General features: G+C 37.4%; 3 protein-coding genes and 1 pseudogene across 16 annotated transcripts; 2 read left to right on the top strand and 2 right to left on the bottom strand.

The window, feature by feature from the left end:
• Positions 1 to 19,136: 19,136 nt before the first annotated feature.
• Positions 19,137 to 22,116, bottom strand: LOC143437395 (uncharacterized). The gene is made up of 2 exons (XM_076922224.1): positions 21,715 to 22,116; positions 19,137 to 21,410 (listed from the first exon to the last, which is right to left on the bottom strand). The coding sequence occupies exons 1-2, from the start codon at positions 22,114 to 22,116 to the stop codon at positions 21,327 to 21,329; spliced, it is 486 nt and encodes a 161-aa protein (XP_076778339.1). The 3' UTR covers positions 19,137 to 21,326.
• On the bottom strand, positions 19,137 to 24,775 carry LOC143437296 (uncharacterized; annotated as a pseudogene).
• Positions 24,776 to 35,244: 10,469 nt separating this feature from the next.
• Positions 35,245 to 59,910, top strand: LOC143437396 (uncharacterized). Of its 14 annotated transcripts, none has more exons than XR_013106892.1 (7): positions 35,245 to 35,453; positions 38,351 to 38,461; positions 39,556 to 39,666; positions 47,824 to 47,900; positions 50,045 to 50,130; positions 51,173 to 51,262; positions 57,102 to 59,910. XR_013106892.1 is itself a non-coding variant. In XM_076922232.1 (6 exons), exons 1-5 carry the CDS (start codon positions 35,382 to 35,384, stop codon positions 51,228 to 51,230), a joined length of 429 nt encoding a protein of 142 aa, XP_076778347.1. In that variant the 5' UTR covers positions 35,245 to 35,381; the 3' UTR covers positions 51,231 to 51,262; positions 57,102 to 59,910. The 14 variants fall into 14 exon arrangements, 8 of the variants coding, with proteins under 8 accessions (XP_076778347.1, XP_076778341.1, XP_076778345.1 ...); XR_013106891.1 differs by lacking the exon at positions 57,102 to 59,910 and adding an exon at positions 43,387 to 43,496 and having other exon boundaries at positions 51,189 to 51,417; XR_013106889.1 differs by lacking the exon at positions 57,102 to 59,910 and adding an exon at positions 43,387 to 43,496 and having other exon boundaries at positions 51,173 to 51,417.
• A 974-nt stretch (positions 59,911 to 60,884) lies between these two features.
• On the top strand, positions 60,885 to 117,516 carry LOC143437295 (uncharacterized). Its single transcript, XM_076922104.1, has 7 exons — positions 60,885 to 66,360; positions 69,527 to 69,639; positions 72,058 to 72,184; positions 72,378 to 72,438; positions 73,680 to 74,095; positions 88,509 to 88,844; positions 116,606 to 117,516. The coding sequence occupies exons 2-7, from the start codon at positions 69,637 to 69,639 to the stop codon at positions 117,514 to 117,516; spliced, it is 1,854 nt and encodes a 617-aa protein (XP_076778219.1). The 5' UTR covers positions 60,885 to 66,360; positions 69,527 to 69,636.
• Positions 117,517 to 144,179: the final 26,663 nt, after the last annotated feature.

Genomic DNA, 144,179 nt, shown 5'->3' with positions numbered 1-144,179 from the left:
GTAAAGCCTTTGCATGTCATAGATCTTTACACATACACAAATTAATCACACTGGAGAGAAGCCTCATTAATGTAATCACTGTGGAAAAACTGACAATTCACTTTTATCTGTGATGCATAATGGAACACATTCAAGAGAGTGACTCAGTGTCATCAAGGTGTTAAGCCCTTGCATCACATGCATCACATGTATCGCCTGATACATAAAAGAACACAAACTGCAGAGAAATTGAATGAATGCCATGAATGTGGAAAAGTCTTTGCATGACAATGTTCTCTCCAAATACTTCAAGTAACACTGTTTTTAGAGAAACCTTATGAATGTGACAAAGGTGGAGAAGCCTGTGCTTATCACTGTAGTCTCCAAAGACATAAAAGACCACAAATTGGACAGAAATCTTGTGAATGTCCTCAAGTTGGAAAGTCCTTTACTTGCCACAGTATTCTCTGAATACAAACGTCAACACATACTAGAGAGAAACCTTCTGAAAGTAATCAGTGGTAAAGCATCTGCATGTCCTAATCGTATTTAAATGCATGAAAGAATGTATAGTAAGAATGAACGGTGGTGATTTGAATATGCTTGTCTCTAAGAAGTGACAATGTTAGTGTGTTTGGCCTTGTGAGAGTAGATGTTACTGTTTTGAAGGAAGTGAACTCCTAGGGTGGTGGTCTTTGGAGCTCTGGCCAGTAAAAAACAGACTCTCCAAACACTCAGCTGGAAGACAGTCTCTTCCTGACTGCCCTCTCATTAAAATGCAGAACTCTCAGCTCCTTCTCCAGCATCATGGCTGCCTGCATGCTGACATTCTTCCTGCTATGTTGGTCATGAACTAAATACTTGAAAGTGTAAGACAGACCCAATTAAATATTTGCCTTTAAAACAGTTGTCTTGGTCACAATGTCTCTTCTTAGCAATAGATATTCTATCTGAGAAAGAAGTTGGTACCCCAGACTTAAGTATTCTTATTGGTAGGCCTGACCATGCTTTTGTTGGAAGCAATGTGAATTTTTAGACTTTTGATTTGTACATGCACTAAGTGGAACTTCATGGTGGTTTGAACTTTGTATATAGTTTTTTAATGCTTTGCTGAAGAATGTTGTTGTCTTTTGCTCTCATCTGAAAATAAAGAGGTTTATTTTGTTAATTGCATTGACAAAGGAAGTCTCAGGAAAGCCAATCATAGCCTTTGGCCTGTGTTTACTCTCATGGTGATTGTTTTGATCATGCTTAGTAATCTTAGAAAGGAAAAATATGAAATGTTATCTTCAAAGAGAAAATCTCACCAGGAAGTTGAATGAAGCTAAATCCTGTGATCAAAGATACACAATGGTATGAAAGAAATGGTGATATTATGGCAAGATTCCATCCACCTACACATATGGATGTGAAATTGTGTGGATGAGAACTGTATAATGTTATGCATTATTATTAACTGGTTTATTGTTTTTATGTGGACATAAGGAAATACAAGTATTTGTCAAATTGACAATTGATGGATTATGATTACTATACTGGGTTTTTAATTTAAAGTCTAAAAGGATATAGGATATACTTAGGTCCAGGAATGGTGGTACACACCTTAAATCCCAGGAGATGAACATCAAGCAGATCTCTGATTCAAGTCACCCTAGTACAGAACAAGTTTTAGGTAATGAAAAGCTTAGGTATGGGCAAAGTATTACACACGTATTACTCAACATACAGAAGACAGAGCCATGCAGATCTGAGTTCAAGGTTCATCTACAGAGCAAGTTCAAGGACAGCTGAGCTTAGGCAGTGAAGTTGTTGAAAAATAGAAAGCTGGTGATGAAGCAATAGAATGGGCCATGTTTGGACCCCAGGAGGCAGAGGAACTCAGCTGGTTTGTCCATGTGGCTCTGCTTTAAGAGGTAAAAACAGAAGGGACAACTGAGACAACTGAAGCTGGTTGGCTGTAGTTAAAAAAATAGTGGGGATGAAGAAGAAACCAGAATCACTGAGGTGACATCTTCTGGTAAGTATTTTCTGAGAGGAGAAAGAAGTTGTATTCCAGAGGTAGCCAAGGTTGTCCCTTGTGGTGCAGCTTGACTCAGTCCTGTGTAAGACTCACCCAGGTGGCACTGGTTTTAAGGCATGAATGTTTCATGCAGTGCAGATAAGGATTGGCACCATGAAGAGAGCATGAGAGGAACATAGTGAAGACTGTCACAGAAGAACCCAGCATGTTGAAGATGTAAGTCCTGTGGGATGAGCAGAAAGAACAGCAGCGGGAGTTGAGTGGAGTCAAGCAGAACCTAGTGTACGATAGAGGGAAGAACTGGAGACGAGACCCAGCTTCTTTTGAGGAGCACAGAAGATCATCTGTGGATTCCCAGATACTGAAACAAGAAGCTGTAATTTTGAAGTTATTTTGCAGACCCCAAGAGTTTTAGGTTACAGAACTGTGGGATACTTTCTCAGAAAACCTACTTTCAGAAAATATAATCAGCCAAAGAGAACGAATTGTGCTGCAGTGAGCAGAGCAGAAAGGAGTTGGAGATCTGAAGAACACATTTTCATCAGACATGGAGATGCAGAGTTTGGAGATTGCCTTGCTGGCTTTTGTCTTCTTTGGCCCAGTATTTCCTCATAATGGTGATTAGGAATGGTGACCTATATCCTGTGAATTTGGATGGATATTATGTGCTTTATTTTTGAAAGTATAGGGGATTGTAGTTACATGATTGGAATGGCCTCAGAAGAGACTTTGAACTTTGGACTTTTAACATTTATGAGACTGGTATAGATGATGGAACCTTTTAATTTGAACCTCTCATATTTTATATTATGCTATTTTTAAATATGGTCCCTATACAATCATGTGTTTGCACAATCATATGTGGGCCTGGCAGTGGAATGTGGTAGTATAAATATGCTTGTCTAAGGGAGTGGGAGGAAGTTATTATGAGATGTGGCCTTGTTGGAGGAAGTGCATCACTGTGGGGTTGGCCTTTGAAGTTTGACCCAGCCCACAATGGTCCCTCCTACTAGCTCCCTGGCAGACAGTCTCTTCCTGGCTGCCTTTGGATCAAGATGCAGAACTCTCAGCTTCTTCCCAAGCATCATGTTTTCTTGCATACCTGCCTTGCTTCCTGCTATGATGAAAAAGAACTAAATCTCTGAAACTGTAAGCCAGTCCCAATTAAACTGTTGCTTTTATAGGAGTTGCCTTGTTCATGATTTCTCTTCATAGCAATGGAAACACTAAGACAGAAACCCTGTGAGTGTATTCAATATGGTCAAGCCTTTGCACAATTCTCTAGTCTTCATTCTCATGAAAGAATACATGCTAGAGTCTAAGCACGCCCCCTGTGACAGAGGACATGACTCGAGTGACACAGGACATGCCTCCTGAGTCTTAATCATGCCCTGAACATGTTCCCTGTGACTCAGGACATTCCTCCAGTTACTCAGGACATTCTTCCTGAGTCTTAAACACACCCCCTGTGACTCTGGACAGAGTTCTAAACAAGCTTCCTGTGTCACAGGACCCACTCCCCTGAGTCTTAAGCAAACTCTCTGTGACTCTGGACAAGCTCCCTGATTCTTAAGCTTGTCCCACTGTGACTCAGAACACACCTCCTGAGACTTAAGCACACCCCCTGTGTATCAGGACACACCCCCTGAGTTTTAAGCATACACACTGTGACTCAGGACATGCCCCCTCAATCTTAAACATACCTTCTGTGACTCTGGACATGCCCCTGAGTCTTAAGCATGGCCCCTATGACTCTGGACTCACCTTCTGAGTGCTAAACATGCACCCTGTGACTCAGGACACGTTAACTGAGTTTTACACACATCCCCCTGTGTCTCAGGACACACCCTTGAGTCTTAAATACACTTTCTGTGACTCAGGACACACCCACAGAGTCCTAATGGACATGTTTAGTATAATGAAGCCTTTGCACACCTCTGTACTCTTCATCATTATGAACTATTCATACTGGACAGTGGTTACATACTGCCTTTACATCACAGGGTCCATTGAGATCCATCACAACTCAACCACAGGACAAGGGAAATGATAAGAATTTATTGTAATCAAGTCACTACTGATAAATCAGAGCCACAAAATTATACTCAGAAGCTTAGCTGCAATACCCCAGCCTCAGCCCCACCCTGAACCAGAAAGTTATATAGCTTCCAAAAGTCAAAACCACAAAGTCCTGTGCCAAGTTACAGCACATTTTTCTCCCAATCACGTTTGGTTTTTTTGTTGTTGTTACTTTATGTCAAATGATACAGAATATAGGTTGTATGGTCAACATTATCACAGCCATTTGTTCTTTTGTGGTTAGGAACATGCATTCTATTTTGAGAAATAAAACATGAATAACAGAGATTATTTTTAGGAATGAAGACCCCCAAACTTGGGAGACACTTACTCTAGTCTCAGGAAGTAATGGCCACCCACAAACTCACAAGACACCATACCTGAATGCAATCAGCAGAGGTTTATTAGGGAGGAGAGTTGGCAACCAACGGTCAAACAGCTCACTCTCGCAGGAGTAGAGTTTGACAAAAGACCAGCAAGCTGAGGGGCTTTTTAAAAAGAGAAAACCATAAACCAGGGGAGTGAGAAGGGGGTGGGGGTGAGGGGTTGTCAAGGATACATAACATAAAAATAGTGGAACATTCCAGAGGAGCCCAAACCTAAATGATTCAGGGTCATGTAGAAAGCACTCTTCAACCCATTCCTTCCTCACAAAAATGTGGTCTTGCCATGTCACTTGTTCAACTATTTTTTGATTAGGTAGTTGATCCAATTTTTAAGTCCTTGCTTTTTGGACAGTTAACCAGTAAACAGATAGTGGTGAGATGGCTCAGAAAACCAGGGTTCAAGTTTCAGCAAAGACATGGTGGCTCATGACAAATGGATCCGATGCCCTCTGCTGGCATGCAAGGGTACCTGCAGAAAACAGCCATCTAAATTAGCCATTAGAATTAGCAATCAGTTAACCAGTAAAGGGCAATTTCTCTTAGACAATCTTAGTATTACTTGGTGAGGTAACCTGTGGAGTGTCTAACACTTGAGTTGTTTTATTTGTTATTTAGGGGAAAAGGGCAAGAAATCTATTAAGTTCTACTTTCAGAATAAGCTGGGGCTAAAGAGAAGGCACAGTTGTTAAGAGCGCTTGCTGCTCTTGCAGAGGAGCAGAGTTTAGTTTGGTTACCAATTGAACCAGAATCAGACATTTTAAGGCATATTTGGAGTAATATTTAGTACACTTATCCATGGTTTCAGGTACTTGCAACTATAGTCCACTTCAGAAAATTGTGTGTGTGTGTGTGTATTTGTGTGTGTGTGTGTGTGTGTGTGTGTGTGTGTGTGTATCAGCTCTAATCCAACAATGCTACATGGAAACTTCCAGAAAACCCTTCATAAGTTTAAATCAATACTGCTCTTAGCTGTATGTTGTCACCTCTTATCACCTCACACTATTTTGTCAAAGTGAATCATCCACCTTGCTTTATAAACTAGAATAGGGTCCAGACCTTGGGCACCTTTGACATCAGGATAGGAAGCTGAGAAAAGTAGTCATACACAAGCCTGAACCTCCTCTTGCCTCTGCAGCAGTGTGCAGTGTTGACGATTTATTGAAAAGCCTCAGGTGTATGGGGATCATGAATTGCAGTCAGGATTTGCTTTCAGAAATGCCATCTAGGAGCCCAATGAACAAATAGAAAAATGTGCAATGGTAAACATTCTTTTAACATTCAGGTCTGACTTTGATTTTTCGTTTTGCTACTTAATTCCTATGAGAATTCAGAAGGAGTAGAGGAACCATTCTGAGCCTTGGTCTCCTTATACACAAAGGAGGATACTAGGACTTCTCTTACATGGTGACTGTGCAGATCATCTGTGATAACCTTTATGGAGCTTAGCTCTGAGGAGACAGACATTCAGTACATCATAGCTGTTTCTATTATTCATATAAAGTTGTCCTTGACTAAATTCACATGAAAATGACAGAGGAATTGAAGGTCAGCAACAGAGTGAGCCCCAAAGACTAACTTGTGACCAATATGGCTACCTAGCAGCTTTCCACCATGCAGGACTGAATCCTCCCCGAAAAACAATGGTGAAATGGGGAAGGTATTCATAATAAAAACAATGTACCTGGCTGCTGCTTCCAGTTGTTCTTTCCTATAAAAAGAGAAAGAAAGAGAAAAGGACCCATAAATGGCATGAAACAGTTAATCTTGCCCCAAATTCTGTCTTAAAGCTTCATGTAGAAGGTAAAATAGGATAAATGAAAAAAGAAAACTTTTGGGACAGGATGCTAGATATGGAAGGAAACCAAGGGATGAGGCAGACTTTGCCATGTGCCCTATGCCCCTGCCACCGCCATTTTGTCCTATGCTCCCAAGTTTGTCTTAGCTGCTTATTCATCCAGGAAGTGGGTGACTGCCTACTCAACACCAGGATCTGTCACTCAACTTAGATGGTTTGTTTTGCAGTTAAGGACACCATGACTGCCAAATGTAGTTGCTATACACCCATCCTTCTCTACCTTCATGGTCAGCAGTGTTTACTGCTGTGTTCACAGCAGCATTATTTCATGTCTTTTCTCTCATCAGCTATGATTGTAAGCTCTGGTGTTTTGGATGTGTCAATTAAGCCTTACAACAACTCTAAGAGTAACTACTATTGTCGTACTATTTTTTTTTCTGTTGAGAAAGTGGAGGAACAAAGAACTGCATAAGATTTCAGATGTAAAGCAGTAGAGTTGTGATCCCAAACCAGGCAGTGTGTCTCTAGAATATGCCCTGTAGTGATGGCCACATATTCACTACTTGGAGCCTTTGCTCAGCTTTGCCTAGAATTTTCTACCCCCTTTCTCTACATAGAACAGTCTTGCCCCTCCATCAAGTCCACTGGGCTGAGCCTCAATCCAGACAGGCTGTTCTAGCTCTGGGGTGACCAACAGTGGTTTCCTAAGGCTGTAATTTCAGAACTTGGTGTCTTTCTTTCATATTTCATCTCCATTGTGTTTCATAGACCCCTCCAGTCAAGACTTAATCATCATCGATTGAATAAACTGCTATGAATCAGGTACCAAGACAGATACAGTTATTTCTTACTTTATTTCACACTCACATCAACTCCTTCAGAAATGGGCATTGTTTATACAAATATCCCTTGACCCAACCTGTGGGATGCAGGTGAAGATGTGCCAGAGTACCACATACTTCTTTCTAAAATAACATTTTCTTCCCAGACTCAAAATGGAAAGAACAAGAGTATTGGCAGAACTGGGCTCTGGTTTTTGTTCCAGCGTGTACCTGCCAGATCACATCAGGTAGTAGTCTCAGTGTTCTGACACTTCAGTAAGAAAAATGGTCATAAGGGATGAAGAAAGAGAGGTTCAAGAAAAGATAAATTTTTTTTTTTTTTTGTTTTTTCGAGACAGGGTTTCTCTGTATAGCCCTGGCTGTCCTGGAACTCACTCTGTAGACCAGGCTGGACTTGAACTCAGAAATCTGACTGTCTCTGCCTCCCAAGTGCTGGGATTAAAGGGTTGAGCCACCACTGTCCAGCTCAAAGGTTTATTTTTGAAAATAGATTTTATATGATAATACAGTAAAATTCTACTTGAGGAGGGAAAAATAAATATTTCAAAAACTAAGGTCTGGTGAGAGATAAATGAAGCATCTGTTGCCAAACTTGATGACCTGGGTTTCACCAATTCCCAGGTTCCACAGGGTAGAAGGGGAACTGACATCTGCAGCTTGCCCTCTGGCCATCACATGTACACCGCTGCATCCTCCCACCAAACACACTAAATTCACAGCCACACAGTGAATTTTAGAGCCCTTCCCTCAACAGAATATGAGTTTGAACAAAAATTTCCCACAGTCACCCTAACTATTGGCTCTGCCCTGACTCCAGTAGTTTCTGACTTTAGGTGAGCTATGCTGTTGCTCTCAGACTCAGCTTGAGGGTAACATAAGAAATTCTCTCAATGGGTTGTTTCAATGAGAGATGATTGTTTCAATGCAATGAGAGGATGTAAAAATACTTACCAAATTTACTTGTGCCACAGACCAGCATTTTCATCAATATTCAATGGAATACTATAGTGTTGCAGAATACTGGAAGATGGGCCTGCCACAGACTGGTCCTAAGAGGCTAGAGTCACTTCTTTTTTTTTAAGGTTTAAAATATATAATATATAATATATAATAATGTATAATATATATAATACATATAATATATATATTTGATATGAGTACACCACAATTGTTCTCTTCAGACACACCAGAAGAGGGCACCAGACTCCATTACAGATGGTTGTGAGCTACCATGTGGTTGCTGGTTCCTGGGAATTGAACTCAGGACTTCTGAAAGAGCAGTTGGTGTTCTTACCTGCTGAGCCATCTCTCCAGCCTGAGTCACTTCTTGTAAATTCAGAATATACATCAGCATTGCAGGGTCTCAGACAAGTCCTAAGAGCAATGCTTTGTAACCCTTGCTCTTTGGAAGTGGCTGGATAAACCCATGCAGTGATTGTGGAGATGAAGGCCTACATCCCAGGACTCCAAATCTTGTGACTTTTCTATAGGGAAGGTCTCTGTGTTAACGATGACTCCTGTGCACAAATGCATTAAAGTGGGGTGGTATATAAGCAATGTTAACTGTGTTGGTACTTTGGAAAGTTTGTTAATAACATCATCTTATAATAGATATTTTATATGGTTAACTTGTCTGGTCTCCAAAACTCAGGAGTTTCCACTTAAAAGCTTAGGACAGACACTAGAGTTCTGGCTTAGCCCTTAGCTAGGAAACTGCCCACTATTCTGACCTCCGTGGACACTAGGCACATGCATGCATGCATTCGGGCAAAACATTTTCACACAGGAAAATAAATAAATTGAAGAAGATGAGGAGAAAAGAGAGAAAAGAGAGAGAGGAGAGGGGGGAAGGAAAAGAAGGAAGGAAAGGCTTTAAGCAGACAACAGAAATGGAAGCACGTTTTACTGTATTTACTTAGGATGACCGCGAGGGGGCGGGCTTTCCTAAATGGTAGCAATTTAGATTAGCAGGTTTAAAGGCGATTGGAGAAGAGGGAAGAATGTGAAGACATGATAAGTTTAAAGTATTAAAGCCGCCAGGCAGTAGTGGCACATGCCTTTAATCCCAGCACTCGGAGGAAGAGGCAGGGGGATGACGGTGATGGAATAGCAATCAATAATCAATGCCGATCAATATTCAACAATCAATAAATGGCAATCAATAATTAGCAATACTAATTGATAAACAATAATGATCAATAATTGATGGTGCACGCCATTAATCTCAGCACTCGGGAGGCAGAGGCAGGGGGATTTCTGAATTCGAGGGCAGCCTGGTTTACAGAGTAAGTTCCAGTACAATCAGCAATCAGGACTACACAGAGAAATCCTGTCTCAAAAAACCAAAAAAAAAAAAAAAAAAAAAAAAAAAAAAAAGAAAGAAAGAAAGAAAAATAGAAAACAAGGTATAAGATTATTATATTAAAATAAATTAGGAGAGGACAGAAAGGAAAAAATGTAAAATTTATGAATGGGAAATGATTCTAAAAGCATCGAGAAAAAGTTCAGCTAAATTTTTAGCACCGGAAAGAACATCCTGACAGCTGAAATCCAGTGAAGGTGAGGGAGGAACTGAAGGAAAGACCTAACATCCATGCCCTCCTCATCCAGTCCTGCAGCTTATTATTATTTTTTAATATTATGTAAATGTCACTAACCATCAAAGATATAGTTCACTACCAGACCTCTCTCTTGAACGGCCGAGTTTTACCTGTGCACCAGGACATCTCTACTTCGGATCTATTCTAAGGCAAATTTAACAAAGCACTAACCAAACTCCTGTATATAAACTATTTTGACTCTGAAAACCTGTAACATGTGACCATTTTAACATGAACAACCATTTTAACATGAACCCGTCCTTTTAGATGTCAGGCTCAAAAATCTCACGAGCCATACCATTCTCAGCAATTGTAATTCTTATCTGAGGCAACTCCATCTTTACTTGCTCCTGTAATACTCTCCTAATGCTGCGACCTTTCCTGACCACACTATGATCTGATCAACATTGTCAGGTTTAATATACAGCCAAGCTCACATCTATGCTAAGATAAAGCTCAACATACATGTATCATTCAAAATAAATGTGTAATTCCTGACAATAATCGCATGTGATCTGCCTTCTCTTTAACTCTGATTCTTAGTGTTTACTTTCCTTTGTTACATTCTTGACTTTCTTGGAACAAGTTAGAGGAATCCCCATGTCATGATTTGGTATGGCTCATTTCCCCGACTTGAAAACAAGTCTAGATACTTTGGATATATATATATATGATATATATATTCAGTATATGTGTGTGTATATATATATATATATATATATCTCCATGGATATATTTATATGCATGGATATATATATGCATGGATATATTACATATATTACACACATATATTATATATATTACATATATAATATATATTATATACATATATTACATATATGACATACATATATTACACATATCACATATATATTATATATTACATATATGACATGCATATATTACATATACATATATATTATATATTACATATATATTACACATACTACATACATATATATTATATATTACACATATATGTTATGCATATTATACATTACATATACAGTACATATATTACATCCATATATTATATATTACATACACATATATAAATTATATATTATATATTACATATATATATTACATATATATTATATATTACACATATATATTAATATGTGTATGATATAATAATATATACATATATATTACATATATATACTATATGTAAGATCCTTCAAATTTATTAGTGAAAACTAACAGACTATGTTTTTAAAAACAGCATATTACCTGCAACCCACTCCTAATCTCTGTTGAAGTGACCTATGCTCCTTATTAGAGGATCAGTGCAGTTCTACAGGGGTTTGTACTGCACAGTGCTGCACTTTTTTTTTGTCCTTTTTAAATTTTTTTTAGACAATTACATTTCCCCCTTTCCTTTCCTCCTATATACTGCCCTTGTTTTCTTTTTATTCATTTCTTCAATGAATCTAGTTGTTGCCGTGTGCCTCTATGTGTGCCCGTGTGCATATGACTAAGCACATAAATATTTCCTAAGTACTTTACATTTAGTAATTCAGTATTACAAAATGAACAAATAAATAAATGCAACAGAACCTGAGATTTAAAAGGCAGTACGGCTTGGACTGGTGCTGTATACATCTAATCTCAGCCCTTGGAAGGGGGATCCAGTGTCCATATCTGTGAGTTCAGTCAGCTTGGTCTACATAGCCAGTTCTAGGTTAGCTGGGGTTACATAATAAGACCCTGGGCCAAAAAGAGTTACAAGAGGCTGATTAATCAGTGATGAAATAAAGCATTTGCCTGACTTTCTACCTCAATTGTTGACTTTGTACCTCAAGTACAGAAACAAGTCACTTCTGTGACAGGGAAATGTAAACACTGATGATATAGTAAATAGCAGTAGGTGTATAGACATTAGACATTTCCACTTAGAGACAAATGATATAAATGAAAAGAATATAGATGTAAGATTGACTTCAGAATAACCTGGAGAAGCTGATGTAGAAGAAAGCAGATGGAACTCTGCTTTCTTTCTTTAGACATAAACACCAAGGGAAATCAAAATCCTTGCTTTTTGAAATATTATTTTCTATCATTTATTATTTTAAATGTTCAATAAGAGTACAAGTTGAATTTATTATGGTTAATCTAATCAGGTTTTGAAAGCATGTCGTGTACATGCTTTAAATAAAAATACTGCCTCTGATTTAAAGGTTCTTAAACCAGTTGAAAAAAGTCAAGCTCAATACTATTCAGTATGTTGTAAACTTAAGAACAAAACCAGTTGATAATGTTTATGATTATACACAGGACTTAAACTGAACTGATTGTCCCTCCCCATGAACATAATTGAATATATCTAAGATTAATAAGTGTGTTTATAAATAGCCTCAGGCATTTTTCTTCTATCCTTCTAAGACTGTATATATAGATGCAACATATACATCTCATGGAATAAAAATACATGCAATTACTTAATCTAAGAAATCAGTTGAAGTAAATACTCAAAACAACCAATAGAAAAACACTGAACACTAAACCTACTGGATATTTTTCTAAAAGAAAATTCATGTTTGTAAAATACAACATTTCATCTTTGCTTTTAAAACATGAAAGGTAGCCAAATAAACGTTTTACTTTATTGCTGACATAATTTGTACAAGTATGTCATATGTGAGATATGGATTAATAATATTAATAACATTAATATTATTATAATATTATATGTAATATATAATACAATATATATTATATTATATATAATTAGGGTTAGTATATATAATATATAATATATAATATATAATATATAATATATAATATATAATATATAATATATAATATATAATATATAATATATAATATATAATATATAATATATAATATATAATATATAATATATAATATATAATATATAATAATATTTTATAATATATAATATAATTAATATATAATAGTATATGTTATTATTACACTTTATGTTATATAATATAATATATAATATTAATATTATTGATATTATTAATATTATTAATCCAACCTGCTGCTGGATGGTTAATGTTCATTATTTTATTTTCTGAATGTGCATACACATATATAAATGTATAGATTGGTTGATACTCTTCAGACTTGGTGCTAAAACCCCAATTCCTTCCCAATATCTTCAATTCACTATAAAGGAGCAACTGCAAAAGATGAAATTATATTTTAAGTTTTGCTTTCCAGATCTCACCTAGGTAACTTTTAACAGTGATAATGCTTCAGCAAAGAAAACAGACCAATATTTGTATACACGCCTATTTGAGAGTAAAGAGAGGGGAGAATAAAACTGAGATAGTTAAAAATACTGTACCTTTCCTTGGAACAAGTGAGGTGAATCCCCCTGTCGTGACATAGTGTGGCGCATGTTCCCTACTTGAAAACAACTCTAGGTACTCTGGCTATATATATATATATATATATATATATATATATATATATATATATATATATATATGTGTGTGTGTGTGTGTGTGTGTGTGTGTGTGTGTGTGTGTATGTATATATGTATGTGTATGTATATATATATATCATACATACCATATGTATATTATATATACCATATGTATATTATATATATGTGTGTGTGTGTGTGTGTGTGTGTATGTATATATGTATGTGTGTGTATGTGTATGTATATATATATATCATATATACCATATGTATATTATATATACCATATGTATATTATATATTACACATATATTACATATATTAATGCATATATTACATACATATATTATATATATTTCACATGTATTACAGATATTACATATATTACGTACATGTATATTATATATATTACATATATTACATACACATGTTACATATATTACATACATATATATATTAATGTAAAAATATAGAGAGCTCCCACCCAATACTAACAATGCTTGATCCTACTTAGGTCCTGAGATCATGAAAGACTGAGTGCATTCAGACCGAAAGAACATGGAGATGTGTGGTGAGTGAGGTGGACAGGATTGAAGAGAAGTTGGAAGTAGGCAAAGAGTGTGATCAATATCATGCTTGTGAACATTTCTCTGACTGAAAAAAATAAAGTAGAGAATTTCTGCTAACAAAATAGACGGACCTAACCTAGGCCAATCTTTCTTCTGAAGACAGCTAAAGAATCTGTACGAAGTAAAAACATCGGTTTCTTTTTTCTTTTCTTTTCTTTTTTTTTTTTTTTTTTTTTGGTTTTTCAACACAGAGTTTCTCTTTGTAGCCCTGGCTGTCCTGGAACTCACTCTGTAGAAAAGGCTGGCCTCAAACTCAGAAATCCGCCTGCCTCTGCCTTGCGAGTGCTGGGATTAAAGGTGTGTGCCATCAATTATTGATCATTATTGGCTATTAATTATTATTGATAATTATTGATTACCAGTTATTGATTATTGATTATTGATCAGCATTGATTATTGATCGTTATTCCATCACCATCATTCTGCCTCTGCCTTGCAAGTGCTGGAATTAAAGGTGTGTGCCAACAATTATTGATCATTATTGGCTATCAATTAGTATTGATAATTATTGATTAACATTTATTGATTGTTGATCAACATTGATTATTGATAGTTATTCCATCACCATCATCCCCCTGACTCTGCCTCCCAAAACATCAGTTTTAAAGCACTGGACTGCTAAAAAATCTGTCAAGAGACACAAGTGAAAGCGGAAGCTGGAAACTCAGGATTTCTAAAATTACAGCCAATTTTTTCTCTACAGCTGCTTGCTGCTGATTTAAGTCTGGTTCCTGTTCCTGTTATAACCACTTGACCAAAACAACTTAGGGAGCAAAGAGTTGACTTTAGCCTACAGTTTACAGTCCATCATCTATCAATGCCTAGAGAAGAGCTCAAGGCAGGAACCCAGAGGCAGGAGCTAAAGCAGAGCTCATGGAGTGATGCTGCTTACTGGTTTGTTCCCTACTTCTGTTCAACCAGACTCCTTATACAACCTCCTGTGGACCTGGTCCTCCTCCAACAATTAGCAAGGAAGAAAATGTCTCATTGACATGTCCATTTGCTGGAGACTAGTAGAAACCTTCCCACGGATGTTTGGAAGTGCAAACATCCAAACTTGCAGAAGTGCAACCTCCGACAGTTCAGGAAGTGCAGCTTGCTGCCTGCTCCTGATAATGGCACAGCAGTGTACCAGAACGAGAAACACCACAGGACGTCCCTCCGGGTGGTTGACATCAATAGGAGAAAAGACCACAGGATGTCCCCCCAGATGGACGAATATAGTAAGATCAGGGTGTTCTGTCTGTTTTATATGGGCAGTGACATAGTCTCTCCCAGGTAAAGGTGACGTAGCCAGGTGGATTCTGGGAATGTATGGCTGACTTCGATATGCTCCTTTTTCCTCGTATTGTCCTCCCTCCCCATTTTTTTGTTAGGAACTGTGTAAGTTGAGAGTTGCTTTCGCATTAAAATCAGACCCTGACAATTCTCCTTTTGCTTGGTCTCGCTTCTTTCTCTCACCTATGTTCCTTTTCAAGTGAGATGCCCCTCGATCCCCAGGAATAACTGAGACCCATGGGTCGGGTCAGCCATTGGCCAATCCGAGAGAGGCTGTTTTTTTCGGTCATGAGTCCTTCTTCTAAGGTGCATCGAGTTGGCAACCAAGAAAAGCCATCGCACCATGGCCAGAGGACTTTGTCAAGAAAGCTCAGCAACACTGGGGACACCGACGACAGAAGTAATAAAGAGCCTCAGGCTGCCAGACACTAGACAATTCTCCATACTGGATACATCCAGCTAAAGACCCAGCAAAATTAAATAAATTAAATAAATAAATAAATAAATAAATAAATAAATAAAATCATTGAGCATGATGGTATATAACCATAATCCAACACTTAGAATACAGAAATAGGAGGATTTCAGGTTTGAGGACAGCCTTGGCTTCAAGTTTCAGTCAAGTCTGAATTACATAGTTAAATTCCCGTCTAAAAACCAAAAATTCCCTGAAAACCCAAAATAAGGACAAAACCCCCAAGTAACTAACTCAAATACAAAGATACGTAAGAGATGATGTATCAGTGCTACTGGCAATCCAAGTATTAACATTCTAAAGAAATGTGTTAATTTAGAATGTGTTACTATGGTCGGGCAGTGGTGGTGCATGCCTTTAATCCCAGCACTTGGGAGGCAGAGGCAGGAGGATGATGGTGATGGAATAATGACCAATAATCATGGCAATCAATAATAAATACCAATCAATGACCAATAATCAACACTAGTCAATAACCGAAAGTGATCAATTATCATGACAATCAATAATCAATAATCAGCAGTCAATGCCAATCAATAATCGATTCTAATCAATAGCCAATAACAATCAATAATTGACCGCATGGCCTTTAATCCCAGCATTTGGGAGGCAGAGTCAGGGGGATCACAGTGATGGAATAATGATCAATAATCAATGCTGATCTATAATCAATAATTAATAAATGGTAATCAATAATTATCAATACTCATTGATAACCAATAATGATCAATAATTGATGGCACATGCCTTTAATCCCAGCACTTGGGAGGAAGAGGCAAGCAGATTTCTGAGTTCTAGGCCAGCCTGGTCTACAGAGTGAGTTCCTGGACAACCAGGGCTACACAGAGAAACCCTGTCTCAAAAAAAAAATCCAATAATAATAATAATAATAATAATAATAATAATAATGATGATGATGATGAATCCAAGAAAAAAAGAATGTGTTACTATTTTAGTTTCCTAAAAAATTAAACATATGCCCTCCTAAGCACTAGGTACAGCATTCTTTATCATAAACACTAGAGGCCACGATTGTTCAGCCACTATCTTTTTTATTTTGGAAAGTGTTGATAGAGGTATATCTCGAAGACACAAAATGATCCAACAGTCAACATTTCTGACTGTTACATGGGCTCCCCAGTTTTGGTTTTGAGGCATCTGATATTGTAGGTATCTACAAAAGGAAAATTAATTTGGGGTGAGCCAAAATATCAATAAAGTACTTAAATTGAAAAAAAAAAAGTTTTGGTTTTCTAATCATGGTTTTTCAAATCATGTTCTATGAATGCACAGAAGCAAATATACATGGCTATGGTGTGAATATAAAATAATAATAAAATAAATAATAAATATAAAATGTCTCACCCAGGTTCACGTGTTAAACCAGCTGAATGTGCTGTTGTGGGAGGATGTGTGGCATCAGTGGAAAAGGCAGGAACATGAATTTCAAGGTCTTCTGGCCTCCCTGGTTCTCTCTCTGTCAACTTCTCCAGAATGTGGCCTCAGCTCACAGTATGATCTGCCCCTGTGACTATGGACTGATCTTTTGCAAAATCTTTGGCCAAAATAAATCCATTCTTAGGTATCCGGCAACAGCAATGCAAATTCTAAGTAACACCCACAAAAATAATCAGTCAGATGCACTACTCACCAAAATCCTGATTACATCACTGCAAATTTATTTCATAAGTTCTTAAACTTTTAAATGAAGTGCATCCCTGTTATAGGTAGATTTAAACTGTTTACAGTAAACTAAGTAACTGATAACAATTGCAGAACAAAATGTGCCAATCTACAAGTGAAACCTCACAAAACCTAGGCTTAACAAATAAAATTTATTTATGAACAAACACAGAGAACTCAAGGGAAGACATACTGTGCAAGTCAGAAGGCACATAAGCATAACAAATTGCGAAAATTAGCTATCTCAAAGACAGGGCTATCCACATTGCTACAGGCTATCTCAAAGACACGGCAATCCACATTGCTACATTCTACACTGCAAAAAGTATCATGTTAACCCAAGATTATATGTCGGCTTTGCAATGAAAATATCTTATTCACAATCTGTAGAAAGATGAGAGATAACAAACGTAAATAGAAACAGTGAATTCTATAGTGTTCGTTGATTTTAAGATTAAGTTATTATAAATTGCACAATATTTTTATATACGTTAGCCCTTAATTGAAGTTAAAATTTAAATAAGAATGGGAAGAAAATGAAACTGCTAGTTATTCAGAACATCAATATATAGATGCTGGTAGGTCCTAGGAGATTCTTGTTAATTAAAATACTTAGAAGCTAGATTCTTTGTTAGTGGTAATCAATTAACCAAGTATATTTAAAAGAAACCAAATGTTCTGTAGATTGGAATATAAAAAAATTCTTAGAAATAAGCTTCCATTTATAGAATAAAATAAAAATACTTACAACAAGGAATAGACTGAATTGGTCCAAGCTCTGGGAAGGTCACAAGAAGAGACATCCCTGGAAGATCACTTTGGTTTGAATGTTTGGTAGTTTGGTCAGCCCAAGCCACCACCTTTTTTCTCTCTACTAAACTTTCAATATCTTTGAAGTAAGAATCAAAAGCAGCATTTGACAGGCCAGTTTCTTTCAATCTCCAATACTGTTTTTTTTGTTTTGTTTTGTTTTTTTTTTTTTTGTTTTGTTTTTGTTTTTTTTTTTTTAGGGCTGGAAGCAAAGCATTCAATAAACTACAAACAAGATGAAAAGAAAAGAGAGATCTCTGTTATAAACACACTACTGTAGTTTCTTTGGTACAAGAGGCAAAGTATTACAGTATCACTAAAATGATTTCCTATGTAACTTTACTTGGCAAATTCTCTAAGCCTGCGCCAAGTCTATGTGAGGCCAAACTGTCCTTTATAAAAAACTCTCTCTGTTGACTCTCTCCCTTAATACCCATTAAAATGTTAATATTAGCTTTTTCACAATTCAAATTTGTCTTGTAGAAAATTGAAAATATTAATATTAGTTTTTTCACAATTCAAATTTGTTTTGTAGGAAATTGAAAATATTAATATTAGTTTTTTCACAATTCAAATTTGTTTTGTAGGAAATGTTCTACAGGTAGTCCTGGTAGTTTCTATGTGATCCTGCGAGTCCATACCCAGCTGAATCCCTGTCATTTTCTAAGCCCACAGCCTCTATGTCTCACCTCATGGCTTCTTCACAGTCCATGAAGTTAGACTTACAACAGTTGCATCATTATCAAATGTGGATATTTTGGTATATGACATATACACTACAGTATAGTAACTACACAAAGATAGAAGGTGAGTGTGGGAAAGGCCTGGGGATCTGAGGAGGGGAGGACAGCACCAGCTCATAGATTTATAGATCTCTGAACTTTTGGCAACTGTACTGTTCTGGGGAGTAAGATTACTAGGTCTGAAAGTACAATGAAAGATTTACTTTTGATGTTCAGAGTATTCCCATAGTTTCAAGATTGGAAGTGACAAGTATTTCACTATACTTAAAGTGTGAATTTAAGCAACAGACAGACATTATGCAGATTGCCTACTTTCTTGGGAAAGTCTGAAATTGTCATCTGTCAGACAGAACTTGAAAGACCTAGGCCTCAGGTCTTTCACTCTGAAAGACCCCCATCACCAAGACACCAAGACCAGGTATTCGGATGCAACAGCAAGAGGCTTTATTCTTCCAAACTGGTACCCGGACGACAGTGTCTCCCTGGAGGACTGCCGTCCGGTGGTCTAGAGATTGGGGTTTTTATAGGGGTTCAGAGCAGGAAGCAAGGTTTACAGAAGCGAGAAGCATGGTTACAGGGCTCTAATTGGACAATTCAAATAAGGCCAGGTTCAACCTAGGGTCAACACCCTGTTCCAGGAACGAGGTGCTCAGGGCAGTCTCTATTGTTCTTTGGATCACCTGGTGTTTTTCTGGGTACTTTCTGTCCCCCGCCTGGGGCCAGGTGCACTGTTTTGGCACTATCTTTGACCTGCTCAGAGGCCCAGTATTTTTCCAGCCTTGCAAAACAACTCTGCTGAGCAAAATAACTCTGCTGAACAAAACAACTCTGCTGAACAAAACAACTCGGCTAAGCTGGGGTCTTTCATTCCCCCATTTTCTTTATACATGGAATGGAATCTTCCATTTGCTATTATCTTAGTTTAACTCGGTCTCCTGTCTAAGTTGGTGATACTGTTGAGTTAGAACCATAGCCTGGACTGTGATAGATAACCCTGGGCCACGGCTCAACGAGGACACAAAAATCTCTGGTTTGATTGAGGACCTGAGCCGATATGCAAGGGGTCAGTCCCATGTTGCAGGCCTACTGGGTCTCGTTCGGGCCTGTAAACCAATAGTTCCCAGGGTGTACCCGGAGGGTCTTATTATAAAGGGCTTGATGGGTAAGAGGAACTGTCCCTAAACAAAGTCCCTTGCCTGATACTTTGGACAGGGTCAGCTTGTTTTGGGTGCCCTGTGAGCAAAGTTGAGGAACTGAGGTGTGGTTGGAAAGGTTTTTAATCACAGCAACCCCCTCATAGTAAGGGGGTGCTGAGCTCAAGCACAGCCAGCATTCCTGGAAGAGGGTGTAATTGGCAGTTACTGTGATATAGTCCCAGCCAGAGGAGGGCTTCCAATGGGCCTGGCCAGTCGTCTCACAGTCCCAGGACTTGCAAATAGAAGTCCGAACCTCCCCCACAGTAACGGTATGCCTGGGGAAGGTGTGATCCGGGACAGACATAAAAGGTTACTTCTTTGAGCTGGCTCCTCCGATTGGGGGTTGCGGCCCCCCAGGAGACCCCGGCTCGCCCTCCTTTGGGCACCGGTCGTCCCTCAGCGGGGCATGCCTGCGGGGCCACAGAAGCAGCGCCAGCCAGAGTTCCTTGGTTACTGAGAAAAAGTTTGGTAGAACTCGAAGCGGCCTTCAGAGGCGAGAGCGGCGCTATGGAGTCAGCTCCATGCACGACATGGACAGGGAACCGCTCTCTGAGGCAGAGGCTCCAGGACACTGTGGGTTTGTGCTTTCCCATGAGAACTTACAGTAAGTAGTCAAAGCCTCTCTTTTTCGATAAAAGAAAAATATATCTTTCTGAATTGATGCTGGAGAAATGTCTTTTTCCTGCTGGCTCAGATTTAGCACAAAAGTGGCATCTGATCAAACAGCATACCGCTCCTGTGAGCCCCCATTTAACATTTTTGATACGTTTGATCCATCACTGGTGTCTTTGAAGCTACTGCAAAGGTCAATCCATTGTATAAACTGGGACTAAAGTTAGCCCCTGGGATGACGGAAATAAGTGGAGATGGTTCTGCAATTCTACAAACGAATTGTGACTCAGAAGAGGATTCAACCACCCTCTGTCTGCAGTCACGGAGGCAGAAGCAGCGCCAGGGTAGCCCCCTTCAAAGTCCCACCCTGGTGCTCCTGTTGCCAGCTTACACAAGTCTGGGTACAGTTCCGGGTACCAAGTCCAGAGGGCATGCGTTCCGGAGACAGACCAGACGACGTCGCCCTGACTGTTTACGACCTCCCAAGTTAATGACTTGGGAGCGTGGGGACTGGAAGAAGTCGTCTTATTGGCAAATAAAGGAAAACTAGGAGCGTGAAAGTCTTATCTTTAAAGGGTTTGGGGTACGGTGGGCTTTCCATCTCGTGGCCTGGTTCGATTCTGGAACGGAGGTAGCCAATTTGACATGGGCGGCGTGAATCCAGTGAGCGATGCTGTCTACTTTCAGTGCCGTTGGGGTGGTTAGTAGCATGACAAAGGGTCCCTTCCACCGCAGTTCCAGGTTCTTTAATTGATGCCGTCAAACCCAAACAGAATCTCCCACTTGGAACTGGTGAGGTATCGTTAGTTGGTCCGCCTGCTCTTGGTAGGCACCTGCAAGGAATTGCCAAATCTCCTTCTGGACAATCTGTAGCGCCTGCAAGTGATCTGGAAAGGGGAGGCTATCAGCAAGGGATGGGAGGTAAGGATTCAAGAGGCTGGCCGCCGGGGGAGGCGCCCCATAAAGAATCTCAAAGGGGGTAAGTCCTTGTGGCCCAGGCGTGTTTCGGGCTCGATACAAAGCCAGGGGTAGCAGGGTTACCCAGTCTCTAGTGCCAGGTGCCAGCGTTAATTTGGCTAAAGTCTCCTTTATAGTTCTATTTACTCTTTCTACTTGACCTAAACTCCTGGGGTTATATGCGCAATGCAGTTTCCAATTTATCCCCAGTGCTTTGGCCACTGACTGACTTACCTGGGAGATGAAGGCGGGTCCGTTGTCTGAGCCCAGAATATGTGGTATCCCGTAGCGGGGAATGACTTCCTCTAACAGTTTCTTTGCAACCACCCTCGCAGTCTCATGTTTTGTCGGGTAAGCCTCTACCCAGCCTGAAAAGGTATCTACAAAAACCAACAGATACCTGTATCTATAGAGCCCAGTTTTTACCTCTGTGAAGTCGATTTCCCATTGAGTTCCGAGTCGGTTGCCCCGGGCACGGGCTCCACAGGGCACCCTGTTGTGTCCTGCATTAACCTGGGCACAAATGTCACAATTGACTGTGATTTGCTGGAGAATCTTGTCTTTGCCCAGGAACAGTTGTTTCTCCTCTTCTTTATCTACCAGCAGTTTTATTTTCTTCTGACCCAAATGGGTCATCCTGTGTAGGCATTAAATTAGAGCCTTGGTTTGCTGTGTGGGCCAGATTGGCTTTCCCTGGTGGACCCATAGTCTGGAGATGGGGTCATAGGCGGCCCCCATTTTCTTGATCAGCTCTAGATCCTCTTGACTATATGTGATTGCCAGTGGGGGTTCATCTTCCGGGTCGGCTCTGACTGGGAGGGCCTCAGCGGACTCCCTCACCGCTGCCTCTCTTGCTGCTTGATCTGCAAAGCGGTTGCCCCGGGCCTCGATGTTGTCTCCTTTCTGATGGCCTGGGGTTTGAATTATGCTCAGGGCTTCTGCCATGCGGAGGGCCTGGGCCAGGGCAATTAACTCTGTCCTCTGAGCCGACTTTCCTGGCGGCAATGTTTCTGCCCAGATCACCTCTGAGGTGGTGGTAACTGCAGCTCCTGCCTTTCGCAACCCGTTGTGTACGAAGCTGCTCTCATCGGTGAACCAGGTGTAGTCCCGAGAGGAGAGGGGCTGATCTGTCAGGTCGGGGCGTGTCCCATGTACTTCCGCTAGGATCTGGATGCAATCATGGGGGTCAGGCTCCCCAGGGAGGGGGAGCAAAGAGGCGGGATTAAGCACTACCGGGGATCCATAGGTGATTCGTTCGGAGTCCAGCAATAAAGTCTGATAATGTGTCATTCAGGCGTTGGAGAGCCACCTTCCTGGGGGTTGCTTTACCAAGGACTCCACCGCATGCGGGGCAAACACCATCACCAGCTGGCCCAATGTTAACTTCATAGAGTCCTTGAGCAAGAGGGCGATGGCCGCCACCATCTTGAGGCATGGTGGCCATCCGGCAGCAACCGGGTCCAATTTCATCGACAGGTAGGCCACTGGTCATCGCCAGGGCCCCAATTTCTGTGTCAAGACCCCCTTCGCATATCCCTGTTTCTCATCGTTAGCCAGATGTAACTTGCGCTCAGTGGTCCACTGGTAGGATTTTCTTCCGGTTGCCCCTTGAACCCACGCTGTCTTCTCACTCAGGGGTCCCGGTTGGCGGGTGAGAACCGAATGCTTGGTGCCGGTATCTACCAGAAAGGTGGCTGGCTGCCCCCCCCCCCGAAGGGTTATCCGGGGTTCAGGGGGTGGCTCCTGACCCTGACCTCCCTAGTCTTCTAGGTTTAAGAGGGAGGTCTGAGCCGTTCTGGGCCTACGCGGGCCCCTCGGTCTCTTGGGGCAATCTTTTATCCAGTGGCCCTTTTCCTTGCAGTAGGCACATTGATCTCGATCTATTGCTGGGGCTCACTTTTCCTGCTCTCCCGGTTTCTGACTACTCTGTCTCTGCCCTGCTACTACAGTGGCCATCATTTTACTAAGATCTCTGTTGCGTTTCCTATCTCTCTGGGCCTCTCTCTCTTCTGTTTCTCTCCTCAACCTCTCCTCCTTCTCTTCCTGTGTCTAACTTCCTTTTAATATCTGGAGCTGACTGCCAGATAAAAGACATGATAAGGTGAGTGGCCTGGCTCGGATCCTCCAGGTCATATGGGGTATGTACCCGGTAGGCATCCTTCAGAAGTTCCATGAACGTAGATGGATGTTCCTCTGGTCCCTGAGTGACTGACTTGACCTGGGCCAAATTGGTGGGCTTTTTACCTGCCCCTAGGAGACCCGCTACAAGCAACTGGCGATAGAGACGTAGGCTGGCCCTACCTGCAGCCGTGGTGAAGTCCCACTAGGGTCGCTTCAAGGAGAAGGCCTCCTCAATTTCAGCCGGTATCTGGGTGGGGCGTCCATCGTCGCCCAGTACCTGTTTCCGGACCTCCTGGAAGACCCTCTGCCTCTCCTCAGAGGTGAGGAGCACCTGTAAGAGCTGCTGACAGTCATCCCAAGTGGGCTGGTGGGTAATTAAGACAGATTCAATAAGACTAGTCAGCTTGGAGGGATCCTGTGTAAAAGAAGGGTTATTGTTCTTCCAATTATAAAGGTCTGAGGCAGAGAAGGGCCAATATTGGGGGCGACCATCGTTCCCAGTTCTCAGCGGGAGGGCCTGTGACGACCCCGGGGGTTCCCTTCGACCTCTAATCCGACCCGCTACCAGAGAGAAATCGGGGTTCTCAGGGGACGCTTCCTGTCCCTGCGGAGGATCTACCTAGGAGGAGGGGGCCCCACCTGCCGTCGCAGACTGGCCCTCCAGTCCCTGTTCTCCATAAGGAGGGGGGTCCTCAGTTAGGAGATCAATAAGAGGGCCCTAATCGGATGGCAGGACCGGGGGACATTTTTTCTTGTCCTCCCTTTGTTTGACAAGGGCAGGGTAGAGGGCAACGGGAGAGGTAGCAGGAGGGGCAGTTGGGACTATGGCGGGGTCCGGCAAGGAAGGTAGGATCGGAGGGGGAACGGGAGAGAGGAAGGGTTTTACCCATAACGGCGGGTCTACCACCAGCGACTCCCAGGTGATGATATATGAAACCCGATCCGGGTGTCCGCCCGTTCCAGGATTTATCACCCTCTTTTTAACCTGCCGAATAATGGAAATGTTAAAAGTAACATCACGAGGCCACCCGACTGAAAAGATCGACCACTCGGAGGTACAGAAGATCTGCCATTTGCCTTTCTTGACGTCCACGAAGTTGTTGTGGGCCACACCGCGGACCTCCTTGAAATGCTGTAAAGTCAAACTTAAAGGGGTGACCAGCATCTGGCCCATAATTTCTCCCAAAGAAACACTTAGGACTAAATAACAAATGACAAAACAGAACACAAACACAGACAAACGCGCTGCGCGGCTTCGATGCAAGAATGAAACCAAAAAACCTGAAGGGGTTTGAGAAGAGGTCGGAGTATCCTCTATCTCCAGAGACACGTATCCGCAGGTCAGGGGTGGAGCCCCAAAAAGTCCCATGGACGCCGTGTTTTCAGACTTTCCCCCAGGACATATCCTGGGGGTGCGGAGGAGGAATCTGGGTCCGTCAACCCTTCCTAAGTCCGCCGGAATTACAGAGCAATCTAGCTAGATCGTACGGAAGACAGAGACAGAGACGGCCGTCAGACAAACAGATAAAGATGCGCTGGCCAGCTTACCTCCCGAACAGTGGTCGGTGGTCCTGGGGAGGGTTCTCTAGAATCCCGGACGAGCCCCCAAATGAAAGACCCAGCCCAGGCCTCAGGTCTTTCGCTCTGAGAGACCCCTGTCACCAAGACACCGAGACCAGGTATTCGGATGCAACAGCAAGAGGCTTTATTCTTCCAAACGGGTACCCGGACGACAGCGTCTCCCTGGAGGACTGCCATCCAGTGTTCTAGGGATTGGGGTTTTTATAGGGGTTCAGAGCAGGAAGCAAGGTTTACAGAAGCGAGAAGCATGGTTACAGGGCTCTAATTGGACAATTCAAATAAGGCCAGGTTCAACCTAGGGTCAACACCCTGTTCCAGGAATGAGGTGCTCGGGGCAGTCTCTATTGTTCTTTGGATCACCTGGTGTTTTTCTGGGTACTTTCTGTCCCCCGCCTGGGGCCAGGTGCACTGTTTTGGCACTATCTTTGACCTGCTCAGGGGCCCAGTATTTTTCCAGCCTTGCAAAACAACTCTGCTGAGCAAAATAACTCTGCTGAACAAAACAACTCTGCTGAACAAAACAACTCGGTTAAGCTGGGGTCTGTCAAACTGTGTAGGTTGACAGCTCCAGAGCTGCCCGAGGTAACAAGCTCGGGCATAGGCCTGGGTGATTAAAGAAAGACTGAGATTTGGGTCATCCATTATGAGAGAATGTACTCTCCCCCCATGAGCAAGCCTGAAGAGACCTTGGTTACCACAACAAGGTCAAGTGACGGGATCTAGGTGGAGTTACCCACCTTGGTTTCCCGGAACACAGCAGAACTGCCCCTGGGCTTGCCTTGAGGCATCTCCGGCCGTGACCTGGAACTGACTATGGATTATCCCACCCATCTGAAACCAGGAGGGGTTGTGGGTTGGGTCTTCCCCTTTAAATTGAGAGCCGAACATTAAAGCTTTGGGCCTTGATCAGAGAACTTTGTCTTGGCCTCATCTCTTCTCGCCCTCCAGCCCCTTTCATTCCCAGCCCCCCTTTCAGGTGAACCCAGTTGACTTGTGGCCGCGGGCAGCTACAGAGTGGCGCGCACAACGTGGGACTTGAAAACGGGGGACCGAGCTGAGGAAAGCTGTCTTAGGTGGAGCTCCACGGTAAACAGGACTAAAAAGGTATCCCACACACTTAGGAAGTAGCAAACGGTATTGAAGCTAGCGCTTCAATTTTGAAGGCCGTGTTTGCAGGAAGTGTGTTTTGGGGGATAGGTCTAGGTCAGATAGGTGTTGACCCGACGCCTATTCTGCCTAGGGGGTGACAGCGAATTATGGGCCAGGAGAATTCTAAAAGGGCGTTTGCCTGCAGCCTTCGAGAGCTGCTTCAGACGGGAGGAGCTGGGTTGTCAGATAGTGTGTTGGAAGATTTTTTGGCAGAGGTAGATTCATGCTGCCCATGGTTCCCTCGAGAAGGAACGTTGAACAAAAAGACCTGGGAGACGGTCGGAGAGGTTTTGAAAACCACCAGGGCAGATTATAACACCCTCTGTCTTTGGAAACTGGTAAAAGATGCTATTGATAATAAAACAGATAAAGAGACCTCGCAGGTGTTAGCTATTGCCCAGGCACAGCTTGAAGAGTTCCAAGAACACCCATCAGAAAGCCCTTGTACAAAAAGGGGCACTCTCAACCCTACATCAGGGAAATGTAGACCTAGTACACCTTCTCCAGCTCAGATAAAAGAATTCGGAAACTCTGGTAATAAATCAGAGCTAGAGAAAGGAGCTGATTTGAAAATAGGGGGTTCCAAATGCCACGAGGAATGGCCCCCTCCCTATGCACCTTCTGCTCCACCTAGGGTCCTTGATGCAGCAGAAGCTGCCCAGATGGACATGAAGGCATATAAATTAGAGATGGAAATTAAACTGCAGAGATTGACTAACGAGCTACAGGAGTTAAAGTGTCAGTCAGGTGCAAAAAGGATCGATGATTCTGGGATACGTCAATCGCCATTAGAAAGAGCTGTGAGTCAGGCTCGCAGGGATGGGCAGGATACATCTGACTTGTTAGCGTTTCCTGTAGTGGAAGTAGTTGATCAACAGAACCAAAGAACTAGACAATATCAGGCATTGGAGTTTAAAGTGATAAAAGAGTTGAAAACTTCGGTTTCTCAATATGGGCCTACGGCGCCCTTCACACAAGCTTTATTGGATACTGTGGTAGAATCAAATTTAACACCCCAAGATTGGAAAACTTTGTGTAAGGCTACTTTGTCAGGAGGAGATTACTTGCTTTGGAGCTCAGAATGGCGTGAGGCTAGTAAGAAAACTGCCGCGATGAATGCTCAGGCAGGTAATCCTATTTGGGACTTGAACATGCTTTTAGGAGAAGGTCAATATGAAGGGAATGCTAATCAGGTCGAGCTGCCTCCAGGTGTGTACGCACAGATTGCAATGGCTGCTCGCCGTGCTTGGAATCAGTTACCTACTAAAGGGGATGTTAATGGGAGTTTATCCAGCATCAAGCAGGGTCCTGATGAATTATTCCAGGACTTCGTGGACAGGCTGCAAAAGACAGCTGGTAGAATTTTTGGAGATCCTCAGTCAGGAATTCCTTTTGTTACACAGCTGGCCTATGAGAACGCTAATGCAGCTTGCCGCGCGGCTATCAGGCCTTACAAGGCAAAGACAGATTTACATGGATACATTCGTCTTTGTGCTGAAATTGGGCCCTCTTACAATCAGGGTCTGGCCATGGCCGCTGCTTTTCAGGGGACCACTATACATGCAATGCTTGCACAGAACTGTAAAGATAGAAGATGTTATAAATGTGGAGATACAGGTCATTTTAAAGGTGACTGTCCCAGGAGAAAGGGCGTGGACTATCAACCAGGTCGCATGTCAGGAATTTGTCCTCGGTGCAAGAAGGGTCGTCATTGGGCTAACAAATGTAATGCTAAAACAGATAATCAGGGCCGTCCCTTGTCGGGAAACGAGTGGTGGGGCCAGCCCTAGGCCCCCAGGAATCCACAGCCAACAGCTTATGGGGCCATGAAGCTGTTGCCAAGTCAGGGAAATCTATTTCAGAACTTATTAGAGCAACCCCAGGAAGTGCAGGATTAGACCTTAGTTCCACTACCCATGCTGTACTGACACCAGAAATGGGAGTTCAGACGTTGCCTACAGGAGTTTTTGGGCCCTTGCCTCCAGGGACTTGGGGATTACTTATAGGCCGAAGCAGTAGTATTGTAAAAGGATTGCAAATTTATCCAGGTGTTATAGATAGTGATTATGAGGGAGAGATTAAGATCATGGCTGCTTCCCCCCAGGGCGTGATAACTGTGCCTGCTGATAAGAGAATTGCTCAACTTGTTTTGGTTCCTCTGCATCCACTCCCTTCCAAGTTTGTTAAGAATGAGAGAGGACAGGATTGTTTTGGTTCTTCTGATGTGTATTGGGTTCAATCTATTACTAATGAGAGACCTACTCTTAAGTTAACAATTGAGGGAAAAAGTTTTGAGGGTCTCATGGATACAGGAGCTGACATCACGATCGTGAGAAGACAGGACTGGCCTTCAGCTTGGCCTTTGTCTGATACGCTCACGAACCTTCAGGGAATTGGCTATGCTAACAATCCAAAACGGAGTTCTAAACTCCTAACTTGGAGAGATGAAGAGGGGAATTCAGGACAAATTCAGCCCTATGTGATGCCGAAATTGCCTGTCACCCTCTGGGGAAGAGATCTTTTGTCACAGATGGGTCTTATGATGTGCAGCCCTAATGAAACAGTGACTAGACAAATGCTAAGACAAGGATTTTTGCCTGGCCAAGGACTAGGAAGAGAAGGGCAAGGTATTAAAACCTTTAAAGCGTCCGAGCCTCATACTAACTCTAGAGGCTTAGGGTATTTTCCATAATGGCCACTGTCTTGCCTGCATCCCATGCAGATAAAATTCAATGGCTTAATAACGTCCCAGTGTGGGTTGATCAGTGGTCATTGTCTAAAGAAAAAGTAGAAGCTGCTTCATTGCTTGTGCAGGAGCAATTAGAGGCAGGGCATATAGTAGAATCTCAGTCACCTTGGAACACTCCAATATTTGTTATCAAGAAAAAATCTGGGAAATGGCGATTGTTGCAAGATCTAAGAAAGGTTAATGAAACCATGGTACCTATGGGAGCTCTACAATCTGGGCTGCCATCTCCAGTGGCCATTCCCAAAGGGTTTCATAAAATAATAGTAGATTTGAAAGATTGTTTTTTCACTATTCCCTTGCATCCTCGGGATTGCAAGAGATTTGCTTTCAGTGTTCCTTCTGTTAATTTCAAGGAGCCAATGAAAAGGTATCAATGGGTAGTTCTTCCTCAGGGCATGGCTAATAGCCCTACATTATGTCAAAAATTTGTGGCACAAGCCATTGAGCCTGTAAGACGGCAATGGCCAATGATGTACATCAGCCATTACACAGATGACATTCTTTTAGGTGGGAAGGATCCTCAGGAGTTGCTTCTATGCTATAGAGATTTACAGCAAGCATTAGCTGATAAAGGTTTACAAATAGCTCCTGAAAAGGTACAAACTCAGGAGCCTTATGATTATTTAGGCTTTAGGCTTACAAATCAAGCCATTTGTCCCCAGAAGATAATCATCCGCAGGGACTGTCTAAAAACTCTAAATGATTTTCAAAAGCTGTTAGGTGATATCAATTGGCTTCGTCCCTACTTAAAGCTTACAACAGGAGAATTGAAACCTTTATTTGATATTCTCAAGGGGAGTGCTGATCCTACCTCCCCTCGATCCTTAAACCCAGAAGGATTGTTGGCCTTACAACAAGTAGAAAGAGCCATTGAGGAACAATTTGTTACTTACATAGATTATTCCTCACCTTTACATTTGTTAATTTTTAATACAACTTACACACCTACAGGATTGTTGTGGCAAAAGGCTCCCCTCATGTGGATACATTCAAAGTTATCCCCTAAACGTAACATCCTACCGTATTATGAGGCAGTAGCCCATATGATTGTACTTGGAAGGAAACAGGCAGTGACTTATTTTGGCAAAGAGCCAGACACCATTATTCAGCCTTTTAGTGCAGATCAAAATACTTGGTTAAAGCAACATAGTACAGATTGGTTGCTTGCTCAAATAGGATTTAATGGCATTATAGACAATCATTATCCTCCAGATAAATTGATACAGTTTTTAAATGTACACGAGGTTATATTTCCTAACATGACTTCTTTGCAGCCTTTACATAATGCTCTTTTAATATTTACTGATGGATCCTCTAAAGGACGAGCAGGGTACCTCTTAAATAATCAACAGGTAGTCATAGAGACGCCTGGACTCTCTGCTCAACTAGCAGAACTGACAGCAGTTCTAAATGTTTTTCAGTCGGTAAGTGATGCTTTTAACCTCTTTACTGATAGCCTATATGTAGCTCAGTCTGTCCCTTTGTTAGAAACTTGTGGAGTATTGCAGTTCAATACTCGAGCCGGATCTTTGTTTTCTCGACTACAAAACCTCATTCTTACCAGAAAAAATCCCTTTTATATTGGCCATATAAGAGCTCATTCTGGTCTTCCTGGGCCTTTAGCTGCTGGCAATGATTGTGTTGACAGAGCTTTAATAGGAGAAGCATTAATTTTGGATCCTGTTGCTCTGGCTAAGCGAGATCATGAAAAGTTTCATCTCTCTAGTCACACTTTAAGGCTCAGACATAAGATTACTAAGGAGCAAGCTAGAATGATTGTAAAACAGTGTCCTAACTGTCTTACCTTATCCCCGGCTCCCCATTTAGGCGTTAATCCAAGAGGCCTTAAGCCCAATCATATTTGGCAAATGGATGTAACCCATTATGCAGAATTTGGAAAATTGAAATATATACATGTCTGTATTGACACTTGCTCAGGATTCCTTTTTGCTTCTCTACATACAGGAGAAGCCTCTAGAAATGTAATTGATCATTGCCTACAAGCCTTTAATTCTATGGGATTGCCTAAAGTTCTCAAAACAGACAATGGGCCAGCTTATACTGGTAACAACTTTACTTCCTTTTGTAAAGAATTTGGTATTGAACATAAAACTGGAATTCCTTATAACCCAATGGGACAGGGAATCGTTGAACGTGCACATCGCACTCTAAAAAATTGGCTTATTAAAACTAAAGGGGGAGAGTTATACCCTCCAAGGTCACCAAAAGCACATCTTGCTTTTGTGTTATTTGTTTTAAATTTTCTGCAAACTGATGTTAAAGGTCAGTCTGCGGCAGATCGCCACTGGCATCCAGTCACTTCCAGGTCATTTGCCAGGGTCAATTGGAGAGACCCCCTAACTAATTCTTGGAATGGTCCTGACCCTGTCTTAATTTGGGGTCGTGGATCAGTCTGTATTTTTTCAGAAAAAGAAAATGGAGCCCGATGGCTGCCTGAAAGATTGGTCCGTCAAGTAGATACAGATCTTGAGCCTAATAATTATGATTCTGATAATGAAGAATCTGATAACAAATCTAGTCAGTGTTAGCCATGGAGGACCCAAGACTCTAGATAAGGTTGTTACTCTATCCAGGGTGTTCCCAAGTCTCATCTCCATCCAACCTAAAAGAGGGGACTTCCGCCCCTAGACCAAGCAGAGAGGGGCCACCCAGAACCCCTCTGTCTGGCAATCTGAATTCTTGCTAAGGCTGCGAGGCTAAGCACTGCAGGGGAATATAAATAAAAGTTAAAAATATGTTTCTGGGTTCCCTGAGGGACAAGCCTGACTGCATAGGGGTTGATGTCAAAAGTATCCCCTCTCCAGGAAAAAGACATCAGGACGGGTATGACCTTCAGGCCTTACTGGACAACGACAGGAGGACTGGAGCCATTACAAGGTTCCCTTTAATTATTGGAGGTCAGGCCTCTATCCCCGCCTGGGTAAGATGAGAATTGCCACGGTCCTTCTTTACTTGGAAAAGAGAGGAGACTTCAGGGACAGCCCTGCTTAACTCTGAAGGCCTAAAATCAGCTATAAGCCTAAAATTCAGCAATAGGCCTGGCTTATTTGCCCACTCAGAGTCTTAGGTCTCCATGGAAAAACACTGAAACAGAGGGCTATGAATTATTGTAAACAGACAGCTTTTGTTGAAATCTACCAGCCTGAGTAGTCATAGACTTTGTATCTGATCCCTGTCAACCAGCAGTTGGATTAGATACTAAAACAGTTCCATTTTCAACCTTATTTCCTACTCGGCTTGGATAATTATATTGCTGTTAACGTTTGAACCTTGTGTCTCAAGCAGATAAGTTGCCTTCACACAAAGATCTCTCCCAACAAGCCCGGCTACTCGGTACCTCAGATGGGATGAAGTCGTGTACCCCACACAGCTGCTTCTACTGGATCTGTTCCTCCTGACCTATCCTCAGATGGGCTCCATAAACCCTGGACAGCAGGACACAGCCGACTCTCCTGCATCCTCCATACTCATTCTTCTAGGTTCCCCCTAGAGACACGTCGCCCCCAATGTCAGCAGGAAGTAGCCAGATATCACGACGACGACCCTATTCCTGTTTTCACCTCTCTCTTTTCTTTTTAAGTTAACTAAAACGGGGGAACCTGTACCTTCCCCCCCACCATGAGCAAGCCTGAAGAGACCTTGGTTACCACAACAAGGTCAAGTGAGGGATCTAGGTGGAGTTACCCACCTTGGCTGCCCGGAACACAGAAGCGGAACTGCCCCTGGGCTTGCCTTGAGACATCTCTGGTCGTGACCTGGAATGGACTATGGACTATCCCACCCATCTGGAACCAGGAGGGGTTGTGGGTTGGGTCTTCCCCTTTAAATTGAGAGCCGAACATTAAAGCTTTGGGCCTTGATCAGAGAACTTTGTCTTGGCCTCATCTCTTCTCGCCCTCCTTCCCCTTTCATTCCCAGCCCCCCTTTCAGGTGAATCCAGTTGACTTGTGGCCGCGGGCGGCTACAGATTAGCATATATTATAATATATACTATAATACAGCACAGGGAGAGGGGCTGAAAGGACCTGATTTGCATGATTAGCATATATTATAATATATACTATCATACAGCACAGGGAGAGGGGCTGAAAGGACCTGATTTGCATGATTAGCATATATTATAATATATGCTATAACACAGCACAGGGAGAGGGGCTGAAAGGACCTGATTTGCATGATTAGCATATATTATAATATATGCTATAATACAGCACAGGGAGAGGGGGTGAAAGGACCTGATTTGCATGATTAGCATATATTATAATATATACTATAATACAGCACAGGGAGAGGGGGCTGAAAGGACCTGATTTGCATGATTAGCATATATTATAATATATACTATAACACAGCACAGGGAGAGGGGCTGAAAGGACCTGATTTGCATGATTAGCATATATTATAATATATACTATCATACAGCACAGGGAGAGGGGGCTGAAAGGACCTGATTTGCATGATTAGCATATATTATAATATATACTATAACACAGCACAGGGAGAGGGGCTGAAAGGACCTGATTTGCATGATTAGCATATATTATAATATATACTATCATACAGCACAGGGAGAGGGGGCTGAAAGGACCTGATTTGCATGATTAGCATATATTATAATATATACTATAACACAGCACAGGGAGAGGGGCTGAAAGGACCTCATTTGCATGATTAGCATATATTATAATATATACTATAACACAGCACAGGGACAGGGGGCTGAAAGGACCTGATTTGCATGATTAGCATATATTATAATATATAGTATAACACAGCACAGGGAGAGGGGGCTGAAAGGACCTGATTTGCATGATTAGCATATATTATAATATATACTATAACACAGCACAGGGAGAGGGGCTGAAAGGACCTGATTTGCATGATTAGCATATATTATAATATATACTATAACACAGCACAGGGAGAGGGGGCTGAAAGGACCTGATTTGCATGATTAGCATATATTATAATATATACTATAACACAGCACAGGGAGAGGGGGCTGAAAGGACCTGATTTGCATGATTAGCATATATTATAATATATGCTATAATACAGCACAACGGTTACTGTAAATACAGACTGGGATCCCTGACCCCGCCCACAGCGGCCTGGACCCGCCCACACCCTCGGCCCGGCCCCTCCCACCCTCACGTCACAGCCCCGCCCCACACATAAACCCCACCCACTCAGGAACCGTAAATACACTGGGATTTGCCCTGACTCCGCCCACACGGCCCGGCCCCGCCCACGTCACTCAGTCGGCCTGGCTCCTCCCACAATGACGTCACAGGACGTTGGCTAAGCCCCGCCCACAGGCCGATGGCATCTCAGTACCGGTAAAAACCGACCGGGATTCCCGCCGGCCCCGCCCCCGCGCTGGCCCCGCCCCCAGCCATCGCCCCGCCTTGACCCCGCCCCCCGCTGGCCCCGCCCCCGCCGCCATGTCTCCGCGGGCGCCTCGTTCCCGCCGCGGCCTCAGGTCGGAGCCGCGGGAGCCGCGAACCCGGACGGAACCGGATGGAACCGGATCCGCGCGGCCCGGGTGGGCGTGGCCTCGGCTCACCGTCGCTAGGCCCCGCCCCCCGCGTCCGTCCGCGCCGCCGCCGCCGCCGCCCGACCCCGCGCTGTGTCCCCGCCGCCGCCGCCGCCGCCGCGGGCCTCTGTGACGCACTTCCGCTTACGGGAGGGCGGGGCCGCGCCTCCGGAACAGCGGCGACGGCGTTTCCGCCCAAAGACGCGGCTTCGCTTCCGGCTTCCTGAGGGCACTTCCGGTCGCGCTCACCTCTGACCCTGCGGGGCGGAAGCGGACGCGGTTCCCGCCGGAAGCGGCTTCCGGGGACCGGGGGCGTCGGCGCGCGACCCCGGCGCGCTCCCGTGACGTCAGAACCGGCGACGGCGGCCCGCGCGGTTCCCGTGATGCCCCGCGGCGCCCGCCGACCCGGTCGCGCTCCCGTGACGTCACAGCCGGCGACGGCGGCCCGCGCGGTTCCCGTGACGCCCCGCGGCGCCCGCCGACCCCGTCGCGCCCCGTGACGTCACAGCCGGCGACGGCGGCCCGCGCAGGAGCAGAGCGGCGGCGGCGCGGTTCCCGTGATGCCCCGCGCCGTCCGGCGACCCCGTCGCGGGCTTCTGACGTCACAGGAGCGCGACCCGGCCCCGCGTCCCGTCAGCGGCCGCACCGGCATCGCCGCCGGCGCGGATTCCGGTCCCGTCGCGCTGTTACTGACGTCAGAAGCCCGCGACGGCGACGCGCGCGGCGGCGGCGATCGGTCCCGTGATGCCCCGCGGTTCCCGCCGACCCCGTGGATACCAATCGATACTGATCGATTATCAGTCGTCGAGGGGATCAGTAAGTCGTGGCGCAGGCCTTGGTTCCCAGCACTCGGGAGGCTGCGGCAGGGGCATGACGGTGATGGGATGCGGATGACGATCAATGCTCACGATAACCGGTAATCAATGTTAATCAATGGCGAATAGTCGATGCTGGTCAGTGACTAGAAATGATCAATAACGATGGTGATCAGCGATCGATAATCAGCAGGCATTGCTGATCAGTGATCAATACCGATCGATAATCGATAATCAATGCTGATGGTAATGAACGATCGATAGTCAGCAGACAGTGCTGATCAGTGATCAATAACGATCGATAATCGATAATCGATGCTGATGGTAATCAACGATCGATAATCAGCAGGCATTGCTGATCAGTGATCGATACCAATCAATAATCGATAATCGATAATCGATAATCAATAATCAATAATTGATAATTAATGATCGGTGATTAATAACCGGTGCTGATCCACAGTCAGTGCGAATCAATCGTGAGCTGGGGCGGATCCTAATCAATATGCAAACGTCAGTGGGACGGAAACACAAGTGCGATGACAGAAAATGCGAAACGTAAAACACGAAGCGAAGCGAACGGAATTGAGATGAAACGAGATGTGAAACGTTAAATATAAAGCGAAATAATGTAAAATATGAAAGTTTTAAGTGAGATAAAAACACCGGGTAAAATGAGTGAGAAAATAGTGAAATAAGTAAAAATAGAAAAGGGTGAATATAAATCAAATGATTGAAATAAATAAAAATATAAAATATAAATATAAATATAAAATAAATATAAAATATAAATAAATATAAAATAAATATAAAATATAAATAAATATAAAATAAATATAAAATATAAAATAAAATATAACATAAATATAAAATATAAATAAATATAAAATAAATATAAAATATAAAATAAAATATAACATAAAGTAAATAAAATATAAAATATAAAACATGAGACAAATAGAGACAACACAGGATAAAATGAGTGAGAAAATAGTGAAATAAGTAAAAACAAAGGATGAATATAAATCAAATGATTGAAATAAATAAAAATATAAATTAATATAAATAAATATAAAATATAAATAAATATAAAATAAATATAAAATATAAATAAATATAAAATAAATATAAAATATAAATATAAAATAAAATAAATATAAAATATAAAATAAAATATAACATAAAGTAAATAAAATATAAAATATAAAACACGAGACAAAGCATGATTATCATTATCATTATTATCATTATCATTATTATCATTATTATCAATGTCATGACGTATGGGGACAGGAAGTGACGCGTGACGTATGATATTTAACAATTTTATTTTCCTTACACAGCCAGGTGTAGAATTAAAAGTCCGGTCACATTTTTATTTTAAATATTTAGAATTTATTCTTTTAAACTATTTTCAAATTTTAAAATATTCTTATTTATATTTATATCATATTTACAATTTATTTCATTTTATATTTAATATTTGACTTCACATTTTACATTATTGTAAATCTTGATTTACTTTTCTTTTTCTGTTTTATACTTTCTATTTAATGTGTTTTATGTTGTATTTTAATTTTACGTTATATTCATAGTACGTTTTATTCTTTTGTTTTATATTTTACATTTTACTTTATATTTTGAAGTTTAAATTTATTTCATTGTAGTTTATATTTTTTATTTCATTTCATATTTATTCTTATTTTATGTTTTATACTTTAATTATATTTTTCTTATTTTATGTTTTATACTTTAATTATATTTTATGTATATAATTTTTTCTGATTTTATATTTAATTTTATATCTTAGTTTATTTTTATTTTTCACATTATATATATTCTGTTTGATGTATTTTATATTTTAGTTTTATTTTATATTTTATATGTATGTTTCATATTTTATATTTTGTTGTATATTTTAAATTTTAGGTATTTTATATTTTGTTTAATTTTTATTTTTTATTTTATTCATAATATATCATATGTATATTTCATTATATTTTGTACTTTATATTTAATGTTATATTTTATATTATTTCATATTTTATTTTACTGTTAGTTTTTTATTTTCTATTTTCTATATTTCATTTTATGTTTTCTATTTTATTTTATGTTTTATTTATTCACATATATATATTGTATTTTATGTTTATGTTTTTTCTTTTACATTTTATATATTTAAATTTTATTTTATTTTATATTTTATATATTATGTTTTATATTTTATTTTGATGTTAAATTTCATATTTTATATTATATATATTTATATATTTTATACTTTATTTGTTTCGTTTTTAATTTTATATTTTGTATTTGATGTGTTTTATATTTTATTTACTTTTTATTTTATATTTATATTATATTTTATATTTATGTTTTATAAGTTACATTTTGTATTTATTATATATTTTATTTTTAAATTATATATTTTATATCTGCATTTAATTTGACATTTTCTATTATTTATTATTTTAGTTTTTTATTTTATATTTCATATTTGATTTATTTTATATTTTAGTTTTATTTCATATTTTATATTTATGTTTTATATTTTATATTTTATATATATTTGAAATTTTAAATTTTGTTTCATTTTATATTTCATATTATTTACTTCATATTTATACATTTATATTATATGTCTTATTTTATATTTTATACTATTTTCTATTTTAATTCCCTTTTTTAAATTTTATATTTTAAATTTTATATTACTGTATTTTATATGTTATTTCGTTTTATTTTATATTTTATATTACATTTTATTATAATTTATATTCATGTTTTATATTTTATATTTTTTATTCTATTTTAATTTAATTTTAATTTTATATTTTAGCAGTTATATCCGACGTGTTTTATATTTTATTTCTACATTTTATATTCTATGTTTTATAGTTGCTGCATCCGATTGATGAATTAGAAGACGCAGCTTCATCATCTCGACTGTTTTCCGATTATTTGTTTCCCAGCCGACACAACGCGGACACAAATCCACAAGGAACGAGGGTGAGGCCCTGACATATATGTTACAGATATATTTATATATATTACACACATATTTATATATATTATAGACATATTTATATATATTACAGACATATTTATATATATTACAGATATATTTATATATGTTACAGACATATTTATATATATTACAGACATATTTATATATATTACAGACATATATATATGTTACAGACATATTTATATATGTTACAGACATATTTATATATGTTACACACATATTTATATATATTACAGACATATTTATATATATTACAGACATATTTATATATATTACAGATATATTTATATATGTTACAGACATATTTATATATATTACAGACATATTTATATATATTACAGACATATATATATGTTACAGACATATTTATATATGTTACAGACATATTTATATATGTTACACACATATTTATATATATTACAGGCATATTTATATATATTACAGACATATTTATATATATTACAGATATATTTATATATGTTACAGACATATTTATATATATTACAGACATATTTATATATATTACAGACATATATATATGTTACAGACATATTTATATATGTTACAGACATATTTATATATGTTACACACATATTTATATATATTACAGACATATTTATATATATTACAGACATATTTATATATATTACAGACATATTTATATATATTACAGACATATTTATATATATTACAGACATATTTATATATATTATAGACAGATTTGTATATATTATAAACATTTATATATGTTTCAGATATATATGTTACAGACATATTTATATCTATTATAGACAGATTTATATACATTACACACATATTTATATATATTACAGACTATACATATTATAGACAGATTTGTATGTATTATAGACATATTTGAATATTTGTTTATTATACAAATATTTATATATTGCAGACATATTTATATATATCATAGACATATATGTTACAGTACTGATGTTTTATATTTTATATTTTTTATTCTATTTTAATTTAATTTTAATTTTATATTTTAGCAGTTATATCCGACGTATTTTATATTTTATTTCTACATTTTATATTCTATGTTTTATAGTTGCTGCATCCGATTGATGAATTAGAAGACGCAGCTTCATCATCTCGACTGTTTTCCGAGTATTTGTTTCCCAGCCGACACAACATGGACACAAATCCACAAGGAACGAGGGTGAGGCCCTGATATATATGTTATAGACATATTTATATATGTTACACACATATTTATATATATTATAGACATATTTATATATATTACACACATATTTATATATATTATAGACATATTTATATATATTACAGACATATTTATATATTACAGATATATTTATATATATTACAGACATATTTATATATATTACACACATATTTATATATATTACAGACATATTTATATATATATTACAGACATATTTATATATATTACAGACATATTTATATATATTACAGACATATTTATATATATTACAGACATATTTATATATGTTACAGACATATTTATATATGTTACAGACATATTTATATATATTACAGACATATTTATATATATTACAGACATATTTATATATATTACACACATATTTATATATATTACAGACATATTTATATATATTACAGACATATTTATACATTTTACAGACATATATATACATGTTACAGACATATTTATATATATTACAGACATATTTATATATATTACAGACATATTTATATATATTACAGACATATTTATATATATTACAGACATATTTATATATTTTATAGACATATTTATAGATGTTACAGACATATTTAAATACAATATAGAAATATAATGTATAAAATAAAGATATTCAAATACGTGTATAAGATATAAATGTTCATATACGTGTCCTGTAATATATAAATATGTCTATGTGATATGAATATTCAGATATGTGCATGATATATAAACATATAAATATATATATATTGTGTATAATATATATAAATATATAAATATGTATAAATGCTTTTGTAACCATAGGTCGGCATTACTCGAAATAAAAGATACGTGAAGAAATAATTCTATCTTTTAATGATGAAGAACTATTTGATTTAATTTAAATTTTTATTTTTTAAAATTAATCAAATTAATGATGATGGAAAGAAACTATTTAATTTTTTAATTTAAAATTAATTAATTAAATTTAATTTAATGATGAAGGAGAGAAACTAATTTAATTTTTTAACTTAAAATTAATTTAATTTACTGATGAAGGAAAGAAAGTATTTAAGTTAATTTAATTTTTAAATTTAAAATTAATTAAATTAATTAAAATTAATTTAATGATTAAGGAAAGAAACTAATTTAATTCAATTTAATTTTTAATTTAAAATTAATTTAATTTAATGATGAAGAAGGAAAGAAACTATGTAATTTATTTTAATTTCTACAAGCTCAATATTTACTTGTCAATTATTGATCATTATCAGTTATTGATTAGTATTGATGTATTGATCACCGGTTATCGATCGGTATTGATTATCGATCAGCACCGACGGCTGATTAACAACGCAGTGTAAAAGAAATAACTCTGCTGTCTTGGCGTAAACAGGAAGCGACCGGGAGGAACAGAGTCAGTGACCGGAGAATGAAAACAACGAGGAAGAACACGGCAATTAAGGAAAAAATGTTAATATCAATTGTCAATATTGTAAACATTAATATCGACATCGGGAGGTTGATCGCAGATATTCTGAGAACGCGGGAGTCAGACGGAGAAAGTTAATTAAAACTAAAAAACCGAAAATGTGCATTTAATTAGAGATTAATACAATTAATTAAACAGCGACGGTCGGTGTCAGGAAAAGTTACCGAGGGTTGCTGGGTATATTTTATTCCAATTTTATTTTATGTTCCATATGTTTATATTTTGTAATTTCATATTTATATTTTATTTTACGTTCTTCATTTTATATTTTATTTTATATTTTACATTTTACATTTTATTTTAAGATGTTTTTGTTCATTTAATTTTATATTTTATATTATATTTCATATTTTACATTTCACATTTTATTTTGTATTTTTATTTTACATTTTACATTTTATATTTTATTTTATGATGTTTTTTATTTATTTAATTTTATTTTTTATATTTTATTTTATATTTTATATTGTAAATTTCATTTTACATTTTACATTTTATATTTTATTTTATGATGTTTTTTATTTATTTAATTTTATTTTTTATATTTTATTTTCTATTTTCTATTGTAAATTTCATTTTACATTTTACATTTTATATTTTATTGTATCACATTTTAATTTATTTTATATTTTACATTTTATATATATTTTATTTTATATTTTATATTTTACTTTATCATATTTTTATTTATTTTATTTTATAGTTTTTATTTTATATTTCATATTTAATCACTGTGACAGGGATAAATCTCATTGCCACCGCATGAACTCAGAGGCGCCGACGTAGTAAATACGTCCTTACGTCCTTGTTATCGACGCATTAGATTTTTGGGAATATTTACCGATTTAATTAGCGTTTAATAAGATAGCAAATCATGGAAGTTACTTAATGTGTTCTATGTTTCATTTTAATTTTACATTATATTCGTAGTATGTTTTATACTTGTGTTTTATATTTTACATTTTATATTTTACTTTATATTTTGAAGTTTAAATTTATTTATTTCATTTTATTTTATATCTTTTATTTAATTTTATATTTATTTTTATTTTATGTTTCATATTTGCATTATGTTTTGTGTATATAATTTTTTTCACATTTTATATTTAATTTTATATCTTAGTTTATTATTTTTTACATTATATATATTCTATTTGATGTATTTTATATTTTAGTTTTATTTTATATTTTATATGTATGTTTCATATTTTATATTTTATTATATATTTTAAATTTTAGTTTATTTTACATTTTGTTTAATTTTTATTTTTTATTTTATATTCATATTCATATATCATATATATATTTCATTATATTTTGTATTTTATAGTTAATGTTATATTTTATATTACTTTACATTTTATTTTACTGTTAGTTTTTTATTTTCTATTTTCTATATTTCATTTTATTTTATGTTTTCTATTTTATTTTGCTTTTTATTTACATTTACATATATATATTATATTTTATGTTTTACATTTTATATATTTAAATTTTATTTTATATTTTATATATTGTTTTATATTTTATATTTTATTTTGATGTTAAATTTCATATTTTATATTTTATATTTTCGATTTTATTTTACTTTCATTTTTTAATTTTATATTTTGTATTTGATGTATTTTATATTTTATTTACTTTTTATTTTATATTTATATTATATTTTATATTTATGTTTTGTAAGTTACATTTTGTATTTATTATATATTTTATTTTTAAATTATATATTTTATATTTGCATTTAATTTGATATTTGGTATTATTTAGTATTTGGTTTTGTTGATTTTTTTACTTTATATTTCATATTTGATTTATTTCATATTTTAGTTTTATTTCACATTTTATATTTATGTTTTGCATTTTACATTGTATATTTTATACATATTTGAGATTTTAAATTTTGTTTTATTTTATATTTTATATTATTTATTTCATATTTATACATTTATATTATATTGTATGTCTTATTTTATATTTTATACTATTTTCTATTTTAATTCACTTTTTTTAATCGTATATTTTAAATTTTATATTGCTGTATTTTATGTGTTATTTCATTTTTATTTTATATTTCATATTACATTTTATTATAATTTATATCGATGTTTTATATTTAATGTTTTTTCAATTCTATTTTAATTTAATTTTATATTTTAGCAGTTATATCAGACGTATTTTATATTTTATTTCTACATTTTATATTCTATGTTTTATAGTTGCTGCATCCGATTGATGAATTAGAAGACGCAGCTTCAACATCTCGACTGTTTTCCGATTATTTGTTTCCCAGCCGACACAACATGGACACAAATCCACAAGGAACGAGGTGAGGCCCTGACATATATGTTATAGACATATTTATATATGTTACAGACATATTTATATATATTACAGACATATTTATATATATTATAGACATATTTATATATATTACAGACATATTTATATATATATTACAGACATTTATATATATTACAGACATATTTATATACATGTTATAGACATATTTATATATGTTACAGACATATTTATATATGTTACAGACATATTTATATATGTTACAGACATATTTATATATATTACAGACATATTTATATATGTTACAGACATATTTATATATGTTACAGACATATTTATATATATTACAGACATATTTATATATATTACACACATATTTATATATATTACAGACATATTTATATATATTACAGACATATTTATATATATTACAGACATATTTATACATGTTACAGACATATTTATATATATTACAGACATATTTATATATATTACAGACATATTTATACATTTTACAGACATATATATACATGTTACAGACATATTTATATATATTACAGACATATTTATATATATTACAGACATATTTATGTATTACAGACATATTTATATATATTACAGACATATTTATATATATTACAGACATATTTATATATATTACAGACATATTTATGTATTAAGACATATTTATATATATTACAGACATATTTATATATATTACAGACATATTTATATATATTACAGACACATTTATATATATTACACACATATTTATATATGTTACAGACATATTTATATATATTACAGACATATTTATATATATTACAGACATATTTATATATGTTACACACATATTTATATATGTTACAGACATATTTATATATATTACAGACATATTTATATATATTACAGACATATTTATATATATGTTACAGACATATTTATATATGTTACACACATATTTATATATATTACAGACATATTTATATATATTACAGACATATTTATATATATTACAGACATATTTGTATATATTACAGACATATTTATATATATGTTACAGACATATTTATATATGTTACAGACATATTTATATATATTACAGACATATTTATATATATTACAGACATATTTATATATATTACAGACATATTTATATATATGTTACAGACATATTTATATATGTTACAGACATATTTATATATATTACAGACTTATTTATATATATTACAGACATATTTATAGATGTTACAGACATATTTATATATATTACAGACATATTTATGTATTACAGACATATTTATATATATTACAGACATATTTATATATATTACAGACATATTTTTATATATGTTACAGAGATATTTATATATATGTTACAGAGATATTTATATATGTTACAGACATATTTATATATATTACAGACATATTTATATATATTACAGACATATTTATATATATGTTACAGACATATTTATATATGTTACAGACATATTTATATATGTTACAGACGTATTTGTATATAACAGACATATTTATATATATGTTACAGACATATTTATATATGTTACAGACATATTTATATATATTACAGACATATTTATATATGTTACAGACATATTTATATATGTTACAGACGTATTTATATATATTACAGACATATTTATATATGTTACAGACGTATTTATATATATTACAGACATATTTATATGTGTTACAGACGTATTTATATATATTACACACATATATATGTTACAGACATATTTATATATAACAGACATATTTATATATATGTTACAGACATATTTATATATGTTACAGACATATTTATATATATTACAGACATATTTATAGATGTTACAGACATATTTATATATATTACAGACATATTTATATATATTACAGACATATTTATATATGTTACAGACATATTTATATATATTACACACATATATATGTTACAGACATATTTATATATAACAGACATATTTATATATATGTTACAGAGATATTTATATATGTTACAGACATATTTATATATATTACAGACATATTTATATATATTACAGACATATTTATATATATTACAGACATATTTATATATATGTTACAGACATATTTATATATGTTACAGACATATTTATATATATTACAGACATATTTATATATATTACAGACATATTTATATATATTACAGACATATTTATATATGTTACAGACGTATTTATATATATTACACACATATATATGTTACAGACATATTTATATATAACAGACATATTTATATATATGTTACAGACATATTTATATATGTTACAGACATATTTATATATATTACAGACATATTTATAGATGTTACAGACATATTTATATATATTACAGACATATTTATATATATTACAGACATATTTATATATGTTACAGACGTATTTATATATATTACACACATATATATGTTACAGACATATTTATATATAACAGACATATTTATATATATGTTACAGACATATTTATATATGTTACAGACATATTTATATATATTACAGACATATTTATAGATGTTACAGACATATTTATATATGTTACAGACATATTTATATATATTACAGACATATTTATATATGTTACAGACGTATTTATATATATTACAGACATATTTATATGTGTTACAGACATATTTATATATATTACACACATATATATGTTACAGACATATTTATATATAACAGACATATTTATATATATATTACAGACATATATATATATATTACAGACATATTTATATATATTACAGACATATTTATAGATGTTACAGACATATTTATATATATTACAGACATATTTATATATATTACAGACATATTTATATATGTTACAGACATATTTATATATATTACACACATATATATGTTACAGACATATTTATATATAACAGACATATTTATATATATGTTACAGAGATATTTATATATGTTACAGACATATTTATATATATTACAGACATATTTATATATATTACAGACATATTTATATATGTTACAGACATATTTATAGATGTTACAGACATATTTATATATGTTACAGACATATTTATAGATGTTACAGACATATTTATATATATTACACACATATATATGTTACAGACATATTTATATATATTATAGACATATTTATATATATCACACACATATATATTACAGTCATATTTATATATATTACAGACATATATATATATATTACAGACATATTTATATATATTACAGGCATATTTATATATATTACAGGCATATATATGTTACAGACAGATTTGTATACATTATAGACATATTTATATATGTTACAGACATATTTATATATATTACAGACATATTTATGTATATTACACACATATTTATAGATGTTACACACATATTTATAGATGTTACACACATATTTATATATATTACAGATACATTTGTATATGTTGCAGACATATTTATATATATTACAGACATATTTTTATATATTATAGACATATTTATATATGTTACAGACATATTTACATATATTACAGACATATTTATAGATGTTACAGACATATTTATATACATTATAGACATATAATGTATAAAATAGATATTCAAATATGTGTATAAGATACAAATATTCATATACGTGTCCTGTAATATATAAATATGTCTATGTGATATGAATATTCAGATATGTGCATGATATATAAATATGTAAATATATATATTGTGTATAATATGTATAAATATATAAATATGTATAAATGCTTTTGTAACCATAGGTCGGCATTACTGGAAATAAAAGATACGTGAAGAAATAATTCTATCTTTTAATAGTGAAGAACTATTTGATTTAATTTAATTTTTTATTTTAAAATTGATCAAATTAATGATGAAGAAGTAAAGAAACTATTTAATTTTTTAATTTAAAATTAATTAAATTTAATTTAATGATGAAGGAGAGAAACTAATTTAATTTTTTAACTTAAAATAAATTTAATTTACTGGTGATGGAAAGAAAGTATTTTATTTAATTTTTAAATTTAAAATTAATTAAAATAATTTTAATAAATTTAACGATTAAGGAAAGAAACTAATTTAATTCAATTTAATTTTTAATCTAAAATTAATTTAATTTAATTTAATGATGAAGAAGGAAAGAAACTAGTTTTATTTTAATTTCTACAAGCTCACTATTTACTTGTCAATTATTGATCATTATCAGTTATTGATTAGTATTGATGTATTGATCACCGGTTATCGATCGGTATTGATTATCGATCAGCACCGACGGCTGATTAGCAACGCAGTGTAAAAGAAATAACTCTGCTGTCTTGGCGTAAACAGGAAGCGACCGGGAGGAACAGAGTCAGTGACCGGAGAATGAAAACAACGTGGAAGAACACGGCAATTAAGGAAAAAATGTTAATATCAATTATCAATATTGTAAACATTAATATCGTCATCGGGAGGTTGATCGCGGATATTCTGAGAACGCGGGACTCAGACGGAGAAAGTTAATTAAAACTAAAAAACCGAAAATGTGCATTTAATTAGAGATTAATACAATTAATAAAACAGCGACGGTCGGTGTCAGGAAAAGTTACCGAGGGTTGCTGGGTATATTTTATTTCAATTTTATTTTATGTTCCATATGTTTATATTTTGTAATTTTGCATTTATATGTTATTTTACATTTTTCATTTAATATTTTATTTTGTATTTTTATTTTATTTTATATTATATTTTACATTTTACATTTTATTTTATGATGTTTGTATTCATTCAATTTTATATTTTATGTTATGTTTTATATTTTACATTTTATATTTTATTTTGTATTTTTATTTTATTTCATATTTTATATTTTACATTTTATTTTATGATGTTTTTATTCATTTAATTTTATAGTTTATGTTATATTTTATATTTAACATTTTATATTTTATTTTGTATTTTTATTTTATTTTATATTTTACATTTTACACTTTATTTTATATTTGTATTCATTCAATTTTATATTTTATGTTATGTTTTATATTTTACATTTTATATTTTATTTTGTATTTTTATTTTATTTCATATTTTATATTTTACATTTTATTTTATGATGTTTTTATTCATTTAATTTTATAGTTTATGTTATATTTTATATTTAACATTTTATATTTTATTTTGTATTTTTATTTTATTTTATATTTTACATTTTACACTTTATTTTATGATGTTTTTATTCATTTAAATTTATATTTTATGTTATATTTTATATTTCATGTTTTAAATTAAATTTTACATTTAAATTTTACATTTTATTTTATCACATTTTTATTTATTTTATATTTTATATATATATATTTTATATTTTATATATATATATTTTATATATATTTTATTTCATATTATTTTATATTTCACATTTTATATTTTATATTTTACTTTATCATATTTTTATTTATTTTATATTATATATATATATTTTATATTTTATATATATTTTATTTCATATTATTTTATATTTTATATTTTACTTTATCATATTTTATTTATTTTATTTATAGGTTTATTTTATATTTCATATTTAATCACTGTGACAGGGATAAATCTCATTGCCACCGCATGAACTCAGAAGCGCCGACGTAGTAAATACGTCCTTGTTATCAACGCGTTTAATAAGACAGGAAATCATGGAAGTTACACATAAAATGTAAATCATTATTTTAATTAATTTAATTGATTCAATTAACCTAATTTAATTAATTAATTTACTAGCTGTAGCAAATTACGGTAGTTAGACTTAAAATTAGATTTGATATTTTAATTAATTTGATTAATTTCATTTAGTTAATTAATTTAATATTTTTCGTATTAAATTGATACTAAGGCCACGCCCTTTCCCGTCGGACGTAGAGGGCAGAAGGGTCTCGGGTCAGCTGATCAATAATCGTCTATGATTCATTGGTTATCAATACACATGATCGATATTCGATTATTTATTCATTAATTTGCTTATTAATTAATTAATTTTAATTTTTTAATTAAATAAAATAATTTTAATTATATAAAATAATTTTAATTAAATAAAATAATTAATTTTATTTAATTAATAACGTATCGATTACATCACGTGCCGTAATCTACTCAGGGTCCAGACCACGTGAGGCTCCGGGCGACTCCTCGCTGCCGAGTTCCCGACGCCACTGCGCTGAAAAGGGAAAAAAAATTAAAATTAATTAAAAAAATTAATTAAAGAAAATCAATTAAAAATTAAAATTAATTAATTACAGGATAACTCTTCCGCAGTTTTTTTTAGTTTCCTCCGAAAGAAGTCAGAATATATTTTATATTTTTTACCTTTTACATTCGAGCTGTTTTATATTTTATTTACATTTATATTTATTTATATATATTTATTTATCGTTATTTTATTTTTTCATTTCACATTTATATCATATTTTATATTTGTGTTTTATATTTTACTTTTTATATTTTATTTTACATTTTTAAATTTTAACCGATATATATATATATATATATATATGTATATATATATATATATTTATATTTAAAGGGCAGAGGTGACGTCATCCGCGATCGCAGCCCCGCCCCGTCCACGCTCACGGCTCCTCGGTGCGTGACGGCGGCCGAGCTTTCCGGGTTCGTGTCTCTGTGTGACAGCGATGGGCGCTCACTAGAAACTGTAGCTGTATCCTTAATTATTATCTTATTATTATATATTGTATAATATATATCATATTATTATATATGACATATTTTATATTACATTGATGTTATATTATATGTCATATATTATATATTATACATTATATATCATATATTATTATATGTATTATATATTGACATATATCATATATTAGATATTAGATATCATATATTATTATGTATATTAGATATTATTTATTATATATGATATACCATTATGTATTATATAGTATTGTATAAGTTCTATATATTATATCATATATTATATTATTGTCACATAAAATACATATTATGTATTATTAAACATATATAATATAAAATTATATATCAATATGTAACATAACATATATAATATATAAAATATAAAGAATATATCTATATATTATTAATTAATTATTTAATATTATTTAATTAATTATAATAGTGATAATAATATATTCAAGTATTACATTACTATAGATTATAATATTATATATTATCATATGTTATATATTAAATATTAAATAGTATATATTAAGTATTATGTACTACATATTATATACTATATATCATGTTATACGATATATCATCATATATTAATATAAATAATATAATATAGATTAATGATATATTGATACTAATATTAATTAATTAAAATTAATAATATTGGCAATGATATATCATTATACATTATATGTTATTATTTTTTGTATCATTATATATTAATATAAATAATATAATATAGATTAATGATATATTGATACTAATATTAATTAATTAAAATTAATAATATTGGCAATGATATATCATTATACATTATATGTTATTATTATTTTTTGTATCATTATATATTAATATAAATAATATAATATAGATTAATGATATATTGATACTAATATTAATTAATTAAAATTAATAATATTGGCAATGATATATCATTATACATTATATGTTATCACTATTTATTATGTCATTATGTTATAACACATACTTGCAGTATTTCTTCCTTCCAGGACGCGAGCGGGAACGTGAGGAGCAGCACGGAAACCACGTGATGCGGCGGAAGCGGAGGAAGTGAACCGCGTGTGTGAGGCACAGCCCCGCCCCCCGTCACGTTTCAGATTATCTTATGTTTATGCAGAAGTGCGCACACGTGCACTGAGCGCGGATATTAAATCTCCCACATCCGGTATCCGGTGAACGGGACAGGAAGATATTGTCAAATAAAATCTGGATTCTGTATATAGATCAACGTCGGACTTACTTAATTTAATTTGAAGTTTAATTTATTTTAATTTAAAATTTAATTTAATTTAATTTAAAATTTAATTTAATTTAATTTAAAATTTAATTTAATTTAAAGTTTAATTTAATTTAAAATTTGATTTAATTTAATTTAAAATTTAATTTAATTTAAAGTTTAATTTAATTTAAAATTTGATTTTAATTTAAAATTTAATTTAATTTAAAGTTTAATTTAATTTAAAATTTGATTTAATTTATTTTAAAATTTAATTTAAAGTTTAATTTCATTTAAAATTTAATTTTATTTAATTGTATTTAAATTTTAATTTTAATTTAATTTAAATATTTAATATAATTTGATGCATAATAATTTGTGCTAATTTATGCTAATTTATGCCAATTTATGCAAAGCAGCTCCTCTCAGCCCCACCCTTTGGCTTCTGTAAAAATTCTGAGCGATCAGAGAAACACACAGCGAATATCAAGAAAACCCTGAAAGCGTAGAAGCCGCAGTCAGTACAATAGAGTGAGGGATTCACATTTCGTATTATTTCACATTTTGTCTTCTTTAATTTTTTTATGTTATTTTTTTTATATTTTAAATTTTACATTCAATGTCTTTTATATTTTATTTTATACTCTGTATTTTATGCTTTAAATTTTATATTCAATGCATTTTATTTTCGTATTTTTATATTTTATATTTTTAATTTTACATTCGATGTATCTCATATTCTATATATGTTATATTTTTTATATTTGATGCGTCTCATTCATAATTAATCTTAATCTTTACGGATGTTTGTCATCAGACACAGGCAATTTTTTTTTTTTCTGACAAACTCTGTCACACCCTGCGATTCCGATCTTTTATGTTAAGTAAAATAAAATAAATAAAATAAAATAAATAAAATAAAATAAATAAAATAAAACATAATAAAATAAATAAAATAAATAAAATAAATAAAATAAATAAATTAAATAAAATTCATCTCGATGAATAACGATTCGTCCTCTCTTCCATCCGTGCCCACAGAGACGCCGTGAAATTAATTTTAATCGATTATCAGTTCACACTGCGTGCGATCGGCCCGAAACCCCGACTCCGCTGATATCGATTCTTCGTTACTTAACTTGCATTTGTCAAATTCGCTCATGAGATTTATCGATTGAAAACAGTCACTGTGCTTATTATTTAATAACACGTAAAACGCGTGGTTTTTGTTTTTCATGAGAGCGCACGACGTGAAGAAGCGTTTATTTCAAATAAAATCTAGGATTTAAATGTTAAATGTAAAACATAAAATAAAACATAAATGTAAAATATAAAAGAAAGTGTAAATATAAAATATAAATTAAATAAGATATAAACATAAAGTATAAAATAAAATATAAATATAAAATATAAAATAAACTAAATATAAAATATAAATTAAATAAGATATAAACATAAAATATAAAATAAAATATAAATACAAAATATAAAATAAATTGTAAATATAAAACATAAATTAAATAAGATATAAACATAAAATATAAAATAATATATAAATATAAAATATAAAATAAAATGTAAATATAAAATATTAATTAAATAAGATATAAACATAAAATCTAAAATAAAATATAAATATAAAATATAAAATAAAGTGTAAACATAAAATATAAAATAAAATATAAATACAAAATATAAAATAAATTGTAAATATAAAACATAAATTAAATAAGATATAAACATAAAATATAAAATAATATATAAATATAAAATATAAAATAAAATGTAAATATAAAATATTAATTAAATAAGATATAAACATAAAATTTAAAATAAAATATAAATATAAAATATAAAATAAAGTGTAAACATAAAATATAAAATAAAATATAAATATAAAATAAAGTATAAATATAAAATATAAATTAAATAAGATATAAACATAAAATTTAAATAAAATATAAATATAAAATATAAATTGTAAATATAAAATATAAATTAAATAAGATATAAACATAAAATATAAAATAAAACATAAATGTAAAATATAAAATAAAGCGTAAATATAAAATATAAATTAAATAAGATATAAACATAAAATATGTAATAAAATATAAATGTAAAATATAAAATAAAGTGTAAATATAAAATATAAATTAAATAAGATATAAACATAAAATATGTTATAAAATATAAATATAAAATAAAGTGTAAATATAAAACATAAAATAAAATGTAAACATAAAATGTAATCTTAGTGTAAATAATAAGCGTGAAATCCGACCTTCATGGATAAAATGATATAAAAAGGATAAAATTTCTCAACGCCTCATGGAATTTTTCTCTGAAATTAACCGTGGGGGCGAAAATCAAATCACTGATCAGCGCTGATCAATAATCGATCGTCATCGATGACCAACGTCGGTCAACGCTGATCAGTGACCGGAACTGGGAAAAGAGTTTCTGGAATCCAATGAAACAGAGAACAAACCCGCAGCGTCAGACCACGCCCACAGCGTCAGACCACGCCCACACCCTCAGACCCCGCCTGCAGCGTCAGACCACGCCCATAGCGTCAGACCCCGCCCACAGCGTCAGACCACGCCCACAGCGTCAGACCACGCCCACAGCGTCAGACCCCGCCCACAGCGTCAGACCACGCCCACAGCGTCAGACCACGCCCACAGCGTCTGACCACGCCCGCAGCGTCAGACCACGCCTGCAGCGTCAGACCCCGCCCACAGCGTCCGACTCCGCCCACAGCGTCAGACCCCGCCCACACCGTCAGACCCCGCCCACAGCGTCAGACCACGCCCACAGCGTCAGACCACGCCCACACCCTCAGACCCCGCCTGCAGCGTCAGACCCCGCCCACAGTGTCTGACCACGCCCAAGCGTCAGACTCCGTCCTCATCCCACAGAAACCACGCCCACAGCGTCGGACCCCGCCCACAGCGTCAGACCACGCCCACAGCGTCAGATCCCACCCCTTTCCAACAAAAACCACGCCCACAGTGTCAGACCACGCCCACAGCATTAGACTCCCTCCTCATCCCACAGAAACCCCACCCACAGCGTCAGACCCCGCCCACAGCATCAGACCCCGCCTACAGTGTCAGACCCCGCCCACAGTGTCAGACCCCGCCTTCGTCCCACAGAAACCACGCCCACAGACTGACTGCGGTCATCGGGCCCAGGCCCCGCCCACTGCTGTGACCCCGCCTCACTGCTCAGGCCCCGCCCACTGCTGTGGGCGGATCCGAGACGTTACCGTTTGTCTCGTGTTTGACGTTTTATTCCGCGTTTCCGTTTCAAATCCGATGTCGTTTATATAAAACGTATTAATTATGTAATAATAGATTAATAAATAGTCAATAAATGATGACGTAATCCAATAATGTATCATTAATATTAGTAATATAATAGTAAAGTAATAAATAGTCAATAAATGATGACGTCATCAAATAATGTATCATTAATATTAGTAATATAATAATAAAATTATAGTCAATAAATGATGACGTAATCAAATAATGTATCATTAATATTAGTAATATAATAAAATTATAGTCAATAAATGATGACGTAATCCAATAATGTATCATTAATATTAGTAATATAATAGTAAAGTAATAAATAGTCAATAAATGATGATGTAATCCAATAATGTATCATTAATATTAGTAATATAATAATATAGTAATAAATAGTCAATAAATGATGACGTAATCAAATAATGTATAATTAATATTAGTAATATAATAATAAAGTAATAAATAGTCAATAAATGATGACGTAATCCAATAATGTATCATTAATATTAGTAATATAATAATATAGTAATAAATAGTCAATAAATGATGACGTAATCAAATAATGTATAATTAATATTAGTAATATAATAATAAAGTAATAAATAGTCAATAAATGATGACGTCATCAAACAATGTATAATTAATATTAGTAATATAATAATAAAGTAATAAATAGTCAATAAATGATGACGTCATCAAACAACGTCACATAATATTAATAATACAGCGACGAAATGTGATGTTAATATGATGAAATAATCAATAATAAAATAAACAGCGAGAAAATAAAACAATATTGTATAATATAAATAATATAATAATAAAGTATGTTAATTATATAATAGTAAAATAGTAAAGAGTAAGTAAATGATAAAGTAATAAAGCAATGTCATGTGATATTAATACGGCGATGAAATATTTATATATAATATTTATATATAATATATAAAATATAAAGAATATATCTATATATTATTAATTAATTATTTAATATTATTTAATTAATAATAATAGTGATAATAATATATTCAAATATTACATTACTATATATTATATTATTATATATTATTATATATATTATCATATGTTATATATTAAATATTAAATAGTATATAATTAGGACGACCAGCAGTCTCATTTACATTAAATTTCAGGAATTTTTTTAAATTTTTTAATAAAATCAGAATGTGTTCAAAGGGATCTGATTTATTATATAAAATAATATAAAATATTACTATCATATTTCATCATATTTTACATTTTACATTTTATATTTTATTGTATCGCATTTTAATTTATTTTATATTTTAATTTTATTTTTAATTTTTAATTTATTTTATATTTTACATTTTATATATGTAAAATAAATAAAATATATATTATTTATTATAATTATTATTTTATTTTTATTATTGATATATTATTTTATTATTATCTTATACATACGATATTTTATTATTATATTACTGATATTAATTATATATTACTTTGTGATTTTACGATTTATTTTATTATTTATTACTGTATGATCGTATGATCATTATTATTTTATATTTTATATTTTACTTTATCATATTTTTATTTTATTTATAGTTTTTATTTTATATTTCATATTTAATCACTGTGACAGGGATAAATCTCATTGCCACCGCATGAACTCAGAGGCGCCGACGTAGTAAATACGTCCTTACGTCCTTGTTATCGACGCATTAAATTTTTGGGAATATTTACCCATTTAATTAGCGTTTAATAAGATAGCAAATCATGGAAGTTACGCAATGTGTTCTATGTTTCATTTTAATTTTACATTATATTCGTAGTATGTTTTATATTTTACATTTTATATATTATTATATATTTTGAAGTTTAAATTTATTTATTTCATTACATAATATGTAATATATAATTTTATATTATATACGTTTAATAATATATAATATGTATTTTATGTGACAATAATATATGATATAATATATAGAATTTATATAATAATAGATAATACATAATGGTATATAATATATAATAAATAATATCTAATCCACATAATAATAATATATGATATCTAATATCTAATATGATATATTTAAATATATAATACATATAATATGCCATCAATTAATGATCATTGCCGGTTATCAATTACTGTTGATAATTATTGATTAATATTTATTGATTATTGATCGGCATTGATTATTGATTGTTATTCCATCACCGTCATCCCCCTGCCTCGGCCTCCCAAGTGCTGGGATTAAAGGCGTGTGCCATCAATTGATGATCATTGCCGGTTATCAATTACTGTTGATAATTATTGATTAATATTTATTGATTATTGATCGGTATTGATTATTGATTGTTATTGATCTTCGCGCCAGGCGACAAACACGGATGCATTTCCACTTTTCTACACACGCACAGCCAGTGACACCGACACCGTGTCGTGAAGGTGCTTTTTCTCTTTTTTTTTTTCCATTTTATATTTTTGGCTTCTTTGTCCAAGATCCAGGTGGGCAGGTGTGTGGTTCTGTTTCTGGGTCTTCAGTTCTATTCCATTGATCACCCTGTGTCTGTACCAATATGATGCTGTTTATTCCATTGATCACCCTGTGTCTGTACCAATATGATGCTGTTTATTCCATTGATCACCCTGTGTCTGTACCAATATGATGCTGTTTATTCCATTGATCACCCTGTCTCTGTACCAATATGATGCTGTTTATTCCATTGATCACCCTGTCTCTGTACCAATATGATGCTGTTTATTCCATTGATCACCCTGTCTCTGTACCAATATGATGCTATTTACTCCATTGATCACCCTGTGTCTGTACCAATATGATGCTGTTTATTCCATTGATCAACCTGCCTCTGTACCAATATGATGCTATTTATTCCATTGATCAACCTGTCTCTGTACCAATATGATGCTATTTATTCCATTGATCACCCTGTGTCTGTACCAATATGATGCTGTTTACTCCATTGATCACCCTGTGTCTGTACCAATATGATGCTATTTATTCCATTGATCACCCTGTGTCTGTACCAATATGATGCTATTTATTCCATTGATCACCCTGTGTCTGTACCAATATGATGCTGTTTACTCCATTGATCACCCTGTGTCTGTACCAATATGATGCTATTTATTCCATTGATCAACCTGTCTCTGTACCAATATGATGCTGTTTATTCCATTGATCACCCTGTGTCTGTACCAATATGATGCTGTTTATTCCATTGATCACCCTGTGTCTGTACCAATTCCGTGCTGTTTTTATCACTATTGATCAACCTGTCTCTGTACCAATACCTGCTGTTTTTATCACTATTGATCAACCTGTGTCTGTACCAATACCTGCTGTTTTTATCACTATTGATCAACCTGTGTCTGTACCAATACCTGCTGTTTTTATCACTATTGATCAACCTGTCTCTGTACCAATTCCGTGCTGTTTTTTTATCACTATTGATCAACCTGTCTCTGTACCAATACCTGCTGTTTTTATCACTATTGATTAACCTGTCTCTGTACCAATTCCGTGCTGTTTTTATGACTATTGATCAACCTGTCTCTATACCAATTCCGTGCTGTTTTTATCACTATTGATCACCCTGTCTCTGTACCAATACCTGCTGTTTTTATCACTATTGATTAACCTGTCTCTGTACCAATTCCGTGCTGTTTTTATGACTATTGATCAACGTGTCTCTGTACCAATACCTGCTGTTTTTATCACTATTGATCAACCTGTCTCTGTACCAATTCCGTGCTGTTTTTTTATCACTATTGATCAACCTGTCTCTGTACCAATACCTGCTGTTTTTATCACTATTGATCAACCTGTGTCTGTACCAATTCCGTGCTGTTTTTGATGACTATTGATCAACCTGTCTCTGTACCAATACCTGCTGTTTTTATGACTATTGATCAACCTGTCTCTGTACCAATACCTGCTGTTTTTTATCACTATTGATCAACCTGTGTCTGTACCAATACCTGCTGTTTTTATCACTATTGATCAACGTGTCTCTGTACCAATTCCGTGCTGTTTTTATCACTATTGATCAACCTGTCTCTGTACCAATACCTGCTGTTTTTATCACTATTGATCACCCTGTCTCTGTATCAATACCTGCTGTTTTTTATCACTATTGATCAACCTGTCTCTGTACCAATACCTGCTGTTTTTATCACTATTGATCACCCTGTCTCTGTATCAATACCTGCTGTTTTTATCACTATTGATCAACCTGTCTCTGTACCAATACCTGCTGTTTTTTTATCACTATTGGTCTTTTTTTTTTTTTTTCCCTCCTGCCGCTGTTTGATTGTTAAGAATTGTTTTCATTATTCTGGTTTTTTTCCCTTCCAGACGAATCTGAGAAATGCTTTTCCATCTCTTTGGAGCCCTGAGTTGGAGTTTTGATGGAGATTGCGTGGATCCGTACATCGCCTTTGGCAGGATGGTCGTATTTACTGTTAATTCTGCAACCCATGAGCACGGGGCGTCTCTCTACTTCCTGAGATCTGTGATTTCTCTCTTCAGGGACTTGAAGTTATTGACATACAGATCTTTCACTTTTCTGCTGAAAATAATATATCAGTAACACAGTCATAAAATAATGAAAGTTTATTTCTCCAGATTCCCAGCCAATCAGATCCCTTTGAACGCAGGCATGTGGTTGGGATTCCAGCAGCTCCTACGACAGGGGGATGACCGTGTTATTATTATTATATAATAATAGATAATACATAATGGTATATAATATATAATAAATAATATCTAATCTACATAATAATAATATATGATATCTAATATGAAATATCTAATATATGATATATTTAAATATATAATACAAGATATTTTATATTATTCGTGGCTATTGCGAAGGGAATTTTTTCTCTAATTTCTTTCTCGGCCTGTTTATTATTTATATAAACGAAGGCTACGGATCCATTTGAGTTGATTTTATATCTCGCCACTTTGCTGAAGTTGTTATGAGCTGGAGAAGTTCTGGTGGAATTTTGGGGTCACTTATGTGTGGTATCATATTATCTGCAAACAGTGATGTCTTCATTTCTTCTTTGCCAATGTGTATACGTCTGATCTCTCTTTGATGGCTTATTGTTCTACCCAGCACCTTGAGTACGGTATTGAGTAGATATGCGGAGAATTGGCATCCTTGTCTCATCCACTATTTCAGTGCGATTCCTTCAAGTATCTCCATTTAATTTGACGTTGCCTGTTGGTTGGCAGTAAATTGCTTTCATTATGGTTAAGTATGTGCCTTGAATTCCTGATCCCTCCATGACTTTTATCATGCACGGTGCTGTATTTTATCAAATGCTCTATTTTTTTGCATCTAAGGAGACGATCATGTGTTTTTTTTTCTTTGACTTTGTTTGTATAATAGGTTACGTTAATAGTTTTCCATATATTGAACCAACCTTGCATCCCTGGGATGAAGCCGACTTTATCATGGTGAATGATGGTTTTGATGTGTTCTTGGATTCGGTTTGCAAGATTTTATTGAATATTTTTGCATTGATAAGCGAGATTTTATTGAATATTTTTGCATTGATAAGCGAGATTTTATTGAATATTTTTGCATTGATATTGATATTGATAAGCGAGATTGGTCTGAAGTTCTGTTTTTTGGTTGGGTCCTTGTGTGGTTTAGGTATCAGATTATATAGTGTTCCTTCTGTTTCTATTTTATGGAAGAGTTTGAGGAATATTGGTATTAGGTCTTCTTTGGTGGTCTGGTAAAATTCTACACTAAATCAATCTGGCACTGCGCTTTTTTGGTTGGGGGGTTTTTAATGACTTTCCCTGTGGGATATGAGCCTGTTTAGATAGTTGACCCCTTCTTTGATTTAACTTTGGTATGTGGTATCTGTCTAGAACAACCATCCATTCCATCTCGATTTTCCAGTTTTTTTCCAGATTTGTAGTAGGATCTCATGATTTTTTTTGATTTTCTGGATCTGATGATTTTTTTTTGATTTTCTGGATCTGATGATTTTTTTTGATTTTCTGGATCTGATGATTTTTTTTGATTTTCTGGATCTGATGATTTTTTTTTGATTTTCTGGATCTGATGATTTTTTTTGATTTTCTGGATCTGATGATTTTTTTTGATTTTCTGGATCTGATGATTTTTTTTTGATTTTCTGGATCTGATGATTTTTTTTTTTGATTTTCTCCGTTTCTGTTGTCATGTCTCCCTTTTCCTTTCTGATTTTTGTTAATTTGGATCCTGCCTTTGGGCCCTTTAGTTAGTTTGTCTAGGGGTTTATTTATCTTAAGTCTCTCAAAGAACCAGCTTTTGGTTTTGTTGATTCTTTGTTATTGTTCCTTTTGTTTCTATTTGGTTGATTTCAGCCCTGAGTTTCACTATTTCCTGCCACGTACACGTGTGTGATTTTGCTTCTCTTTGTCATGGAGCTCTCAGGTGTGCTGTTAAATTGCTAGTGTAAGATATTTCCAGTTTCTTTACCAGCGCACTCAGCAGTATGAATTGTCCTTTCAGCACTGCTTTCATTGTGTCCCATAATTTTGGGTGTGATATGTCATCATTTACATTAAATCTCAGGAATTTTTAAATTTTTTAATTTCATGATCTCTTCCATGACCAAGTTATCATTGAGTAGAGGGTGGTTGCGTTTCCGTGTGTATGTGGGCTTTCTGTTGTTTTGCTGTTCTTGAAGACCAGCATTAGGCCATGGTGAACTGATAGGATGCATGGGGTTATCTCAATCTTCTTATGTCTGTTGAGGCCTGTTTTGTGACCAGTTATGTGATTGACTGTGAAGGAGGTACCATGATGTTCTGAGAAGAAGGTATATTCTTTTGTTTTAGCGTGAAATGTTCTGTAGATATCTGTTAAATCCATTTGGATCATAACCTCTATTAGTTTCACTGTGTCTCTGTTTAGTTTCTGTTTCAATGACTTGTCCATTGGTGAGAGTGGGATGTTGAAGTCTCCCACTATTATTGTGTGGGTTTCAATATGTCTTTTGAGCTTTAGTAAAGTTTCTTTAATGACTGTGGGTGCCCTTGCATTTGGTACATAGATGTTCAGAATTAAGACATTCTCTTGGTAAATTTTCCCTTTGATGAATATGAAGTGTCATTCCTCATGATACTTGATAACTTTTAGTTGAAAGTATTTTATAGAATAATAGGATGGTAACTCCAGCTTGTTTCTTGGGACCATTTGCTTGGAAGACCCTTTTCCACCCTTCTACTCTGAGGTAGTGCCTGTCTTTGTTATAGAGGTGTGCTTCTTGTATGCAGCAAAATGCTGGATCTTGTTTGAGAATCCAGTCTGGTAGCATGAGTTGAGTCCATTTAAATTGAGATATATTAAAGACAGATGACTCTTGGTTACTGTTATATTTGTTTTTGTGGGTGGCTTTATGTGCTTGGATTTCTCTCCTTTTGGCTTTGTTGTGAGATACTTAGTATCTCGTGTTGTGTTTGGTGTGGGAACCTTCCTTGTGTTGGAATTTTTCTTCTAGGATTCCCTGTAGGGCTGGATTGGTAGGTAGATACTGTTTGAATTTGGTTTTGTCCTAGAATATTTTGGTTTCTCCATCTATGTCGATTGAGAGTTTTGCTGGGTATGGTAGCCTTGGCTGGGGTTTGTGTTCTCTTAGAGTCTACATGACCTCGGACCAGGCTCTTCTGGCTTTCATAGTCTCTGTTGAAACGTCTGGTATAATTCTGATAGGTCTACCTTTGTATGTTAATTGGCCCTTTTCTCCAGTGGTGAATCCTGGTGCTCCTGTCTAAACCAGGAGTCACTTGTAGCTATATCTTGTCCTCCAACCATCACCATCCTAAAGCTCTGTACACCATTTTAATAGGGTTATTTTGTTCTCTGGAGTTTATCTTGAGTTCTTTGCATATATTGAGTATGGGCCCTTTATCAGATGTAGGTTTGGTAAAGATCTTTTCCCAATCTGTTAGTTGCGGTTTTGTCCTACTGACAGTGTCCTTTGCCTTACAGAAGTTTTGCAATTTTATGAGGTCCCATTTGTCTATTGTTGGTCTTAGAGCATAAGCCATTAGTGTTCTGTTCAGGAAATTTTGCCCTGTGCCCATGTGTTCGAAACTCTCCCCCCTTTCACTTCTCTTAGTTTCAACATACCTGGTTTTAAGTGGAAGTCTTTCACCCACTTGTTCTTCATCTTTGCACAAAGAGATAAGAATGGATCTATGTGCATTCTTCTACATGATGACTGCCAGTTGAACCAGCACTATTTGTTGAAAATGCTGTCTTTTTTCCCACTGGGTAGTTTTGGCTTCTTTGTCAAAGATCAAGTGACCATAGATGTGTGGCTGTATTTTTGGGTCTTCAGTTCCATTCCATTGATCCATTATATAAACAAAGTCAAAAAACCACATGATCATCTCATTAGATACTGAGAAAGCATTTGACAAAATTCAACTTCCATTCTTGGTAAAAGTCTTGAAAAGATCAGGAATTCAAGGTCCATACCTAAACATCACAAGGACTTCAAGTCTCTGAAGAAAGAAATCAAAGATCTCAGAAGATGGAAAAATCTCCCATGATCATGGATTGGCACGCTTTATTTAGTAAAAATGACCATCTTGCCAAAAGCAATCTCCAGATTCAATGCAGTCCCCATCAAAATTCCCACTCAATTCGTCATAGAGTTAGAAAGAGCAATATGCAAATTTACTTAAAATAAAAATAAAAAAAAAAAAAACACAGGATAGCAGAAAACTATGCTCCACAATAAAAGAACTTCTGGGAGAATCAATATCCCTGACCTCAAGCTGTAGTACAGAGCAATAGTGATAAAAACTGCGTGGAACTGGTTTAGAGACAGGCAGGTAGATCAATACAGTGAGGTTTGTAAGAACCAGCCAGATCAAGTTGTTTGTTATTTGACACTTGGTCTTAGGATTTAATCATAACAGTTCTAATATGCAAGTTCCAAAATTAAAATGGTAAGTAAAATATGAATTTGCTTCTGGACAGAAACTGGGAATGTTGTCATTTGCATTTATATTGAAAATATAGGATGTTTAGATGGCATAAAGCATTGAAGTCTATATTTATCTTAACTAGCTGTCCTCGTAGAACCCTGAAGATTGGCATGTTAAGAGTAATACATACAAAGGAAATCAATGTCATTGGATTTCAGAGGAAAACAGACTTCATCAAAAATTAAGCTACAGGTTTTTTGTGTGATATTTTGCCCTCAAATCCTTCTCATTCTGCCCATGACCTGGGATCTTGAGTAGGGTAGTGTTAATAAGGGGCTGATTTCCTAGATGGAATAATAAATCATTAGGATGGTTATTACTAGCGTGTCACAGCTAAACAAATCAGTTCTTTTAATTGGCTTATTGAGGATGAGTTGCTGACTCTATCTGGTTAATGTAGGAATTGAACAGATTGAGGTCCTGAGTCTAGTAACAGAAGTCTCCCATGGAATGCAGCCATGCTGCCTGAAACTGCCCTGTCTATCAAACTAAGATCAATATTGCCTTTTCTTTATCATGTCTGTTAGAAGTTAGCAATGCAGACCGTGATTGTCTATGGCCAATATCCATAGTCTTTTCTGCAGCTTCAGAAATTCAGAGCCATGGAAGCAGTTAGTGTTAGCTGAGGTATATAGTTCACTATGTTTTGTATTCTTCATGCTTTTTTGCCAAGATAGCCTAGGTCACTTCAGGGTCTGATTCTTCCACAAGTGAATCAGTTATCCTCAGGCTGTTTTGAGCTACCTAATGGCATATCCCGTGCAAAGAACTCATCCCTGAAATCATGGACGTAGTCAACAGAAATTCACACAGTAGGTTTTATTCATATATTTGTGCATAGTTTTCAAAATTAACAAGGAAGAAATATGAAAGAATCTGGGAATGGATAAAGGAAATTTAAAAAGGGTGAAAGTAATGCAATATAATTTACTTAACATGTACAAAAATATATTTTATATATAATGTGGCTATAAATACGACCTAGCAGTTAGGGATAAACTGGACGTTTCTATAGTAGACGAGGAGTCCCATTCCCAAAACTACTTGGTTGCTAACTGTAATTGTGAAGTATCTGCTGCCCCCTTGTGGTCGCAGCATGTACTGTGCACAGACACATGCAGGCAAAATAGCAATCCATATAAAATGACATTTCAGAAGAATAGCTCAGAAAACTGGAATTCTCCACAGTGAGGTCACTGTCCTGAGAAGCGGAGCAGTCAGGGCTAACTGAAGTGTCATCCTCTCTTTCCTGCATTGAAGCATCTACTGCCTTCCTCTGACCCAGCTTGCTCAGGAGGAGAAGCTGCTTTACTTTGAGGTTAGAGGAGCTCGGCGGAGCTGCTCAGGTAAGAGCAGTGTGTATGTCTTCTCCATGTGCTCTGTGTCTGTTGCACATGTGGGGATTGTGCATCGATAAGTCTTTTAACTCTATATTTGAGATCAGATTTCATGATTAAAATGCAAATTTGTGCTGTAAATCTCTTTATTTACAGTTCAAACGTTTCAGCCTTTTCGGGTCTCCTCTTTGGAGTTCCCCCTCTCCCTACCTGTATGAGGGAGCTCCCCCAACCCCCACCCACTCCTGTCTCCCCTCCCTGTCCTTCCTCTACACTGGGGCATCAAAGACCCTCTGGCCCAAGGGCCTGTCCTCCCACTGATGTCCGACAAGGCCATCCTCTGTCACATGTGCAGCTGCAGCCACGGGTCCCTCCATGTGTATGCTTTGGTTGGAGGTTCAGTCCCTGGGAGATCCGGGGAGTCTGGCCAGTTGACACTGTTGCTCCCTCAAGGGGTTACAAAACTCCTCATCTCCTTCAGTCTCTTCTCCAGCTGTTCCATCCAGGACCCCATGCTCAGTCCAATGGTTGTCTGCGAGCATCTGCCTCTGTATTGTTCTGGCTCTGGCGAAGCCTCTCAGGAGACAGACAAATCAGGCTTCCTGACCAAGCACTTCTGAGCATCCACAGTAGCATCCAGGTCTGGTGGCTGTATATGGATGGATCCCCAGGTGGGGCAGTCTCTGGATGGCCTCTCCTCAGTCTCTGCTCCACACTTGATTCCATATGTCCTCCTGTGAGTATTTTGTTCACCCTTCTACAAAGCACTGAAGCATCCACATTTTGATCTTCCTTCCTGGGCTTCATATTTGGTTGGTTTTCTTTGAGCTGAATCCATACTCTTTTGAAAGATATATTTTAAAATAATAATTAGTTTTGTGCAGTGATTTCCTTATCAAACACATATTAATGCTAGAGCGGCTGTACATCCAGCCTAGAAAGATGTTATTGATAAAAGCTCTCCCACTTACACTCAGCTGTCCTTGATTCCACTGGTTAGTCCTGAGGGTTATAACATATTGTCTTCTTGATTAACCTAGCTAAATTCTTAAAGTAGCTGCCTGCACCACCACTCAGTTTTAAAATTACTTGTTGTAGCCATGTAGTCAACTTTCCGTTGCAGTAAGAGGGAAAGGATTTGCACGTGGAGCATGGCTTCTACCTTCAGACCAGAGTAGGGGACCAGATTCTTGTGTAATTCGTGGAACGAAATGGGACAAGCAAACAACGGTTCCCATCACCATCATGATGAAGTGCCAGGTGGTGCCATGGTGAGTGATTCTGTTATTTCCCAGCATGCATTAATTCATGTCATGTGAATGAAAGCAGCTTAAACTGGTAGTCATACAGATTGGGATGATTAGCTTGGATCCAATGAATATTAAATTTCCAACTAGTTGGCAATATTGCACACGTTTCCAATGCACTTGCAAATTTACTTCAGCCCAGAGGGTTAAAAAGAGGACATTGATGTTAGAGGCATGTGATACGTTATATATCTCAGCAGCTAACATTGCTCATAGGGGTGAGGTAAAACCATATCTTCTTAACAGCATACTCTGTGCCTGATGTTTTGGAAAATTGGTGCAGATATGTGGGGACGACTCAATAATGATTATCATTTGAAATAGTCAATAACTGATTTCAGTTTTTAAATTTGATATCCTTTAAATGCCTCTGTGCTATTGTCTCATAATTATTTTCATTCTCCAATACTTCCCAGTCATTCGAATTTTCTTTTCATTTTTCAAAAGTGCTGCTGATTATTTCTTTTTAGAGCAATAGCTCTTGTACCACAGGCTGGATCATACTCAGTAATTTAGAATTAACTTAAATGTCCAATCCTGTCTGTGCTGGTACATGCGGGGAAGTCTTCAACTCGGCAGGCTTGACTTTGACACTTCATTGAATGGAAAAATAGACCAGTGAGTGTGTGTCCTGTAACTTCTGTAACTTCTGCTTTTTGTCTGGACTCTCAAATGAAGCTGAACTTGTAAAAGAGTTGAATTCTGTGACCAACTTGGAACTGTGTGTACTTATAGTGAAGAAAAGGACAGAGCCAAAGAAGTTTATAAATTCCCTGCTTTGACAGTACTTAATATTAGCAATGAACAGTGAGGTACTCAATGTTAGATGATTGATACGTGGCTTGAGAAGCCCATCTTTGGGTCCAACAACAGAAAATCAGTAATCTGGATGAAAAAGTGAACTTTTAATTCACCTTTAATGGAGATATGACTCAGCAGTAAAGAGCTCTGTCTGCTCTTCCAGAGGCCCTGAGTTCAAATCTCAGCAACCACATGGTGGCTCACAACCATCTGTAATGGGCTCTGATGCCCTCTTCTGGTGTGTCTGAAGACAGCTACAGTGTATCCACATAAAATAAAGAAATATTTTAAAAAAATGAACTCACCAAATTACTGTAGTTTTACTAGACCTGCTGCTTAACAGGACATTTTTTGTTTTGTTTCGTTTTGTTCTGTTCTTTGAGATTTTAAGATGATTCTCCTGAGAGTATAGGCTTAAATAATACTTGTTGTGCTATAATACAGATCCTTCCTATGTGGAGCAGAGAATCATCAAGCCCATTTCTACTTTTAAAACAATATTTTCCATTATATTTATCACATTTCCACCCTCTGTCTTCTGCCTCCAAATCCCTCCATAGACATCTCAATGTTTTTCATTGAAGAGCTGTTTTTACTTGAACACTGGTTACTGTTTGAATGTGAGCTATGTTTAGCTGCAGGTTGTCCCAGCTGTGATGAGCCACATGGATGGCTGAAATGGACTGAAAGTGTAGAATAGAATGTACACACGATGTACCCTGTTCCTTGATTGATGAAGCAGACGAGCTCTGGGAGACTGAAAAAATTTCTTCATAAACTACAAAATTCCCAGACTAGGACCCTGTCTGCCCCTATTGTGGAAGTGTAGAGCTGGGTAGGCCTGTGCTGTCTGAGTCACTTGATCTCTTCTCATGCAGTAGGGAAGCTGCTGCTGTCCTGAGGCCCAGCTGGGTGACCCTAGATAGTGATGGAGTCTAGGAAGAGCTAACTATCAATAGCAAGAGTAGGAGGTCCCTTGTGGGATTGTTCCAGGATTCTCCATTGAGGTAGCAGGAGGGAGCTGTGAGGTAGACAACAAGCAATAGTATGCGGAGTGTCCATCCATTTCCAGCTTTTCTCCCGGGGTTGTCTGAAGAATCATATGAAAAGATCAAGATAAATTTCATATGTCTCCATTTGGAGTTCCAAGCCTGTTGGGCCATGAGGCACTATTTTAAGGAGTAAACCATGAGCCCCAGGAACCAAGTCATAAGACACCAGCTCTAGCAACAGACCATAAAATCCCGAAAAAGATCATTAATACCACCCACCCCCCAGTGAATAGCTTAGGGACAACTAGAAAAATGGGGAAATATCTCAGAGTCAGCCATCCAGGCTGGGCAGCCCTATTTCATCATATAGTTAAACATTCATGACTTAGGAATTCAGACCCCTGACAACCTGCGATCCCCTAGCACCCACCAATGAAGTTTTAGATTACCTAATTCTTCTAGAGAGTTCCACCTGTTCCCGATGAGGTCTGCGTGCTCCTCTCTGAGATCGCCATTTCAAAGAATGGTTGAGACCCATGTGCTAGCTGTTTCTGCAGAATGAGGGCTTTTTGTTTTTGCACACTATCTGAATCTAGGATCCTCCTTCAGTGATTTTCAGATCCTTACAATACCTAGTAGGTGAATATTAATTCTGGTTTTCCTGACATCAGTGTAAAAAAATCAGAAAAACAGATATCCTCTCCTGTGTCCTAAAATTTCTCTTTAATTGTTGATAATATCCTGGGAGACCTTATGCTTGTGAGACGCATAGTTTACTCTGCTCCAAGGTGAATAATGGACTGTGCAAGGAATCTGACTTGATTGAAGCAAGAAGAGGAGGAGGAGGAGAAAAAAGAGGAGAAGGAGGAGGAGGGGGGAGTAAGAGGAGGAAGAAGAGGAAAATGAGCAACAGCAGGAGGACCAGGAGAAGGAGTAGTGAGAAATTTCTGCAGAGAGCTGAAAGGCAGAAAGGTTATTGCAGGACAGGCACAAGTGATACTGAAACAAGAATCTTGCAGATCTGAAAAGGGTCAGGTTCTGCATTAGACCCTGGACCACAAAGTCCTTTACTGTGTGCCTTCAGGACACTCTAATCCTGAGGGAGCTGGGTGCACATGTCACTCAAGATTCCCAGGCCAATCAGGGCCTCCAAGAACAATTTCCAATCAGAAGAAGAGGAGGGTTCTTCTAGGTGCTTTGGTCAGTGCTTCAGGTCCAGCACCGTCTCACCCTAAGGAAATAATCATGTCAGTCAAGATTCACTGGCCAATCAGGACCTCCAAGGAGGTGATGTGCTCGGAAGAGGAGGGTACTTCTTCCTTTTTCCTGTGCTTCAGGTTGAGCTGCATTGCTGATCTGCAGCCTTCAGTGGTATCTGTGATGTGGTTTCTCCTCTGCTGCTGGATGCCTTAGTGGAGTCCGACGGGCTGAGCTACTACATCGCAACATGGTGAGCATGTGAAAACTGCCCCTAACCTGGAGGGGAGGTGGTCTGAGAAGCTGGAGTCCGGGTAGTTCGCCCTCCCCTGGGGGAGTTGGGAACTAGCAGGCACCTGTGAGGTTCCATGTGGTCTTAGCCTCTAGATGTACCCAGCGGTGGCATCTGAATAACTTCATTACATCATGAGCTGCATCTGCACAAACCGCTTGGAGCAAGGGCTCGCGTGTACATACATCATTCATTTTATCCCTGAAGGTCGGATTTCACGCTTATTATTTACACTTAGATTACATTTTATGTTTACATTTTATTTTATGTTTTACATTTACATCTTATTTAACTTACATTTTATATTTACACTTTATTTATTTTATATTTTATATTTATATTTTATTACATATTTTAAAGGCCTCCCTTCTGGTATCTTCTACATAGACATTGTGCCCTGGCCATTTAAGGTCTATTTAGACTTAGTTTTGTGGCGGTTGTAAATGTCATCTCACGCACTGGGTAGCACTCCAAATGTAAGCTGTGATGAAAAGGGTACAATCTATGATGTAAAGGATTTTCCAAGGTTTGGGAGATAGTGAGTCACAGTGAGTAGATTTCAGCTGAGGGAGGGACTGTCTCTAAAACACCCACAGGTAGTAGCATGGTAAGGGAGGTTCCAGGAGATCAGGATGCTAGGATACACTTGTTTGTTCACTGGGATTGTCAGGAAACGTAGGTCCAAAACAGAACTGTAGAGACAACCTTGCCGGGTCACAAGCAACACTAAGGCCTGCTGTGTCATACAGGCTCATTTTTCTTCTTCAGAAAAACAAAGTTCTGCCACATGGGCAACACAGCCAGTGAATCCATTTGAAAAGGAGAAACACTGTTGTGGTGAGGACTGCCCTGCCAAAGCAAGGCTTTCCCTGAGGCCTTCAAGGACAGAGAATGACATAGTTCCAGCTCAAACCCAGCCACATGCTTGGCCAAGCCTGTTACGGCCTGAGGTCTAGGACCTGGGCCCTTTCCCCAAGGCCTTGAGGTATTCATCAAAAATAAAAAAAACGATCTCTTTGAAAGCAGGCATGTGCTTGGGAGAGCTGGTAATGGTCTGGGCCTATGTTCTTTGGAGAGAGGATGTCTCTCATCCTGAGATTCCAACAGTTCCTACCACAGGGGGATGATGATATCCGTCAAAAAACATTGTAGGCAGGGTCAACACTGTTGACGAGATCACCCTGTTCTCAGTAGACAATATTGTTTGATTAGATCCCTCTTTAGTTTGTCCCATGTTAGGGAATCTGGAAGTCCCGCCTCTTCCGGTCATCCATTGGCTGCTGGCAGCTGTATTGATCGATCAAGAAACAATTAGAGACAGGGACCTTCAGAGTTTACAGGCCGTTTCCCAATACAGCATCAGAGCCATGCCCTGCACTTTGCTGCTGAGGTCTGTCTCCTGCCCTGTGTTGTTTACAATCTCATCCACGTTAACAGTGGCAAGACTTCTTATGTCCAATTGTAACTGTTTAAACATATATTCCCTTTGGTCACGTCTTACTAATGTTATAGTTTGAACCAGTCAGTGTATCTCAAGGTTTTGGAAGATGAATATACAACTGGATTGTTTGTATCACTCTCTTAAGGATTTAAGTAAAGTGCTGGAGAGATAGTTCAGCAGGTAATAGCAGTGACTGCTCTTCCAAAGGTACTGAGTTCAATTCCCAGCAACTACGTGGTGGCTCACAACCGTCTGTAATGGGATCTGATGCCCTCTTCTGGTATGTGTGAAGAAAGCTACAGTATACTCATCATATATATATATATATATATATATATATATATATATATATATATATATATATATAAATTAATAAATAACATCTTTACAAAAAGTTGGAACTTAAGGAAAACCCTATGTGTTCTTTCAATGTTTCTACTTTGGTTAGTTAATTCTGGCAAGAGATACAGGATATTACTATATATCTTTGGCTGTCCTAGAACTCATTGTATACATCACACTGGTGTCTGACTCAGTGTGATACTTCCTGCCTCTGTATTCTGACTGTACTGTTAGAGGCCTAAGCCAATAGACCCAGCTTGGTTACTGATTTTATAGTCAGTAATTGTTAATGTTGATAAAATTCCTTTGAAATGTGGTAAGCACTATTGATCTTGTAGACCTTATCTGTTCTTTGTATCTGGGATTGAAATTTCTCGAGAAAGGCTGGATCCTATTCAAAGGGCTGAGGAATGACAGGGGTGAACCTCATTATTAAGTTTCCTTGTCATATGACTTGGTAGCTACAGTAGAACTTCAGTGTCAGGAAATAAGAGGGGCAGGCCCCAGAATTATAGGAATACATTGTCTATGAAGAAGACATGCCCAGTGTTGTCTCTGTTGTGCTTTCTTCTGTACATGTGTATGGGATATTCTAGAGTGCAGTGACTTACGAGGATGTGCATGTGAACTTCACTGCAGAAGAGTGGGCTTTGCTGGATCCTTCCCAGAAGAAGCTCTACAAAGATGTCATGCTGGAGACCTACAGCAACCTCAGTGCTATAGGTAAGACTGTGAATTCCCTTTCCTGATTAAAATTGGAGAAAACAGTTTCTTTCCTTTGATGCACTTCTGTAATGCAGTTGACATGGCTGCAGGATTTGGTTTAGAAGTCACGCATGACTCACTGGTTCACTGAAGATAGTAACTTACAGGTTACACGATGTGCATATGTACATGTTCTGTCACTCTGTTTTAGGATTTAATTGGGAGGACCAAAATTTTGATGAACATTGTCAAAGATCTAGAAGACTCAGAAGGTAATTTTTACGTGGAAGGTCCTACAAATATGCCTTTGAATAAATTTTAAAATGTGCTGAAATTTTAAGGGAAAGCAACAGTGTAAATGAGCACAGCTTTAAGTGTATTGATGATGGTTACATTGTAACAAATCCATGTCCTCAGTGCCCTGTATCTGGTTTGTTTTTGCAAGGCATTCCTTTAAGAAAGAGGGCATGGAAACAATGCCTTAGTGTATATATCTCCATTTGAAACATAGCCCTATCAGAGCAACACTGTACAACTAGCAGTCTGTTTCTGCTCATTTTGTAAAAGCTAGACACATTGAATAGTTGGTAAATATATGTCCACAAGCTTCTAAGAAGGAACTAGTCTATAGTAAAGCTAATGTTAATCACTTATTAATAGAGACAGAATAAGTTTCTAGAGATGGTAGCTTCTTGGATTTATCAAGGATGTTGTGCAGTAACCACGATCCCTATACCACATGTCTGTGAGGAACAAAAAAATCAAACCTTGTGAATGCAGTGTTCAAACTTTTTTTGTTTGTCTTCCTTTCTTAAGTATATAATGTATCATAATAGATACAAACTGTATATAAAAGGGATATTTAAGGAAATAAAGTCTCTCTCTCTCTATATATATATATATATATATATGTTTATATATATATATGTGTGTGTGTGTGTGTGTGTGTGTGTGTGTGTGTGTGTGTGTTTGTGTGTATCTCTGATAAAAAGTAAACGATCTATCTATAGTGGATCTATCTATAGTGGATGGTATTTAGTATAGGCTTTTTGAACATGATACAAGTTTAAAATTAATTGCTTTTCCAATTTCATTGGCAATACAGCAACCTCATTCTGTAGAAAATTCTCTTGAATATTAGGAATATAGAAATGCTACTATTTCTCCTGATTCATTTTGCAAATATAATATGATGCACAGTATAGTGACAGTTCAAATATAGTTAGTGTGTTAAAGCTCTGAATTCTTCCACTTTTTATCAAGTGTGAGAAAAACCTTTGATTCAAAAAGAATATATAAGGCTGAGCCATATAATGAATGCTCATAGAATCTCAGGTATCTTTCAAAATGAAAACCAACCCATAATGAAGGGACCGGCATGAATGTAAACAAAGTGATAAAATCTTAAGGTCTGATTCCTCTTTATATTTAGACAAATAGTACCATGAATTCTTACAGACAAAAGTATTTATCACTGCGGTAAAGCTTTCACATGTGCCAATTTTCTTCTCAGGCATGAAAGAAGTCAGAGTACAGAGAAACCCTCTGAATGTACACAATGTGGTAAAGCCTTCTCTTTACATGCTCCCAGTCATGCTCAAAGACATGAAAGTTTTCATATAGAAAAGACACCTTATGAAGTTATTCAGTGTGTCAAAGCCTTTGCACCTTACACAAGTAGCCAGATAAGTAAAAGCACAGAAATTGGACAGAAACCCTATGAATGTAATCAACGTAGTAAAGGATTTGCAAAACACAGTCATGTTAAACGTCATGAAAGTATTCATAGTGGAGAGAAACCCTTCAAATATAATGAATGTGATGAAGCCTTCTTACATCCCTCGGATCTTCACATGAATGAAAGGATTCATACTGGAGACAAAACCTACAAATGTAATCAATGTGATAAAGCCTTTTCCAAACAAGATAGTTGTCGAGAACCCCCCACGCTTGGGCACCAAACTGTTGCGCTTACTGGACGCCAAACTGTTGCAGCCCGTACTGCCCGTTCCGGTCCGAGGGTCAGGGTCTAGTGAGAGAGAGAGAGAGTGGGGATAAAGGGGAAGAGACACGAAGAATGGAGACAAGACAGAGATTCTGATCAAGTCTCGTTTATTGAAGGGAATTCGGAGCTATTTATAGGCTTTTGCCACGTGCCTTGTAGGCGCGTGGATACCACCTGCCTTGCAGGTGTTGATATGACGTAAGCCTTACAGGCGTCTATAGCGTGGACAGCACGTGCACCGCAATGCCTTGCAGGCGTGGATAGCACGTGTGCCTTACAGGCATGTATGGCGTAGATAGCACGTGGACAGCACGTGAACTGCAATACCTTGCAGGCGTGGCCACCACGTGCACCTTGCAGCTGGGGCCAGTAAACAGCAACACAAAATATGTGGGATATCAGAGTGTGCTTCAGCTGTTGTAGGCTATTGAAAACCAAATCTTTCGTCAGGGTATATGGCTCAAGATGGCTGCAAAGTTGATCTAGCCGCTTTCTGCTAAAGTCGGCTCCCAACAGATAGTCTCAGGACACATAAAAATACTCACATGGGGGAGAAACCCTACGAATGTAATCAGTGTGAGAAAGCCTTTTACCAAAACAGTAGTCTTTAAATACATAAAAGATTCATACTGGAGAGAGACCCTACAAATGTGAATGTGCTAAAGCCTTTTTTCTAAACTCTAACCTCCAGAAGCTTAAAAGAAGAGAGAAACCCGACAAATGTCGTCAATGTGAGTGAGCCTTTTCACAGAAGTAGACACATCCTCTCACTGAGGCCAGACATGGCGGCCCAGTTAGGGGAACGGGGTCTACAGGTGGCAAATTCAGGGAAAGCCAGTACTCCAGTGGTTGGGGAACCCATATGAAGACCAAGCTGCACATCTGTTACATATATGAGAGGCGCCTAGGTCTTGTTCATGCTCACTTTGGATGGTTGGTTGTTCAGTATCTGGGCAACATCAAGATTCCAGGGTAGTAGATTCTGTTGGTCTTCCTGTGGATTCCCTGTCTTCTTTGGGAACCTCAGTCCTTCCCTGATCTCTTCCACACAACTCGCCAGGTCTTGTCTGATGCTTGCCTGTTTGTCTGCGCATCTATTTCTGTTAACTCTTCGTCATAGCCCCTCAGAAGCGAGGTGTGCTGCAATCCTATTTGCAAACGTAACACGATATTATTAATAGTATGAGGGACTGGTTTTTGCCCCATATGGAATGGGTCTCAGTTTGGGCCAGTTGTTTGACCACTCTCTTCTCTGAACTACCCCTGTTTCTATTTGTCTTATAGACAGGACAGATATTAAATGGAATATAATTTTGGTGATATGATGTCCTTATTTCTGCACTGGGAGTCCTGCTTGGCTACAGGAAGTGGCCAATTCATGATCGACATCTTCCACTTCTAGGAGTTTTAGCTAGACCCTTGCAGTATTCATTCTTTGGGTTTCTCCTGTCCCAGGTTTCCTGCAGGTCCTTGAGATTTCTTCTGAATCCCTACACCCCAGATTTCTATTGTCCCCTCTGCTTTCCGTCCACCTTTCCCTTTCTCCCTCCACCCACATTTTTCTCCCCCATTTCTTCTCCCACCCAGTTTCCTTCCACTACCCACCACTGAAATCTTATGAAAAAAGTCCAGCCATCCTTCCTTGGCCCTCTTACATATTTGCAGTCTTTGAGTCTGTGGATTTCACTATGGTTATTCTATACATTATTTGTAATATCCACTTATAAGTCAGTACATAACATTCACGGACTTTTGCGTTTGGTTTATCCCACTCAAGATGAGATTTTCTTATTCTATCCATTTGACTGCATGATGTCTTTGTTGTTAATGATTCGGTGTTCCTTGTGTAATGAGTGACATTTTTTAACCACTCTTCGGTTGAGGGACTCGAAAGGTTTTTTTTTCTATTTCTCTCTATAATGAATAAAGCTACTATTAACATAGTTGACCAAGTGTCCTGGTTGTATAGTTGAACATTTTTGGGGTATATCCCCAGGAGTGATATAGATGGGTCTTGAGGTAGAACTATTCTCACTTTTCTTAGAAAATAACAAAATGTTTTCCAAAGTGGTTCTTTACGTTTTCACAACCACCAACAATAGAATAATGTTGGGAGCCGACTTGTAGCAGAAAGCGGCTATCAGCTTTGCAGCCATCCTGAGCCATATATCCTGACATGAGACTTGTTTTTCAACAGCCTACAACAGCTGAAGCACACTCTGATAAACATCTTGTTTATCCCACATATCTTGTTTTGCTGTTTAGTGCCCACAGCTGAACGATGAATGTCCATACCTGCAAGGTGCACAGTGCACTGCTATCCACACTATACACACCTACACACCTGTAACGTATATGTCATATTTACACCTGCACGTGTAAATATACCACGTGCCTTGTAGGCACGTGACAAAGTGTATAAATACCCTGGGCTTCCCTTCGAAGAGAGAGACATGAAGAGAGAAAAAAGGAGAGACAAGAGACAAATAAGACAATGAGGGAGAGACAAGAGACAATAAAGGAGTCGAGACTTGATCAGAACCTCTGTCTTGTCTCCATTCTTGAACTCTTTTGGTAGACCCTGACCTGAAGATCGGAGCAGCAGCTTGGGCCTCAGCATTTTGGCCCCCAAGCATGGGACAGAGTGGGTCTCACTAGAAGAGTGTTTCCCTGGCTCCACATTCTATCCAGCATGTGCTATTTTTTGAGTTTTGATGTTAGCAGTTCCCATGGTTGGAAGATTAATCCTCATAGTTGTTTTGGTTTGAATTTCCCCGGTGAGTAAAGATTCTGAAATTTTATTTAAGTATTCCTTGATCATTCACAGTTCCTCTGTTGAGAATTCTCTGATTAGCACTGTACCCTAGACTTTAATTGGGGTATTTGGGTTGTCGCTGTCTAACCTCCTGGGCTCTTTAGAAATGCTGAATATTAACCCCCTGTCAGATGAAGGGTTAGTGAAGATTCTCTCCCAATCTGTATGCTGCTGTTTTGTCCCAATGACAGTGTCTTTTGCCTTCCAGAAGTTTCTCAGTTTCATGAGGTCCCATTTATCAATTGCTTTTCTTAATGCCTGACCCATTGCTGTTCTCCTCAGGAAATTGTCTCCTTGACCACTTTTCTCTTCTATGAGAGATAATATATCTGCTGTTATGTTGAGGTCCTTGGTCCTACATGAGTAGAGTTTTAGTGCAGGGTCAGATATGTGGATCTATTTGCATTCTTCTACATGTAGACATCCAGTTATATTAGCAATATTTGTTGAAGATGATTTTATCTTTTTTTCACTGTATGGTTTTGATTTCTTTTTCAAAGAGCAAGAGTGTATAGTTGTGCATTGGCCACCTTGTCTGTTTCTGTCCCAACACCATGCAGTTTTCTCACTCTTGCTCTCTAGGACAGCCTGAGGTTGGGAACCGTGTGTTTTCTTTCAGAGTTGTTCAGATTATCCTGGATTTCCTGGTTTTCTATATGAAGGTGAGTATTTCTCTTTCAATGTTTGTGAATATTTTTGTTAGAATTTTCATGGGAATTGCATTGAAGTTTAGAATGCTTTTGGTAAAATGTCCATTTCCACTGTCTTAATCCTACCTATCCATGAGCATGGGAGATCTTTCTCTCTTCTGATTTCCTCTTCAGCTTCTTCCTTCAGTGATAGGAAGTTCTTGCCATACATTTACTTACATGGCCCATGCTACACCAAGATATATTATATTATTTGTCAAAATTATGAAGGGCATTATCTCCGTGACTTTCTTCTTGGGATATTTATAGTTTGTATGAATTATTACTACGGAGTTCATTTACATTTTTTCCAGTCACTTTGGTAAAGATGTCTATCAGCTGTAGGAATTCTCAGGAAGAATTTTAGGAATGATATATTTATATATCATTAGGATATATATATATATATGAATGATATATTTATATTTAGGAATGATATATTTATATTATATTATATTATTATATATATATTATATTATATATTAAAGATGTCTATCAGCTGTAGGAATTCTCAGGAAGAATTTTAGGAATGATATATTTATACCATCATATCATCTGGGAGGAGTGACACTTGACTTCTTTCTTTCCAGTTAGTTTCTTTTTGTTCTCCTTTGTTGTCTTCTTGTTCTAGTTAGTACCTCAAGTACTATATTTCATAGACCAAGATCTCTGTCTTATCCCTGATTTTAGTGAAAGTTCTTTAAGTTTCTCTGAGCTTAATTTGATGTTGTCTATTGGCTTGCTGCATACTGACTTTATTATTTTTAGGTATGTATGCGATATCCCGGATCGCCTCAAGAGTTTTGATATAAAGTGGCTTTGATCTTCTCAAAACTTTTTCAGCCTCTACTGATATGATCATGTGATTTTTTTTTCCTCCCAGTTTATTTGGTGGATTACATTGATGGGTTTTTATATATTAGACCATTCCTGCATCTCTGGAAGGAAGCCTGCATGACCATGGTGAATGATGTCTTCTTGTGTTCTTTGGTTTGTTTTTATTGGGTTTGGTGTGAGTTCATTTTCATTGACTTTTAGAAAGTCTTTAATTTCTTTCTTCCTGGACCCAGTGATCAGAGCACAAAGAATATTTAGTTTGAGTATGTTTGTAGGCTATCCGTTCTGTTCATGTAGACAATTTTACCTAGTACAGCTTTCCGTTTTTCACCTTCCCTCTGAGGAAGATGTGCTACCTAACAATAGTGCTCCATAGTGATTTTCTTCTGTTTCCTTCTTTTCTCCTAGAGTTTGCTGGAGTATCTAGGTAACAGGTATATATTAGTCGATATTACCCTGATACCAATTCGATCTCATGGAAACAGAAATCATATTTTATATCCTAAATCTCACTTTAATAGGTCATCTCCTTGGAACAGTTCTGTCTGTGAAGTAGATAGTTCACCCTTCTGCAAGTTGAATAATGGACGTGTAAGCTATCCACCTTGATTCCAAGAGGAAGTAGAGGAAATGGTGCTGAGTGCTTAAGACAGGGAGATAATTCATGGGAGGACAGGCCCAAGTGATTCTGAAACAGAATTCTTTGTGATCAAAGAAGGATCAGCTCCTGGTAGAATCCTGGGCCCTGAAACTGTATGGTGTGTGCCTTCAGCATACTCTACCCCCAAGGGAGGTTCTCATGTCCCTCAAGAATCTAATGTATATACCCAAATTCATGCGTTTTTAGAAATGTAATCACGTAGAACAATCAGCCATCAACTATATATCTCACAATATAGCTTGAAGTGATACCATGTAAAGATGTATGTGTAATTTGACAATTCATGCTCCTTCATATCCCCATTAGTTATCCATTGGCACTTCCTCTTGAAGTACTGCCTGCTAATAGAATTATCTAGACATGCTAATTATGTAAGAACAATGAGACACATTTTATTTGTTTTGTTTTGTGTTGTGTGTGATGTGATAATGGGCTTTTAGGCCCCCAAACATAAGTGGAGATGGGAAGACAACTCTGTGTGATCTACATTTGGCAATCTTTTTAGGATGATCAGTGTTATTTTGCCAACCTTGCACACCAAAGGTGTTTCACACTGAGTCTTTTCATAGATGGTCAGATAAGATTTGGTGAAAGAAACATTTCACCAGAAAACATTGTCTTCTTTTTAGATTGTAAACATATTGTCATATAAGAATGGAGAGAAATAGTAACATTGGTTATAAATTTTATGTGCAAAAAAATGATGTATTGCTAAGTCTTTTTTAGATTATGTTATTTCATTCTTAGGTAGAAACACTTCTTCAGAACACTTTTCCCAGAATCAGAAATGAGTGCCAGACAACTGTCTCATTGGGTCCAGCTGGTTGCCTCTAACCCTGATGACCTGAGATCAATCACTGATAGACCCATATTATCTAGAAATGTTTTTCTGATTTCTATACTTAGGTTCTGGCTTATGCCTGTCACACACCAGCGGTATATAAACATGTTAAACAAAATAAGGAACAATGATATCACTTGTAGTCAAAACATTCCTTGGGTTTTATCTCTAGAATTCACACAAAGGAAATAGAAAAAGACACCTGTTAGGTGTTTTCTCACTGCTTCCTACACCCAGGACACAGGGGTATATCCACAAACACAATTGAAATATTTTTTACAGGAGGAAATTAACTAAACAAAGAACCCCAATTTTGAGAACATATGAAATGAATTGCCAGTTTAAATTATTATTATAAAATTTCAGTAGGTGTTACTGAACATCAAAACTATGAGGTTTACTCTTTAATTCTTACCTTGTCATTCATTCTTTGATTCAAATGTAAGTCATTGACAAAACAGCTCAGCTGTTGTTAGAGGTGCATTCCTGTAATCCCAGGACATTAGGGATGGTGGTAGGACAGTCTCTGAGTTTTAGGCCATGGTGGTGTACATAGTGAATTCTTGGATAGTCATAATTTATAGTGACAGTCTCAAGGAAAAATAACAAAAAGAAACAGCATACCTCATTTTATTGAAATTTTCCAAATACAATCTGTTTTCTGGACTCATTTGGCAGCAGTAGGAGCCAACAACAATGCATGCCAGGTGTACCTCTGATGTGAGTTTTGCTCCCTGTAAGGAGAGAAAAGGAACTTGTATGCATGAAGATTGGTTTGCTGAATGGGCTTCTATTCTGGTTCATAGATGCTGGCAAAACTTTGTTAGTAACTCTGAGTGGTGGCGACTCTAGGTGACATCAAATCTGTCTTCACGGCAGCCTGGACCTCAAACAGAAGTCACCCTAAAACTGTGAACGTCTGGCATTTAGGCAGAACCATGCAGTATGGATGAACTATAGGGGGTGGGATGGGGCTTTGGATGTAGAAGAAAGAGGAAGAAAAGGCCCCTGTAATGCAGTCCTCAGGGTTTACCTGAACACCAGCTGGCCTCTATTGCACTCTGTATCCACTCAGCTGTGATGCTTCAGTCCTGTCCAGTTCTTCCCCTCGTTTTATCTAGGCAACTACACAGATTTGTCAGTGATAGCAGCCTGCATATCCCATGTGGCAGTCTCCAATTTGCACACAAAGCCTCTCAGTTCCTACAGCATTAACCCTGTATAATGCCTGAATGGTTGGAATTGGATATTCTAAAGGAGAAATTCCCATCTCTCCCTTTGGTTTTGGTAGTATAATAGTGGACCCCATGAATTTTGAATTTCTCATGGAATCTCATTTTCATAAATGATTCATTCCTCCAGGTAAGGACTTCTGTGCATAATAAATATTTATTTGTTAATGAAATACTTTTCAGGAGAGCAAGGAGCTAAAATTCTGTTAAGGACTTAGAAAAGGGAGAAAACTTCTGTTTCAAGTCAGTCATGCTGAACAAATCTCTTAATCTGTTTTCAATTTTCATGAGTAATTTTCTCCTTTCATTTTACTCATTTTTGTTGTTTCATTTTCAAGAGTATTCTCACTATGAGTCTCTGGCTGGCCTGGAACACTTATCTGTTCTAGAACATCAGAGAATTCTGTCCACTTTGCCTCCATATTACCAGAATTATAGGTGGGCAGTGTCACAGCTAGATAAATCAGTTCTTTTCATTGGCTTATTGAGGATGAGAGGCTGAGTCTCTCTGGTTAGGGTAGCTAGGACACAGACTGTGGTCCTAACTCTAGTAAGAGAAGTCTACCATGAAATGCAGCCCTGCTAACTTCAACTCCACTGTCTTTCAGTTTAGGAGCAGTATTGTTTTGCTTTATCATAGTGTCTGTTATAAGTCTCCAAAGGACTAGGGCAGAGCTCTGTCCTTATTCTCTAGATGGTGAAACCCAGACTCAGGGTGCTAAGGCACTACTGAATATATATGTGGAACTGCTTGTCTTACTCATGCTGTGTCTCTAATGACTCAGTAAATGAAGTGGAAGCCACCTCAGCTAGACATGGTGGTACAGGCCTGTAGTCATGGTGCTTGGAAAGTGGAGACAGCAGTTTCAGGATTTCACAGTCATTCAAGGTCTAGCCTCAACACAGGATTGGAGTTTTCAGCTGGGAGCAGGGATATCTGGAAGGCACATAATGAATAAACACAGAATACATTTTGGGTACAAACTGGCATGTAATTTTTCAAGACTTAAAGTTACTCTCCCTTGTCTCTCTTTACTTTCTCTTGATTGCTCACAGCTTGAAGCTGCACACAATCTCCATTCTCCTGCACACTCTGCTTTTCTCCTGTGAGCTTTTCCTCAAGCTCTCACACTCCTACACATGGCTGTGCATTCCCCTTTAACTCACACACACGCATCACATATCTCACACACACCACATGCACTCTACTTTCACTCACATACACACTCTCTATACACACCTCACATTCTCTGTTCACTTACTCTTCAGAGCTCTCTGGCCTTTTTTTTTTTTTTGCCCCAGTGTTTTATTGGTAATCCAAAGGCAGGTAGTAAGAAGACACTGTATAGTCATTGCTAAAACAAATTTAAAAGGATAACCACATCCCCAGAAAGAATCAAGAATTACAATTGTTCCCCAGAGTTCCAAGCTTCCCCTATTCCTAGGCCTGTAGCTAAGATGATAATAATTGCAAACTTGTCATTATTTAAACTTTAACTTTGGACCCCCAGCATGCTAGACTTTAACAGAATAAAACACTCTACGTTTACATACCATTTGAGTCCAGGGCATCATTCTTTGGTGAATCATGGACCCTTACCTAATTCATGTCATGTGAAAGGAAGTAGACCAGATTGGTTGGCATATAATTTGAGTAGGTTACCTTGATCCAAGGAATGTTGAGTTTCCAGCTAGAGGGCACTCTTGCATATGTGTCCTGATCCACTTGCAAATTTACTTCAGCTCAGAGGGCTGAGAAACATGCCATTGGTTTTAGCTGTATGTGTTTGGCTACACATCTCAACAGGCTAGCATTGCCCACAGGGCAAGGTCACACGAATGTCTTCATAATGCCATTCTCTCCAATCAGGGAATGGCCTGCTGTTTTCAAAATCCTGTATGGCTACGTGGGTATTTTTTAAATGCTGTATCTCTTTTTAAATGTGAGTTCCTTTAAATGCATCTCTGATATTGTCTCTTAATTGTTTTCATTCTCCAATACTTCCCAGTCATTAACAATTTTGTTTCATTTTTCACAAGTGCTGTTGATTATTTATTTCTGATTAGAATTATAGATTAGAATTATTCTCCACTAGCACAGGCTAGATCATATTATGAAATTTAGAATTAATTTGAATGCCCAATGCTGTCTCTGCTGCCACATGCAGGAAGTCAGTTCTTACAACTCTCCCAGGCTGGACCTTGACTGTTCACTGAAATGAAAAATAGACCATAAATAATTGTCCTCCAACTTCTGTTTCCTATTGGGACTCTCAAATTAAGCTGCACCTGTGCAAGACTTGACTTCTGTGACCAACTTTGAAACGTGTGTAGTCACAGCCCACAAAGGGATGGGACAAAGAGAAGTTGATATCTTCCCTGCTTTGACAGTACATAATATTAGCAATGAGTACTGAGGTAATCAGTTTTAGATGATTGATAAATGTCCTGTCTGGACATTTTTCGAGTTCACAGACCAGGCAATGAAGAATCTGGATAAAAAGCTGAACTTACTGTGAAACCAAATTACTGTCCTTACTTTATTTCTACCAAATGGAAGATCTAAGTGGTGTGATATGGCCCTGACTAACAAGACTGTCTTTTTATTCTTTTTCAAGATTTAAGATTGATTTCCTCTGAAACTATAGTCTAGAATATAGACTTGATTCTTTATATCACATAATGTTGCTTGCTTACTGTCTGAAATAGTAACTCAAACAACTTTCTCGTTTTCCCTCCTACTATAGAACTATGTTTTTATATCACTATTATTTTAATCTATATGTCAGGACACTCAGGAAAGCTCTGATTTATAGAAAAACCCAAGAAAATGCCAGGTCCCAGCTTATACTCAACTATTTAGAGTTTCAGTTCTTGTGGAACTATATTTAGCCATGTAATTGCTAGGAATGAACCCTGGTTCTAAACCTATGCTCTTGACAACTGAGTGATCTCTCCAGCCCCACTAACCCAGTTTCAGTAAAGTAAAATGTATTTTACTCAAGACATTTGTCACGAGAGAAGCAACTCTGAGCAGATAGCCTCAGTTCAATCCCTTTGATGGTCGGAGTGATCCCAGGACAGACAAGTCTAGGTTGCTGTGGAGAAGCAATCCTGTGAAGCACATCCTCCTTTACTTCTAACCAGCCCTATATCACATGACTTCTAGGCTCCCTCTTCTAGAGAAGATTATCATGCTGGGAATAGTGGTCCGAATGCACAGGATACATCTATTCTGCTATCTATTATAGATTCCATATGTATTATATATCATTATGTTCTTAGTTAATCAAGGTCAGCTGGGGTTCTTAATGAGAGCCCTGTCTCATACAAAGGAAACAAATCAAAATTGTATTGGTGATGAGCTAACGGACTCCACTTTTTCTTCCTTTTGCTGATGAATCATAGTGTTACAATTTGATTCCAAGTTAAAAGTCATCTTTTTTTTTTACTTGTTCTTCCTCTGTAATCTTGTGACTTCCACATCATAAATCATTTCATTGTTCCTGCTATGTTCTGAGAACTATGAGATAGTTAACTAAATTAATAACTAAATAGAATCTGCTTTTGTAATCACTTGCTTTGTAACTAGGCCTTGAGTTTTTCTATAAAAAGACTCTCCTGCTTTTATTCAGGGGTGCCTTATAAAGTGGGAATGAAAGCTGGGTATCCTGGAAGAAAATTGGTGCCCTGACCTTCTGGAGGATTTTCTTAACCAGGTTTTCTATTTTTTTTAAAGATTTATTTATTTTATTTATGTGAATACACAGTAGCTGTCTTCAGACACACCAGACGAGGGCATCTGATCCCATTGCAGATTGGTTGTGAGCCACCACTTGGTTGCTGGGAATTGAAGTCAGGACCTCTGGAAGAGCAAGCAGCCAGTGTTCTTAACCTCTGAGCCATCTCTCCAGCCCCCAGGTTTTCTATTCTTGATGATGTTTCTTGTTCAAGGTGTTCTGGGACACATGGGGGTCAGGATTGTGTTGAGGGGTCCCTGAAGGTAGGGAAAGAAACCATGGTAAGAGATAAGAATGAAAACCTCATACAGATTGTCTTTTTATCCTGGATCAGACTTCAGGAAGTGTAATGCCAGGTAAATTATTGCTAGCATACTTAAAACACAGTACAAGTTGGGACAAGGTTTCCAGATAACTGTCAGTCCAGTCAGTCCAATTCCAGGGCACAGTAAAGCCTGGGAAGTACCTATAAAGAAACTCTTTTGCAAAATACACATGCCAATGAGGATGGATTCTATGGCTAAAAGACCTACATTTAAATCTGGTCTCTGATGAATAGCAAAGAGGTCTGCAAGCCATAAAATGCATGTCACATTTTCTATAAGGTTAGATAACAGTTGTAAGAGAAAAAAGTGTGGGATAATCATTCTGGAAAACTCTGTGACACTTACCTGTATATCAAAGGTAAGGGAGGTCTGCCAACACAGATAACAAAAAGCTCACCAGGTAAATAAAAGAAAAGTCCACTTGCAGCCTTTGGATATCTGCAGGTACTTTGTGTCCTTCACAGAGGAGAGACCCCTTCCCTTATTTTCCTCCTGATCTGTGGATGATTTCTGCTCCCAAAGACTTCTCACTTATTAAGAGTGGAACAGTCCCTCAGTAGCAGAATTAGCCTCAGGCAATGAGTTCCCTGTTTGGCTAATCAGTGCAACGTGGTCAATCCTTCAACCACATACACACAACCAATAGAAATGCAGTCAGCAAGATTTGTTTCTGTATTTGATCCTTCATATTCACACATACATAAGAAAGAAGAAATTGGTGAAGAAGAATTTAGGATTAAGAGGGGGAAGGAAGAGGGCGAATTTTTGAAGGATTTTGATTATGATTCATCTAATTGGTCGGAAAGTATCCAAGCTTAGGAAGATACTGTGTTTTAAGATGCAACTAGGCATGTACTGAAATGTAGTTGGGTGTGCCTCTGTAAGCCAAAAGCTCCATAGATGAGAATGCAAAAGAATGGAAAGTTGTTGCCTATTGTAATGAAAATTGCTTGGAGCCCTTCTACCCTGATAATGACCTGTTTCAGCCTGCCAAGGCTTTACTGAGAGACCTAGTTAGTGCCTTCTTTTGTAGCAATTAGACATTTGAGCACCCTCTTGGTGGACAATCTCTTCAGACTCTATCTCTAGCATAGAGGAGCATTGTGGAATCATAGGGATAAGAAATTGCAGGACACAGATGAAACAGGGTTTGAGGAAAGATAGCAGAGGAGCCAATAAGGGTTTCGATGAGCTCAAGAGAAAGGTAGACTATCTATATAGAAAAAGATTTCTAGCTGGGCAGTGGTGGCTCACGCCTTTAATGCCAGCACTTAGGAGGGAGAGGCAGAATTAATTTCTGAGTTTGAAGCCAGCCTGGTCTAGAGAGTGAGTTCCAGAACAGCCAAAGCTATGCAGAGAAACCCTGTTTCGAAAAACCAAAAAAAAAAAAAAAAAAAAGAACAAATTTCTAAGGAGCTAGCAGTTTAGTTGTACAGTCAAGGTGTATATAAGTGTGTGTGTGTGTGTGTGTGTGTGTGTGTGTATTTAGAATTGAAGAGTCAGACAGAACCCTTAGCTATTTATATTTTTTCTGAAAACCCTCCACTTAGTTTCATACCCCATTTTTGAATGTGCCCTTTTTGTTTGTTTTGATTATTTTTCAAAACACCGTGATAGATATTTTGCATCTAGTTAAGAAAATGATGGCAGCTTACTGAGCTAAGATGTTTTTACCAAGCCTCCCACCTCATTTGTCATTATTAAGAATACATATTAGAGAAATGTAAAAAAGTAAGGATACAGGAAGTGATCTATTATATTCTAATTCAAATGCATAAAATTAGTTTTAAATGAAAAATATAATAAGTACAGAAATGACTTAGTTATGAGCATTAGTTGTTGTTACAGATGACACAGGTTGCATTCCCAGAAACCACATGGTAATAATTCACCTGCTGTAATTGCAATCCCAAGGGATCTAATGCCCTCTTCTGACCACTGCAGGTACTGACCACAGACAAGTAACCAACAAAACACTCACATACATAAAGTAAAATAAAGTATAAACTATGGAATCTTCTACATGGATGTCACAACCTTGAGACACACAGCATTCAGGAGGAGGTGCTATGCACTTCTTTCTGGTCCTACAGAAAAGCACCTGTGGCTTTCCTCTGGACCACTGTACTCAGTAAGAAAAGCAGCCTTATTCTGAGGTTAGATGAGCTCAGCAGAGACGTTCATGTAAGAACAGAAACCACAGTGCTGTTAGGTGATGTTTTCTTAACATTTTCTGTATTTCTGTTCTCTGTCTTTTGTATATGTGAGAGCTGTGGCATTGATGCATCTCTGAAATCTATCTTGTAGATCAGACATTATGGACCAGGAGACAGTTTTGCTCTGCAAATCTCCATCTCCCTCAGTGACTAAACTTGCAAGGTCCTGTCCCCATTTAAGTTGTTCAAACTCTGATCTGGGGCTCAAACCTAAAGGAGACTTATGGATGACAGCATATGTGGAACTCACACTGTGTCCTAGGCTGGTTCTTCTGTGGGCATCAGCCTGAGCTGAACCAGGATTCCCACAATCCTGGTTCACAGTGCTGCTGTGGTGTTGATGAACACTACGAAAATATCTAAGAATGCAATAAGTGGTTTAGTACTCTGAGTTGTCCCATATTTCTTTTGACATGTGAAATACGTCATATAGAAATCTCATATAGAAAAAAGATGTGCCGGGTGGTGGTGGCGCACGCCTTTAATCCCAGCACTTGGGAGGCAGAGGCAGGCTGATTTCTGAGTTCGAGGCCAGCCTGGTCTACAGAGTGAGTTCCAGGACAGCCAAGGCTATACAGAGAAACCCTGTCTCGAAAAACCAAAAAAAAGATGCTATAAATGTGAGCCATGTAATAAGTGCTCTTACCATCACAGGTATTTTCAAAGAGGTAAAGCAACCCACAGTGAGCAAATACAACCATGAACATCAAAGTGATAAAACCTTAAGATCTGAGTGTTCTTTGTTATTAGACCAACCATAAAATATATTCATATTTGTAAAAGGATTGATCAGGCTAATGAATGTGGTAAAACTTTCACATGTGCTCATTATTGTTGCAGGCATGAAAAAAGTTATACTGGAGAGAAACCTTATGAATATAACAAAAGTAGTAAAGCCTTTTCAACTCACAGTCATCTCCAAAGACATGAAAGAACACATACTGGAGAGAAACTTTATGAATGTAATCAGTGTGGTAAAGCCTTTTCATATCACAGTCATCTCCAAAGACATAAAAGAACACACACTGGAGAGAAACCTTATGAATGTAATCAATGTGGTAAAACCTTTTCATGTCACAGTGGTCTCCAAAGACATAAAAGAACACATAGTGGAGAGAAACTTTATGAATGTAATCAGTGTATTAAAGCCTTTTCAAGTCACAGTCATCTCCAAAGACATAAAAGAACACACACTGGAGAGAAACCTCATGAATGTAATCAATGTAGTAAAGCCTTTTCAAGTCATAGTAATCTCCAAATACATAAAAGAACACATACTGGAGAGAGACCACATGAATGTAATCAATGTGGTAAAGGCTTTTCAAGTCATAGTTATCTCCAAAGACATAAAAGAACACATACTGAAGAGAAACTTCATGAATGTAATCAATGTGTTAAAGCCTTTTCAAGTCATAGCTGTCTCCAAAGACATAAAAGAACACATACTGGAGAGAAACCTCATGAATGTAATCAATATGGTAAAGGCTTTACACAACAAAGTCATCTCCAAATCCATAAAAGGACACATACCGGAGAGAAACCTTAGTTATGTAATCAATGGGGAAAAACCCGTTTATAAGTAAAATGGTTCCAAAGACCTAAATGATCACATACTGGAGAGAAACTTTATGAATGTAATTAATATAGTAAAAGCCTTTTCACAATGTTTTTGTCTCCAAAACCATAAAAGAACCCATACTGGAAAGAAACGTATGAATGTAATCATTTTGGTAAAAGCCTTTTCATAAGGATTTTTCCCAAAACCATAAAAAAAACCATATTGGACAGAACTATGAATGTAATCATTGTGCTAAAGCCTTTGCATGTCCCACTAATCTTGAAAACATAAAATACCCCATATTGGATCTTCATGAATGTGATCAACATGGTAAAGACTTTTCACAACGTTAGCATCTCCATTATTATAAAAGAACAGGTACAGGAGAGAAACCTCATGAATGTAATCAGTGTTGTAAAGCATTTGCAAGTCACACTCATCTGCCGTGACAGGAGAGATCACATACCAGAGAGAAACCTGCTTGAGTATTGACAATGTGGTAAAGCCTTTGCATGTCAGAGTTCTTTACACACACACAAAGAAATCACATTGGAGAGAAGCCTCATTAATGTAATCATTGTGGAAAATCTGACAATTCACTTTTATCTGTGATTACATAATAGAACACATTCAAGAGAGTGACTCAGTGTCATCAAGGTGCTAAGCCCTTGCATGTCACAGGCATCGCCTGATCCATAAAAGAACACATAATGTAGAGAAACTGCATGAATGCCATGGATGAGGTAAAGTCTTTGCATGACAATGTCCTCTCCAAATACTTCAAGTAACACACTTTTTAGAAAACCCTTACAAATATAACAAACATAGAGAAGCCTGTGCCTATCACTGTAGTCTCCAAAGACATAAAAGACCACAAATTGGACAGAAATCTTGTGAATGTCTTCAAATTAGAAAATCCTTTATATGCCACAGTATTCTCTGAATACAAACATCAACACATACTGGAGAGAAACCTTCTGAAAGTAATCAATGTGGTAAAGCATCTGCATGTCCTAATCATTTAAATGCATGAAAGAATTCATAGTAGGAATAAACTGTGGTGATTTGAACATGTTTGTCCCTAAGAAGTGACAATGTTAGTATGTTTGGCCTAGTTAGATATTACTGTTTTGAAAGAAGTGAATTCCTAGAGTGGGGGTCTTTGGAGCTCCAGCCAGTACAAAATAGACTCTCCTACTATTTTGCTGGAAGACAGTCTCTTCCTGACTGTCTTTTCATGAAGATGCAGAACTCTCAGTTCCTTCTCCCACATCAGTGCTGCCTGCATGCTGACATTCTTCCTGCTATGTTGGTAATGAACTAAACATTTGAAAGTGTAAGACAGACCGAATTGACTATTTGCCTTTAAAACTGTTGCCTTGGTCACAGTGTCTCTTCTTAGCAATGGATATTCTATCTGAGACAGAAGTTGGTACCCCAGACTTAAGTATTTTTATTGGTAGGCCTGGCCATACTTTTGTTTGAAGCAATGTGGATTTTTAGACTTTGGGTTTGTACATGCATTAAGTGGAAATTCATGGGCCATCGTAGTAGAACACATATGTACTAAGTGTAGTTTGAACTTTATATGTAGTTTTTATAATGTTTTGCTGAAAAATGTTGCTGTCTTTTGCTCTCATCTGAAGGTAAAGAGGGATATTTTGTTAATTGCATTGACAAAGGAAGTCTCAGAAAAGCCAAGCATAGTTTTTGGCCTGTGCTTACTCTCATGGTGATTGTTTTGATCATGCTTAGTAATCTTAGAAAGGAAAAATATCAAATGTTAGCTTCAAAGAGAAAATCTCACCAGGAAGTTGAATGAAGCTAAATCCTGTGATCAAAGATACACAATGGTATTAAAGAAATGGTGATAAAATGGAAGGATTCCATCCACCTAAACATGTGGATGAGAACTGTATAATGTTAGGCATTACTATTAACTGGTTTATTGTTTTTATGTGGACATAAGAAGATACAAGTATGTGTCAGATTGACAATTGATGAATTGTGATTACTATACTGGGTTTTCAATTTAAAATCTAAAAGGATATAGGATATACTTAGGTCCAGGTATGATGGTACACACCTTAAATCCCAGGAGATGAACATCAAGCAGATCTCTGATTCAAGCCATTCTGGTACAGAACAAGTTTTTGGTAATTAAAAGCTTAGGTATGGGCAAAGTGTTACACATGTATTATTCAACATTCAGAAGACAGAGCCATGCAGATCTCTGAGTTCAAGGTTCATCTACAGAGCAAGTTCAAGGACAGCCGAGCTTAGGCAGTGAAGTTGTTGAAAAATAGAAAGCTGGTGATGATGTAATCGAAGGGGCCATGTTCCAGCCCCAGCAAGCAGAGGAACTCAGCTGTTTTGTCCATGTGGCTCTGGTTTTAGAGGCAAGACTAGAAGGGACTACTGAGACAATTGATGCTGGTTGGCTGTAGTTAAAAATTAGTGGGGATGAAGAAGGAACAAGCATCACTGAGGTGACATCTTCTGGTGTTTTCAAAGAGGAGGAAGAAGTTGTATTCCAGAGGTAGCCAAGGTTGTCCCTTGTGGTGCAGCTTGACTCAGTCCTGGGTAAGACTCACCCAGGTGGCACAGGTTTTAAGGCATGGATGTTTCTTGCAGTGCAGATAAGGCTTGGCACCATGAAGGGAGCATGAGAGGAATGCAGTGAAGTCTGTTTGTCACAGAAGAACCCAGCATGTTGAAGATGTCAGTCCTGTGGGATGAGCAGAAATAACAGCAGCAGCAGTTGAGTGGAGTCAAGCAGAACCTAGTGTACTACAGAGGGAAGAGCTGGAGAGAGACCCAGCTTCTTTTGAGGAGCACAGAAGATCATCTGTGGATCCCAGATACTGGAACAAGAAGCTAATTTTGAAGTTACTTTGGAGACCCCAAGAGTTTTAGATTCCTGAGCTGTGGGATACCTTCTCAGGAAAACTACATTCAGGAAATATAATCAGCCATAGAGGAAGAATTGTGCTGCAGTGAGCAGGTCAGGAAGGAGTTGGAGATCTGAAGAATTCTTTGGCATCAGACATGGAGATGCAGAGTTTGGAGATTTCCTTGCTGGCTTTTGGTCTTCTTTTGGCACAGTATTTCTTCAAAATGGTGATTAGGAATGATGACCTATGTCTTGTAAATTTGGATGGATATTATGTGCTATTTTTTGAAAGTATAGGGGATCATGGTTACATGATTGAAATGATTTCAGAAGAGACTTTGAACTTTGGAATTTTAACATTTATGAGACTTCTATAGATGATAGGGACTTTTTAATTTGAACCTCACATATTTTATATTATACTATTTTTAACTATGGTCTCCGTACAATCATGTGTATACACAATCATAAGGGGGGCAGGCAGTAAAATATGGTAGTATAAATATGCTTGGCTCAGGGAGTGGGAGGAAGTTATAAGATAGGGCCTTGGAGGAAGTGCATCACTGAAGGCTTTGAAGTTCCAGACGCTGCAGAATGGGCCCTCCTACTAGCTCCCTGGCAGACAGTCTCTTTCTGGATGCCTTTGGATCAAGATGCAGAACTGTCAGCTCCTTCCCAAGCATCATGTTTTCTTTCATGCCTGCCTTGCTTCCTGCTATGACAAAATAGGTATAAATCTCTGAAACTGTAAGCCAGTCCCAATTAAACTGTTGCTTTTATAGGAGTTGACTTGTTCATGATTTCTCTTCATAGCTATGGAAACACTAAGACAGGAACCCTGTGAGTGTATTTAATATGGTCAAGTGTTTGCACAATTCTCTAGTCTTCATTATCAGGAAAGAATATGTGCTGGAGTCTAAGCATGCCCCCTGTGTCTCAGGACACAGCCCCCTGAGTCTTATGCATGCCTCCTGTGACTCAGGACATGCCCCTGAGTATTAAGCATGCCCCCTGTGACTCTGGACTTTCCTCCTGAGTGCTAAACATGCACCCTGTGTCTCAGGACACGCCTGTGAGTCTTAAACACACCCTCTGTGACTCAGGACACACCCACAGAGTCTTAATGGACACGTTCAGTAATGAAGACTTTGCACACCTCTGTAGTCTTCATCATTATGAAACTATTCATGTAGGACAGTGGTTACATACTGTGCTAAAGCCTTTACATCATATTGTCCACTGAGATCCAACACAACTCAACCACAGGACAAGGCAAATCATAAAAATTCATTGTAATCAAATCACTGCTAATAAATCAGGGCCACAAAATTACACTCAGAAACTTAGCTGCAATACCCCAGCCTCGGCCCCACCACGAGCCAGAAAGTTAAATAGCTTCCAAAAGTCAAAACCACAAAGTCCTGTGCCAAGTTACAGCTATATTTTTCTCCCAATCACATTTGATTTTTTGTTTTCCTCTATGTCAAATGATACAGAATGTGGATTGTGTGGTCTACACTATCACAGCCATTTGTTCTTTTGTGGTTAGGAACATGCATTATATTTTTAGGAATGAAACATGAATAACAGAAATCATGGTTAGGAGCAGTTGTTATGTTTTAGGGAACAAAACATGAATGATGAAAGCCGCTCAGATATTCTTAAGTACACAGGTCCCCTATGACCTAAAACTTAGTTTGAATTTATGATTAAATGGAGGTTAGTAACAAAAAAGCAGTCCTTAGGGCAAGTTTCCTTTGCTTCTTCCCAACATTTGTGTATTATAGACATATTTGACTACACATATTGAAGACATATCTTACAAATGTAATCAATGAGATAAAACCTTTTCACAACACAGTCATCTATGAACATAGAAGAACACATCCTGGAGAGAAACGCTGTGAATAAGCAATGTGGTAAAGCCTTTGTATATGACAGTCATCCTAGAAACCATGAGAAAAAGTCATAATGCCAGAAAAACCCCATAAACATGGTCAATGTGTTAAAGTCTTGAACTTTCTGATATCTTTATAGAAGACTAAACTCTTTAGTAAGTAATCAATCTATTAAAGTCTTTGTATATTACAATAATCTTTGAGCACCTTCAATAATATCAAAAGTAATCTGTGACTACAAATAATTTGTATGATCTTACCCAACATACATTGAGTTACTCAAGGTTATCATAATGTGGAAAAAAAATTGACAAGCGTCAACCACCAGTTCAAACTTTATGATGTCTCTGTATTTTGTTTGTACTGGTAAACTCATTTGTACATACAAAGCCCACTGGTTTTTCTTCTTCTTTTTTAGTTAATCGTGTATCCAACAACTTTGCTGAAATTGTTTACCAGCTCTGGGAATTGCCTTTGGGAAGTTTTAGTTGACTTGTGCTTACTATCATATCATCTGCAGATAAAGAAATTATTACTTCCTCCTTAAATTTACAATGTAATGATAACTTATATAACATTACATTGTAAATTGCAATACAGGACTTGAAATATAGGACTAGTTAACATGAAAGTGTAAATTTCCATACAGGGCTAGTCAATATTAAATTATAAATTGCCATATAGAACTAGTTAACATTAAATTGTAAATTGCAGTAAAAGACTAGTTAACATTAAATTGTAATTTCAGTATAGGACTAGTTAACAGTAAAATTTTAGATAGTATTTTGAATAGATATGGAGAGAATGGATCACCTTCTTTTCTTTGTGAATTAGTGGAATTAATAAGAATTTTTCTCCACAATTTAACATCGGCTATATGTTTGCAGTAAAGTGACATTATTATGTTTAGGTATGTCCCTTGTATCCTTAATCACTCCAAGAACTCTATCATATAGTGGGGTTAAATATTGTCAGAGATTTTTTCATCATCTAAGAGATTACAACGTTTTTTTTACACTTTAATCACATTATGTTGAACCATCCCTGCACCTCTTGAACAAAGCCTACCTCATTGATCATGGTGAATGTTCTTTTGGCGTGGTTTTTATTTTATTTTTTCTGTTTTTATTAAATATTGTTACATATTTGCTTTTAAGGAAAAATTGGTCTATAATTCTCATTTGTTACTGAGTCTTTATCTTGACTGAATATTTGAGTAACCATGGGTTCACAAAACAAATTGCCTAAAGTTTTTTCTTTTTGTATATAGTTGAATACTTTGAGGAGTATTCTCATAAATTTGTCTTTGAAAGTCTGGTAGGATTCTACCCTAAAATTCATGGCCCTGGGCTCTTTTTGTTGGCAGACTTGTAATGACTTCTCTTTTTCTAGATGCTTAGGCAGTTTGAGTTGTTTCTCTTAGTTTGATTTAACTTTGGTAAGAGGAACCTTTTGAGGAAATTTTACATTATTTTTGGAAATTCCAGTTAGATGGAGTTGAGGCTTTTTAAAACTATGTCATTACCATCCTTTAGATTTCTTCATTGTCTGTTATTTTGTACACATTTTCATTTTAGATTTCATTAATTTGGATATTCTCCATCTTTTAATAAGGGTTTGACTAGCTTGTCTAATAAAAGGCTCAAAGAAGCAACTCGATGTTTCATTAATTCTTTGCATTCTTCTCTTTCTATTGTGTTGATTTCAGCCCCCAAGTTGATAATTAACTGATGTCTAATCTATTTTTTTATTGCTTACTTTTTTCTGCTATAGAATGTAAAGCATGCTGCTAAATTGCCAGTATGAGAGCTCTCTAGGTTTTTCATGTAGGCACTTTGTGCTATGAACTTTCTTCTTATCACCACACTCATTTTCTTTGTGTTCCATAAGATTCTGCATGTTGCACATTCATTTGCATTAAATTCTAGAAAGTCTCTAATTTTTTTGTCTATGTTTGTCTTAAGCTATTTATAATTCATAGTGAAGTGTTCAGCTTCCATGAATTTTTAAGCTTTGTGTTCTTTCTTGTTTTGTTGATGTCCAGCTGTAATCCATGGTGTTCTGATAGGATTCAAGGTGTTATTTCAATTTGCTTGTATGTATTGAGGTTGGAACTGTGTCTGAATATGTGTTCTGTTTATAAGTAAGTTTCATGAGGTGCTGAGCAGAAGGCATATTCTCCTATATTTCAGTAGAATGTTTTCTAAGTATCAGCTGGACTCATGTTCAAGTTGTCAGTTAGCTGGAATATTTCTCTTTTGTGGGGGGTGTCTGGAGAATTTTCTACTGGTGAGAATGGGGTATTTAAATCTTGGAATACAAGTGAATGAGTGTTATGTGATTTTAGGTTTAAAACACTTTCTTTTACAAAGGTTGGTGACCATGTGTTTAAGGCATAAATGTTAAAACTTAAAATGGCATCTTTGGTGATTATAATTTGTAGTGTTTTTCTCCAATTCTTTTGATTAATTTTGTTTAATATCTATTTTGCTACATTTTAAAATGACCACACCAGCTTGCTCCTTTGGTCCATTTGCTTGAAATGTCTTTTTACATTTCTTTACCTTGAATTAATGCCTATTCTTGATGTTGAGCTATGTTTCTTGTCTGCAATTGAAGGATAGATTTTTACTAATATCTATTCAGATAGCCTTTGTCTTTTTATTGGTGAACTGTGGTCATTGATACTGAGAGAGTCAATGAACAGTGATTGTTAATTAACTCTTTGTATTTTGTTGTTGTTGTTGTTGCTGCTGCTGCTGCTGCTGGTGCTGGTGTTGGGGTATTTTTGTGTTTCCCTTTCTTTTGCAGATAATACAACTTTATTTACTACCTGTGTTTTCATGTGTATTGTTAACTTCTTTGGGTTGGTTTCTTTGTATATAACTTGGTGTAAGTTTGTGTGTGTAGATAGATATTGTTTATTTGACTTTAGCATAAACTATCTTATTTTTCCATTAATAGCAATTAATTTTTTTCTACATATAATAATCTGGGCATCTGTAGTTTCTGCAGCATATATGTCCAAGCCCTTCCAACATTTACAGACTCCAGTGAGAGGTCATCTGCAATTTTAGTAGATCTTCATTTATATGTTTCTTGGCTTTTGACCTTTGCAGCTTTTAGTATTCTTTCTTTTCACTGAGTGTTTTGATTATTATACAGGAGACTTCATTTTAGGGTCCATTCTGTTTGGTGTTTTGATGATTCTTTTACTGTGATAGGCTCCTCCCTCCTTATGTTAGAAAATTTTTCTTCTAAGATTTTGTCATCAATATTTTCTGAGAATTTGATCTAATATTCTTTCTCTGGTCCTAGTATCCTTATGTTTTTTTCTTTTCACAATGTCCTAGATTTTCTAGATATTTTATGTCAGTAAGGTTTAGATTTAATATTTTCTTTTTTGTGATATTTCCATCCCATCTATTATATCTTCAGTGCTTGAGATTTGTCTTCCATGTCTGTATTCTGTTTGTGAATTTTGCCTCAGTAGTTTCTTTTTGCAGTCCTAAAGTTTTGTTTCTATCATTCCTTCACTTTGTGCTTTTGATATTGCTTCTATTTATACTTTTGAGTATTCAACAGTTTTGTTTCCTTCTACTCTTGGTTTGCTTTTCTTGGCTTTATTTTATAAGATTTGTTCATTTCCTCCACTTTTTGTTTGTGTTTTCCTGCCTGTCTTTGAGGTATTTATTGATTTCCTCCAATTGTTTGTGTTTTCCTGAATTTCATTAAATGATTGAGTCATTTCCACTTTAAGGACTGCTATTATCTTCATATTGTTGGTTTCAAAGCCTTTTTCTTGTACTTCAGCTATGTTGGAATATTTAAGACCTTCTTTGGCAACATAAATGGGCTCACACTCATTCACCAGAGGATGATAAATGTTACTCCTTATTACATAATCGTGTACCAACATCATGGAATGGAATGTGGCTATAACTTCTGGAAGTGAAAAGGTCCATTTTATGTCAATGTACTTGATATACAATAGTTTGTGTCCACACAATAAAATTTATGGTGGGACCCACCATAGGCTCCATGATAGATTCCTAGAAGTATTCAGCTTACATTTAACCCAATGTTAGATTAATGCCATGGTTGTTTTTTCTCCTTAAATTGGACAGGGAGGCAAAAGAAGCACTTTTTAAATAAGTTACTTTGTTGAAATGATGGTTTTAATAACATCACTTCCAATCACTAACCCTGGAGTCTCCATTACAAAAAAAAAGACCTGATGGTGACATGGTAATAATTTTCTAATTTACCAGCATGTATTTATTCATGTCAGGTGAATGAAGACAAACTAGATTGATAGGTATATAATTTGGGAACTTTAGCATAATCCAAGGAATATTGAATTTCCAACTTTGGAGATATGTCCAATGCACTTTCAGTATTAAGTCAGGTCAGATGATTGAGACAATCTCAATGATTGAGATCATTGGCTGTAGGTGTGTGTGTCATGTTACCGATCACAGAAGGTAACATTGCATGTAGCAGCCAGACACACTGTTCTGGAAGATATCTGTACTCCCCCTGAACTCCTGAGCTCCTGTGTCATCCCCTTCCCCACATCCTGCCTTTTTGGGTATATAACCTCTGAGTGAAAAAGTAAAATTGTCATTCTGATCAGGCTATAGACAGGTCGCCATTCTTTGCATTTTTGCCTGCTACCCCCTGATCTGCCTGCTCTCTTTCAGGTTATCTCTCCAGACCCCTGTTTAGTGTCCTGCTGGAATATATATATATATATATATATATATATATATATATATATATTCTCAGAAACTCATGGTATCTTCTCCAAAATTGACCATAAAATCTGTCACAAATCAAGCCTCAACAGATACAAGATGACTGGAATATTCTCATGCATCCTATCAAATCACTAGACGAATCTAGACTTCAGTAATAACAAAAACATCAGAAGGCCACATACTGAACAAATTTCTACACAATGATAACTTGCTTGGGGAAAAAATAAAGAAATAAAAGACTTTCCAGAATTCAATGAGAATGAAGACACAGCATACCCAGACTTATGGAACACATGAAAGCAGTGGTAAGAGAAAAATTCATAGCACTAAGTGCCCTCATAAACATACCAGAGAGATCCTACACAAGCAACTTAACAGCACACCAGAAAGTGTTAGAACAAAAAGAATCAAACACACCTAAGAGACATAGACAGTAGGAAATAATCAAACTCAGGGCAGAAATAAACCAATTACAAAGAGGACAGTGCACAGACTCAACAAAACCAAGAGCTGGTACTTTGACAAAATCAATTAGATAAAAAAAAAGCCCTTAGCCTGACTAACTAGAGGGCTCAGAGACAATATCCATATTAACAAAATCAGAAATGAAAAGGGAGACATAACAAGAGAAACTGGGGAAATTTTTAAAAATCTTTATTTCTTTCTATAAACTGGAAAATCTAGATGAAATGTGTAGCCAGAGAAAAGGATAATTTTCTGGACAGATACCATAAACTTAAATCAAGATCAGGTAAATTATCTAAACTGTAGTATAACCACTTAGGAAATCAAAGCAGGCACTATAAACCTCCTGTCCAAGAGAAGGCAAGGACTAGGTAGTATTAGTGCAGAATTCTACCAGACCTTCAAAGAAGAGCTAAGATCAATACACCTTGGACTATTCCACAAAATAGAAACACAAGGAATGTTACCAAATTCATTGTACATATATTTGTTTTAAAAGTCAATTATTGATTTCAAATGCAACACTGCTATTCTCTCTTGTCGGTTCTCATTCCCCTTCAATCCAAAGTCATTAAGAATTTCTTTCTGGGCTGGAGAGATGGCTCAGTGGTTAAGAGCATTGACTGCTCTTCCAGAGTTCCTGAGTTCAATTCCCAGCAACCACATGGTGGCTCACAACCATCTTTAATGGGATCCAATGCCCTCTTCTGGTGTGTCTGAAGACAGCTACATTGTACTTATACATAAAATAAATAAATCTTTTTTTTAAAAGTTTTTTCCACTTTTTCAAACTCCTGCTTATTATTTATTTTTGTTCATAGGAATGTTGCCTGTAGCTGAGGCTTGCCTCTGTTTGTAACTGAAAATTTCTTTGAGCACCCAATCCTTTCTCTGCTGCTCAGTGCTGCAAAGAATGTTGTTTGAAGACTTTTGCAGGTGTTTAGTGTGAATCATAGATTTTGAATATTGGAGCAAGGCTCTACCATCAGCTCTATCCAACCATCTTCCCTTGAAAGAAATTATTTTGACTTGCTATTCCATCTTAGTAGAAATTGAAGATGTCGTGCCAGGGAAATGTTAGTGATCCCAAAAAGACACACACAGGAGCTGATCTGATGCAACTCCCTGCAGGGTCCTTATTCTATTTGAGCTAGGTTGCCACCATCCCCAATGCACCAGCACCAGCCAAGACTGTTTTGCTGGTGGTGGTGGAGATCCAAATGTCTATCGGGGAAAGGCAAGTAGAAAGTATGTGTGCAAGCATCTAATTGGAAAGCTGCTGTGGCCTTTAACATAATTGGCTGGTGTTGGGAGTCACATCATAAAGTTAACTTCACCTCCCCTCTGCATTAGTGGTTGTTGGGATTAGCCTAGAGAGTGGAGCTAGGCTTGGGTTTTGCTGGGGAGAGGCAACTTGGAAATTAATGCTAGGTGCCTGACTTGCAGGGGGAAGTTTGTGATGGCATAACGATCAATAATCAATGCTGATAAATAATCAATAGATGACAATCCACAATTATTAATACTAATTGATAACCAATAATGATCAATAACTGATGGCGAACACTTTTAATCCCAGCATTCGGGAGGCAGAGGCAGATGGATGACGGTGATGGAATAATGATTAATCATCATGTTAATCAATAATCAATACTAATCAATGGCCAATAATCAATACTAGTCAATAATGAAAAGTGATCAATAGTCATGATATTCAGTAATCAATAGTGTGCCATGTAAATGCTGATCAAAAGGTAAATTCAGCTTAGTATACACTCAGTAACCAAGTAGTTAGGGTGATCTATTCTACAGGAACTCAGTTGTGTCCTTAGCTATATCTGTCATTTTCCAATGGGACCATGAACATAGTGGCCATGGTGGTCACAGTGGGGTTTATTCATGGATACAACAGTAGTGTCGTCCTCTCACCAAGCGTGACATGGCCACATCTGCTGGTGAGTTCCTGATCTACCAGCAGTAGAGACCAAAACGGAGCCCTAGATATGGAACTATATCCTGGGCTGACCAGCCAGTGACTTGTTGGCAGGTTGACTACATCAGATCTTTTCTGTTGGGCAAAGGACAAAGCTTTCTCCTTCCTGGAATAGATACATATTCTGCTTATGATTTTGACTTTCATGCACATATTGCTTCTGCCAAATCCATGATCCATGGACATACTGAGTGCCTTATTCACCACAACCGCATTCCACACAGTATTGCTTCTGAACAAGGAACTCATTTCACAGCAGAGAAGTGAGACAGTGGGCCAATTGTCATGGATTCTAATGGTATTGATTACCATTAATACCATATTCCTTGTTGCCATAAAGCTGCTGAACTAATAGTAAAATAGAATGACCTTTAGAAGACATTTTTACACAGCTGGTTATGGGACAGCCACCTGGAGAGCTGGGCAGGGTCCTAGGCTGTATGTATTTTGACTCATCTTCCAGTATTTGATACAGTTTCTCTCACAGCCAAGATCCATGATTTCAGGAATCAAGGTTTTGGAAAACCTGTGTGAATGTTGCAGGCCACAAGTCTCAGTGGAACTCAGCTCAAAATGCAGGGCTCCCTTTATCAGCAGGGCTTCCATTTCTCTGCCTGACTTTGTCTGGATAATGTCCCTGAACACAGGTGGCTGTCCTTATCTAATAAATATCTTTTTGCAGAGCTGCTTAAACTTAGCACACAAGTTGCATTCTGGATTCCTTGTGCACATGAAGCACATGTATCTGCTGCATTATAAGAAAAGAGAGTTGAAGTTCAATGGCATGACATAGGATAATAATTCTATAAATCTGTGCACTTGACGGTAGAAACTCCTGTGATCATTTAAATCAGGAAGCATGCATAGTTAGTGTAACAACGAACACAATCTATTATTGAGAAGTTCTCTTTCATAATGAGATGGTCTTTCATATTTGCTAAGTATAGGTTTTAGATTTGACCTCAGTATTTAATAAGGTTGTTAGTTTTTCTCAGCTGTATATAGACCCTGCCATGCTGAAGTATTCCAGGGACTTTTCTTTCATCTGGGATATTGAGATGCATCTATATATGACAAAGAGAATCAGGAGTAAGAATTTATTTTCTAAGTAACATTTCACAAGATCAAACATAATTTTTGAGGACTCTTGTCCCTTCACTTGCTAAAGAGTCACACTGCATTTTGAAAGTGATCATAGTCATACATGCCGGCTTAAAATTCCACATTTAGCAAAATCAACTTCTGTTGATCTTCTGTTAAGGTCTATTGAAATTTCTTGTCTAGGTCATCACTTGATCTTCTGAAGAATCTCTGTATATTCAAGCTTTCCTTTGTCTTTTTTTTTCCCTCGTTGTGAACATTACTCCATATCCTTGCTTGGACTGAGTGTGACTTCCCATAGAAGCTCTGAGAGAATCATCCCTGTATTCTGACTCTCATCAATGTAGACAGGACATAGGATAGAACAAAACTTAGATTATACACAGTTTGTCATAAATGTTGATCTGAAGACAAATACTTTAATCCCATAAGTATTTCCCAAAACATTTATGATCTAAGTGCCTAAAATACTTCATTTATTTCTTCAGAAATTCCATCGGCTTTGTATGCTTTCTTTTCTTCTCATTTGGAAAATTTCCATCGTAATCTATATATAACTCTTTTATTAAAGCCATTTAGGTAATTTTAACATTTTATAAATGTTAATACCATAAGGTACAATAGGCTTAACAGAAAAAATTCACAATCTTTTGTGAAAATATTTATTCAGGAGTAGGAAGTAAGCAATTTATATCTCCTCTTTCTAAGTTCTCATTGGCACCGAATTTAAAAATTATCATAGTTCATCCTATGATAACAATGAGATAAGTGGTTTTACATACAGAAAACTGACAAATTGTTCCTTATGAGACTGTAGACATCCTGCAATCAGTCACATTAAAAATACTGAGGTGGTGGCGCATGCCTTTAATCCCAGCACTTGGGAGGCAGAGGCAGGCGGATTTCTGAGTTCGAGGCCAGCCTGGTCTACATAGTGAGTTCCAGGACAGTCAGGGATACACAGAGAAACCCTGTCTCGAAAAACCAAAAAAAATAAATAAATAAAAATAAAAAATAAAAAAATAAAAATAAATAAAAATACTTTACTCAGTATATCTGGAGACAAATTTACATTACGTACACAGTTATTCCCCTTCCAAGTTGTACAAATACTGGCCAGCCATGCCATGGGTTTTTGTTTGGTTTTGTTTTGATAGAGGCTTAGTAACAATTAAAAAGCCCTGCTGTGATTATTTTAATTCAACAAAGCTGAAGGTATGAAAATGGTTGTGGTTTAATTTAGAAGATAAGATAAACTCTGTGCTGGATCTGCCTATCTTTGTATATTTATCTGTTTTTAAAGAGGTTTTACTAGACATAAATATCTTTTAATTTATTAACATATTTATGCCTGCATAAAATTTAAAATATGTGTATATCATAATAAAGTCATAGATGTGTTAGTCTTGTATGAGTGAGGAGAATGTCTAATATTAATAACATCTTCTGGTCTAGGAGTAGTAAACTCTTTAAAACATGTTACCTATTCCAAGGAAAGATTCAGACCCATATTATCATTTTATATTGATTGTACCTGTGAAGATATATGATTAAATACAATTTTGTCCTTACATATCAATTTTTAAGTTGATTTTCATTACAAACAAATTGAACTAGGGTCAAGTGAACAAGTTTAATTTACTTGTAATTCATTTGCTATTAAGTACATCATGTGAATAACAAACCATGTCATTCATATATATATATATATTACATGTAATATATATATGTAATTATATATGTAATATATATATTATATATGTAATTATATATTAATATATATAAATATATATATATTACATGTAATATATATATATTACATGTAATTAATAAAAAGTCAGGTTTTATAAACCATGAATTTGTGTCTATTTCTTGTCTGGGATTCCTGTTTCCAAATTTTCATTGTCAAGTGAAAACGTCACATAAAATCTTAGTAAGTATATTTTTAAGTTGGGCAGAAAGCAAACCAGATATGTCTAGAGTGAAGAATACTGAAAGGCATTTTATCCCAGAGGAAAATTAACTGCAGCAATAGCTGACAGTGAGACCCATCGTAGGGTAGCATAAATGTTCTTTGCTGGTAGCAGGCTGTCTGGCTCTTGGAAAATTATCCTTTGATTATCTGTGGGGTTCTGTGAATATCAAAGTCTTTGCTTCCTTTGTTAGTATGCTAGATTTAGAGGCAAATGGCTGGAAAAACTTTTAGGTTCTTTTGAGAAGCCTTTCTATAAGTAAGAGAAAATCTATCAGAATAAGAATAAAACAAATAATTCAGATATAAAATGAATGCCATGTAGGCCTGATATTTTTTCTTCATGTAATAGGGATAATATTGACTCAGTGGGACCATCAATAATAATGGAGGCCACCTTAACCTTAACCCTGAGCCTAATCCTATCCTAACCCTCACCTCTTAATTTCCTAACCGCCTAAACCTAATTCTACAACCCTTATCCTAATCCTAACAATGATTGTCTAATCCCCTAACCCTAATTCAAACCCTGCTTGCTGTGGGGCATATTTCTTAATTACAACTTTTGAAGTGAGAAAAACTTTATTAATCTTGATCTTTTGAGATTTTTCAGAACCACCTTTAATCTGGGCTATAGATGCTTTTGAAAACCAACATATATAAAGGACATTGAACAGGGTGTTTTTGGTTTTTGTACTTGCCCTACTTTTTTTATAAAACAAAGGTGATTTGTTTGTTTATTTGTGTTTTAAAACTGGTATTAGTAAGTACTTATTTCTTCAGAATCCCGGTATACACTGGAGATCAGGTGTAATGTCCTGAAGCATGAAGTCAACCAGCTCTTGTTTTTCTAATTTACCTTGTCCAACAACCTTTATTATGGCATTCTATTAAATCCCCTTTCTACATACATAGATTCATTCTCTCTATGATTTTAGATGTGTTTATCTACAGAATCTGTACTAATACAACTATTGTTTTTCTCCACTTTTTCACTAATGAAGATGTGCTGGCTACCAATAGTGCTCAACTGGGTTTCCCTTATGATTCTGGCTTTTCTCCAAGGTTGATTGATACCTGTCATCTGGTGGAAGGAAGCTGCAGTTTCCCTGAGCCCAGCATGAAGCCAAAAAACTAGACTCTTGTTTCCTAAAATCCCTCTTTAACGTTAATGTTTTAGCATTCTGTCTAAAACTCTACCTCACAGTTACCTGGTGACAGCCTGGTATCCTCCTCCCCATAGTTACCTCTCTTCAAAGACAGGTAGTATTGATGCCAGGTCATGAAACACATTATGTACTTCGTTTGCTTTGAGAGTTGTTCCCTTTGTCTATATCTACCCATAGGCACCAGAGCACACAATTCCTCATGCAAATACTGTTTGCATGAAGTAATATTTTCATTCTAGAAACTGTATGCCTCACTGACAAATGCATGTCCCTGTCATTGTGGTTAGATCTCTTTCTTCCCAACTACATATTTAATATGGCATGGAGATTATGGATATTTACATTCATCCCTCTTTCCTTAGCTAGACTGGGATTGATGATAAGTGCTATCCCCTCTCTTGCTGCATTCTTGAAATCTTCACTTTTGTTTTAATTCTTTGATGAGACATGCTTAATCCTTTAAGCCATCTAAGCTCTTAAAATATATTTCATTAAACAGTGACTGTTACCATGAGCATCTGGTCTTAATATAAAATCAGTAACCATCATATTGTGAAGGAAATGTACTGTTTGTAGAATACATTGCAGATATTGAGGTCCACACTAGCCCCACGTTGGGGCGGCCAAAAAACATCGCATTCCAGGCAAAATGTTGAGGCCCGGGCCGACCCACGTTTGGGCGGCCACTGTATCCAGGCCCAAGCTGCTGCTCCAGTCTGCAGGTCAGGGTTCAAGCAAGAGCAAGGGTGAGGACAGTCTCGAAGAATGGAGACCAGACAGGATGTGATTCAACCCCATTTATTCTTCAGTCTCTCTTCCTCTAAGTGTCTCCTTCTCTGCCTCCTCTGTCTGCTGTGTCTGATTCTGTCTGGAGCCAAGTGTCTTCTACCTCATGTCTGATGTGTCTGATTCTGATCTGTTCTGTCTCTGCCTTTTATATGTCTTACTTCTAAGCCACGCCTCTAAGTTACACCTTTAATCATGCCCTTAGGTCTTGTCTCTAACTCTGATCTCTATACTTCTAAGTCATATTCTTAAGTCACACACCTTTAATCTCACACACCCAAGGAAAGTCCTGGGTATCTAAAGCAAGATGTTATCAGAGTGTGCTCAGCTGTTGTAGGCTATTGTAATCCAAGTCTCATGTCAGGGTATATGGCTCAAGGTGGCTGCAAAGCTGATAGATGCTTTCTGCTAAAAGTTGGCCCCCAACAGGTCCCCATTTTTAAATTTTTTTTTCAAATGAGAAGGCTGGGAAAATTTACAGAAACCGTGCCTGTCCTAGGTTGGAGCAAAGGACACCAGGCTCCCTTTCCCATCCTTGGATACTCAACAGCCATTAGTTGAGCTCCTGTCTTAGGATGGTGAGGCCTCCTTTCTTTTAGGAGCAAGGGTCTCGGTATGCTCTCTTACCCGTCACTGACTATCCAGCTTAGTGTGTAAGTTATGGGATATACCTCATTAGTCTTGATGACAGAGGTTTTACAATCCCTTACTTCCAGCCTGTAATAATGGACCTGTGTGGGTTTCATTTGAATAGCATCTCATACAAAAGCCATCAGTTTGTTGAACCGCATGGACCCAAAAGACAAGAGACTTAACAACACCTGAATAGTTAGTATGACAGCAACACTCCTTTTAAAGGGCAACATATAACTCCCTCTACCAGAGGAGTAAAAAGTGTAAGCCTCTTCTATTCTGTTTATAAAAGTCTTATATCAGAATCTAAATCAATAGAAATACAAAACTGATCATAGCTTTGATCTAAAGAAAACTAAGGAAATCCCTGTTCCTGCTCTAGTCAATCTCAAACCATAAAACAACTATAGCAACTGTGGTAGTGGGTTTTCTCCTGGGTCTAAACAATCTAAATTCCCTCTAAATCTAAATCAATCTAGTTCCCCACTAAATCATAAGTCAGGGAATCTAGAGCCACCTGGAGATTCAGGTGGTGATGTCTCCTTCAGCACTGATAACTTCCCAAGTCAGGTTTACTCTTTGATCTGTTCCAGTTTGAAGGCAATTGTAAAGCATCTTCATGTTTCCTGTGAAGAAAAAATATGCTTTTCAGGGTGTTTCTCCTCCCTGGATTTGTTATTGTTGTCTATTTGTTTAATCAGTGTCTCTGGCAGCCAACCTGCAGCATCTGCAGTTTGGGAATATATGCAAACAGAACCTGGTCCCCAGATAAGCACTGGATCTGGCCCATTCCAGGTTCCAGTTAATGGGTCTTTCCAGAGGACTGTTGCAAAATTCTTTTTGGTATCAGGGTGCCAGAATCTATCTGCAGCCGATTTTCCTTCAGAATCCAAAGTTTAAAAATTAAAAATAAAGAGTGCATGATGAAGGATATTTCTGGGGGGGATCCCTTGGTAGGGTACCATCCCCCCTTTTTAATTTTTTTCAAATTGACATTTAATGGTTTGATGTGCCCTTTCTACCATACCTTGGCTCTGTGGATTATATGGAATACCCGTTTTATGTAGTATTCCCAATCTTTCACAAAATTGGTGGAAACTGGAGCTTGTATAACCTGGGCCATTGTCAGTTTTTATCTGTTTAGGCACACCCAATACAGCGATTGTAGCCAGCATATGAGCAATCACATGCTTGCTTGCTTCTCCAGTTTGTAATGTTGCATAAATGAAACCACTGTACGAATCTACACATACATGTATATATCTTTGCTTGCCAAATTCATTATAATGAGTAACATCCTTTTGCCAGATACTGTTTGGTATCAGTCCCTTTGGATTTACACCCAAATGAGGAACTGGTAAAAGTTTAACACATGATGGACATTGTTTGACAATTTGTCTATCTTGTTCTATGGTAATTTTAAACATACCTTTTAAAGTTTTAGAATTAAGGTGATGTAACTCATGAGCCTTTATGGCCTGATCCAAATTAGATTTCTGATTTGATAAAGTCACTGCAGCTATACGAGTAGCTATTTCTGCCTTGGTATTTCCTTCAGAAAGAGGACGTGGTAGCCCTGGCTAACCTGGAACTCACTCTGTAGACCAGGCTGGTCTTGAACTCAGAAATCTGCCTGCCTCTGCCTCTAAAGTGCTGGGATTAAAGGCGTGTGCCACCACTGCCCGGCCTGACCCAAGTTAGATAATCTCTTCTTCACTTTTTACTAATCCTTTCCCTGGGGGAAAATCCAGAGTTTATCATTTGAGCAGTGATTACTTCATTAGGGCTGCGCATAATCAATCCCAATTGGGATAACATGTATCTGCCCCAGAGATTAATGAGAAGGCCTGAGATGACATAGGGTTGTATATTTCCTGTATTTCCTTCTTTATCTTTCCACAAAAGTACCTTAGAGCTTTGTAGTGTGTTTTGACTTTGGCCAATACCCCTTAAATTGGTTAAGGTTGGGGTAAGAGGCAAGGTGGCAGGCCAATCACTTTGTTTTAGAATAGTTAAATCAGCTCTTGCGTCAACCAAACTTTGGAATGCCTTTCCATCCAGCCAAATTGTCATCATAGGTTTTTGTTTAACTATAGGCTGTACCCAGTATGCATCAGAGGAACCAAAGCCTTGATCCCCTCTTTTAGGATTCTTATATTTGTGATTAGTAGGGTACAATGGAAGTAACAATAGTTGAGCTATCCTCTTTCCTGTAGGAATGGTGACTATATTCTGAATTGCCTGTGCCATTACCTTAATCTCACCTTGACAATCATTATCTATAACTCCAGAAAAAATTTGTAGTCCCTGCATAGTAGCACTGCTTCTTCCCACTATCAGGCCAAACACATTTGGATAGAGTGGTCCAAACACTCCAATGGGTAAGGCCTGAGGTCCCATTTCTGGGGTTAATACTGTGTGGGTGGAAGAACTGAGGTCCAGTCCCGAGCTTCCTGGTGTTGCTCGACTGAGTTCAGAAAGGGATTGGTGTTTGCCAGTAGGACACTGACTACTCCATAAGCCTGGAGCTGGCCCCTGTTCCTGTTTCCCTGATTATGGGAAAGGGTGTTACCTTGTGTGTCTTGCTAAGATGTACAATCACTAACCCAATCCCTTCCATATTTGCAAAGTGGGCAGAGCTCAGGCTCTCTCTCTGGCTTAACTCATTTTCTACCTAGCAATCTTTTGCAAAGTGTCCAGGCTTGCCACATTTAAAACATGCCTTTCTGTCTTTACTTGCCAAAAAATCTCTTACTGATTGTCCTTGCATGGCAGCTGCCATAGCTAATCCCTGTTGGTAAAATGGACTTATGTCAGAACAGAGTCTGATATACATGGTAAGGTCTGACTTTTTCCTATAAGGTCTAATGTCCTCTTGGCAAGCAGGATTAGCATTTTCATATGCAAGTTGTTTCACATAATCTATGCCTGCCTCTGCATTACCAAAAATCCTGCTGTTGTCATTAATCAATAAACAAAGTCAGATATTCACTCATCAGGCCCTTGCCTGACTGTTGTTAAAGATGCACCAGGGTCTCCCTTTACTGGAAGATTACACCAAGCCTTCATGGCTGCATTTTGAATTTGAGCATATAAACCTGGTTCATATTGCATCTGGTTATCACTAGAAGCAAATTGCTCCTTCTCCTTAAGTCCTGATACATTTTTCTAACTCTATCAGTTGTTTAACGGTAGAAATTTTGTCCTGTAACTCCTTTTTGGTATCTACAACCATTGTCTCCATTGGGGGAGCACTTGGAGGTGGAGACACATAGGGAGAGGGCATTTCAGCTTCATAAAATTTGACTTCCTATTCCTCTTGGTCAGCACAATCTGGCTCTGACAAATTATTATCAACCTTTGGTTGTATTTTGGATTCTAACTTATGCTTCCTTTTATTTCGAGCAAAAAAGACAGCATCCAAGAACAAAAGAAGAAAATTAACACATGTGAGCAGCAAACAAAACCAAAACAGAGAGTTGAATTCAGGCTGACTGAATTGTCTTGCCCATTTTCATTACCTTTCTCAAAGCTAACCAATACAGAGGGTTAGATTCAGGTTGACTAATTTTTTGTCCCATTTCTGTTGGGAGCTGACTATTAGCAGAAAGCGGTTATCAGCTTTGCAGCCATCTTGAGCCATATACCCTGACATGAGACTTGTATTACAGTAGCCTGCAACAGCTGAGCACACTCTGATAACATCTTGCTTTAGATACCCAGGTGAGACACGCTACCTTGCCTATAAGGAGCATGTCACACTCAAGATTCTTCTGACAGCGTCTTTTATTGCTACAGCTCTTTTAGTTAGAAGGATGCAAGATGGAGAACAAAGGAAGGACCCCAAGCCCCAGAATGTACTGACTTATATACTATCAAAGAGACATGATTTGTCCTCATTGGCTTACAGACTGGGGTCACATTTACATATCCACTGATAGTACTATCAGCGGGGAAAATTCTCGCCTACTCGTGCGCACAGCTGCAGACACCAAGGCCAAGAAGAACCAGGAACAGGAAGCCAGCGCCATCTTCTAATGGCGAGCGTATAGCTACTTCAGCAAATGCAGCATGGCTCCTAACACCCAGGACTTTCCTTGGGTGTGTGAGATTGAAGGTATGTGAGATTAAAGGTGTGTAACTTAAGGGTGTGACCTAGAGATCAGATTTAGAGACAAGACCTAAGGGCATGATTAAAGGTGTGACTTAGAGGTGTGGCTTAGAAGTGAGACATATAAAAGACAGAAGCAGACAGCAGAGGATCAGACACTTCAGAGAGTAGAACTTGGAGTACAACTTGGAGTAGGAATTAGGCATTCGGTAGCAGGCACTTGGAAGAGAACTTGGAAGAAGTAACTTGGAACTTGGAGGCACTAAGGACTAGGAACTTAGGACTTGGGACTTGGAGAGAAGAAGAGAGACCCAGTGAGGGACCTGGCTGAAAGACGGATCTGGCAAAAATTCAGAAGTGAAATGAAAGTGATCACCGCTGGAATCTGCTGCATCGAGAAAGGTAACTCATGTTAATGAAAATGTGGCAAGAAATAAGTGAGCCTGAACTCAACTCTCTGTTTTTATTTTGTTGCTTGCTGCTCACGTGTGTTAATTGTCTGCTTTTGTTTCATTGTTTGAATGCTGTCTTTCATGTTCAAAAGCACAGTTTAACCTTGAGGAGTAGTAAGACTCACTGGCCAATCAATGCTTCCAAGCAGACCTGCCAAGCAGACAAGGAGGCAGATTGTTCTGGATGCCAGTCTGCAAGTTCACTGTTCCTGTGCTCCTGTTAAGTGGCTCTCTGTGTCCTGCTCTGAGCCCTGCTGTGGGTGCTGTGTGGAGACCTCAGGGAATCTCTGAAATCGAGTCATAGTGAGCACAGGATCACTGCCCACAATGGGTAGGGGCAGGCTGCTGAGCAGTGGGAGCTTGGGTGCTGGGTCCTCTCTGGGGCTGCATGGGAAGCATCAGTCAGATGTGACCACCTGTGAGGTCCCAGGTGATACCCCTCATGTGTTAGATCAGGAGGTGACCTCTGGGTCCCTTCACTGTCATGGCTGATTCTGAATCTGCCTAAAACATCTGGACCAGTTGCTTTCTTGTAGAAACAGAGGTGGTTTCTCTGCCTCTGCAGCGCATGTGTCCAATCCCTTTTGTCTTTTATAGAATACATTACAATGACAGGCATAGCCAAGCAGTGGTGGTGCATGTCTTTAATCCCAGCACTTGTGAGGCAGAGGCAGGCGGATTTCTGAGTTTGAACCCAGCTTGGTCTACAGAGACAGCCAGGGCTACACAGAGAAACAATCTCTTGAAAATAAACAAACAAACAAACAAAACCTGTTTTTAAGAAGACAGGCATAAATCTAACAGATCTACTTTCATACATTACTTGTTTTTGTTTTGTTTAGTTTTTGTTATTTTTTTTCATTGCAGATTTTTATATTGCTTTATTTTTTACATTTCGTGTTTGATTATTATGAGGTAAAGGGACTTTTCCCCTCTAATCTGTTGGGTGTTTTTGGAAGCTTCTTGTACATAAACAGGCATCTTCTTTTGTTTAGAAATTTTTTCTTTATGATTTCATTGAAAATATTTTCTAGGGCTGGTGAGATGGCTCAGTGGTTAAGAGCACTGACTGCTCTTCCGGAGGTCATGAGTTCAAATCCCAGCAACCACATGGTGGCTCACAACCATCTGTAATGAGATCTGATGCCCTCTTATGGGGTGTCTGAAGACAGCAACAGTGTACTTACATATAATAAATAAATAGTTTAAAAAAAAAAAGAAAATATTTTCTAGACATTGGGCGGATATTCTTCTTCTTCTATTCCAATCATCTGCAGTTTTTCCCTTCTCATATGTTGCAGAATTCCTGGTTGTTTAGGGTTAGGATACTTTTAGAATCCACATTTTTGTTGACCAATGTATTCATTTTGTTGTATTCATCTTTAATGTCTGAGTCTCTTCTTTCCTGTTCCCTGGGTGAACCTTGCTTCTGCAGTTGTCAGAGTACAAGTAGTTTCAATGCTCTGCTCTCAGGGACTTAGTAACTACTTAAGTCATTCCCTGCCTCCATCACCTGCTGTTATTGTCAGGTGTGCTTTATATACAGGGACCACCAGCTACACAGCTCTTTCTGTTTGTTCCCTGTCTCTGTTCTCTGCACATGCCCCTCTCTATTCTCTTTCTCTACTCTCAGGGCTCTCATTCTCTCTGCTCTCTGTCTGTCTGCCTGTCTGCAGGTCCTCTTGTGCATGTCTATCCCTTCCCCCAAACAACCTCTTTTGTACCATATCTGTTGCATTTTTTAATTTCTCAGGACCTGCTGTGATAGGATACCTTGGATTTCTTGGTGACATATGTTCCTGATTGTTATTTATTATATTACAATGGTGTTGTCTAGGCCTCTGTGTTTAAAGTGATTATTGATATAGGTAGTGGTTTTTGGATTTGTCTTGTTTGGGTTGGAGATTTGCTCCTGGGTTACTATTTAATGTATAGATTTGCAGAGAGCCTTGGCTGAGTCTTGCCTCTTTTACTGACCTTTTGTTTGTTATGTTCAGGAGGGAATGATTGCTAATGTTGAAAGCTGGGAGAAGAGGTGGGCAGGAAGAAGTGAACATAGTAATCTACAAAGAGACTTTGTCATTAGTGATGTTAATCTGCTTCTGTTGTTTAGTACAGTAAAATTGTGCAAATTGCATTTGGGATAAGAAGTATAGTAGTAGATCTATAGAAAGTTTACCTTGTGTCCTTTCAGGCATGGCATGTGGGTGAACAGGAACTGTCTGCCCAAGTGGGGGCTATGATACAGGGATGAAGCCGGAAAGGAAGGGCAAGTGGGGATGGTCTGCAGTATCTTTAGGAGGCATGCACAGTTTTTTGAGATTGCATAAACTCCACTTGAGCAGACATCTTATGACAAAACCCACTTATCAACAGCCAGTCAAGGTACAACAGCAGGATATATATTAAATCTTAAAGAGGAAAAATAGGTTAGCCTACCCATGATAGTTGTCAGAAGGTTTTGTCCCCTGGTGTGTTCTTGTCAATAATGCCAGACATGCCGTTTCTAAAAATAAGCTGCTGACCTGTCTGTTAATGCCCAATTTTGCTGTAACTACAATAAATACTCAGCACCCCTAGATGTGGTCTCTCAGTTTGGACCTGATGTGAGATTGACTGGTGTGAATTCTTGTTACCTAGCTCATAGTACAGACCTTTGTGTATTTGCATTGCAATAGGTTCTTGGTGGTCTCTGGCTTGCCAGTGACTTGGACACAACATCTTGGTGCATGGACTGGAACCCCAAATCCCTCAGGAATCCCAACTGAAGGGTAGGAAGGCTTCCTGTTAAGATGGGTCATTGTTGCCAGGCAGTGGTGGTGGACACCTTGAATCCCAGCACTCAGGAGGCAGAGGCAGGCAGATTTCTGAGTTTGAGGCCAGCATGGTCTACAGAGTGAGTTCCAGGACAGCCAGGGCTACACAGAGAAACCCTGTCTTGAAAAAACAAAACAAAACAAAACAAAACAAAAAAACAAAAACAAAACAAAAAAAACAAAAAAAAAAAACCCAAAACAAAAACATTACTAATATTTTCATCTGTCCATTTTTAACTGTTTAAAAGTCCATACTGTTTTAGTAAAATTTAATTAATGTTGCTGTTTAAACTGGTTCATTTTATGTTTATGCAAGATTAATATAGAACTGCAGTGAATGTATAATTCTTTGCAGTAACTTCAGTAAAGAACTGTGAGTTCATTCTATCATTTTTGTTTCCTGCTTTATTTTTGTAGCAGAGTGAGGTTCTTAACATGTAACTTTTGCTGTCCCGAAACTCATTGCATAGACCGAGCTGGCATCCAGCTCAATGTCATACACCTGCCTGTACCTCTGTGATTAAAGACATGAGCAAATATATGTAGCTTTGACCATCACATTTGTAGTTAGTAATTGTTCACACATTTTTTTCACATGTGTGCTCAGTACAGTTGATCTGTTTCCCCCTGCATTTCCCTCTCAATTGCCATTTGTGTTGCAAGGCTATATCCTATTCTCAGGGTTCAGAAGCAACATGGGTGAACCTTATATTTCAAGTTTTTTTCTAAACTGATATGGTGATTATATTCTAATTTGTGTGTCAGCAAATAAGTGGAAGAATCACCTAAATTATAAGATTATATTTTCTAGGAAGCATACATTTATTTTGTAATGATGTCACTATCAGGCTTTGTGTTGTTCACATGTATGGGATATTTTAGGATGCAGTGACTTATGATGATGTGCATGTGAACTTCACTTTGGAAGAGTGGAATTTGCTGGATCCTTCCCAGAAAAATCTCTACAAAGATGTGATGCTGGAGACCTACTGGAACCTCACTGCTATTGGTAACACTGTGAATTTTCTTTTGACTTTCAATATAATGGAATAAGGTTTCTGTGTTACTGATAATCATCTCTTATTTCAATAGAGAACAAGTAATATTGAGTTGAATATATCAGGTTCATTGCTGTGAAAATTTAGAGTAACTTGAATTTTGCCTAATTTCAATACCATATCATTCATTTTCTGGTACCTTGGTTTCAGGATATAATTTGGAAGACCATCATACTGAAGAACAGCTACATCAAACTTCTAGAAGTCATGAAAGGTAATTTTAATGTTTAAGCTAATACAAATATGCCTGTGAGGAAATTTTAACATGATCTGGAAGCTCTAAAGGAAAGCAAATGTGTAAAATATCAGTCCTATTATTGTAGCTATGATTATAATATTCTCCCAAAACTATGTACCTCAATGTCAGTTATCTGATTTGTGTTTGTAAGGCATGTCTGTAAGAAAGAACAGGAGGAAACAATGCATTAAGTGATTCCTTTATTTGATTTGTATCTCCATTAGAACTATGTAGTGGAACTATCTATTATTATAGTTTCACAATATTTAGATGTTACACATAGAATATTGATAAACATGTATCCATAACCTTCTAATAAGCAAATACTCCATGATAAAATTGGTGATACTCATATTCTTGTAGTGAAACTTTTAAGTTTATTGTGAGGTCATTTTATGTGAGTCAAGAATGATGTCCTGGAGAAACATTAATCTTGTCTACAATGAACAAAACGTCAATGCATGTGAATTCAATGTGCAAACCTTTCATTTCTTCTTCTTTTTTAATGGGTGTATCAATTGTCAGAATGGATGAAACCATGTGAGCATACAGATACTAAAAGGAACAATGTACCTGTATCTACTTCAGAACAATGAGAAGATATGTAGTATTCTGCCTTTGGTAGACTTTCTGAATATGATAAGTGTTTGCAATTAACTGGTTTTCTGACTTTACTGGGAACATCCCCAATGTCACACTGCAGAAAATCTCTATGGGTACTAGAAGGTTGTAAATTCTTCTGTTCATACTGGTTCACAGTGCTGCTGTGGTGTGATGCACACTACAGGAAAAACTAAGAATGCAATCAGTGTTTTAATGGTCTGAGTTATCCCATATTTCTTATGACATGTTAAAAACATCATATAGAAATCTCATATAGAAAAAGGATTCTGTAAATGTGAGCCAGGTAATAAATATTCTTACCATCACAGGTATTTTCAAAGAGGTAAATCAACCCACAGTGAGCATGTACAACCCTGAACATCAAAGTGATAAAACCTTAAGATTTTTGCGTTATTTATTATTAGAACAACTATAAAATTTATTCATATTGGTAAAATGATTGATCAGGCTAATGAATGTGGTAAAGCTTTCACATGTGCCCATTATTGTTGCAGGCTTGAAAGAAGTCATACTGGACAGAAACCATGTGAATGTAACCAATGTAGTAAAGCCTTTTCATGTCACAGTCATCTCCAAAGACATAAAAGAACACATACTGGAGAGAAACCTTATGAATGTAATCAATGTGCTAAAGCCTTTTCATGTCACAGTAGTCTCCAAACACATGAAAGAACACATACTGGAGAGAAACCCTATAAATGTAATCAATGTGGTAAAGCCTTTACACAACAAAGTCATCTCCAAATCCATGAAAGAAAACATACTGGAGAGAAACCCCATGAATGTAATCAATGTGGTAAAGCCTTTTCATGTCACAGTAGTCTCCAAATACATAAAAGAACACATACTGGAGAGAAACCTTATGAATGTAATCAATGTAGTAAAGCCTTTTTATGTCAGAGTAATCTCCAAATTCATAAAAGAACACATACTGGAGAAAAACCTTATAAATGTAATCACTGTGGTAAAGCCTTTAAACAACAAAGTCATCTCCAAATCCACAAAAGAACACATACTGGAGAGAAACCTTATGAATGTAATCAATGTGGAAAAGCCTTTTCAAGTAACAGTAATCTCCAAATACATAAAAGAACACATATTGGAGAGAAACCTTATAAATGTAATCAATGTGGTAAAGCCTTTACACAACAAAGTCATCTCCAAATCCATGAAAGAACACATACTGGAGAGAAACCCCATGAATGTAATCAATGTAGTAAAGCCTTTTCATGTCACAGTAGTCTCCAAAGACATAAAAGAACACATACTGGAGAGAAACCTTATGAATATAATCAATGTGATAAAACCTTTTCCCGTCACAGTAGTCTCAATTGTCATATGAGAACACATACAGGAGAGAGACCTCATGAATGTAATCAATGTGATAAGTCCTTTTCAAGTCACAGTCATCTTCAAAGACATAAAAGAACACATAATGGAAAGAAACCTAATGTAATGTAATCAATGTGTTAAATTACAGAACAAAGTCATCTCCAAATCCATGAAAGAACTCATACCAGAGAGAAATCTTAATTATGTAATCAATGTGAAAAAACCATTTATAAATGAAAAGGTTCCAAAGACATAAATGGTCACATACTGGAGAGAAAGTGTATGAATATAATTCATATAGTGAAAGCATTTTCACAAAGTTTTTGTTTCCAAAAGCATAAAAGAACCCATATTGGAAAGAAACCAAAGAATGTGATCATTGTGGTAAAAGCCTTTCCATAAAGATTTTCCCCCAAAACATAAAAGAACCAATATTGGACAGAACTATGAATGTAATCATTGTGCTAAAGCCTTTGCATGGCCCACTAGTCTTAAAAACATAAAAGATCCCATATTGGATGAAACCTCATGAATGTGATCAACGTGGTAACACCTTTTCACAACTTTAGCATCTTCTTTACAGAACAGGTACAGGAGAGAAACCTCATGAATATAATCAGTGTTGTAAAACATTTGCAGGTCATAGTCATCTGCAGTGACAGAAGAGATCATATACCAGAGAGAAACCTGCTTGAATATTAACAATGTGTTAAAGCCTTTGCATGTCAGAGTTCTTTACACACATACAAAGAAATCACACTGGAGAGAAGCCTCATTAATGTAATCACTGTGGAAAAACTGACAATTCACTTTTATCTGCGACTACATAATAGAACACATTCAAGAGAGTGACTCAGTGTCATCAAGGTGCTAAGCCCTTGCATGTCCAGGCATCTCCTGATACATAAAATAACACATACTGTAAAGAAACTGCAAGAATGCCATGAATGAGGTAAAGTTTTTTCATGACAATGTACTCTCCAAATACTTTCAGTAACACACTTTTTAGAGAAACCTTATGAATGTGACAAATGTGGAGAAGCCTGTGCCTATCACTGTAGTCTCCAAAGACATAAAAGACCACAAATTGGACAGAAATCTTGTGAATGTACTCAAGTTGGAAAGTCCTTTACATGCCACAGTATTCTCTGAATGCAAAAATCAACACATACTAGAGAGAAACCTTCTGAGAGTAATCAATGTGGTAAAGCATCTGCATGTCCTAATGGTATTTAAATGCATGAAAGGATTTGTAGTAGGAATAAACTGTGGTGATTTGAATAGGCTTGTCCCTAAGAAGTGACAATGTTAGTATATTTGGCCTTGCGGAAGTAGACGTTACTGTTTTGAAGGAAGTAAACTCCTAGGGTGTTGGTCTTTGGAGCTCTGGCCAGTAAAATACAGACTCTTCTACCACCTGGCTGGAAGACAGTCTCTTCCTGACTGCCCTCTCATGAAAATGCAGAACCCTCAGCTTCTTCTTCAGCATCATGGCTGCCTGCATGCTGCCATTCTTCCTGCTATGTTGGTCATGAACTAAACACTTGAAAGTGTAAGACAGACCCAATTAACTATTTGCCTTTAAAACAGTTGCCTTGGTCACAGTGTCTCTTCTTAGCAATGGAAATTCTGTTTGATACTGAAGTTGGTACCCCAAACTTAAGTATTCTTACTGGTAGACCTGACATGCTTTTGTTGGAAGTGATATGGATTTTTAGACTTTGAATTTGTACATGTATTAAGTGGAACTTCATGGCTCATGCTAGTAGAACACATATGTTCTAAGAGTGGTTTGAACTTTGTATATAGTTTTTATAATGTTTTCATGAAGAATGTTGCTGCCTTTTGCTCTCATCTGAAGGTAAAGAGGTTAATTTTGTTAATTGCATTGACAAAAGAAGTCTCAGGAAAGCCAAGAGTAGCCTTTGGCCTGTTTTGACTCTCATGGTGATTGTTTTGATCATGCTTAGTAGTCTTAGAAAGGAAAAAAAATGAAATGTTAGCTTCAAAAAGAAAATCTCACCAGGAAGTTGAATGAAGCTAAATCCTATGATCAAAGACACACAATGGTATTAAAGAAATGGTGGTATTATGGCAAGATTTCATCCACCTAAACATATGGATGTGAAGTTGTATGGATGAGAACTGTATAATGTTAGGCATTATTATTAACTCATTATTGTATTTATGTGGACATAAAAGATACAAGTATGTGTCAAATTGACAACTGAAAGATTGTTATTACTATACTGGGTTTTCAATTTAAAATCTAAAAGGATATAGGATATACTTAGGTCCAGGCATGGTGGTACACACCTTTAATCCCAGGAGATGAACATCAAGCAGATTTCTGATTCAAGTCTTCCTGGTACAGAACAAATTTTAGGTAATAAAAATCTTAGGTATGGGCAAAGTGTTACACAGGTATTACTCAACATTCAGAAGACAGAGCCATGCAGATCTCTGATTTCAAGGTTCATCTACAGAGCAAGTTCAAGGAAAGCCAAGCTTAGGCAATGAATTTGTTGAAAAATAGAAAGCTGGTGATGATGTAATAGAAGGGGCCATGTTTGGACCCCAGCAAGCAGAGGAATTCATGAACTTTGTCCATGTGGCTCAGCTTTTAGAAGAAAGAATAGAAGGGACGACTGAGACAATTGATGCTGGCTGTAGTTAGAAAATTAGTGGGGGTGAAGAAGAAACCAGCATCACTGAGGTGACATCTTCTGCTAAGTGTTTTCTGAGAGGAGAAAGAAGTTGTATTCCAGAGGTAGCCAAGGTTGTCTCTTGTAGTGCAGCTTGACTCGGTCCTGTGTAAGAGTCACCCAGGTGGCACTGCATTTAAGGCATGAATGTTTCAAGCAGTGCAGCTAAGGCTTGGCACCAAGCAGAACCTAATGTACTACAGAGGGAAGAGCTGTAAAAGTGACCCAGTTTCTTTTGAGGAGTGCAGAAGATCATCTGTGGATCCCAGATACTGGAACAAGAAGCTGTAATTTTGAAGTTATTTTGCAGACCCCAAAAGTTTTAGGATCCAAAGCTGTGGGATACCTTCTCAGAAAAACTACTTTCAGGAAATATAATCAGCCAAAGAGGAAGAATTGTGCTGCAGTGAGCAGGGCAGAAAGGATTTGGAGATCTGAAGAACACTTTGACATCAGACATGGAGATGCAGAGTTTGGAGATTGCCTTGCTGGCTTTTGGTCTTTTTTTGGCCCAGTATTTCCTCACAATGGTGATAAGGAATAGTGAAGTATATCCTGTGAATTTGGATGGATATTATATGCTATATTTGAAAGTATAGAGGATTATAGTTACATGATTGGAATGGCCTCAGAAGAGACTTTGAACTTTGGACTTTTAACATTTATGATACTGGTATAGATGATGGAACCTTTTAATTTGAACCTCACATATTTTATATTATGTTATTTTTAAATATGGTCCCCATACAATCATGTGTTTGCACAATCATATGGGGGCCAGGCAGTTGAATGTGTTAGTATAAATATGCTTGGCTCAGGGAGTGGGAGGAAGTTATTATGAGATGTGGCCTTGGAGGAAGTGCATCACTGTGGGGGTGGGGTTTGAAGTTCCACCCAGTGCTGAATGGACCCTCCTATTAGCTCCCTGGCAGTCTCTTCCTGGCTGCCTTTGGATCAAGAGGCAGAACTCTCAGCTTCTTCGCCATCATCATGTTTTCTTTCATGCCTGCCTTGCTTCCTGCTATGATGAAAAAGGACTAAATCTCTGAAACTGTAAGCCAGTCCCAATTAAACTGTTGCTTTTATATGAGTTGCCTCATTCATGATTTTTCTTCATAGCAATGGAAACACTAAGACCTAAACCCTGTGACTGTATTTAATAAAGTCAAGCCTTTGCACAATTCTCTAGTCTTCATTATCATGAAAGAATACATGCTAGAGTCTAAGCATGCCCCCCTGTGACACAGGACATGCCTCCTGAGTCTTAAACACACCCCTTGTGACTCAAGACATGCCCCCTGTGTCACAGTACATGCCTCCTGAGTCTTAAACATGCCCCCAGATTGAGTCCAAAACACCCACTGTGACTCTGGACAGAGTTCTAAACAGGCTCCCTGTGTCACAGGACATGTCCCCCTGAGTCTTAAGCAAACTCTCTGTGACTCTGGACACACCCCCTGATTCTTAAGCTTGCCCCTGTGACTCAGGACATGCCCCCTCAATCTTAAACATGCCACCAGTGACTCTGGACTGGCCTCCTGAGTCCTAAACATGCACCCTGTGTCTCAGGACACACTCACTGAGTTTTACACACATCCCCCTATGTCTCAGGACACACCCCTGAGTCTTAATCATGCCCTCTGTTTCTTTTGCTTCTTCCCAACATTTGTATATTATAGACATATTTGAATACATAGAAGAACACATATTGAAGACATATCTTACAATGTAATCAATGAGATGAAACCTTTTCACAACACAGTCATCTATGAACATAGAAGAACACATCCTGGAGAGAAATGTTATGAATAAGCAATGTGGTAAAGCCTTTGCATGTAGCAGTCTTCCTAGAAACCTGAGAAAAAGTCATAATGTGAGAAACCCCATATATTTGGCCAATGTGTTAAAGTCTTGTACTTTCTGATATCTTTATAGAAGACTAAACTCTTTAGTAAGTAATCAATCTATTAAAGACTTTGTATATTATAATAGTCTTTGAGAACCTTCAATAATATCAAAAATCATCTGTGACTACAAATAATTTGTATGATCTTACGCAACACACATTCAGTTACTCAAGGTTATTCATTATGTAGAAACAAATTTTGACAAGCATCAACCATCAGTTCAAATTTTATGATGTCTCTCTATTTTGTTTTCACTTGCAAACTCATTTGTACATACAAAGGGCACTGGTTTTTCTTTTTCTTTTTTAGTTAACTATGTATCCAGCAACTTTGCTGAAAGTATTTATCACCTCTGGGAATTGCCTTTGGGAAGTGTTAGTTCACTTGTGCTTACTATTGTATCATCTGCAGATAAAGATAATTTTACTTCTTCCTTAAATTTACAATCTAATGTTAACTTTTTAACATTAAATTGTAAATTGCAATATAGGACTTGGAATATAGGACTAGTTAACATTAATCTGTAAATTTCATTACAGGGCTGGTTAGTATTAAATTGTGAATTGCAATATTGGACTAGTTAACATTACATTTTAAATTGCAGTAAAGAACTAGTTAACATTAAATTGTAATTTCAATATAGGACTAGTTTACATTAAAATTTTAGATAGTATTTTGAATAGATATGGAGAGAATGGATCACCTTCTCTTCTTTGTGAATTAGTGGAATTAATTAGAATTTCTCTCCATAATTTAATGTCAGCTATAGGTTTGCAGTAAATGATATTATTATGTTTAGGTATGTTCCTTTTATCCTTAATCACTCCAAGAACTTTATCATACAGTGAGGTTAAATATTGTCAGAGAATTTTTCATCATCTAAGAGATTACAATTTTTTTTTTCTTACACGTTAATCACATTATGTTGAACCATCCCTGCACCTCTTGAACGAATCCTACCTCATTGATCATGGTGAATGGTCTTTTGATGTGGTTTCTATTTTATTTTTTCTGGTTTTTTTTGTTGTTTTTTTGTTTTGTTTTTGTTTTTGTTTTTTCGAGACAGGGTTTCTCTGTGTAGCCCTGGCTGTCCTGGAACTCACTCTGTAGACCAGGCTGGCCTCGAACTCAGAAATCCGTCTGCCTCTGCCTCTGCCTCCCAAGTGCTGGGATTAAAGGCGTGCGCCACCACTGCCCGGCTATTTTATTTTTTCTGTTTTATTAAATCAACATTAAATTTGGTTTTAAGGAAAAATTGGTCTATAATTCTCATTTGTTACTGAGTCTTTATGTTGACTGGATTTTGCATAACCATGGGTTCATGAAACAAATTGGCTAAAGTTTCTTCTTTTTCTATATTGTTGAATACTTTGAGGAGTATTCTCATGAACTCCTCTTTGGAAGTCTGGTAGAATTCTACCCTAAAATTCATGGCCCTGGGGTCTCTTTGGTGACAGACTTGTAATGACTTCTCTTTTTCTATGTGTTTAGGCAGTTTAAGTTGTTTATCTTAATTTGATTTAACTTTGCTAAGAGAAACGTATTCAGGAAATTTTCTATTATTTTTAGTAATCCCAGTTCAATGGAGTTGAGGCCTTTTAAAAACTATGTCATCACCATTCTTTAGATTTCTTCATTGTCTATTATTTTGTCCCCATTTTCATTTCAGATTTCATTAATTTGTATATTCTCCATCTTTTCATAAGCGTTTGACTATCTTGTCTAATAAAAGGCTCAAAGGAGCAACTCCATGTTTCATTAATTCTTTGCATTCTTCTCTTTCTATTTTGCTGATGTCAGCCTCCAACTTGATAATTTACTGATTTCTCATCCTTTTTTTCACTGCTCACTTGTTTCTGTTCTAGAATTTAAAGCATGCCGTTGAATTGCCAGTATGAGAGCTCTCCAAATTTTTCATGTAGGGATTTTGTGCTATGAACCTTCATCTTAGAACCAATTTCATGGTTTTTTTTGTATTCTGTAAAATGGTGCATGTTTCATATTCATTTGTATTGAATTCTAGAAAGTCTCTAATGTCTTCCTCTATGGTTGTCTTAAGCTGTTTATCATTCATAGTGAGGTGTTCAGCTTCCATGAATTTTTAAGCTTTGTGTTCTTTCAGGTTTTGTTGATATTCACCTGTAATCCATGGTGGTCTGATAACATACATGGTGTTATTTAAATTTTCTTGTATGTATTGTGGTTGGCAGTGTGTCTGAATATGTGTTCTGTTTATAAGTAAGTTTCATGAGGTGCTGAGCAGAAGGCATATTCTCCTATATTTCAGTAGAATGTTCTCTAAGTATCAGCTGGACTCATGTTCATGTTGTCACTTAGCTGGAGTATTTTCCTGGTTTTGTGTTGTTGTTGTTTGGTGTTTTTGTTTTGTTTTTGGTCTGGAGAATTTGTCCACTGGTGAGAATGGGGTATTGAAATCTTGGAATATAAATGAATGAGTGTTATTATGTGATTTTAGCTTTAAAACACTTTATTTTACAAAGGTTGGTGACCACGCATTTAAGGCATAGATGTTAAAACTTGAAATGTCATTTTTGTTGATTTTTTTTTCCTTTAAGAAATTTGTAGCCAGGCGACACAGAGAAACCCTGTCTTGAAAAACCAGAAAGAAAAAAAAAAAAGAAAAAGAAAAAGAAAAAGAAATTTGTAGTGTTTTTCTCCAATTCTTTTGATTAATTTTGTTTAAGATTTATTTTGCTATATTTTAAAATGACTATACCAGCTTGCTCCTTTGGTCCATCCACGTGGAGTATCTTTTTACATCCATTTAACTTGAATTAATGCTTATTCTTGATGTTGAGCTATATTTCTTCTATGCAATTGAAGTTAGATATTTATTACCATCTATTCTGTTAGTCTTTGTCTTTTTATTGGTGAACTGTGGTCTTTGATACTGAGAAAGTCACTGAACAGTGATTGTTAATTCCTTGTATTTTGTTGTTGTTTTGCTGCTGCTGGTGGTGGTGCTGGTGTTGGGGTATTTGTGTGCTTTCCTTTCTTTTGCAGATAATACAAGGTTATTTACTACCTGTGTTTTCATGTGTATTGTTAACTTCCTTTGGTTGGATTCTTTATATATAACTTTGTATAAGTTTGTATGTGTAGATAGATAGTATGTAAATTTGACTTTAGCATAGACTATCTGATTTTCTCCATTAATAGCAGTTAAGCTGTTTTTGGGTTGGTTTTTTTTTTTCAGTTTTCAGAGACAGGGTTTCTCTGTGTAGCCCTGGCTGTCCTGGAACTCACACTGTAGACCAGGCTGGCCTCAAACTCAGAAATCCACCTGCCTCTGCCTGCCAAGTGTTGGGATAAAAGGTTACCACCACCATTGCCTGGCCAGCTTTTTTCTACATATAATAATCTGGGCATCTGTAGTTTCTGCAACATATATGTCCAAGACCTTCTTATGTTTACAGACTCCAGTGAGAGGTCATCTGCAGTTTTAATAGACCTTCATTTATATGTTTCTTGGCTTTTGATCTTTGCAGCTTTTAGTATTCTTCTTTTGTACTGGATGTTCTGATTATTATACAAGAGACTTCATTTTAGGGTCCATTCTGTTTGGTGTTTTGATGATTCTTTTACTTTGATAGATACCTCCCTCCTTATGTTAGGAAATTTTTCTTCTAAGATTTTGTCATCAATATTTTCTGAGAATTTCATCTAATATTCTTCCTCTAGTTTTAGTATCCTTATGTTTTATCCTTTCATAATGTCCTAGGTTTTCTAGATATTTTATGTCAGGAAGGTTTAGATTTAATATTTTCTTTGTGTGGGAGCCAGAGATCTTAAATACTAAATATGTATCAGCCAGCTTCACAGGTTAAAAAATGTAATACTGACATACATATTGTGAACAATTTCCTGTGGGGATAAACATACACAAATGTGACCATAAGAAGACTCAAGGGGGCTGGAGAGATGGCTCAGCGGCTAAGAGCACTGACTGCTCTTCCAAAGGTCCTGAGTTCAATTCCCAGCATCCACATGGTGGCTCACAACCATCTGTAATGAAATCTGATGCCCTCTTCTGGTGTGTCTGAAGACAGTGACAGGACAGTGTACTCACATACATAAAATAAATAAATCTTTAAAAAAAGACTCAAAATTAAGAAAAAATTGGGGAGTAATACCCACTAAACAAAGACAAGTGCTAAAATGACCAGAAAGGAAAGAATCTAGATCAAGTGAATTAAAACTCAGAAAGAGGTTATTTGGAATAAAAAAAAAAGGAAAATAAAATAAAATAAATAAATAATTTGGGGGTGGGGACAGAAACTGATGGAACAGTCTCACCGTGCAAAAGAAAGTGGGTGAGTAGGTATCTTAGAGTTTATTATTGTGAAGAGACACCATGACCAGGGAAACTTTTATAGGGAAAACATTTCATTGGGCTGACTTACAGTTTCAGAGTCTCAGTCCATTATTATCATGGTGGGAAGCATGGCAGCATCCAGGCAGACATGGTGCTGGAGAAGGAGGTCAGAGTTCTACATCTTGATCTTGATCTGTAACCAGCAGCAGGAGACTGTGTCCACACTGGGCATAGCTTGAACATCTATTAAAACTTCAAAGCCCACCTTCACAATAACACACTTCCTCCAACATGGCCACACATACTCCAACAAGGCCACACCTCCTAATAGTGCAGCTCCCTATGGGAAAAGCATTCAAACACATGAACCTATAGGGGACATTCCTATTCAAACCATCACAGTAGATAAGTGTTCAAACAGGAAGTTCATAGCTAAAACTACATATAAAATAAAATTTCCAGATATCTTCACCAACCCACAAGACAAACTACTCAACCACTGCAGAGATTAGACCCAGGAAGAGTAGACAGAGCTGGTAGAAGAGACAGGAAAAACAAAGGTGTAATTAGGTGATACCCTTTCCAGACTGAGAATATGGCCCTCTCCTGACTTCTTGGGCAAAACCAAATGGTTACTACTGTGTATGTACCCTTTCTCAATAAAGAAAGAACATCAGATCCTTTCTCAGAGAAATCACAAACATGCACCACAAAGGACCTCAACCCTAATCCTGAGTCCCTGCATGAAGATCCTGAGAGATGAAGTGAAGCCTACATCGCTCTATAGACTCCAAGATGTTGGAGGCACCAAACTGAGACATCTGTCAGGGAGATTGGCTTAGATGGAGTGAAATCAGCATGTTTGAGACATATTCTGCAGGCAGAAAAGATGGAGGGATGGAGCCATCTAAGCCCTCTGATATCAGATATTAAGCTAGAGAACTGGGTTTCAACCTTCCTAATGCTGTATTCCTTTAATACAGTTCCTTGTGTTGTGGCGACCCCCAACTATAAAATTATTTTTGTTGCTACTTTATGACTGTCATTTTGCTACTGTCATGAATTGTCATGTAAATATCTGGTTTCAGATGGTTCAAGGCCCACAGCTGGGTATTGCTGAGCTGGGGATTCGGTGATTACATGCTGCATTATCAGTCTTGTTGGGTCCAGTATTTTCTGACTATGCCCCCATTCCTCCTTTTAGGAATAGTAATGTCTATCTGTGCCATTGTATGCTGAAGTTAATTCACTATTCAAACTCACAGGGTTTTGTTGAGACTGTGGAAGACTAAGGAGGCTTCTGAAGTAGGATTCAATACACTTTGCATTATCACAATGGCCTCTGAACCTTTGGGGCCTGGGAGTGGACTGTAGTGGTTTGAATGAGAATGTCTACCATAGGCTCAAATATCTGAACCCTGGTGGTGACTTAACAGGCTACACCTCACTAGAGGCAGGCTCTGAGAATAGTATGTAGACTAGCCTCAATTCTAGTTCACTATCTCTGCTCATTTTTGGGGTTTAACATGTGATCTCTCAGCTCCCTGCCATGATGGTCTCATTCTTCTGGAAGCACAAGCCAAAATAATTTCTTTCATAAATTGCCTTGGTCAATAGTTTATTTTAGAGCAACAGAAAAGTAAGGGGCTGGAGAGATGGCTCAGTGGTTAAGAGCACCGACTGCTCTTCTAGGGGTCCTGAGTTCAATTCCCAGCAACTACATGGTGGCTGACAGCCATCTGTAATGGGATCTGATACCCTCTGCTGATGTGTCTGAAGAAAACAATGGTGTACTCATATACATAAAATAAATAAATCTTTTTAAAAAATTAAATAATACAGACTATAAATAATTGAGTATTAAAACAATTTTTTTCTTAATCTTAAAAAGTTCACAATAAAATTAGGCACCAAAAAAGTAAAACATTCTCAACCTCTGTGTTCCACTAAATATTTCAGACAGCATCCCATCCTCCTGCATAGCAGAAGTGCTCCTCCAGCATCTGGATCTTATCAGCCATGTACTGATCCTACAACCAAAAAAAGGCAAGACAATAAACAACAGTTACAGCTCCCTGCCACACAATTAACTTAAAAGCCCCCTGCAGATTTCCAAATAGAGTCTCACTTTTTTAACCCTAAAATAATTAGGCTTCACTGTTTTGATTATCATGTTTTTAAAGTAAAGCTATAGGTGACAACCATGGTATGTGTTCTCCAAACTGCAAACGACATGTTTTTACTGATTATTAAAATTTTATATGTTCCCTGTATTTTCTCAAAATAGACACATGGAAAAGAAACTGTTTTACTCTGTATAGATGATTAACTGACAATACTATGTACTAAATACTTATATATTTTTCCCAATTCTCAATATTACTAGGAATGCTGAGATAAACTAAAATATATTAAATTGTTCTGAATTGACATGACAAACATTTCTGTATTAATGTTCATTTTGATTAAAGATCTGTCTGCTCCTGACACCTTCCTATATTGAATTCTAAGAAGAAGTTGAACATCTTTGGAATACTCCAGTTGTGGTGAGACAGCCACTAGGCAAGAATTGCCTCTTCCCATCTACAGACAAATTACTGTCCAGAAAAGAACACACTTGCAGAATAGTCGACTGATTATATCTGCCTAGACAGAGTAATCAGCCCTTAATAGTTCTGCAGCACTAAGGTCTGTCAGATGATCCTGGGCCAGAAGTTAGAAGAACAGATGCTCCAACGTTTTGAAGTAGAGGGACTGTCCAGGTGTTTAGAGGTCTCTATAAATTGGCTAGGTTTTAGAAGCTATGTTTTGTGCTTCCCACAATTATAGTTAACTCAGTCACTCTGGGTCTCTGGCAGGGTTGAAAACTTATAGCCTCATAGCCAATCCTGACTATTTACCTTGAGAGAAAAGATTTGAGTGGATGGTCGTCAGCTGACATTCATCCTAAAGTGAGGTTCAGAACTAAATGTTTTAGTTAGGATAGATGACAGAGGTGCTGGTTAGTCAACAAAACAATGGGCTGGGTATTAGGACCATCTTATATCTCACTGGTACAAATCGGCATATTTATGCTCTAAGTGTATTTTGAGAGAGAAGTTTCATTTTAACAGGAAGGGTGATATGTAGGAGGAGCTAAGGTGGGAGGAGTAAGGAGAAGAGGAGGAGAAGAAGGAGAGGACAAGCTAGGTGATGAAAGAGAGAAAGAGGGGGGAGACAGGGAGGCAGATGTTCATGTATCTCCACCAGTCAAAGATATTGGTTATATCTAGGTTGGATAGTGGGTTACACCTCTGATTGAACAACACCAAACTTATAAAGCCAATGATTAACATTTTTTAAAAAATGTATAAATGCAAAAAGGAAAAGGGAGCATGGGATAGGGGTTTTCTAAGGGGGGGGTGGAATGGGGAAAGGGGATGGCATCTGAAGTGTAAATAAAATATCTAATAAAAAAGATTTTTAGTTAAAAAAAAGAATATACACCATTAACAGTACATGTTCTATGCTGCTACAGCAGACTAGAAATACACATGTGGAAAACAGCTGGGTTAGAAATATAGTAAACCACACATTTAAATAGCTAACATTATTTGGATTTGTACTAAAAAGTCAGACCCCACAAGCAGACCATCATGTACCTAGGTGATGCCATATAAATGTTCTATTTTAATTGGTCAATAAAAGTAACAGAGCCTGTGATTGGATAGTTGCAGGGAAAGGTGAGACTGGAGGCTCAAAAGGGGGTGGCAGGTAGAAGAAGAAAAAGAGAGAAGGAAGAAGAGAGGAGGAAGCCACTATGAACCAGAATCATGTGGCAGGGAGAAACCACAATTAATAAGGAGTCTTAGCTTTGGGAAATAAGTTAGTATTGTATTAGATTTGCAGAATCTTGACATATGACTTATAATTACAATATTTGGATTGTGTGTCATTTATATGGGTTATTAGGGTTGGAAATTTTAACAACAAATTGGTCCACCTTATGTCCAGCTTAGAACCGAATTATGCTGAGATGAAAATCTACCCCTATTCCCCATAAAATAAACAATGAGGGCTTCACTCTAAAGCTGCATCAGGGTGGAAATTTAGCATGCAATGAGTCTAAGGGGTTTACAGAGAGCTGACTGAGAGGCTCCCTCCTCAAGCTCCAAGCAAACCTAGGCAACCAGAGGTAGCTTCCCAACCCTGAGCTGGGACACAAGGTGGTGCCAATGTCACAACATAGTTGGGGTTCCCTGAAAGAAAAAACTGGGACCCACCATCAAGGATGCCAGGGAAGCAGCCTTCACAACTGTAGATCAGCATCTCAAAAGTTAGCAGCTATCTTTCCAAAGCTTTCTCACAGACACAAAAAGCTGATCTAGGCATCTCTGCCCTAAGTCAGCCTTTCTGTGCAGGCTTTCTGATTTTTCATATCCCCCCTCCCAATCCTCACACACTTCTAAAGAGGGCACAGGACAGCCAAACCAGCTCTCACAAATGGTTACACTGCAGGCTGCCTGAGATCAATACACTGCAGGCTACAGCCCAGACAAAAGATCAGAGAGCTGGCAACACAAAAGCCAAGGGTCTTTGTGCAGTCAGCTCCTCCCTACTAATAAAAGAATCGGAAAGGACCATAGAAAGGACCACAAAGTCCTAAACCAAACACCAGAGAAAAGCAAAGACACCAAAGAATAAGACCAGATAATAAAAATTAAAATAGTTCTGGGCAGTTAATCCCAGCACTTGGGAGGCAGAGGCAGGGGGATGAAGGTGATGGAGTAACAGTCAATAATCAATACCAATCAATAATCAATAAATGGTAATCAATTATCAATTAGTATTGATAATTATCAATAATGATGCCAATACCAATAATGATAAGTAATTGATGGCACACACTTTTAATACCAGCACTTGGGAGACAGAGGCAGGCAGATTTCTGAGTTCGAGGCCAGCCTGGTCTACACAGAGAGTTCCAGGACAGCCAGGACTACACAGAGAAACCCTGTCTTCAAAAACCAAAATAAATAAATTTAAAAACAACAACAGCTGGGGAGTGGTGGTGCACGCCTTTAATCCCAGCACTTGGGAGGCAGAGGCAGGTGGATTTCTGAGTTTGAGCCCAGCCTGGTCTACAGAGTGAGTTCCAGGACAGCCAGGACTACACAGAGAAACCCTGTCTCGAAAAACCAAATAAATAAATAAATAAATAAACAAATAAATAAATTTAAAAACAACAACAAGAACAACAAAAAAAACACCAAAAAACAAAAAACAAACAAACAAAAAAAACAAAATAACAACAACAACAAAAAAACCAAATATGGAGTCAGTCCTGTTAAGGGCTTGCTCCTTAGAGATACCCTTTTGAGACTGACAATATGGCCCTCTCTTGACTTGTTTGGCAAAACCAAATGTTTTCTGCTGCATATGTACTCTTTCTCAAGCAAAAAAAGAACATCAGATCCTTTCTTAGGAAAATCACAAGCACACACCCCAAAAGACCTCACGCCAACCCTAATCCTGAGTCCCTGCATGAAGACCCTGAGAGATGAAGTGAAGCCTGGGTCACTCTACAGACTCCAAGATGTTGGAGGCACCAAAGCTGTGAGACATCTGCCAGGAAGAGTGGCTTACACAGAGTGGAACCAGCCTGTTAGAGACATATTCAAAAAACAACAACAACAACAACAAAAAACCAAAAAACCATGCAGTGGTGGCCCATGCCTTTAATCTCAGCACTCGGGAGGCAGAGGCCAGCCTGATGTACAGAGTGAGTTCCAGGACAGCCAGGGCTACACAGAGAAATGCTGTCTAGAAAAAAAATAAATAAATAATGAAAAAACTACACAGAGAAACCATGTCTAGAAAAAAAAATAAAAAATAAAAAAAAATGAAAAAAAAAAGAAATATATTCTGCAGGCAGAAAAGATGGTGGGATGGAGCCAGCTAAGCCCTCAGATATCAGATATTAAGCTAGAGAACTGGGTTTCAACCTTCCTAATGCTGTATCCCTTTAATACAGTCCCTTGTGTTGTGGCTACATCCAACTATAAAATTATTTTCGTGGCTACTTCATGACCATCATTTTGCTACTGTCATGAATTCTCATGTAAGTATCTGGATTCTGATGGGTCATGGCCCACAGCTGGGAATTGCTGAGCTGGGGGTTCGGTGATTACATGCTGCATTATCAGTCTTGTTTGGTCCAGCATTTTCTGACTATGCCCCCATTCCTCCTTTTAGGAATAGTAATGTCTATCTGTGCCATTGTATGCTGAAGTTAATTCACTATTCAAACTCACAGGGTTTTATTGAGACTGTGGAAGACTATGGGGGCTTCTGAAGTAGGATTCAATACACTTTGCATTATCACAATGGCCTCTGAGCCTTTGGGGCCTGGGAGTGGACTGTAGTGGTTTAAATGAGAATGTCTACCATAGGCTCAAATATTTGAACCCTGGTGGTGACTTAACAGGCTACACCTCACTAGGGGCAGGCTCTGAGGATAGTATGTAGACTACCCTCAATTCCAGTTTACTGTTTCTATTCATGTTTGGGGTTTAACATGTGATCTCTCAGCTCACTGCCATGATGGTCTAATTCTTCTGGAAGCACAAGCCAAAACAATCTCTTCCATAAACTGCCTTGGTCATAGTATTTTTTACAGCAACAGAAAAGTAAATAATACAGACTATAAATAATTGAGGATTAAAACAATTTTTTTTCTTAAACCTAAAAAGTTCACAATAAATTTGGGCACCAAAAAAGTAAAATGTACTCAACCTCTGTGTTCCACTAAATATTTCAGATAGTGTCCCATCCTCCTGTGTAGCAGATCTGCTCCTCCAGCATCTGGATCTTGGCAGCCATGTACTGATCCTACAACCAAGAAAAGGCTAGACAATAAATAACAGTTACAGCTCCCTGCTGTAATAGTCAGTGCGACAGCCTGCCCAGCAGAGTCAATAGCTCTGGAAATGAAGTAGTCGAGGCAGTGGTCCTTTCTAGAACCCAAAAGTGCATGTGGCTGGATAGAATATGCAAATCTCTGGAGGATGAGACCCAAAAAGAATGTCTGAGGGGATCCCATTGGCTAAAGGGTTATGCCAGTTTGAGGCCAGAGGTGTCCTACCCCCAGAAGAACCTCTCTTCCAATGAGTCCAAATAGCTACTTAAAGGGTGTGGCTCATAACAGACCATGTCCCATGCCTACCACTACTGTGTAGCCCACTGTCCAGCTATGAACCAACACGCATGCACTGAACTGCTATGAGCAAGAAAAATAAAGTTGTAAGACAAACCTAAGCTTTTTAAAAGGCAAGATGTTAGCAGTGGGGGCAGGGGTCATAGGCAAAAACACAAAAGCAAAAACTGAACAGCTCTAATAGTAAATCCCACTGTACTGAGGTAACTGACATGCAGTTGCGCCATGGGGAGACAGAAAAGCAGTACTTTTTTTTTGTCTTGAATGTTCTCCTAAAGAAGCACTAAGTTTCTCGTGAAGCTTATACAGCATATAACTGACAACTACAAAAGTCCCTAAAGACCACATGTGGCAATTTTCTATCCCACTTTCTGGAGCTGGGGCTGGGAGAAGGAGAGAACAAGCTGTCAACTGAATCATACCACATGTGTACAAACCACCCCGTCACTACAGGACCACCCATTGTCCAGCACAGACCCAAGATAAGCACAACTAGAAGCTGATTGGGGAGGAGAGTTACATCAGGATTACCCCCCGGACAAAGTCAAAGAAAGAATGTGGGCTTTTAAGGTTCAACAGACTGAGTTCTTATCTCGGCTGCACCACTGCTAACCTAGTGATCCAAGGCAAAATCCCTCATCCTCAGGCCCTCATCTCCTCAGAGGCTAAATGAGATAGCCCTGGATAATCCCATTAGGTACTGGAGCAGGTAAGTCGACCAGGCAGCAACCCACATGAAACCCAATCAAGTGGCATGGTAATGCCCTCCATCACCATAACATGCCAAGGGGTAGCTATAGGTTCTCTCTTACTTCCATATGTACTCAATACAGGTAGAGTAGGCAAGCCCTGGGGATTAGGCAAAGTGGAGAAAAGTTCAGAAGCCTTTGCTTAATAAATGGTGGGTAAAACCTTCAAATATCACAAAACAACCCCTGACATTAAAGGTGATTTAGTGTGTAAAGGAATATGAACTATTAATGGATTGAAAGACTTGGATATAATTTATAAAATTTACATTCACAAATATATACAGAGATGAAATCCTCCCCAGTTGATAAACACACTCAGTTAAAGAACAGCTAATGAAAATGCCAAGGAAAGGGTACTGACTGATTTCAGGTAAGAACTATTTAAACTGACTCCCGCATTTATGCAGAACAAGGGGCCAAGAAGGGCCAAACTCTCTTGAAAAACTAGAGACTTGCCTTGCCATGGAGACTTAGAAAGTTATAGTAACACACAAAAAAGACCCAGGCACATATGGAAACCTAGGTAGTATCATGTATCTGTAAAAAGAAGATATCTAATCAATGAAGCTAGAATACACAGAAGGTAAAAATGAGAGTTCTGTCCTGTGTCAAACAGGAATAATAATTCATATGTATTCAGGTCTTAAATACATGAATAAAAACTTTGAGAAACACAAAAGCTCCTCCTCACTTAAGTCAGCAATTCCTGAGTGCCCATGTGATAGCAGGCATCGTAGAATTATTAGGATGTGAGGGCACCATGAAATAACAGAGAAAGTCCAATTTAACAAAAAAACCAAAAAACAGCAATTTTGTTTTTCTGTGTATCTAAAGATTCCACAAAGAAAATAAAAACAAACATAATTTAAAACTGGAAGCTATAAAGAGTGTTGGTGGTGCATTCAACTGCTGACAAAAATTAGTACACAAACATAAAGCCAAAAAGTAATGACCCCCCCAAAATGAAAAAACCCAAATTGACAGAAAAGTAGACCTGATCAAAAATAGGAAAGAATGGGTAGTTAACATGTGAAAAGATATCTGTGTCCTGGTACCCGAGACGCTAGGTAAGGCCACTGTAGCATCTCACACCTGCTGGTTGTTGCTGAGTAGAGACCAGCTACAGAGATATCAAAGCTAAGCAAGTTGCCCTTAGATTTTGATAGGAGCTAGGTGAGCAGGTGAGACTGGGATCCAGGCAAGGGGAAGACAGTGATAAACTCTTCAGTGTGTCTCTTGTGTGTGTGTGCATGTGCGTGTGTGTGAGCATGTGTGTGTGTGTGTGTGTATGTGTGTGAGCATGTGTGTGTGTGTATGTGTATTGTGTGTGTGTGTATGTGTGTATGTGTGTGTGTGTATGTGTATTGTGTGTGTGTGTGTGTGTGTTGTATTGTGTGTGTGTGTGTGTGTGTGTGTGTGTGTGTGTGTGTGTGTGTTTGATGGAGGCTACCACGACAGGTCTTGCTGTGTAACTTGGCTGCAAGCTGTTGTGGTGAGTAATCTGGCTTTAGAGCCATGCTGCCTTTTTCCCTCCTCCCCCCACCCCGTGCTGGTCTTCCCCTCCACCACTGACATGTGCCTGCTCCTTTGGTTCCAGTGAGGAAGGTTTGAATCTGGGCTAAGCCCTTCCTACCATGCTGTCTCCACTCCTTCAGCACTTTTTACCTGCTCCACCTTACATCAAGCTGACGGTCACCTGCCTAGAGGAGGTCCTCACCTGAGTACAGCATGAGGACCCACCCACCATCCCCTCATCTGTCCAATTCTGAGAAAGCACTGGCAAGTACACAGGGAACCATCCCCCTTCTGCTAGAATCCCCATTCTTCCTAGGATCCACACCCGCCTTCAGCATGTCATATGGTAGTGACATTTAAGAAATGTGTCTTTAAAACTAGATTTGCTCTAGTTTGTGGTTTGTCATAGGAATTCTGAAAATACTAAGTAATTAGAACAGGTAGTGGGATAGTAAAATCCTCTTTTCTTCCAGGGAAGAGTTCTAATTAGGAGCAGGTTGTAAGATCTCTAACTTCTAACCTCACACTAGAAAGGGTGGGTGCACCAACAAACTGCTGCCATGCTTGTAGAAAAGATAAATGTATTTGGTTTATTGTAAACATATTCCAGATCCATGCTGTGTGCATGACACAGACCATGACCTACAAAGAGTCCCCCCTGCCCCAAACCAAGCTAGAATCATTCTGAAGGCATCACAGGCTGTCATACCACCTGTGGCCAGCAGGTGGCGACATGAGACTGGCCAGAAGCTCAGGCTGCTGAGTGACAGTCACTGGTCAGAAGGCACTAAACATCTATGCCCAGCGTCTTTATATAATTAATATTTGTGCAGTGTAGCAAACCAAAACGGTAGGATGAAACTAAAAACTAGGAAAGAAAAGGTTGCTCGCCTCATTCCCTGGGGGCACGAGGGGCGGGTGGACATTGCTCCCAGAGTGGGACAGAGAGGGCACCCCGATTGGGAATGGGTTCTGAGCAAGTGGGATTTGGAGCTTCACACGCCCTCTCTCTGCACCCCAGGTCACTAGCGGAGCAACCAACTCTGGGGGTTCACTCCCTCTGGGATGATGCCCCGCTCCCAGCCTTAGCCCGCTGGCCCTGGAGGGCTCTGCGGCACTGCTATAAGCACTCGTGGGGAGTGGGCTCACCTGCATAACTAGGATTCTTTGGAGAGACTGCAATTTGACTGCTCTTTCTCAGGCGGCTGCACCACCGGCCAGACGCAGCACTTGAGGCGAAAGGGCGCTGGGATTCAGGCTCAGCAGCCACGCCTCTTCCAGCCCAGGCCCCACCACCTTGTGGGCACAAGGCTCCCTTGCTCTGTGACTTTGAGGAGACTCTGCCGGCTCTGGGCTGCCTGGGTGGGCCACGGGCAGAAAGCCTCGGGAACCGCTGCAGCTGCAACCACTGGGCTCGCCCTGCTAAATCCCATCCCTGACTCTGAAATTGCCTAGAGCCCCTTCACCAGTCTCTGGGACCCACCCCCTAAATTGCATCAGACCAATAGGGTCAAGGTTTGTCTGGCTCTGGTAGGGGAGCTACCCCCTTCCCCAATGACACAATGTCTTTACTAGCATTAGCGGTCTGCTTGGGGGCCTAAACTTGTGTGCCAGAGCCCTGCTAAATGTTGCGGGCTCAGTGGCTGAGAATGAACTAATACCTCAATGGGAAAGCACTGGTCTCTTGCCCCAGCAAGGGCAGCGAGCAGATGAAGAGAACTGGAGACACCAAGAACCCCAAAAAGCCAGAAGATAGGGCTAGGAGAAAAGGCTGGAAGAAAATGAAACAGCAGCCACTACCAGGCTGGCCTCCGCCCCCCTATGAACATCAGGCCTGGCTAGCCTGGGGCACATGGTCTTAAGAGGTACCTTTACACACACACACACACACACACACACACACACACACACACACACACACACACACACCATGCTTTTGCACACGTGGGAATGCCTAATGCGCACCAGTAGAGAAACTGCAGCAGAGATGAAAGGTGTAGGAAAGCGCCCTCTGGCCTCCGCGGGGCGCGCTGCCCTCCCTGCCACTACCACGCGCATGCGCACGCGCACTCGCAGCCCCGAAAACTCCTGCAGCTTTGCAAACCCTGCTTCCGCATCCCGAGAGGGATGGCAGGCTTCAAGGGGCAGGCGGCTCAAGTGGGGCACTGCTTTTGCCAGCAGTAGAGCAAGGTAGCAATGCTTTTGGTCACACCCAGGTCGTCTCAGAGCCGAGTTCAGAGAAAAGACTGGAGAAAAGCCTTCCAGGGGAACATCTTAAACAGCCTTTGATGCTCTTGTAAAGCACTGCAATGAAGACAGCCTCCCCTGGGCTATGCAGGAGTCTGCATTGCTGACGTGGGGCCACCAGGTCATGGCAAACGATAAAAACTAAAAGACTGTGTGTGGGGGGGGGTTGGGGGAGCAGAGACCGAATCTCTCCTTTGTGCAATGAATCAGTGTGGGAGCTAACTTTTACCAGGCTCCCAGCATCTAACAAGGAGCTCAGGCTTTGGAAGGCACTCCACAGGGACAGCTAGATGGATGACACCCTTCCTAGGAGTAGAGATGTGGACCCTGGAACCCTCAACCTGGGCTCCAAAGGGAAGGGAGCCCTTGAGGAAACACAGGAGTGCTACTGCCTCCCTCTGGGCAGCAGAAAATCTACTTAGGGGAAGAAGTCACTGGAGGCACTGATAGACTCAGATGGCTGTGGCTGTGCAGAGAGGGGGATAGTGACTCTAACTAGGGAGACTTCACCTTCACTTGCCCCACCCCACCCTAGAGGTGATAACTTTAAGATCTGTTTTGACTCTTCTGGTTCGCTTTTGAAGAAGAGAGGCCAGCAGCAGCAAAGCTCTGTGTGAACAACCACCACTAACATCTCTCCTTTGGGGACCAATGATCCTGGGATATTGCCTGCAGAAAAAAAAAAGAGCTGGGTCCTGTGAGAATACCAAGCAGTCTTACCAGGAAAGCTAATACTCCTTGTCCTCCTCAGCCTCACCTCCAGGATTACAGGGTTACAACTTCTCTCTTAGAGCATTACTTCTGGTGATGGCACCCACCAGCTGGACTAGAGTCAGGAGAGCTGCTCTCCCCTGGCAGCTCGTGCCTGGCTGGCCACCATTCCTCCTGTCAGTGTGGAGGCCAGGATACCCAGGTTTGTTATGTGTGAAGTGAACCAACAGGGGTGAGACCAGTCAGAGCAGACAGGGTCTGAACACAACATAGTACCATCATATCTCAGGTGGAATGAGGTGTCCCCAAGGGTCCCCATGCTAGCCCCTACCTTGTTAATGTTTTCCCAAGTCTTCTTCCTAGCTCACACCAGCACTGGTCACACCAGTCTCTCCTGGCCCCTGGACTGCTCCATCGTTGTGGTTGATTAGAAATGAAAATACACCTCATACTTTATGCTAATCTGTGAAAAAAAATTATAACTTATGCTAATCGGCTGGTTCCTCTACAGATGTGCTCCTTAAATATGCTAATTTATGCAAAAAAGGAGTTCAAATTTCCAGGGCTGCATTATAACCCATGCTAATCATAATAAAACCTATGCTAATTTATGCCAATGAGCTGACTGCTATCTGGACCCGCCCATTAGCTATGCTAATTTATGCAGAACCCCCAGTGGCCCTGACTCTGCAGAGATCAGTTGCATAAATCTGCATCCCCCTTGTGCCCTGGCTGATCTATGCTGATCTCTGCTGATTTATGCGCAGGCAATTTCTTATATACACCTCCAGGGCTTGGGACCAGACAGCCAGATGCTGATGGGCAGGTAAGAGAAGGCTGTCCAGTGTCACGGCCCTGCTCCTCCTGGTCAGGCTTGTCAATGCTACAGTGAAGTCTCACTGTGACACCTGGGCTGAGCCACTATCAGACTAAGGGAAAATGCAATTCATCAACCCTTACATTCACCAGGCTGACCCTACCATATAGGTGTGGTGACCACTCTGTTTTATGGAAAAAGAAACGGTAGGTTTGGGTAGCTTTCCAACCCCAGTGTCCTTCTCTCTTGGATTTTAAACACTTGCTTCCCTTGGCAGTCTTCCAGTCTAACAGAAAAGGCTCAAGATGGAGCCTGAGGTAGCATGTCCCGATTTGGGGTTAGGGCTGGGGTCATAAGGTAAAAGGACACTGAATTAGGGGAACAGGGAGAAAGATGGCTGGGGTGGTACTCTGGACAGGACAGGTCATCAGCAAAGGGTGGTAATAAAGGATGGAGAAAGGGAAGTGCAGAAGAATGCAGTGAGGAAGAGAGGGACTTGCCGGGCAGTGGAGGTACACGCCTTTAATCACAGCACTCAGGAGGCAGAGGCAGGGGGATGACAGTGATGGAATAACTATCAATAATCAATGCTGATCAATAATCAATAAATATTAATCAATAATTATCAAGAGTAATTGATAACTAGCAATGATCATTAATTGATGGCACACGCCTTTTATCCAAAAACTTGGAAGGCAGAGGCAGGGGGATGACAGTGATGGAATAACGATTAATAATCAATGCTGATCAATAATCAATGAATGGTAATCAATACTAATTGATAACCAATAATGATCAATAATTGATGGCACGTGCCTTTAATCCCAGCACTTGGGAGGCAGAGCCAGGTGGATTTCTGAGTTCAAGGCCAGCCTGGTCTAAAGAGTGAGTTCCAGGACAGCCAGGGCTACACAGAGAAACCCTGTCTCAAAAAACCAAAAAAAAAAAAAAAAAATCTGCTGTGTGTGTGTGTTTCCTAAAACTAATGAGGAAAACAAATAAGGTTTGCCTCATTTGGAGGGCTCATAGTTCTTAGAAGGGATGAATTAGTTGTTTAGTTCATATCACAAATCAGGGCAGGCTGCATCTTCTACAGAGGGGCTCTCTCCCTCGAAGTTCTATGTTATACACACCATCATGACTCACTTGCAGCTGGGACCTTCTGCTGACTTCAGGGTCTCCTGTCTCCTGTCCCTTGTCCCTGGTTTCCTCTACTGTGCCTGGAAGCTATAGGGATGGTGCTGGAGTCGCCCGGAGGAGACAGAACAGAAGAAGCACTTAGCAATGTTCTATAGTTCAGAAGATGGAAATGTACCCAGATGTCTGCCCTGCTAAGAAACCATCAAAGGGAGCCATGTGTGTTTCTTTCTCTTTGTTTGTTTGTTTGTTTGTTTTGTTGTTGTTGTTTTTCAAGACAGAGTTTCTCTGTGTAGTCCTGGCTACCATCTTGCCTCCCTACCATCTTGGCCTCCTCTGCAGGCCATGCATCTACAGCCACCTCCAGATTCAGCCATCTCCAGAAAATAAAAAAGCTCAAATGTCCATCCTGGACTCCATGTGTCCAGGTGGCTGTGCATTACTCATTCCTCAAGCTCTGGTCTCAAGAGGTCTTCTAATATCCCAGCAAGACCAGACTCCAGTGCACACCTGCTCCGCCCCTTCTCTATGGTTGCCAGAGGAAATGCCAGCCACACCCATGGTTGTTTGGACCCAGCAGGGACAGGCACTGAGCAGCCACCTCCCTCCTCCTCTTCCTCCTCCTGCTCCTGCTCCTCCCCAGGCCTGCAAAGGATAAAGGCCTTGACAAAGGCACCCACACCCCACCCATCTCCGGAAGAGATGGGCTTGAAGCAAGCACACTGAGACTGAGGGCCAGACAGAAGAAGCAAGGCCTTAGGTGCTGTCCAGACTACCTAGGCAGGAGTTCTCTGAGCACAGGACATGCGGTGAATGAATGAATAAGTGAGTGAGTGAATGAATGAATGAGTGAGTGAGTTAGTGAATGACTGAGTGAGTGAGAGAGCAAGTGAGTGAGCAAGTGACTGAGTGAGTGAGTGACTGAGTGACTGAGCGAGCCAGTGAGTGAGTGACTGAGTGATTGACTGAGTGATTGAATGACTGAGTGACTGAGGGAGCGAGTGAGTGAGTGAGTGAATGAGGGAGTGACTGAGTGAATGAGTGAGCAGTGAGTGACTGAGTGAGTGAGCGAGCAAGGGAGCGAGTGAGTGAATGAGTGAGTGACTGAGTTAGTGAATGACTGAGTGAGTGAATGACTGAGTGATTAGTATTACTAATAATGCTGAGATAAACTAAAATATATTAAATTGTTCTGTGTAAGAATATCTACTTCCTCAGGACAAAATTCTTGACAGTAAAATAAACTTTAAGGGTTAAAATTTATGAACAGAGAAAATACAGAGTTGGTGTATAAAGTCACATTATACCTGAAGCCATATCATAAAATAAAAATAACAAAATCTATCTAGACATGTATATATCTTTAATCATTAAAACACACCTATTTTCCAGCCATCATTTTCTGCTTGCTTCCTGCAAGACTGCCTCATGGTGGGTGGAACTTCTGTATGAGGAGAAAAAAATAAGTTAATTTTATACCATAATGTACTCTTCATTGAGCTTCTATCAAGGGAAACAGGAAATTTGAAAATTTAAATGTCTGATTAACGCAAGACAAAAGATTACTGCCAAGTATACCTTATCAAAATGAATTATTCTCAGGTTGCTTTATCTGTTCTATCTGTCCAGAGAACATCCTCCCTACAATTTAAGCCTCATATGTAAACACTTCTCAATTTTTCAACTGGGTCAGAGGGGTCGATGGAGAAAGAATCTATGCCTTCCTGAATAACAACATTTAACATTCACTTTGCATAAAACATCGATAAGTACAACTAACAGTTACTTACTTTTTACCGCTAACTAGTTAAACAATCTACTAAAATATTCCCTTTATCATCTGACCTAAAACAGGCCTTAAACCGTGTCATACTAGCCACTCAGAAAAACACACACAGTATAACACATTTGCCATACAAATGTATCCCCGAAGAAGTTCATTAAAAGAACACATCATATGCCGGCCAGTGGTGGTGCACGCCTTTAATCCCAGCATTTGGGAGACAGAGGGGGATAACAGTATTGGAATAATGATCAATAATCAATGCTGATCAATAATCAATAAACACTAAACAATAATTATCAATACTAATTGACAACAAATAATGATCAATAATTGATGGCACATGTTTTTAATCCCAGCACTTGGGAGGCAGAGGCAGGCAGATTTCTGAGTTTGAGGCCACCCTGGTCTACAGTGTGAGTTCCAGGACAGCCAAGGCTACATAGAGAAACGCTGTCTTGAAAAACAAAAACAAAACAAAAAAAAATGCATCCCCCAAGAAGTTCATTAAAAGAACACATCATAAGGGGCTGATTATTGTGATAACAAAGTTAATACATGAGGGTGAAATATAATACAGCAAGGGAGTATTACTGCAGCCCCATGCCAAGATGTGCTCTCGAGAAATTACTAAATGCAAGAGGTCAGGTATAAGGAAGTTTATTGGGAGAAGGGAGAGGGGTGAGGCCTGCAGACTGGGTAGAGGCAGACAGACAAGAGCAGAGCCATGAAGGCAGAGAAGGAAAGAGGGGGCAGAAGACAAAAAACACTGGCATTCATAAGGCAACACTTAACTGTACCATAAAACACCAGATTATTAAATGCTGGCATGTCTTAAGCTTCAGGCTTAGGGACTAACTAGTAAGCCAGTTAAATCATTGTTAGATCCAAAGAGGCACAAAGTCAAATTCTTCTAGCTACAAGTTAGGCTATCACTGCATTATGGTTCATAAATACAATATTCACATAGATTTCTGTAATTATATACGTTTATATCAAAGATTATTGCCGGGCGGTGGTGGCGCACGCCTTTAATCCCAGCACTTGGGAGGCAGAGGCAGGCGGATTTCTAAGTTCGAGGCCAGCCTGGTCTACAGAGTGAGTTCCAGGACAGCCAGGACTACACAGAGAAACCCTGTCTCGAAAAAAAACAAAAAACAAAAAACAAAAAAAAAAAAAAAAAGATTATTATATGAAGCCTTACATACACTATGAAAGTCAAATCGGCTTTGGTAAGATTTATGAGAGTCTTTAAAATATATTTTATCAACACACATGACTCTAGTTTTTGAAATCACCTTTGATTTGGTTTCACTTTCTGACATTTGTATTAATGACATATTATATACATGAAAGATGGCTAAAGACACACAGAGGTTGTCAGCTAAGTCACTGGAGTGAGAAAGACAATTTATATGTTTTAGGGGCATATGTAAAAGACCCTGAGGATAAATTACTAATCCTGCGGACAGAAGAGTTTTGCTTTTAAACTTGCTCTAGGCATGTGCAAGGGTGTTCAGTGGTGTCCATGTTATCAAGCCCAGAATTTCCATGCTTCTGTTAAATTCTCCTTACCTAGATTATATGCTAGTCCGAAAGACTTCTTCCCTGGCCAGGCGGTGGTGGTGCACACCTTTAATCCCAGCACTTGGGAGGCAGAGGCAGGGGGATGACGGTGATGGAATAA

The sequence above is a fragment of the Arvicanthis niloticus genome, chromosome Y (genome assembly GCF_011762505.2).
Source record: "Arvicanthis niloticus isolate mArvNil1 chromosome Y, mArvNil1.pat.X, whole genome shotgun sequence".
In the NCBI taxonomy this organism is placed as follows: domain Eukaryota; kingdom Metazoa; phylum Chordata; class Mammalia; order Rodentia; family Muridae; genus Arvicanthis; species Arvicanthis niloticus.
Note: the sequence above shows the minus strand (reverse complement) of the source record. Positions and strands in the feature narration are given on the sequence as shown.

Coding starts and splice junctions, on each gene's coding strand:
- LOC143437395 (XM_076922224.1), bottom strand. CDS start 22,116: ATGACCCATTTGGGTCAGAAGAAAATAAAACTGCTGGTAGATAAAGAA. Junction 21,411..21,714: donor GACCCGCCTTCATCTCCCAG/GTAAGTCAGTCA, acceptor TCCCCTTTCCAG/ATCACTTGCAGGCGCTACAG.
- LOC143437396 (XM_076922226.1), top strand. CDS start 35,382: ATGCCCCGCGGTTCCCGCCGACCCCGTGGATACCAATCGATACTGATC. Junction 38,462..39,555: donor CAAATCCACAAGGAACGAGG/GTGAGGCCCTGA, acceptor TATGTTTTATAG/TTGCTGCATCCGATTGATGA. Junction 39,667..43,386: donor CAAATCCACAAGGAACGAGG/GTGAGGCCCTGA, acceptor TATGTTTTATAG/TTGCTGCATCCGATTGATGA.
- LOC143437295 (XM_076922104.1), top strand. Junction 72,185..72,377: donor CAGCAACCTCAGTGCTATAG/GTAAGACTGTGA, acceptor ACTCTGTTTTAG/GATTTAATTGGGAGGACCAA. Junction 74,096..88,508: donor AGCCTTTTCCAAACAAGATA/GTTGTCGAGAAC, acceptor AGTGTGGTAAAG/CCTTTTCATATCACAGTCAT.